The sequence below is a fragment of the Hyla sarda genome, chromosome 10 (assembly GCF_029499605.1).
Source record: "Hyla sarda isolate aHylSar1 chromosome 10, aHylSar1.hap1, whole genome shotgun sequence".
In the NCBI taxonomy this organism is placed as follows: domain Eukaryota; kingdom Metazoa; phylum Chordata; class Amphibia; order Anura; family Hylidae; genus Hyla; species Hyla sarda.
In genome coordinates, this window is record NC_079198.1 from 41732192 (window position 1) to 41875651 (window position 143460).

At 43.9% G+C, this 143460-nt stretch overlaps 1 protein-coding gene and 1 long non-coding RNA gene across 5 annotated transcripts; one reads left to right on the forward strand and one right to left on the reverse strand.

Annotated features, from left to right (window-relative positions):
* The first annotated feature begins 42614 nt into the window (after window positions 1–42614).
* Window positions 42615–103282, forward strand: IFT46 (intraflagellar transport 46). Of its 4 annotated transcripts, none has more exons than XM_056542119.1 (12): window positions 42615–42710; window positions 55741–55837; window positions 56204–56280; window positions 66735–66898; window positions 71515–71586; window positions 87043–87136; window positions 89486–89614; window positions 89815–89939; window positions 92030–92096; window positions 92188–92248; window positions 100401–100486; window positions 101956–103282. In XM_056542119.1, the coding sequence occupies exons 1-12, from the start codon at window positions 42630–42632 to the stop codon at window positions 102046–102048; spliced, it is 1146 nt and encodes a 381-aa protein (XP_056398094.1). In that variant the 5' UTR covers window positions 42615–42629; the 3' UTR covers window positions 102049–103282. The 4 variants fall into 4 exon arrangements, with proteins under 4 accessions (XP_056398094.1, XP_056398092.1, XP_056398093.1 ...); XM_056542117.1 differs by having other exon boundaries at window positions 42624–42797; XM_056542118.1 differs by lacking the exon at window positions 100401–100486 and having other exon boundaries at window positions 42624–42797.
* Window positions 103283–106355: 3073 nt separating this feature from the next.
* LOC130294408 (uncharacterized) lies at window positions 106356–109604 on the reverse strand. Its single transcript, XR_008848489.1, has 4 exons — window positions 108710–109604; window positions 108193–108407; window positions 107671–107777; window positions 106356–107410 (listed from the first exon to the last, which is right to left on the reverse strand). It is a non-coding gene; the product is annotated as an uncharacterized LOC130294408 (long non-coding RNA).
* Between the last annotated feature and the right edge of the window lie 33856 nt (window positions 109605–143460).

Genomic DNA, 143460 nt, shown 5'->3' on the forward strand with positions numbered 1-143460 from the left:
CGGAAATGCTGGGAGTTGTTGTTTTGCAACAGCTGGAGGCTCCGTTTTGGAAACACTGCCATACAATACGGTTCTCATTTTTATTGGGGGGGGGGGGGGGGGCAGTGTAAGGGGTGTATATGTAGTGTTTTACTCTTTATTATGTGTTAGTGTAGTGTTTTTAGGGTACATTTGCACTGGCGTGTTACGGTGAGTTTCCCACTAGGAGTTTGAGCTGCGGCGAAAAATTTGCCGCAGCTCAAACTTGAAGCAGGAAGCTTACTGCAAACCTGTGTGAATGTACCCTGTACGTTCACATGGGGGGGCAAACCTCCAGCTGTTTCAAAACTACAACTCCCAGCATGTACTGACAGACCGTGCATGCTGGGAGTTGTACTTTTGCAACAGCTGGAGACACACTGGTTGGAAAACCTTCAGTTAGGTTCTGTTACCTAACTCAGTATTTTCCAACCAGTCTGCCTCCAGCTGTTGCAAAACTACAACTCCCAGCATGTACTGATCGCCGAAGGGCATGCTGGGAGATGTAGTTATGTAATAGCTGGAGGTACGCAACTACAACTCCCAGCATGCCGAGACAGCTGTTTGCTGTTTGGACATGCTGGGAATTGCAGTTTTGCAACATCTGGAGGGCTATAGTTTTAGAGAACACTGCAAAGTGATCTCCAAACTGTGGTCCTCCACCTGTTGCAAAACTACAATTCCCAGCATGCCCAGACAGCAAACAGTTGTTTGGGCATGCTAGGAGTTGTAATTTTGCAAGATCTGGAGGCCTACAGTTTAGGGACCACTATATAGTGGTCTCAAACTGTAGCCCTCCAGCTGTTGCAAAACTACATATTCCAGCATGCCCAAACAGCTGTCTGGGCATGCTGGGAGTTGTAGTTTTGCAACATCTGGAGGGCTACAGTTAGAGACCACTGTATAATGGTCTCAAACTGTACCCTGCAGATGTTGCTAGGCAACTCACCGGCTTCCATCGGATCCAGCCGCATGTCATCGCCGCCCATCGATCTCCGTCGCCCGCAGACTCCGTCGCCCGCCCGGATCAGTAAGTGGATCTTCGTCGCCGGTCCCCGTTGTTTCCCCGTCCTGCCCCGCCTTTTGTGGGTGGGCAGGACGGGGAAAACAAAAGTTTACCCCCCCCGCCCCCTATCTGCTATTGGTGGTCGCGTCTAGACCACCAATAGCAGGGATAGGAGGGGTGGCACCCGTGCCACCTCACTCCTATCGCTTCAGGGGGATCCTGGGTGTCTTAGACACCCGCGATCCCCCTTACATTCCGGGTCACTATAGACCCGTAATCGCGCAAATCGCAAGTGTGAATTCACTTGCGATTTGCCGCAATCGCTGACATGGGGGGTCTGATGACCCCCCTGGGCATTTGCACGGGATGCCTGCTGAATGATTTCATCAGGCATCCCGGTCCGATCCCCACCCGGCGGGGACCAGAACTGCCCATGACGTAACTGTACGTCCTTGGTCCTTAAGACCCAGGGTGTCGGGACGTAACGTTACTTCATGGGTCCTGTAGAGGTTAAAACCCCAGAAAGAGAAATGGATAGAATACACTCACTCAGATATCAGTAGCTTGGTACCGTCATCGGGTCTTTGCTGAGACCTCAGCTGAGCCCCATCTGGGGTTTTCCTTTGATGAGCTCATGCTTGCTCCTGTTGAACAGGATAGCTGGCTTTGCTCCACGAAAGGGACTGAGCCAGGCACAGAGGGCTGCCTAAATACTATCAGGCCTCCCTCTGAGCCTGGGCCCAGCGTGTGACGTCCCATTTGGGTTCCCCCGGTCACCTGACCACTCTGAAGACATCACTTCCTCCGGCCGGCTCAAAGCCCCGACGTCCTCTCCGGCCTCCCGCACTGTAGAGAACCGCTGAGATCAACGTAGGAGTAAGAACTGGCGCTCCCCCTGGCACAGCCCTGCCTCACCACAATAGGCAATTGGCGCAAGCACCAGTTTAGTGGGACTACCACAAAAGGAGTGGAGACAGGCTTAAGTGCACACCCAGAGTAGGGAGGCCCCAGCTTCTTCATCCACCTGAGACAGGGACTTGAGTCTCAACAGGCTTCCATAGGGACAGGAAACCACTAAGGCTGGAGAGAAGGGCTTTTCCTATTATCATACAGGTTTCCTGTGGCTAGAGGTGGAGTCCCTCTCTCAGGTGGTGCTGTCATGGCGACTGGGAAATGAGCAGTTTTAACCCCTTAAGGACTCAGCCCATTTTGGCCTTAAGGACTCAGACAATTTAATTTTTACGTTTTCATTTTTTCCTCCTCGCCTTCTAAAAATCATAACTCTTTTATATTTTCATCCACAGACTAGTATGAGGGCTTGTTTTTTGCGCGATCAGTTCTCCTTTGTAATGACATAACTCATTATATCATAAAATGTATGGCGCAACCAAAAAAACACTATTTTTGTGGGGAAATTAAAAAGAAAAACGCAATTTTGCTAATTTTGGAAGGTTTCGTTTTCACGCCGTACAATTTATGGTAAAAATGACGTGTGTTCTTTATTCTGAGAGTCAATACAATTAAAATGATACCCATTATTACATACTTTTCTATTATTGTTGTGCTTAAAAAAAAAATCACAAACTTTTTAACCAAATTAGTACGTTTATAATCCCTTTATTTTGATGACCTCTAACTTTTTTATTTTTCCGTATAAGCGGCGGTATAGGGGCACATTTTTTGCGCCATGATTTGTACTTTTTTTGATACAACATTTGCATATAAACAACTTTTAATACATTTTTTTAAATTTTTTTTAAATAAAATGTATTAAAAAAGTAGCAATTTTGGACTTTCTTTTTTTTTTCGTTCACGCCGTTCACCGTACGGGATCATTAACATTTTATTTTAATAGTTCGGACATTTACACACCCGGCGATACCAAATATGTCTATAAAATTTATTTTTTACGCTTTTTGGGGGTAAAATAGGAAAAAACGGACGTTTTAATTTTTTATTGGGGGAGGGAATTTTTCACTTTTTTTTTTACTTTAACATTTTTTTTTTTTACACTTGAATAGTCCCCATAGGGGACTATTCATAGCAATACCATGATTGCTAATACTGATCTGTTCTATGTATAGGACATAGAACAGATCAGTGTTATCGGTTATCTTCTGCTCTGGTCTGCTCGATCTCAGACCAGAGCAGGAGACGCCAGGAGCCGGACGGAGGAAGGTGAGGGGACCTCCGTGCGGCGCTCTGAATGATCGGATCCCCGCAGCAGCGCTGCGGGCGATCCGATCATTCATTCAAATCGCGCACTGCCGCAGATGCCGGGATCTGTATTGATCCCGGCACCTGAGGGGTTAATGGCGGATGCCCGCGAGATCGCGGGCGTCGGCCATTGCCCGCGGGTCCCTGGCTGCGATCAGCAGCTGGGATCAGCCGCGCATGACACGGGCATCGCTCAAATGCCCGCGGTTATGCACAGGACGTAAATGTACGTCCTGGTGCGTTAAGTACCACCGCACCAGGACGTACATTTACATCCTGCGTCCTTAAGGGGTTAATCAAAAGGTTCAAATCCATGTTCCCTATTAAAGAAGACCAGCTTTTTTCCTGGAAGCCTGTCCCAAAGGTGGATATGGCCATTGCCAAATTGTCCAAGAAGATCGGTGTACCATCGGATGATGGCAGTAGTCTCCAGGATATCATGGACAGAAGAGCCGACTGCACCTTTAGACACGGATATTCGGCAGCCTCGGCTTTGGCTTCCATCGCTATAGCCTCTTCAGAGGTAGAAAATTTGTTAAGATCCTGTCTGCAACAAATCCAGACAGACCTAGACCATGGGATGACATTTTCACATCCTTTAAAACAGTCGGTCTGGCTGTAATTTTCTTGTGAATGCTGCGCCTCAGTAGCTCAAGATGGTCGCAGAGACCATGGCCCTGACTTCTGCAGCTCGTAGGACTCTGTGGCTCAAGCTTTGGAAGGCTGATAATTCCTCCAAGTACACCTTGTGCAGCCTACCTTTTGAATCTTGCCGTATTTTTGGATCTGAGCTGGACCGCATGATTAAAGGACTTTCTGACAAGAAGGGAAAGTCCCTTCCACAGCAGTCTTTCAGCGGTCCGGGTAGGCAATTCGGCAAAAGATCCAGAGAACAATCTAGAGCCCAGAGGAACTGAGATTCTCAGCACATGGGCTGTCACCGCACCCGGGGCTCCAAGGAGAAGAAATCTTCTCTTTGACTATGGGCCTCTTCAAGGCTCTTGGATGTTGGCCAATAGGACTGCTTTAATAAACTTAACTACTGCTCCTTTTATTCCGGGAGGTGGTCGCCTTTTCTTTTCAAGATTTTTGCCATCTTCACATCCAGACGTAGGTGTACAGTCTTCATGTCTTCTCTATATGGGATACTGGGGTATGAAAGAGTGAAAAGAGCAAAAGGAGAAAAGGAATATAGTATAGACCGTTGGATGACACTAAAATAGTGTTTAATAAGAGTAATAAGAATAATATACAACAGATGAGGTGACTCACAGAGCCCTTGTGATCACCCTTCTAAAAAATGATATAGAATAATGTAGAGTAATATACTATAGATTAGACATGTGCAGAACCAAAAATTAGTTTATTTTCGTTATGTTCGTTTTTGTTTTAAAAATGTTTTCGGTTCTGTGAATATTCGGAATGCTGTGCATTCGTCAAATTCGTTTTTCGGATGCATCCGCGAATTTTTTTTTTTTCGTTTTCGGATGCATTCTTTTAAAAAACGGATGCATTCGTTGACAACAACGAATGCATTCGTTAATTCAGATTTTTGGTTCTGCACATGTCTAGTGATCCCTCAACATACGATGGTAATTCGTATGTTGAGGGATTCATGCAACGTAAAAAAGTAAAGTCCTACTCACCTGTCCCCGCTGCTCCCGATGGTGTCCCCGGGCCTCCGCTGGGCTCTCCTGGTCTTCTCCGATCCTCCATTGTCTGCCGCACGGCCTTACTGGGCCTCCGTAGCGACGTCATCACGTAGCTGCCGCACGCCATTCCTATTGGATGACGGGACGGCGTGCGCGACGGCGTCATGACAACATCAGAGGGAGACCAGTATGAAGGCCCCGGACCAGCCCAGGACCCACCGGAGGAAGGCCCGGAGCAGCGCGGAAAGGTGAGTGAACCTGCCCGGGCTGCTTCAACTGCTATCCGGCAGCAGCTTATGCATTATGCGCTGCCGGATAGCAGTTGATGCATGGCCCTGACATTCGGTATACTGATATCGAATGCATTTGTTGTTCGTTAACATGCATATTCGTTATGCGTTAGTTAACTAATGCATTCGTTAACTGTATATTCGTATGCTTTTTCGTGATTTTGTATTTTTTTTTTCGTGCATTCTTTTCATAACGAACATCCGAAAACGGGAAAATTTGTTTCGTTCCGTGTTACGAAACAAATTGCACATGTCTACTATAGATAGAGCGATATCAGTCACTGTAATACACAGTGGAAACTATGAGTATCGTTCAATAAAAATGCAGTCTTAAGCGATCGCTGCTGTGTAGCTGTTAGGGTTATGCCCTGTAAGTGTCTCCTGTAAATAGAATCTGAGGTTGGACTATGTCCAGCTCACCCGCTCCACCAAGGTCCCTAGTTGTTCTGTCCTGTGATGCCTACCACAGTGCTACTAGCTTGTGTGGAACGGTTGTCATTACAACAAAACGCTCCTCACAGCTATCGTGCAGGGCACTGGAGTGGATGCAGCGTCAGTCCGCAACGATGTTAGTGGATCCGGTAGCGGGCCCTTTCGGCAAAAAGGCGCTTAGTTTGAATTGGAGCCGGTAGTGTAGTCAGAAATAAATTCCATTACTATACCCAGGATCATATATATTAGGTTATGCCACATCTAACGCATGTAATGAAGATAACCAAGCTAAACTCGTTTCAGGAGACTCCTCCTTTCTTCAGTAGCCCTTCACATCCAGGATCCTTGGGTCCTGAACATCATTTCAGAGGGTTATTCTATTCATCTAGAGACTTATCCTCCAGACAAGTTCGTCAGAACCAAGATTCTTCCACCTTCCAAGCAGATAATTTTAGAAAACTACATCTTGGTATATGTTCAGAAGGGGGCTCTTGAAGTTCCCCCTTAAGAACAAGGAGCAAGGATCTATTCTCTAGTCTTCCTGGTACAAAAGATAACTGGAGATTGGAGGAGGATTATAGTTTTGAGATATTTAAATTGGTTCATAAAGTGCATGCGCTTTCTTATGGAGACGATATAGTCGTTAATCAATCTTCTAATGCCAGGGGATTTCCTAGTTACAGTAGACCTCAAGGATGATTATCTCCACATTCCTATGCATCCAAGGTCCAGAAGATTTTTAAGGTCAGGTCAAGGGAGAGCTGAGACGTTATGAATTCATAGCCCTTCCCTTTGGACTCTCTTCCGCCGCACACACCTTTACCAAGAGGGTTATAGCGGTGGTAGAGGCCCTAAGGCTCTTTCCAATACCATAGCAGATTAGAACTCTCGTTTTTAACAGATTCCAGCGATTGGGGTCCTCTCCACATAGATTAACATCCCATTGAAACAAACAGATCTGGCAATTTTTCAGTTGGTGCCCAGATCCTGAAGCCCTGGGAGTGGGCGCACTTCTTCAGACTTGGCCCTCAGGAACACTCCATGCGTTCCCTCCTTTTGCACTGATTTCAAGGGTTCAGAAATCGACTCTAGTCCTAGTGACACCCTTGTGGCCATCCCAAACTTGGTTTCCACAAGTTTTAGAGATGTGCATAGACTATCCCCAACTTATCCCAATACATTCTTCAAGATCCATTGGGACAACCACATCCCATGATCACTGCAGGCCTTCTGTCTCTAGTAGCGTGGTTAATTTATGGTCAACAGGAATTGATTCAGAACACAAACAGCTAAAGAAATACTCTCAGAGGCCTGGGCTCCAGGTACCAGGTCAGCTCATGGATCAGCCTGGAAATTTTGGTCTTCATCGCCTTCTAAAAATCACAACGCTTTCAATTTTGCACATAAAATTCCATATGATGGCATATTTTTTGCATCACCAATTCTACTTTGCAGTGACAGTCATTTTACCAAAAAATCAACGTCAAAACGGATTTGCGGCTATTCCGGGCTGATCGGGTCTCTAATGATCCGATAGCCTGGAAAATAGGGATGATCAGATGATCATCCTAAAAGGATAGGAGCGAGGTGGAAGGGGGCCACCTCCTCCTATCCCCTGCAATTGTCCGATCAAGACTGAGATCGGCGAATCGCAGGGCAGGGGCGGGGAATGTTCATATCGCAGGCAAGTGGAGGCGGCGGCGGCAGTTTCCCAGATACAGCTGTGGAGATCGCCGTCAAGTGATCTTCACTGCTGTATCTAGGAGTTTCAAAACTACAACTCCCAGCATGCCCAGACAGCCTTTGGCCAACATGGGGGGTCTCAGGACCCCCCCCCCCCCCCCCCAGGCATTTGCACAGGATGCCTGCTGAATGATTTCAGCAGGCATCCCGTTCCGATCCTTGTCTGGCTAGAGGCGGGGATCGAAATCCCCACGGGCATACAGGTACACCCTTAGTACTTAAGTACCAGGATGCAAGGGCGTATCCATGGGAGCTATAACACTGCCAAAAAAAAAATTTGAAAAAAAAAAATAATAGTTAATAAAGGTCATTTAAACCCTTCCCTAATAAAAGTTTGAATCACCACCCTTTTCCCATAAAAAAAACTGTAAATAAAAATAAACATATGTGGTATCGCCACGTGCGTAAATGTCTGAACTATAAAAATATATCACTAATTAAATTGCACGGTCAGTGGTGTACGCTTAAAAAAAATCCAAAGTCCAAAATAGCGTATTTTGGGTCACTTTTTATATCATAAAAAAATGAATAAAAGGCGATCAAAAAGTCTGATCAATGCAATGGATTTGATGGCAGTTGTAGTTTTGCAACATCTGGAGGGCCACAGTTTGGAGACCACTGCCCTTCCAGATGTTGCAAAACTACAACTCACAGCATGCCCAGACTGTCCAGGCATACTGGGAGTTGTAGTTCTGTAACATCTGGCCCTTCAGATGTTGCAGAACTACAACTCCCAGCATGCTTGGACAGTCTCAGCATCCTGGGAGTTATAGTTTTGCAACATTTGGATGGGCACAGTTTGGAGACGACTATACAGTGGTGGCCAAACAGTAGCACTCCAGATGTCAATTCAAAGCATGCCGAGACTGTCCAGGCATGCTGGGAGTTGTAGTTTGGCAACATCTGGCCCTTAAAATGTTGCCGAACTACAACTCTCAGCATTCCTGGGCTGTCTGGGCATGTGTGGAGTTGAAGTCTTGCAACATCTGGAGGGCTGCAGTTTTGCCCTCCCACTCCTTCCCCCATGTGGATGTACAGGGTACATTCACACGGACGGGGGTTTAAAGAAAGTTTCCCACTTCAAATTTGAGATGCAGCAAATTTTCCGCTGCAGTGAGAAACTCACTGTAAATATCCATCCGTGTGAATGTACCCTAAAAACGCTACACTACACTAACCCTAAATAAAGAGTAAAACACTACATATGCACTACACCCTTACACTGTCCCCCCTCCTCCAATAAAAATAAAAAAAACTCTTGTACGTCAGTTTTTCCCAAAAGAAGCCTCCAGCTCTTGCAAAATAACAACTCCCAGTATTGCCGAACAGCCATAGACTTCCAGGTATGTTGGGAGTTTTGCAACAGCTGGAGGCACCCTGTTTGGTGAAAACTGACGTACAGTATTTTTGGTGGAGGAGGCAAGTGTAAAGCTTGCATCTGGGTACACCCCTATGAAAATCCTTAATTTAGGCCTCAAATGCGCATGGTGCTCTCTCACTTCAGAGCTCTGTTGTATTTCAAGGCAACAGTTTAGGGCCACACATGGGGTATCTCTGTACTTGGGAGAAATTGTGCTACAAATTTGGGGGGCTTTTTCTCCTTTTACCCCTTATAAAAAGGTAAAGTTGGGGTCTACACCAGCATGTTAGTGTAAAAAAAAAATTTCTTACTGTCATTCTTTTCATTTTCATAAGAGGTAAAAGGAAATAAAGAACCCCAAAATTTGTAACACAATTTCTCCCAAGTACGGAAATACCCCATATGTGGACGTAAAATGCTCTGCGGGCGCACAAGGTTCAGGAGTGAGAGAGTGCTATGTACATTTGAAGCCTAAACTGGTGATTTGCACAGGGGTGACTGCTGGTTACAGCGGTTCTGACATAAACGCAAAATAAATAAATACCCACATGTGACCCCATTTTGGAAACTACACCCCTCACGGACCGTAACAAGAGGTATAGTGAGCCTTAACACCCCACAGGTGACAGACAGATTTTTGAAACAGTGGTTCATGGAAATGAAAAATGCAATTTCTCATTTGCACAGCCCATTGTTACAAAGATCTGTCAAACGCCAGTGGGGTGTAAATGCTCACTGCACCCCTTTAGGCATTTAGTTTCCCAAATAGGGTGCCATGTGGGGTGTTTTTCGCTGTTCTAGTGCATCCACAGATCACTTTACATCCACATATAAGGTATTTCCTTACTCGAGAGAAATGGGGTTTAAAATTTTGGGGGACATTTTCACCTATTACTGCTTGTGAAAATGAAAAATTTGGGGTAACATCAGCATTTTAGTGAAAAAAATTAAAATTTTCATTTTTATATCCAACTTTATTGAAAATTCGTCAAACACATGTGGTGTATTAAGGCTCACTTTACCATTTGTTATGTTCCTTGAAGGGTGTAATTTCCCAAATAGTATACCATGTGGGGTGTTTTTCGCTGTTCTGGCACCATAGGGGCTTCCTAAATGTCACATGCCCCCAAAAACCATTTCAGAAAAATGTGCTCTCCAAAATCCCATTGTCGCTCCTTCTCTTCTGAGCCCTCTAGTGCACCCACAGAGCACTTTACATCCACATATGAGGTATTCCTTACTCGAGAGAAATTGGGTTACATATTTTGGGAGGCTTTTTCTCCTTTTACCCCTTGTAAAAATAAAAATATTGGTCTACAAGAACATGTTAGTGTATAAAATGAAGATTTTGAATTTTCGCCTCCACTTTGCTGCTATTCCTGTGAAACACCTAAAGGGTTAACAAACTTTCTGAATGTCATTTTGAATACGTTGAGGGGTGCAGTTTTCATAAAGGGGTCCATTATGGGGTATTTCTAACATAAAGATCCTCAAATTCACTTCAAAACTGAACTGGTCCCTGAAAAAATCTGATTTTGAAATTTATTTGAAAAATTGCTGCTGAACTTTGAAGCCCTCTGATGTCTTCAAAAAGTAAAAATATGTCAACTTTATGATGCAAATATAAAAGTAGTCATATTGTTTATGTGAATCAATATATAATTTATTTGGTATGTCTATTTTCCTTACAAGCAGAGAGCTTCAGAATTATAAAAATGCTAAATTTTCAAATTTTTCATTTTTCAAGAAATGATGCAAGTATCGACGAAAATTTACACTTACATAAAGTAGAATATGTCACAAAAAAAATCTCTGAATCAGATTCATAAGTAGAAGCATCCCAGAGTTATTAATGCTTAAAGTGACAGTGGTCAGAATTGCAAAAAATGATCTGGTCCTTAGGGTCAAAATGGTCTAGGTCCCCAAGGGGTTAACAAGGCCTTGTTAACCTGTTTGGGACTAAGGGCGTACAGGTACGCCCTCACTCCCTGGTACTAAAGGACCAAGAGCGTACCTGTACGCCCGTGGGAATTTCGGTCCCTGCCGCTTGCCGGGTGGGGACAGGACCGGGATGCCTGCTGAAATCATTCAGCAGGCACCCTGTGCAAACCCCTGGGCGGTCCTGGGACCCCACCATGTCGGCGATCACCACAAATCACCGATCAATTCTGATCGGCGATTTGTGGCGATTCCGGGCTGATCGGGTCTCTGATGACCCGATAGCCCGGAAAATAGGGATGATCGGGATGAATAGGGATGAGGGGTGCCATCTCCTCCTATCCCTTGCCATTGGTCGGTTAGGACTGACCTACCAATGGCAGTTGGGGGCGGGGGTTTAAAGTTGAAATCCCTGCTCTGCCCGACCTTGGATGTCCAGACAGAAAGGGGAAGATGGCGGCGGGTGCCGGAGTGGCGAGGGACCGGTGATTGCGGCGGGACAAGCAGCAGTAAGGAGGTGGTGGCGGAGGCAGCAGTGAAGATCAGTGGTAAGTGATCTTCACTGGTGCCAAAGGCTGTCTGGGCATGCTGGCAGTTGTAGTTTTGCAACATCTGAAAGGCCACAGTTTGGAGACCACTGTGCAGTGGTGTCAATACTGTAGCCCTTCCAGATGTTACAAAACTACAACTCCCAGTATGCCCAGACAGTCCAGGCATGCTGGGAGTTGTAGTTCTGTCACATCTGGCCCTTCAGATGTGGACATCTTCAGATGTGGACAGCCTGGACACTTTGGGCATGCTGGGAGTTTAAGTTTTACACCATCTGGGGGGCTACAGTTTGGACACTACTACACAGTGGTCTCCAAACTGTTCTCATCCAGTTGTTGCATAACCACAACTCCCAACATGTCCTTCGGCTGTCTGTGCATGCTGGCAGTTGTAGTTTTGCAACAACTGGAGGCACACAGGTTGGGAAACACTGAGTTAAGTAACAAACTCAGTGTTTTGCAACCAGTGTGCCTCCAGCTGTTGCATAACTACAACCCTTAGCATGCATGGACAGCCAAAGGGCATGCTGGAAGTGTTAGTAGTATGCCTCCAGCTGTTGTATAACTACAAGTCCCAGCATGCCCAACACTGATTTCCAAACACAGAATTTGTTACCTAACTCAGTGCTTCGCAACCAGTGTGCCTCCAGCTGTTGCACACTACAACTCCCAGCATGCACAGATAGACCATACATGCTGGGAGTTGTAGTTTTGCAACAGCTGGAGGCACACGGTTGTACAACAAATTCTGTGTTTTGCAACCAGTGTGCCTCCAACTGTTGCATAACTACAACCCCCAGCATGCACAGATAGCCAAAGGGCATGCTGGTAGTTGTAGTTTTGCAACAGCTTGAGGTTTGCGCCCCCCCCCCCCACCCCCGTGGATGTACAGCGTACATTCACATGGGAGGGGGTTTACAGCGAGTTTTTCGCTGCAAGTTTGCGATGCAGCAAGTTTGCGGTGCAGCAAATTTTCCGCTGCAGCTCAAACTCCCAGCGGGAAACTCGCTCTAAACCCCCCGCCCGTGTGAATGTATCCTAAAAACACTACACTAAAACAAAATAAAAAGTATAACACTACATATACATATACCCATACACAGCCCCCCCCCCCCCCCCCACAAAAGAGCCTCCAGCTGTTGCACAATTCCCAGTATTGCCGGACACCCATTGACTGTCCAGGCATGCTGGGAGTTTTGAAACAGCTGGAGGTACCCTTTTTGGTAAACACTGTCGTAGGGTAATTTTGGTTATGGAGGCAAGTAGAATTTGCATAGGGACGGACCCGGATGCAAGAATTACTTATTTAGGCCTCAAATAAGCTTGGCGCTCTCTCACTTCGGAGCCCCATCATATTTCAAGGCAACAGTTTAGAGCCACATATGGGGTATTTCTGTACTCGGGAGAAATTGCCTAACAAATTTTGGGGGGCTTTTTCTCCTTTTACCCCTTATGAAAAGGTAAAGTTGCGGTCTATTCCAGCATGTTATTGAAAAAAATAAAATATTTTTACACTAACATGCTGGTGTTGCCCCATACTTTTCATTTTCACAAGAGATAAAAGGAAAAAAAAGACCCCCCAAAATTTGTAACGCAATTTCTTCTGAGTGCGGAAATACCCCATATGTGGACATAAAATGCTCTGCGGACGCACAACAAGGCTCAGGAGTGAGAGTGCCATATACATTCGAGGTGATTTGCAAAAGGGTGGCTGATCGTTACAGCGGTTTTGACACAAACGCAAAATTTTTGCAAACTACACCCCTCACGGAACGGAACAAGGGGTATAATAAGCCTGAACACCCTACAGGTGTATGAAGAATTTTCCTTAAAGGGATTATCCAGGAAAAAACTTTTCATATATATATATATATCAACTGGCTCCAGAAAGTTAAACAGATTTGTCTATTACTTCTATTAAAAAATCTTAATCCTTTCAGTACTTATGAGCTTCTGAAGTTAAGGTTGTTCTTTTCTGTCTAAGTGCTCTCTGATGACACATGTCTCGGGAACCGCCCAGTTTAGTAGAGGTTTGCTATGGGGATTTGCTTCTAAACTGGGCAGTTCCCGAGACACGTGTCTGTTTAACTTTATGGAGCCAGTTGATATATAAATAAAAGTTTTTTTCCTGCAATACCTCTTTAAATTTAGACGTGAAAATGAAAAAAATAATTTTTCACTAAAATGCTGGTGTTATCCCAAATTTTTCATTTTCACAAGGGGTAATAGGAAAAAAGCCCCACAAAATTTGTAACCCCATTCATTTCTTCTGAGTATATTAATACCCCATATGTGGATGTAAAGTGCTCTGTTGTCGAACTACAATGCTCAGAAGAGAAGGAGTGCAGTTGGGCTTTTGGAGAGCGAATGTGTCTGGAATTGAAGGCCATGTGCATTTACAAAGCCCCCATGGGACCAAAACAGTGGACCCCCCCCCACACACACACACACACACACACACGTGACCCCATTTTGGAAACTACACCCCTCACGGAATGTAATAAGTGGTACAGTGAGCATTTACACCCCACAGGTGCCTGACAGAATTTTTGAACAGTCGTACGTAAAAATGAAAAATTTAATTTTTCCTTTGCACAGCCCACTGTTCCAAAGATCTGTCAATAGCTAGTGGGGTGTGCATGCTCACTGCACCCCTTATTACATTCCATGAGGGGTGTAGTTTCCAAAATGGGGTCACATGTGGGGGGGGGGGGTTCCACTGTTCTGGCACCATGGGGGGCTTTGTAAACACACATGGTCCCAGAATTCCATTCCAAACACATTTTCTCTCCAAAAGCCCAAAGGTGCTCCTTCTCTTCTGAGCATTGTAGTTCGCCCGCAGAGCACTTTACATCCACATATGAGGTATATAAAATTCCTATAAAATTTGGGGTAACACCAGCATTTTAGTGAAAAAAATCTAATTTTTCATTTTCACGTCCAACTTTAGTGGAAATTTGTCAAACATCTGTGGGGTGTAAAGGCTCACTGTACCCCTTGTTACATGCCTTGAGGGGTGTTTTTTCCGCAAATAGTGTGCCATGTGGGGCTTTTTTTGTTGTTGCTGTTCTGGCACCATAGGGGCTTCCTAAATGTGACATGCCCCCCAAAAACCATTTCAGCTACTGTAAATTTGCTTTCCAAAAGCCAAATGTGGCTTGATGTCCACACATGGGGTATTTCAATACTTAATAGAAATGGGGTTACAAATTTTGGGGGGCATTTTCTCCTATTACCTCTTGTAAAAAAATTTACATTTTGGAAAACAAATGCATTTTTGTGAAAATGTCTTTTTATTTAATTTACAAATCCGACTTTAACGAAAAGTTGTCAAACACCTGTGGGGTGTTAAGGCTCACTGTACCCCCCTTGTTATGTGCCTTGAGGGGTGTGGTTTCCAAAATAGTATGCCATGTGGGTGTTTATTTGCTGTTATCGAACCATAGGGGCTTCCTAAATGCGACATGCCCCCCAAAAACCATTTCAGCAAAATTTCCTTTCAAAAAGCCAAATGTAGCTCCTTCTCTTCTGAGCATTGTAGTGCGCTCACAAAGCACTTGACGTCCACACAAGAGGTAATAGGAGAAAATGCTCCCCCAAAAGTTGTAACCCCATTTCTTCTGAGTATGGAAATACCCCATGTATTTCCATGCTCAGAAGAAATGGGGGTTACAACTTTTGGGGGGCATTTTCTCCTATTACCTCTTGTAAAAATTGTTAATTTGGTGAAAAAACTGCATTTCAGTGAAAAAAAATTTTTTTCATTTACACAGCCGACTTTACCGAAAAGTTATCAAACACCTGTGAGGTGTTAAGGCTCACTGTACCCCTTGTGTTTTTTTTTTTTTTTTTTTTTTTTTTTGCTGTTATGGCACCATAAAGGCTTCCTAAATGTGACATGTCCCCCAAAAACCATTTCAGCAAAATTCACTCTCCAAAATCCCATTGTCGCTCCTTCGCTTCCGAGCTCTCTAGTGCACCCACAGTGCACTTTACGTTCATATATGAGGTATTTCCTTACTCAAGAGAAATTAGGTTACACATTTTGGGGGGCTTTTTCTCCTTTTACCACTTGTAAAAATTCAAAAAACGGGTCTGCAAGAACATGTTAGTGTAAAAAATGGAGATTTTTAATTTTCTCCTTTACTTTCCTGCTATTCCTATGAAACACTTAAAGGGTTAACAAACTTTCTGAATGTCATTTTGAATACTTTAAGGGGTGCAGTTTTGATAATGGGGTAATTTATGGGGTATTTCTAATATGAAGGCCCCTCAAATCCACTTCAAAATTGAACGGGTCCTGAAAAATTCAGATTTTGAAAGTATTGTGAAAATTTGGAAAATGGCTGCTGAACTTTGAAGCCCTCTGATGTCTTCCAAAAGTAAAAACATGTCAACTTTATGATGCAAACATAAAGTAGACATATTGTATATGCTAATCAATATATACATTTGGTATGTCTATTTTTCTTACAAGCAGAGAGCTTCAAAGTTAGAAAAATGCTAAATTTTCATGACAATTTTGAATTTTTCACCAAGAAATGATGCAAGTATAGACACAATGGGGGAGATTTATTAAAACCTGTGCAGAGGGAAAGTTGTCCAGTTGCCCATAGCAACCAATCAGATCGCTTGTTTCATTTTTAACAAGGCCTCTGCAAAATGAAAGAAGTGATCTGATTGGTTGCTATGGGCAACTGGGCAACTTTCCCTCTGCACAGGTTTTGATAAATCTCCCTCAATGTTACCATTATGTTAAAGTAGAATATGTCACGAAAAAAAAAAAAATCTTGGAATCAAATTCATAAGTGAAAGCATCCCAGAGTTATTAATGCTTAAAGTAACAGTGGTCAGAGGTGCAAAAAATGCCCTGTTCCTTAAAGGTGAAAATGGGCTTGGTCCAAGGGGGTTAAAAATGAAAGAAGCGAGCTGATTGGTTGCTATGGGCAACTTTTTCTCTGGACAGGTTTTGATAAATCTCCCTACTAAAGACTAAATAAACTTTCGATATATCATTTTCATTACTTCAAGGGGTGCAGTTTTTATATTGGATGGATTTATAGGGGCTTCTAACATACAGTACCCTAAAATCCACTTCAGAACTGAACTGGTCCCTAAAAATAGATGATTTTGAAATTTTCTCAAAATGTTTTAACCACTTAAGGACCCAGGTACGCCCTGACGCTCTGGTAGTTAAGGACCCAGGGCGTACCATTACGCCCGTGGGAATTTCGGTCCCAGCCGCCGACGGGTAGTGACCGGACCAGGATGACTGCTGATATCTATCAACAGACACCCCATGCAAACCGCTGGGACCCCCCCATGTTAGCAATTCCGGGTCAATCGGGTCTCTGATGACCCGGAAAAAAAGGGTGAATGGAACTGTCCGAGACAGCCCCATTCACCCTTACCCAGAAGGAGTGAGGTGGCACGGGTGCCACCTCACGATCACGTGATTGATCAGAACTACCGACCAATCACTGCCCTGCTTGGCGGTGATCGGGGCGGCAATTGGGGCAGTCGGGGTGCTCTTACCTCTCCCTGGTCTGACGGGGATCCCCTCAGAAGCGGCGTTGGTCCAGGCGGCAGCAGCAGTGGCGGTCCCGGCGGCAGAATACCGTAGGAGGTGAGGCCTGTTCACCTCCTGCTGTTGCTTAGCAAAAAATCTCAGCATGCACAGTCAAAGGGCATGCTGGGAGTTGAAGTTTTGCAACAGCTGGAGTTCCAACTACAACTCCCGTAATGCCCTTTGGTAGTCTGTGCATGCTGGGGGTTGTAGTTATGCAAAAGCTGGAGGCACATTTTTTCTATGAAAAAGCGTGCATCCAGCTGTTGCATAACTACAACTCCCAGCATGCTCAGATTACCAAAGGGCATGCTGGGAGTTGTAGCAGTGTGCCTCCAGCTGTTGCAAAACTACAACTCTCAGCATGCCCTTCGACTGTCAATGCATGCTGAGTGTTGCATATAGGTTGTGAAACAGAGTTTGTGTCCTAACTTTGTGTTTTGCAACTAGTGTGCCTCCAGCTGTTGCAAAACTATAACTCCCAGCATGCACGGAGAGACTGTACATGCTGGGAGTTCTAGTTTTGCAGCAGCTGGAGGCACACTGGTTGCGAAACACTGAGTTAAGGAACAAACTCTGTGTTGCGCAACCAATGTACCTCCAGCTGTTGCATAACTACAACTCCCAGCATGTATGGTCTGCCAGTGCATGCTGGGAGTTGTAGTTTCGCAACAGCTGGAGGTTTGCCCCCCCCCCCCCCCCCCCCCCCATGTGAATGTACAGGGTACATTTACACGGGCGGGTTACATAGTTAGTATGGTTGAAAAAAGACATACGTCCATCAAGATCAACCAGGGAATTGAAGGGAAGGGTGTAAGGGGATAGGGGGAAGGGATGTTGTTTTATAATTCTGCATAAGCATTAATGTTATTTTGTTCCAGGAATGTATCTAACCCTGTTTTAAAGCTATTAATTGTTCCTGCTGTGACCAGTTCCTGAGGTAGACTGTTCCATAAGTTCACAGTTCTCATGGTAAAGAAGGCCCCTGGAGACTAAACTTTTTCTTCTGCAGACGGAGGTAGTGCCCCCTCGTCCTTTGGGGGGGGGGGGGGGGGGGGGGGGGGTTTAACCTGGAACAGTTTTTCTCCATATTTTTTGTATGGGCCATTTATATACTTATATACGTTTATCATGTCCCCCCTTAAACATCTCTTCTCAAGACTAAACAATTGTAACTCCTTTAATCGTTCCTCAGAGCTAAAATGTTCCATGCCCCATAATAGTTTAGTCGCACTTCTCTGCACCCTTTCCAGCTCCTCAGTGTCCCTTTTATGGATAGGCGACCAAAAACTGAACAGCATATTCCAGGTGAGGCCGTACCAATGCTTTACAAAGGGGGAGTATTATGTCCCTGTCCCTCGAGTCCATGCCTCTTTTGATACATGACAATATCCTGCCGGCTTTGGAAGCAGCAGCCTGACATTGCATGCTATTCTGAAGTCTGTGATCTACAAGTACACCCAGATCCTTCTCTACCAGTGACTGCCAGTTTAATCCCCCCTAAGACATACGACGCATGCATGTTATTAGTACCCAGATGCATAACTTTACATTTATCCACATTGAACCTCATTTGCCAAGTGGATGCCCAGACACTTAGTCTATCCAAGTCATCTTGTAACTTATGCACATCCTCTATAGACTGTACCGTGCTACAAAGCTTGGTGTCATTTGCAAAGATAGGAACAGAGCTGTTAATACCATCCTCTATATCATTGATAAATAAACTAAACAACAGTGGGCCCAGTATAGAACCTTGGGGTACACCACTAATAACCGTGGACCAATCAGAGTACGAATCATTGACCACCACTCTCTGGGTACGATCCATGAGCCAGTGTCCAATCCAGTTACAAACTAAAGTGTCCAAACCCAAAGACCTTAACTTACCTGTCAGACGTCTGTGAGGGACAGTATCAAATGCTTTAGCAAAATCCAGAAACACTATGAGGGACTAATCTTTTACTATGTAGTCTGGTTTTTACCTTGTTTTTTTCTACTTCATTTTTGACTATGTGCGACAAATTTACTAAATTGTTGCACGGCATTAATAAATTTGGCACACATAGGCAAAAGTGGGAAATTTACTTCATGTAGTAGAAAAAAATAGTCTGTTCCTTTTTCCTGCTGTCTGAATAGGTTTGGCTGCTAGGTTTCCTTCTGGATCTTTTTTTTTTTGAGTTTTTTTTTAGCTTTTTCACCACATCTAAATAATTCAATAAATAAATTGTAGTCATGGCTCAGAATAGTGTTAAACGGCGTTGTGTGTGTGTTACATTTTTTTAACACAGTTTTTTCTCCCTAAATGTACTTACACTTTTTTTTGTTACTTCTTCTACAGATCCGTGTATCCTGTGGACTCCTTCGGATTTGATGGACTACTTCGACGACCAGCGTTTCTCTTTACTTGATGTTAATAAAATGGTTAACGAGGACTTGTGGGGGAGTGTTTTTTGTAAAAAAAAAAAATTTAAAACCTGTTTTTTTTTTTTTTTACTAGACAGGCTTAGTAGTGGAAGCAGTCTTATAGACTGAGTCCATTACTAAGCCGGGCTTAGCGTTAGCCACAAAAACAGCTAGCGCTAACCCCCAATTATTACCCCGGTACCCAGCACCACAGGGGTGCCGGGAAGAGCCGGTACCAACAGGCCCAGAGCGTCAAAAATGGCGCTCCTGGGCCTAAGCAGTAACAGGCTGGCGTTATTTAGGCTGGGGAGGGCCAGTAACAATGGTCCTCGCCCACCCTGGTAACGTCAGGCTGTTACTGTTTGGTTAGTATTTGGCTGAGAATAAAAATAGGAGGGACCCTGTGTGTTTTTAAAAAATATTTAATTATTAAAAAAAAAACCTGCATAGGGTCCCCCCTATTTTCATTCTCAGCCAAATACCAACCAAACAGTAACAGCCTGGCGTTACCAGGGTGGGCAAGGACCATTGTAACTGGCCCTCCCCAGCCTAAATAACGCCAGCCTGTTACCGCCTAGGCCCAGGAGCGCCATTTTTGACACTCCAGGCCTGTTGGTACCGGCTCTTCCAGGCACCCCTGTGGCGTTGGGTACCGGGGTAATAATAGGGGGTTAGCGCTAGCTGTTTTTCTGGCTAACGCTAAGCCCAGCTTAGTAATGGACTCCGTCTATAAGACAGCTTCCACTACTAAGTCTGTCTAGTAAAGTAAGGAAAAAACACAACAGGTTTTTAAAAAATTTTATTACAAAAAACACTCCCCCACAAGCCCTTGTTAACCATTTTATTAAAATCAAACAAAGAAAAATGCTGGTCATCGAAGTAGTCCACCGAATCCGAAGGAGTCCACAGGATACACGGATCTGAAATGAGAAGAAAAAAAAAAAAAATGGGTTACCACATTTATTATCACCTGCTCACACATCTCCCGCCCCGCATGACTACAACTGCCAGCATGCCCTTACAGTAAGGACATGCTGGGAGTTGTAGTTGTGTGGTGCAGGAGATGTGTGGGCAAGTGACAAGCTTGTCCCCTGCCCCCAGCTGCAGGACTACAACTCCCAGCATGCCCTTACAGTAAGGTGGGGCGGAGGCCTGGCACAGTGTTTTAGGCCAGTGTTTCCCAACCAGGGTGCCTCCAGATGTTGCAAAACTACAACTCCCAGCATGCCTGGACAGCCAAAGGCTGTCCAGGCATGCTGGGAGTTGTAGTCTTGCAACATCTGGCGGCACCCTGGTTGGGAAACACTGTTTTAGGCCAGTGTTTCCCAACAAGGGTGCCTCCAGATGTTGCAAAACTACAACTCCCAGCATGCCTGGACAGCCGAAGGGTGTCCAGGCATGCTGGGAGTTGTAGTCTTGCAACATGGAGTTGTAGTCTTGCAACATCTGGAGGCACCCTGGTTGGGAAACAGTTTTAGGGCTTACCGACTTAACTTACCGGCTTCCGTAGGATCCAGCGCTGCACGACACTGCCGCGCGACAGTGCCGCCCGACGATCTCCGTCAGCGATCGTCACTGGAGCCTCGGAAGGGTAAGTGAACGTCTTAGCCGGTCCCCTTCAGCTGTTTAGTTTTGCAACAGCTGGAGGACTACAGTTTACAGATCACAAACCAGTGGTCTGCAAACTGTGGCCCTCCAGCTGTTGCAAAACTACAAACACCCAGCATGCCCTGACAGCCAAAGCTTTTGGCTCTCAGGGCAGGAGCCCAGGCTGACATTACAGTGCAGCCGCCCGGGCTCCTCATACGGCCTCCCTGCTACCCCCCCCTTTGTCTCCTGCCCACGCCGCTCAGCTCCCGCTGCTACAAGACTACCACTCCCAGCGTGTCCTCACTGTAAGGGCATGCTGGGACTTGTAGTCTTGCAACAGCAGACAGATGGGAGTTGTGTGGTGCTGGCAGGTGAGAGGGGTGGGATGTAAATCACTGTAGTGTCCCGGTAGCGAAGTGAGGGTAGCAGGGAGAAAGTATGTCGGAGCCCGGGCGGCAGTAGCTTTTCCTGCTCCATGTTGGAGCTGGAGTAAATTTAGTCAATTTTTACGGCCGTTGCGAGTTTATTTAGTTAATAAATACCTGACCACTGCATGTAAAAATTAAAAACTAGCGTAAATCATGGCTTCTACTCACTTCTTCATAAAAGCAAATTAGATTGGTTTGACAACTTCTATCCTTAGTAAACCCATGCTGGCTATCACTTATAATACAATTATCCCCTATGTATTCCTGTATGTAATCTCTTATAAGTCCTTCAAACAATTTACCCACAATGCATGTTAAACTTACCGGTCTATAATTGCCTGGCGAAGACCTAGAGCCCATCTTGAAGATTGGTACCACATTCGCCTTGCGCCAGTCCCTTGGCACAATACCAGACACCAGAGAATCTCTAAATATCAACAACAAGGGTACAGATATTACTGAACTTACCGCTTACATTTACTTTACTTAACTTACCATGTACCATCTCTACATTAAGCCAGTTCAGTACATTACATGATGTGTTACCAGCACTGACCGGGCCAATGTCAGCTCCTTCTTCCATAGTATAGTATAGCATAGTGTTACCCTACATTTTTCATTTTCACAAGGGAAAATAGGAAAAAAGCACCCAAAATTTGTTCGGAGTAAGAACATACCCCATATGTGGATGTAAAGTGCTCTGCGGGCGAACTACAATGCTCAGAAGAGAAGGAGTGCCATTGGGCTTTTGGAGAAAGAATGTGTCTGAAATTGAAGGCCATGTGTGTTTACAAAGCCCCCATAGTGCCAGAACAGTAGACCTCCCCCACCCACATGTGACCCCATTTTGAAAACTACAACCATCACGTAATGTAATAAGGGGTGCTGTGAGCATTTACACTTGCACAGCCCACTGTTCCAAAGATCTGTCAAACGCCAGTGGGGTGTAAATGCTCACTGCACCCCTTATTAAACTCTGTGAGGGGTGTAGTTTCCAAAAAGGGATCACATGTGGGGGGAGTCCACTGTTCTGGCACCACAGGGGGGATTAGTAAACGCACATGGCCCCCGAATTCTCTCTCCAAAAGCTCAATGGTGCTCCTTCTGAGCATTGTAGTTCTCCTGCAGAGCACTTTACATCCACATATGGGGTATTTCCATACTCAGAAGAAACGGGGTTACAAATTTTGGGAGGATTTTTCTCCTATTACCCCTTGTGAAAATGAAAAATTTGAGGTAACACCAGCATTTTAGTGAGAAAAATCGAATTTTTCACGTCCAACTTTAGCGGAAATTTGTCAAACACCTGTGGGGTGTTAAAGCTCACTGTACCCCTTGTTACGTTCCTTGAGGGTGTTACGCCGAGCGCTCCGGGTCCCTGCTCCTCCCCGCGCTCGCGGCGTCTCTCTCTCTGCAGCGCCCCGGTCAGACCCGCTGACCGGGAGCGCTGCACTGACATTGCCGGCGGGGATGCGATTCGCATAGCGGGACGCGCCCGCTCGCGAATCGCATCCCAGGTCACTTACCCGTCCCGGCCCCCGGCTGTCATGATCTCTAAGATTTAAAGGGCCAGTGCACCAATGATTGGTGCCTGGCCCAATCAGCCTAATTAGCTTCCACCTGCTCCCTGTCTATATTACCTCACTTCCCCTGCACTTTGTTGCCGGATCTTGTTGCCTTGTGCCAGTGAAAGCGTTTAGTGTTATCCAAAGCCTGTGTTCCAGATCTCCTGCTATCCTCATTGACTACGAACCTTGCCGCCTGCCGACCTTCTGCTACGTCTGACCTTGCCTCTGCCTAGTCCTTCTGTCCCACGCCTTCTCAGCAGTCAGCGAGGTTGAGCCGTTGCCGGTGGATACGACCTGGTTGCTACCGCCGCAGCAAGACCATCCCGCTTTGCGGCGGGCTCTGGTGAAAACCAGTAGCAACCCTAGAACTGGTCCACCGACACGGTCCACGCCAATCCCTCGCTGACACAGAGGATCCACATCCAGCCTGCCGAATCGTAACAGAGGGGTGTAGTTTCCAAAATAGTATGCCTTGTTTTATTTTTTTGCTGTTCTAGCACCATAGGGGCTTCCTAAATGTGACATGCCACCCAAAAACCATTTCAGAAAAACTCACTCTCCAAAATCCCACTGTCGCTCCTTCCCTTCTGAGCCCTCTACTGCGCCCACCGAACACCATACATACACATATGAGGTATTTCCTTACTCGAGAGAAATTGGGTTACAAATTTAGGAGGGCTTTTTCTCATTTTACCCCTTGTAAAATTTCAAAAACTGGGTCTACAAAAACATGCAAGTGTAAAAAATGAAGATTTTGAGTTTTCTCCTTCACTTTCCTGCTATTCCTTTGAAAGACCTAAAGAGTAAACACACTTTCTGAATGTCATTTTTAATACTTTGAGGGGTGCAGTTTTTTTTTATAATGGGGTCATTTATGGGGTATTTCTAATATGAAGGCCCTACAAATCCACTTCAAAACTTAACTAGTCCCTGAGAAATTCAGATTTAGAAAATTTTTTGAAAAATTGGAAAATTGCTGCTGAACTTTGAAGCCCTCTGATGTCTTCATAAACTAAAACATGTCAACTTTAGATGAAAATATAAAGTAGACATATTGTATATGTGAATTAATATATAATTTATTTGTTATGTCTACTTGCCTTATAAGTAGAGAGTTTCAAAGTGAAAAAAAATTCTAAATTTTGAAATTTTTTATCAAATTTGGGAATTTTTCACCAAGAAATGATGAAGTATCGACAAAAATTTACCACTGACATAAAGTAGAATATGTCATGAAAAAACACTCGGAATCAGAATGAAAAGTAAAAGCATCCCAGAGTTATTAATGTCTAAAGTGACAGTGGTAAGATGTGCAAAAAAATGCTTGGGTCCTTAAGGTGAAAATGGGCTGGGTCCTTAAGGGGTTAAAATTGCTGTCAAATGTCTAAGCCCTGTAATATCCTAAAAAACAAGTAAAAAATATATATATTTTTTTTTACAAATTATGGCAACATAAAGTAGACATATTGTTAATGTGAAATAAATAATTTATGTAGCATGAACAGCTTTCTTACAAGCAGAGAATCTGGAATTAAGAAGAATGCAAACTTTTCAAATTTTTCACAACATTTTGGAGTTTTTCAACACAAAAATGCAGAATGTATTGACCAAAATGTATCACTAACATTAACCCCTTAAGGACCAAGCACGTATGAGTACGTCCCTGCTCCCTGGGTCTTAAGGACCTGGCATGTACTCATACGTCCGTGGGAATTTTGGTCCCCGCCGCGCGCCGGGCGGGGACCGGACCGGGGTGACTGCTGATATCTATCAGCAGGCACCCCGCGCAAATGCCCAGGGGGGTCATCAGACTTCCTGCATGTTGGCGATCGGCGCAAATCGCAAGTGAATTCACACTTGCGATTTGCGCGATTCCGGGTCATTACCGGTCTATGCTGACCCGGTGACCCAGAATATAAGGGGGATCGCGGGTGTCTAAGACACCCACAATCCCCCTAAAGAGATAGGAGTGAGGTGGCAGGGGTGCCACCCCTCCTATCCCTGCTATTGGTGGTCTAGACGCGACCACCAATAGCAAATCAGGGGCGGGGGGGGGGGGGGTTAACTTTCGTTTTCCCCGTCCTGCTCACCCACAATAGGCAGGGCCGAACGGGGAAACGACAGAGGACCGGCGGGCGGCGATGTCGTGCAGCAGGCTCCCTGGATCCGACAGAAGCCGGTAAGTTGCCTAGCAACATCTGGAGGGCTACAGTTTGAGACCACTATATGGTAGTCTCTGAACTATAGCCCTCCAGATCTTGCAAAACTACAACTCCTAGCATGCCCACACAACTGTTTGCTGTCTGGGCAAGCTGGGATTTGTAGTTTTGCAGCATCTGGAGGGCCACAGTTTGCAGTGGTCTCTATACTGTAGCTCTCCAGATGTTGCAAAACTGCAAATCCCAGCATGCTGGGAGTTGTAGTTGCGATTCCTCCAGCTGTTGCATAACTACATCTCCCAGCAGGCCCTTCGGTGATCAGTACATGCTGGGAGTTGTAGTTTAGCAACAGCTGGAGGCACACTGGTTGGAAAATATTGAGTTAAATAACAGAACCTAACTGAAGGTTTTCCAACCAGTGTGCCTCCAGCTGTTGCAAAAGTACAACTCCCAGCCTGCATGGTCTGTCAGTACATGCTGGGAGTTGTAGTTTAGAAACAGCTGGAGGTTTGCCCCCCATGTGAACTCACAGGGTACATTTACACGGGCAGGCTTACAGTAAGTTTTCTGCTTCAAGTATGAGCTGTGGCAAATTTTTCCCTGCAGCGCAAACTCCTAGCAGGGAACTCACTGTAAACCTCCGCCAGTGTGAATGTACCCTAAAAACACTATGCTACACTACACTAACACAAAATAAAGGGTAAAACACTACATATACACCCCCTTACACTGTCTCCCCCCCCCCCCCCCAATAAAAATTAAAAACGGATTGTACGGCAGTGTTTCCAAAACGGAGCCTCCAGCTGTTGCAAAACAACAACTCCCAGCATTTCTGGATGGCCACTGACTGTCCAGACATGCTGGGAGCTTAGCAACAGCTGGAGGCACCCTGTTTGGGAATCACTGGCGTAGAATACCCCTATGTCCACCCCTATGCAATCTCTAATTTAGTGCTCAAATGCACATGGCGCTCTCTCACTTCGGAGCCCTGTCGTATTTCAAGGAAACAGTTTAGGGCCACATATGGGGTATCTCGGGAGAAATTACACTACAAATTTTGAGGGGCTTTTTCTCCTTTTACCCCTTATGAAAAGGAAGAGTTGGGGTCTACACAAGCCTGTTAGTGTAAAAAAAATAATAAATTTGCTGCTGTTGCCCTTTACTTTTTATTTTCACAAGAGGTAAAAGGAAAAAAAGACCCCCAAAATTTGTAACGCAATTTCTCCTGAGTACGGAAATACCCCAGATGTGGGCGTAAAATGATCTGCGGGCACATAACAAGGCTCAAGAGTGAGAGCGCACTATGTACATTTGAAGCCTAAATTGGTGATTTGCACAGGGGTGGCTAATTTTACAGCGGTTCTGACATAAACGCAAAAAAATAAATACCCACATGTGACCCTATTTTGGAAACTACACCCCTCACGGAATGTAACAAGGGGTATAGCGAGCCCCACATGTGTTTGACAAATTTTCGTTAAAGTTAGATGGGAAAATGAAAAAAAAAATAAATTTTCACTAAAATGCTTGTGTTACCCTAAATTTTTCATTTTCACAAGGGAAAATAGGAAAAAAGCCCTTCAAAATTTGTAACCCCATTTCTTCTGAGTAACAAAATACCACAAATGTGGATGTTAAGTGCTCGGCACCATAGGGGCTTAGTAAATGCGACATGCCACACGACCAGAATTTGCTCTCAAAAAGCCTAATAGGACTCCTTCTCTTCTGAGCATTGTAGTTCGCCCGTAGTGCACTTCAGGTCAATTTATGGGGTACCTCCATACTCAGAAGAGATGGGGTTACAAATTTTGGGGGGTATTTTCTGCTATTAACCCTTGCAAAAATTTGAAATTTGGGGGGAAACACACATTTTAGTGAAACATTTTTTTTTTTTTTTTTTTTACATATGCAAAAGTTGAGAAACCCCTGTGGGGTATTAAGGCTCACTTTATTCCTTGTTACGTTCCTCAAGGGGTCTAGTTCCCAAAATGGTATGCCATGTGTTTTTTTTTTTTTTTTTGCTATTCTGGCACCATAGGGGCTTCCTAAATACAACATGCCCCCCAAAAACCATTTCAGAAAAACGTACTCTCCAAAATCCCATTGTCGCTCCTTCGCTTCTGAGCCCTCTACTGCGCCCGACGAACACTTTACATAGACATATCAGGTATGTGCTTACTCGAGAGAAATTGGGCTACAAATACAAGTAAAAAATTGGGTCTACAAGAACATGCAAGTGTAAAAAATGAAGATTGTGAATTTTCTCCTTCACTTTGCTGCTATTCCTGTGAAACACCTAAAGGGTTAAAACGCTGACTGAATGTCATTTTGAATAATTTGGGGGGTGCAGTTTTTATAATGGGGTCTTTTATGGGGTATTTCTAATAGGAAGACCCTTCAAAACCACTTCTAACCTGAACTGGTCCCTGAAAAATAGTGAGTTTGAAAATGTTGTGAAAAATTGTAAAATTGCTACATAGTTACATAGTAACTACTTCTAAAATTGCTGCTGAACTTTGAAGCCCTCTGGTGTCTTCCAAAAGTAAAAACTTGTCAATTTTATGATGAAAACATAAAGTAGACATATTGGAAATGTGAATAACATTTTTTTTTGGGGGGGGGAATAGCCATTTTCCTTACAAGCAGAGAGCTTCAAAGTTAGAAAAATGCAAAATGTTCAATTTTTTTCCACAAATTTTGGGATTTTTCGCCAAGAAAGGATGCAAGTTACCACAAAAATTTACCACCATGTTAAAGTAGAGTATGTCTCGAAAAAACTATCTCGGAATCAGAATGATAACTAAAAGCATTCCAGAGTTATTCATGTTTAAAGTGACAGTGGTCAGATGTTCAAAAAACGCTCTGGTCCTAAGGTGTAAAATGGCCTGGTCTTTAAAGGGGTACTCCGCTGCTCAGCGTTTGGAACAAACTGTTCCGAAGCCAGCGTTGGGAGCGCGTGACGTCATAGCCCCGCCCCCTCATTGCAAGTCTATGGGAGGGGGCGACAGCTGTCACGGCCCCCTCCCATAGACTTGCATTGATGGGCGGGGCGTGATGTCATAAGGGGCGGGTCTATGACATCACGAGCTGCCGGCTCCAGCTTTCGGAACAGTTTGTTCCAAACTGAGCAGCGGAGTACCCCTTTAAGGGGTTAAGAACAACATGTTACGAAAAACAATCTCAGAATCACTAGGATAAGTTAAAGGGGTATTCCAGGCAAAACCTTTTTTTATATATATCAACTGACTCCGGAAAGTTAAACAGATTTGTAAATTACTTCTATAAAAAAAAAAATTGAATCCTTCCAATGGTTATTAGCTTCTGAAGTTTTCTGTCTAACTGCTCACTATTCTGAATTCCTCTCAAAGGGAGGGGGCGTGGCCTCACTGTGCAGGTCTCTGCCCCCTCCCTCAGTATGCTGTCTGCTCACATCTCCCCTAGCATTAGCAAAACTACACCTCCCAGCTTGTCCTCACCGACAGTAACGGGACACAAGCTGACAGCTGTCAATCCAAGAAGTGTGTCCATAGGTGATGACAAATGGACACAGCAGGACTAGTATGTGTCCAATCAGGCAGAGGGGGGGGGGGGCAATTGTTTGACTGGCTTTTTCAGTATGAAATACAGAAAACTTTCTAATGAAAGCAATTGCAAAACCTATTGGTTTTGCATGCTTTACAACATAGCAAAAGTTTTTGTATCTGACAGTGATTAAAAAAAGCTTTATATGCTTTAAAAAACTTCCCACTAGGGGTCTCCCTTCTTGTCCAGACCGCATTTACCCCCTATCTCGCGGACAGACCTCAGACTTCTGCTGGCCTGGCAGAAGTATTTTCTGAAATACTACCAGTACCACGAGCCGCACCAGAGAGGCAGCGGGAGATCAGGGAGGTAAACAAGTGGCTCAGAAGCTGGTGTAGGAAGGAAGGGTTTGGGTTCATGGAGAACTGGGCTGACTTCGCTGTCGGTTACCGGCTCTACCGTAGGGACGGGCTGCACCTCAATGGGGAGGGTGCAGCTTTTCTTGGGGAGAAGATGGCTAGAAGGGTTGAGGAGTGTTTAAACTAGGGACTGGGGGGAGGGAACCTACAGCAAAGAGGGGGAAGATAGTGTAGATAGAGAGGTGGGAATTATAAATGTACCTGGGGGTGGAGCGGAGGGAGGGGTTAGAATAGTTAATAGGAATAGGCTTCATAGGAAAATAAAATTTACACCCTTGAATCCCATTAACCCCAATAACATAAAGGATGGAAATGTAAAGTGTATGTTCACAAATGCCAGAAGCCTAGCAAATAAAATTGGGGAGCTTGAGGCCTTGATACTGGAGGAACATATTGATATAGTTGGGGTCACTGAGACATGGCTGGACTCCTCGCATGACTGGGCTGTCAATCTGCAGGGGTTTACATTGTTTCGCAAGGATAGAATGAACAGAAAAGGTGGTGGAGTCTGTCTGTATGTAAGAAGTGGTATGAAAGTCAGTGTGAACGATGCCATAGTGTGTGATGATTCTGAGGAGGTGGAATCACTGTGGGTAGAATTACAAAAGGAGGGAAATACTGAAAAATTTAGATTTGGTGTAATCTACAGACCCCCTAATATCACTGAAGAGATAGAAGTTCGGCTTCATAAACAAATAGAGAGGGCCGCCCGGGCAGGTACAGTGGTAATAATGGGAGATTTTAACTATCCAGATATAGATTGGGGCCGGGGGCTGGCTAAAACTACAAAGGGGTGACAATTCCTAAATTTATTGCAGGATAATTTTATGGGCCAGTTTGTGGAGGACCCAACAAGAAGTGATGCCTTGTTTGATCTGATCATTTCCAACAACGCAGAGCTGGTTGGTAATGTAACTGTGCGGGAAAACCTTGGTAATAGCGACCACAATATAGTTACTTTTGACTTAAAATGTAGAAAACAAAGACAGGCGGGGAAGGCAAAAACATTTAACTTTAAAAAGGCAAACTTCCCTGGGCTGAGGGCTGCACTACAGGACATAGACTGGGGGGAGGTGTTCTCAAATACTGATACAGAAGGTAAATGGGACATCTTTAAATCAACTCTAACTAACTATACAGTTAAATATATACCAAAGGGGAACAAATATAAACGATTAAAACTAAATCCTACATGGCTGACAAATGATATTAAAAGAGCAATAAACAACAACAAAATAGCCTTCAAAAAATTCAAATCTGATGGGTCAGCGATAACATTTAAACAGTACAAGGAGCTTAATAAAATCTGTAAAAATGTAATAAAAACAGCAAAAATTCAAAATGAGAGACAAGTGGCCAAAGAAAGTAAAACTAATCCTAAATATTTTTTTAGATATATAAATGCAAAAAAAACAAGGACAAAGCATGTAGGACCCCTTAATAATGATAATGGGGAGGTTGTCACAGGCGATCAAGAGAAAGCGGAGCTACTGAATGGGTTTTTTAGTTCTGTATACACTATGGAAAAAGGAGCTGACATTGGACAGGTCAGTGCTGGTAACACATCATGTAATGTACTGAACTGGCTTAATGTAGAGATGGTACAAGGTAAGTTAAGTAATATAAATGTAAGCAAATCTCCAGGGCCAGATGGATTGCACCCAAGAGTTCTTAGAGAGTTAAGTTCAGTAATATCTGTACCCCTGTTCATGATATTTAGAGATTCACTGGTGTCTGGTATTGTGCCAAGGGACTGGCGCAAGGCGAATGTGGTGCCAATCTTCAAAAAGGGCTCTAGGTCTTCCCCAGGAAACTATAGACCGGTAAGTTTAACGTGCATTGTGGCTAAATTGTTTTAAGGACTTATAAGGGATTACATACAGGAATACATAGGGGATAATAGTATTATAAGTGATAACCAGCATGGGTTTATTAAGGATAGAAGTTGTCAAACCAATCTAATTTGCTTTTATGAAGAGGTGAGTAGAAGCCTTGACAGAGGAATGGCTGTGGATATAGTGTTTCTGGATTTTGCTAAAGCATTTGATACTGTCCCTCACAGACGTCTGACAGGTAAGTTAAGGTCTTTGGGTTTGGAAATTTTAGTTTGTAACTGGATTGAACACTGGCTCATGGATCGTACCCAGAGAGTGGTGGTCAATGATTCGTACTCTGATTGGTCCACGGTAATTAGTGGTGTACCCCAAGGTTCAGTACTGGGCCCGCTGTTGTTTAATTTATTTATCAATGATATAGAGGATGGTATTAACAGCTCTGTTTCTATCTTTGCAGATGACACCAAGCTTTGTAGCACAGTAGTCTATAGAGGATGTGTATAAGTTACAAGATGACTTGGATAGACTAAGTGTCTGGGCATCCACTTGGCAAATGAGGTTCAATGTGGATAAATGTAAAGTTATGCATCTGGGTACTAATAACCTGCATGCGTCGTATGTCTTAGGGGGGATTAACTGGTAGAGAAGGATCTGGGTGTACTTGTAGATCACAGACTACAGAATAGCATGCAATGTCAGGCTGCTGCTTCCAAAGCCGGCAGGATATTGTCATGTATAAAAAGAGAGGGAGGAAGGTGCCTCATGTGCGGGATCAGCAGATCTTGTTAGTGGGGGTGGGGGACGGTAATTCCCAAACCGCTTACCAAAGTTGGTTGTGCGCCCACACACAACAAGGTAAAGTGTAGAAGAGATGTACAAGAAGGTCCACTGCAGCCCTCCTGGGTAGAAGTAAAATCAAAAACGAATGACCATGGATTCAGGAGTTTGTTTGGCGCAGAGAGGAACCATCAGGAAGCCAAGTAAAATCAATGGATTTATTAAATGCAACGCGTTTCGCTGCGCATGCGCAGCTTCATCAGACATAACAAGAGAAGGCTGGTGACAGGTATATATACCTCCAGGGATTAACCATTAGAGTACTTTTTGAAAGAGTTGTTGCATAAAATTACATATCCACATATAAATGTGACAATATATAAAAAAATATATATAGAAAAATATAAATGAATATAAATAGACAGACGGTAATCACAAAAATAAAACAATAATGTAGAAGCACAATGTAATCACAAACATATAATATAATTATCGCATGTGGTGTGGATATACCCCACAAGCGACTTAGGTAATCACAACGCTTAGTCACTGGTGCGGCATTCAACAACGCAAGTTGAATATTATTTCAAAATATATAGTATGGAAAAATATGAACCTATAGGATACTATATGTATTAGTTCAGAGAGCAAAAAATTGAATTATATATCACTGTACTATCTAAATGGATAAAGACAGTGCAAATAAGGTAAAAATGAACAGTGCGGTATTATAAATCGCAACTGACCCGAGGGTGACATGTGAACACTACTTAAAAGTGAAGTGGGGGAAATGGACTAGAATAACTAGTGCGGTATTGAATACAGCACCCGGCCAAGACGCAAGGTGTGAATACTCATAAATAAATGAATAATAAATATACAGAGGTTTCTGTATACAAAGAAGAAAAAAGAACCTGGATAATAAAGCATGAATAATGATAGATAAACAGTAAAAAACGTTAAAAATGACCAGATAATGAAAATTATAAAAATCAAATTAAAGAGACGTTTAAGGGGGGATATGATAAACGTATATAAGTGTATTAATGGCCCATACAAAAAATATGGAGAAAAACTGTTCCAGGTTAAACTCCCCCAAAGGACAAGGGGGCACTCCCTCCGTCTGGAGAAGAAAAAGTTTAGTCTCAAGGGGCGACACGCCTTCTTTACCATAAGAACTGTGAACTTATGGAACAGTCTACCTCAGGAACTGGTCACAGCAGGAAAAATTAACAGCTTTAAAACAGGATTAGATACATTCCTGGAACAAAATAACATTAATGCTTATGAAGAAATATAAAATCCCATCCCTTCCCCAATATCGCGCCACACCCCTACCCTTTAATTCCCTGGTTGAACTTGATGGACATATGTCTTTTTTCGACCGTACTAACTATGTAAGTCCAAAGTCCCGATATGCGGTCTGGAACTCAGTTTTGCACTGTGTTTGTTCTCTGTCCTGTTAATTATGCAGGACAGAGCGAATGCTGTGTGCAACCAATTGCTGCAGTTCTGTTCTGCTCGCCCCCTCCTCTCTGCGATATACATGCAGGGAGGAGGGAGAACAGCCTGCTGCCTCTTCTATACTGCGCTCTACACTAGTGCGAGCACAAATTTGAAAATACTTTTTTGGGGACGGAGGGCGTATGGATACACCCTCGCGTCCCGTCACATAATGACGGAGGGCGTACCTGTATCATTCAGCAGGCATCCCGTGCCAGTGCCCAGGGGGGTCCTGAAACCAACACCCCCCCCCCCCCGGGTCGGCGATTATACCGGTCTAAGCGACGTTCAGAAGCGGCGACCAATAGCAGATCGGGGGCGGGGGGGCGTTCTGCCCACCCACAGTAGGCTGGCCAGAACGGGGAAACTGACAGGGACCGGCACCGAAGGTCAGCTTACCCATCCGTGGCGGCAGCAGGCGACGATCGGCAGCTGGCAACGATGCGGCTCCCTGGATCCTACGGAAGCCGGTGAGTTGCCTAGCAATATCTGGAGGGATACAGTCTGAGACCACTGTACAGTGGTCTCTAAGCTGTGGCCCTCCAGATCTTGCAAAACTACAACTCCCAGCATGCACACACAGCAGTTTGCTGTCTGGGCATGCTGGGATTTGTAGTGTTGCAACATCTGGAGGGCCACAGTTTGGAGATCACTGTGCAGTGGTTTCTAAACTGCGGCCCTTCAGATCTTGCAAAACTACAACTCCCAGCTTGCCCAAACAATCTCGGAAAGCTGGGAGTTGTAGTTGCGTACCTCCAGCTGTTGCATAACTACATCTCCCAGCATACCCTTCGGTGATCAGGGTATGAGTTGTAGTTTTGCAACAGGTGGAGGCACACCGGTTGGAAAATACTGAATTAGGTAACAGAACCTAACTGAAGGTTTTCCAACCAGTGCGCCTCCAGCTGTTGCAGAAGTACAACTCCCAGCATGTACGGCCTGGAGGTTACATTCACACAGGCGGGTTTACAATGAGTTTCCTGCTTCGAGTTTGAGCTGCAGCAAATTTTCCGCCACAGCGCAAACTCCTAGCGGGAAACTCACCGTAAACCTCCTCCAGTGCGAATGTATCCTAAAAACACTACACTACACTAACACAAAATAAAGGGTAAAAACACTACATATACACCCCCTTACACTGTCCCATCCCCAAATAAAAACGTATCGTACGGCAGTGTTTCCAAAACAGAGCCTCCAGCTGTTGTAAAACTACTCCAAGCATTTCTGGACAGCCACTGACTGTCCAGGCATGCTGGGAGTTTAGCAACAGCTGGAGGCACCCTGCTTGGGAATCACTGGCGTAGAATACCCCTATGTCCACCCCTATGCAATCCCTAATTTAGTCCTCAAATGCACACGGTGCTCTCTCACTTCGGAGCCTTGTCGTATTTCAAGGAAACAGTTTAGGGCCACATATGGGGTATTTCCGTACTCGGGAGCAATTGCACTACAAATTTTGGGGTGCTTTTTCTCCTTTTACCCCTAATGTAAAGGAAAAATTGGGGTCTACACCAGCCTGTTAGTGTAAAAAAATAAAAACATTTACACTAACATGCTGGTGTTGCCCCATACTTTTTATTTTCACAAGAGGTAAAAGGAAAGAAAGACCCCATATGTGGGCGTAAAATGCTCTGAGGACGCACAACAAGGCTCAGAAGTGAGAGCGCACTATGTACAGTTGAGGCCTAAATTGGTGATTTGCACAGGGGTGGCTGATTTTACAGCGGTTCTGACATAAACACAAAAATAAATACCCACGTGTGACCCCATTTTGGAAACTACACACCTTACAGAACATAAGGAGGGTTATAGTGAGCCTTAACACCCCACATGTGTTTGACGAATTTTCGTTAAACTTGGATGGGAAAATTAAGGAAAATTTTTTTTTCACTGAAATGCTGGTATTATCCTAAATTTTTCATTTTCACAAGGGAAAATAGGAAAAAAGCCCCCCAGAATTTGTAACCCCATTTCTTCTGAGTAAGAATATACCCCATATGTGGATGTAAAGTGTTCTGCGGGTGCACTACAATGCTCAGAAGAGAAGGAGCGCCATTGGGCTTTTAGAGAGAAAATTTGTCCGGAATTGAAGGCCACGTGTGTTTACAAAGCCCCCATGGGGCCAGAACAATGGAACCCCCACATGTGACCCCATTTTGGAAATGACACCCCTCACGGAATGTAATAAGGGGTGCAGTAAGCATTTACAGCCCACAGGTGTCTGACAGATTTTCGGAACAGTGGTCTGTGAAAATGAAAAATGTTATTTTTCATTTGCACAGCCCACTGTTCCAAAGATCTGTCAAACGCCAGTGGGGTGTAAATGCTCACTGCACCCCTTATTAAATTCTGTGAGGGTGTAGTTTCCAAAATGGGGTCATATGTGGGGGGGTCCACTGTTTTGGCACCACGGTGGGCTCTGTAAACGCACATGGCAGCTGACTTCCATTCCAAACAAATTCTCTCTCCAATAGCTCAATGGCGCTCCTCCTCTTCTGAGCATTGTAGCGCACCAGCAGAGCACTTTATGTCCACACATGGGGTATTTCCATACTCATAAGAAATGGGGTTACACATTTTGGGGGACATTTTCTCCTATAACCCCTTGTAAAAATGTAAATTTTGGGGGTGAAAAAACTGCATTTTAGTGAATTTTTTTTTCTCCCAATTTACACATCCGACTTTAACAAAAAGTCGTCAAACACCTATGGGGTGTTAAGGCTCACTGTAACCCTTGTTACATTTCTTGAGGGATGTAGATTCCAAAATAGTAGGCCATGTGTTTTTTTTTTTTTTTTGTGCTGTCCTGGCACCATAAGGGCTTCCTAAATGCGACATGCCCCCCAAAAACCATTTCAGCAAAATTTGCTTTCCAAAAGCCAAATGTGACTCCTTCTCTTCTGAGCATCGTAGTTCGCCCCCAGAGCATTTTACGTCCTAACATGGGGTATTTCCATACTCAGAAGAGATGGGGTTACACATTTTGGGGGCATTTTCTCCCATTACCCTTTGTAAAAATGGTAAATTTGGGGAAAAAACAGCATGCCTTGTGTATTTTTATTTTTATTTTTTTTTGCTATTCTGGCACCATATGGAAGTGGTTCTCAACCTTTTTGGCGACTGTACCCCCAAAGGCTGAAAGTATGTCCGCAGCTACCCCCTCACGCGGAACTTGCGGGTGAGGGGTACCCGAGGACAAAAGGCTTGTTCTTACCTTCATACTAATGCATTATCTTAATCCCCTTGTGCTATTATCCGCCCCTCCATCTTAATCCCCTTGTGCTACTATTCCCCCCTCTCCATTTTAATCCCCTTGTGCCACTATCCCCCCTCCCTCTTAATCCCCGTGTGCTGTTATTCCCCCTCCATCTTAATCCCCTAGTGCTATTATTCCTCCTCCATCTTAATCCTCTTGTGCTATTATCCCCCCTCCATCTTAATCCCCTTGTGCCATTATTATCCAATATGGCAAAAGGGCATCAGAGGGAGGGGGGAATAATAGCACAAGGGGGTTAAGATGGAGGTAGAATAATGGCACAAGGGGATTAAGATGGGGGGGATAACCAACCCCCCCCCCCCATCTTAATCTCTTGTGCCATTATTCCTCCCTCCCTCTTACGCCATTTCCCCCCTCCATCTTAAGCCCCTTGCGCCATTCCCCCTTCCTCTTATCCCCTTTTGCCATATCAGATAATAATGGCACAAGGGGATTAAGATGGGGGGGGGGGGGAAATGGCAAGAGGGGATTAAGATGGAGGAGGAATAATAGCACAAGGGGATTAAAATGGAGGAGGGGGGAAATGGCGCAAGAGATTAAGATAGAAGGGGAGAGGGATAATGGCGGAGGGGGGGGGGATGAGGAGTAATAAAGCACAAGGCATTACATTTTAATGCCTTGTGCTTTATTACTCCACATCCCCCCTCCGCCATTATCCCTCTCCCCCTCCATCTTAATGCCTTGTGTTCCATCCCATACAGTCCCCCTTCCGTCCCATACAGTTATTTTTACCTCTTTTTTTTTATTTTATTTTTTTATTACCTGGCGTCCTGCGGTCCCGTTGCCTGCTCCATCAGGTCCCGTTCGGCAGGGCCGCACTGACATGTGGCGTCCTCCTGCCCTGTGCAGCAACTCCGCGCAATGTCAGGGGAGGTCACACGTCTCCCCGGCAACTACGCAGCTCACTTACAGTAGCTGCATGGCCGGTATTTGTCAGCGCTTCGCGTACACTCAAACAACCCCTGGCGTACCCCTAGGGGTACGCGTACCCCAGGTTGAGAACCCAGGCCATAGGGGCTTCCTAAGGCTTCTTTCACACTACAAAATTACTCAGTTTTAAAGATCCGTAAGAAGTTCCGTCTGAAAATCAGCTGAAAACGGCAATTATAAAATGCTATACGGCCGTTAGAAAATCCCATTATAGTCTATGGGATTTTTCTAATATTCGTTTTAACCCGTTATGGCCCGTTATTAAGAACGGACATTATTTTGTGACTGAAACCATTTCAGAAAAACTCACTCTCCAAAATCCCATTGTCACTCCTTACTTTCTGAGCCCTCTACTGTGCTCGCCGAGCACGTCACATACACATATGAGGTATTTCCTTACTCAAGAGAAATTGGGTTACAAATTTTGGGGGGCTTTTTCTCCACTACCCCTTGTAAAAATTCAAAAACTGGGTTTACAAGAACATGCGAGTGTAAAAAATGAAGATTTTGAATTTTCTCCTTCACTTTTCTGCTATTCTTGTGAAACACCGAAAAGGGGTAAACAAACTGTCTGAATGTCATTTTGAATACTTTCAGGGGTGCAGTTTTTATAATGGGGTCACTTGTGGGGTATTTCTAATATGAAGGCCCCTCAAATCCACTTCAAAACTGAACTGGTCCCTGAACAATTACGGTTTTGAAAATGTTGTGAAAAATGTGAAAACTGCTGCTGAACTTTGAAGCCCTCTGATGTCTTCCAAAAGTAAAATGATGAAGAAATGATGAAGTATCGACAAAAATTTACCACTGACATAAAGTAGAATATGTCATGAAAAAACATTCTCTGAATCAGAATGAAAAGTATAAGCATTCCAGAGTTATTAATGCTTAAAGTGATAGAGGTCAGATGTGAAAAAAATGCTCCCGTCCTTAGGGTCATAATGGGCTCCGTTCCCAAGGGGTTAATAATGACAGGTACTCTTTAAGGTTAAAAATGACCTGGTCCTGAGGGGGTTAAAAAATGTTAGAAATCTCTAGTCACTCATTTAGGATTGTTGTGGCATTTAATGCCCCAGTGCCTCGCCCCTTATACACAGGTGCTCCCTGCAAGTCACACCCCTCTCTTAGGCTGCTTTCACACTATAAAAATTCATCCGTTACAAACGTCCGTTAGAAAAGCCCTGGTAAACGGCCGTTAAAGAATCCCATTAAAGTCTATGGGATTTTTTGATTATCCTTTATGACCCGTTATAGTCCGTCATGAATAACGGCCGTTAGTTGTGACGGAAGAAATAACGGCACATGCACTAATTTTGGCCTTAATTTTTAACATTGAAGTCTATGGCTGACAGATGAGCCTTTATGTCATCCGTTTGCACACAGTTTATTATATCCGTTATTACTTCTGTGGTAATATAGAAAAAAGAAAAAGACCGCAAACGGCGCCTCGTGTATTATCCTTTAGAGTAGGTGTGGAGTAGTAAAGCCCCTTAACCTCTTCAGGACGCAGGGCGTATGGATACGCCCTGCATTCCAAGTCCTTAAGGACCGAGGGCGTATCCATACGCCCGTGGGAAATCCGGTCCCCACCGCTAGCCGGTTGGGGACCGGAGCCGGATGCCTGCTGAAATCATTCAGCAGGCACCATGGCACATCGCCCAGGGGGGTCCTGAGACCCCCCCCCCCCCCCCCCCCCATGTCGGCGATCGGAGAAAATCACATGTCAATTCAGACATGCGATTTTCTCCAATTACGGGCTGATCGGGTCTCTGGTGACCCGATCACCCGGAAAATAGGGCTGATCGGAGTTGTCAGCAACACCCCCGATCAGCCTAAAGGATTGGAGTGAGATCGCAAAGCTGCGATCTACTCCTATCCCCTGCCATTACTCAGAACGGAGTTCTGACCAATGGCAGCGCAGGACAGGGGGTTGCCATGGCAACCCCCCGTTCTGCCCGCCCCTGGATGTCGAGGGGCTTTGGAAAGAAGATGGAGGCCGTACCTGCAGGAGAAGATGCCTGGGGACCTGGGATCTTCGCCGGAGCCTGCAGGATCCTGATCAGGTAGGGAATCGACAGTGGTGGGGGGGGGGGGGGGGGGGGGGAATTGAAAGTGAAAGTAAATCGATCTTTACTGTGGCAATCACTAGGGGGGCCAAACTGCAACTCCCAGCATGCCCAGAGAGCCAAAGACTGTCTGGGCATGCTGGGAGTTGTAGTTTTGCAACATCTGGAGGGTCACAGTTTGGAGACCACTGTTACAGTGTTGCCCAAACAGTAGCCCTCCAGATGTTGCCAAACTACAACTCTCAGCATGCCTTGACTGCCCAGGCATGCTGGGAGTTGTAGTTCTGTAACATCTGTCCCTTCAGATTTAGCAATTTTCATGACATTTTTGAAAATTGATGCTCTACTTTGAAGCCCTCTAATTTTTTCAAAAAGCAAAAATATGTCCATTTTATGATGCCAACATAACGTGGACATATTGTGTTTGTGAAGAAAAATAAAATTTATTTGGAATATCCATTTTCCTTACAAGCAGAGAGCTTCAAAGTTAGAAAAATGCAAAATTTTCATGAAATTTTGGGATTTTTCACCAAAAAAGGATGCAATTAACGCCGAAAATTTACCACCAAAATAAAGTAGAATATGTCACGAAAAAACAATCTCAGAATCAGAATATTCGGTAAAAGCGTTTTCGCGTTATTAATTTGTAAAGTGACGGTGGTCAGAATTGCGAAAAAGGGCTCAGTCCTTAAGGTGAAAAAGGGCTGCGTCCTTAAGGGGTTAAAAGTGGCTGCTCACCTTGGAGAAGGAGAAATAGTGCATATCACCTCAGAGGTATAAAAGGTGGAGCAGGCTGCTCAGCCGGAGGGTCCGCAGGGGTAATAACATGCGAAGAGGTAGAGAAAAAAGGACCAACGATTTTCCAGGCGCTGCTAGCTCAAAAACACCGGAGGCATGAGTTATAGATGAAAGATCCTGGCAGGGATCATGTTCTCTGTCAGGATCTTTCATCTATAACTCATGCCTTCGGTGTTTTTGAGCTAGCAGCGCCTGGAAAAACGTTGGTCCTTTTTTCTCTACCTCTTCGCATGTTATTACTTCTGAGCATGCTCAGAAGAGGTGACATCAGCAGATTCCTGCAGTGCTGAGGGTGGACTACTACTCCCATCATGGAACAGACTTGTTTCCATGATGGGAGTAGTAATTCATCGGCTGCGGGAGTCTGCAGACAGCTGGGGAGGCTAGATTAGTGTTTGTACTACAACCCATCATGGAACAGAGTCTGTTCCATGATTGGGGTTGTAGTACAGGGGCTGAGGGATTGATCGCACCGGGTTTCACTTCTGAGACCCAATGCGATCAAAAGTTATTAAGCAGGGGAGCGGGCGGCATGCTCCGCAACCCTGCGATGTATCAGTGTGTTTTAACTTTCATGTTTGAATCCTCCGTGGGAAGCCCTGAATGGCCGATCAGGGCTCTCAGCGAGAGATTGAAAAATGAACTTTGAGAGTAGCAGGGGCCAAAGAGCCCCCCCGCAGCCAGCACATTAGGTATGACCCCCGCCTGCGCATTAAATATATACCCGCTGGAGCATTAAATATATACCCCTGCAGGGCATGTATATGTGCCCTCGTAGCTCTTCTATATACATATGCCCCTACCGTCGTATGAATGAAAAGTATTTCTATTAGCAGCGCATAGAGCCGGCTCCCGGCACTATGCGCTGCTAATAGAAATACCTTTCATTCATATGGCAGCAGGGGTATATGTATGTAGAAGCCCTGGGTGAGGGGATAAGGGGGGGCAGATAACGCTATATGTCTGCCCCCCACAGCTCTTCTACACACATGCCCCTACCGCCGTATGAATGAAAAGTATTTCTATTAGCAGTGCATAGTGTCGGCTCCCGGCACTATGCGCTGCTCATAGAAATACTTTTCATTCATACGGCGGTAGGGGCATGTGTATACAGAAGAGCTGTGGGGGGCAGACATATAGCGTTATCTGCCTCTGCCCCCCCCCCCCCCCCCCCAGTGCTTCTACATACATATACCCCTGCTGCCATATGAATGAAAGGTATTTCTATTAGCCGCGTATAGTGCCGGGAGCCGACACTATGCACTGCTAACAGAAATACTTTTCATTCATACGGCGGCAGGGGTATATGTATATAGAAGAGCTGCGAGGGCACATCTACATGCGCTGAGGGGGTATATATTTAATGCGCCGGCAGGGGGTATATATTTAATGCGCAGGTCATGCCTAATGCACTGGCTGCGGGGGGGGCTAGATATATAGGCTATATGCCGCCCCCCCCCCTCTGCAGCGCTATATAGCTTGCCCCCCAAGTAAATATTTAATGCGCAGGCGGGGCTCATATCTAATGCGCTGCTGGGGGGCTAGATATATAGGCTATATATCTTGCCCCCCACAGTGCTCTTTGGCCCCTGCTACTCTCAAAGTTCATTCTTCAATCTCTCGCTGAGAGCCCTGATCGGCCATTCAGGGCTTCCCACGGAGAATTCAAACATGAAAGTTAAAACACACTGATACATCGCAGGGTTGCGGAGCATGCCGCCCGCTCCCCTGCTTAATAACTTTTGATCGCATTGGGTCTCAGAAGTGAAACCCGGTGCGATCAATCCCTCAGCCCCTGTACTACAACCCCCATCATGGAACAGAGTCTGTTCCATGATGGGGGTAGTAGTACAAGCACTAATGTAGCCTCCCCAGCTGTCTGCAGACTCCCGCAGCCAGGGAATTTCTACTCCCATCATGGAAACAAGTCTGTTCCATGATGGGAGCAGTAGTAGTCCCAGCTGTGGGAGTCTGTAGGCAGATGTGTTTGGCCATACATGAGGGATAAGGGTAACGGATGAATATTTATTCATCCCTTAGCACCCTTTATTTCATCCGTTATTAAACGTCCGTTTTTACACAGAAAACGGACATTTAATAACGGATGAATGCTCATAGTGTGAAAGCAGCCTTACACAGATGCCAACCCCAACATGTCCCATATATAAATGCCCCACGTTTCACCCCCCTCATACACAGGTGCCTCCTCCAAAGTATAAATGCCCTCTAGGGCCTCACCCCCTAAGACACAGATGCCCCCCAAATGTCTCAACCCCTCATATGCAGATGCCCCACAACAATGTCTCACCAACTCAAACACAGATGTCCCCCATATTTTACCCCCTCATGCACAGAGTTCCCCCACCGTCCCTATTCTGGTCATAAGTTCCTTTACCCCCCATTATAAAAAAGAATGTACCCAATATAAACCGCAGACCCTTCCATAAACCCACTTCCCCCAGACGAAACGACTCTCTCTTTCTTTAGGGCACTACATATGGTAGTAAACCCACACGATCATGTGACTTTCTCTGCTCACATGGTCGTGTGACGTCATCAACTCGGTGGAGGAAACGGCACAATGTTGTACTTGGCGGAAGTTGTCATCGTCTCCATGGTGATAGAGTCGTGTATACGCGAGAGACGGCTTCATCCAGGGGCTGTAGGTAACGGCTCCTATTTCGGGTCGCTGTGTGTGTACGAGGCAGTTGTAGGCAGCATGGAGGAGGCAGATTCACAGGGGCTGCAGGTAACTGGAGCGTCCGCCGCCCAACGTGTAGTTCAGGATAGACTGGGGCAGTGAGAACGGAAAAGGGGGCCGGAAAGTTTCAGGTGAGGGTAATGTAGGCCCTTGTGTCCCCAATTACCTCATCTGAGGTACTGATGATGCTTTTATCCCTTTCGCTGCCGGAGCACAGTTTGCCCGTGATTCGTGTACTTTACGCTCCATGATCACCTGTATAGCTTCTTATCGTTTTATGGATTTGTGAATAGAGAAATTAGGTTAAACATTTTTTTACATTCAGTACCTTTCATAATAGGTTTTTGACATATACAGTGACCCCTCGACCTACGATGGGCCCGACATACGATAATTTCACCATACGATGCTTTGTTATGTCGGGGCCATCGCATAAACGGCTATCCAGCAGCACTAACTGCTTCAGCTGCCGCCGGATAGCCGTTTACAGTGCCCCGTGAGCTCTAGTGATGGTCACTCACCTGTCCTCCGGCACGTCCTCTTCGGGATCCCCTGCATCGTCGGTGCTCTCCAGCGACGTCATCACGTCGCTGCTCACACCGTCCCGTCATCCAATAGGAGCAGTGTGCGTAGCGGCGTGATGGCGGAGACGGAGAGCGCGGTTGCCGGGGAAGCAGAGGCCTTGTCAGGGACACCTCGGGGACAGCTATGGATGGCAACATCCCGGGCAGCGGTAACGGTCCGGAGCGGCGGGGACAGGTGAGTACAACTTCCTCTAACAGTGGTCTACAACCTGCGGACCTCCAGATGTTGCAAAACTACAACACCCATGCCAGCGGCTGTCCGGGCATGCTGGGTGTTGTAGTTTTGAAACATCTGGAGGTTCGCAGGTTGTAGACCACTGTCCTATACTTTACATTGCACGGATCCATCAACATACGATGGTTTCAACAAACGATGGTCCATTTGGAACGGATTACCATAGTATGCTGAGGGATCACTGTATAGACATTATGCAGGGAGTAAGTGGGGCGCCCTCTATCGTTGTCAAGGAGGTAAGCATCTCCTGGTGGGTTTCTTTTGTCCCAGATCTGAATCAGCCTTTTTAAATGGGCACTGTCAGATTCAAACAATTTTTCATATTTTGTTACTGATGTAAATTAACCCCTTAAGGACCAATACAAGTAAACCTGTACGCCCCTGAAAGACCAGGCCCGTTTTTTTTTTTTTTTTTAATCGGGGATGTCCGACTTTATTAGAGAACAACTCTGGTAACGTTTTGCCAATCAAGATAATTCTGACATTGTTTTTTTGTCACAAGTTGTCCTTCATGTACATAGTAAAAGGAAGCTGATATAATTTGTAGTTTTAAATTTTTTTTTGCTATTTTAACCCCTTAACCTCTTACGGACCCATGACGTACCGGTACGCCATGAGTCCGCTCCCTTCCATAACGCGGGGCCAAGCGGCAGAATAATCAGTGGTTTCTTATGAGAAACCACTGATCAATGTAAAAGATCAGTGTGTGCAGTGTTATAGGCCCCTATGGGAGCTATAACACTGCAAAAAAAAAAAAAAAAAAAGGGAATCAAGATCATTTAACACCTTCCCTAATAAAAGTAAGAATCACCCCCCTTTTCCCATAAAAAAAAAGTGTAAATAAAAACAAACATGTGGCATCGCCGCGTGCGGAAATGTCCAAATTATAAAAGAGGACAATTTTAAACGTATACATTTTCCTGCATGTAGTTATGATTTTTTCCAGAAGTATGACAAAATCCAACCTTTATAAGTAGGGTATTATTTTAACCATATGGATCTACAGAATAAAGATAAGGTGTTGTTTTACCGAAAAATGTACTGTGTAGAAACGGGAGCCCCCAAAAGTTACAAAAGTTTTTTTTTTTCAATTTTTTTCTCACAATGATTTTTTTTTTCCCGTTTCACTGTAGATTTTTGGGTAAAATGACTGATGTCATTACAAAGTAGAATTGGTGGCGCAAAAAATAAGCCATCATATGGATTTTTAGGTGAAAGATTGAAAGAGTTCTGATTTTTTAAAGGTAAGGAGAGAAAAACAAAAATGCAACCACAGACCTAAATGTACATCCTGGACTTCCTGCACCAGGACGTACATTTACGTCCTGTGTATGACCCAGAGCATCGGAACGGTGCTCGGGTCATACACGGCAGGTTCCGGCTGCTAGCAGCAGCCGGGACCCGCCCGTAATGGCCGACATCTGCGATCGCTCGGATGTTCGCCATTAACCCCTCAGATGCCGTGATCAATACAGATTGCGGCATTGCAGTTCTTTGATTGGATGATCGGATCGCCCGCAGCGCTGCCGCGGCGATCCGATCATCTGTAATGGCGGCCGGAGGTCCCCTCACCTGGCTCCGGCCATCACCCGGGGTCTTCTCCTCTGGTCTGAGATCGAGCAGACCAGAGCAAAAGACCACCGATAATACTGAGCAGTGCTGTGTCCTATACATACCACTGCACAGTATTAGCAATCAAACGATTGCTATATAGTTTCCTATGGGGACATAAGTGTAAAAAAAAAAAAAAAAACATTGAAAAATTTTAATAAAAAGTGAAAAATCCCCTCCCCCAATAAAAAGTGAAAATTGTCAGTTTTTCCCCCCATTTTACCCCCAAAAAGCGTAATAAACATATTTGGTACCGCCGCATGCGTAAATGTCCGAACTATCAAAATATAATCCTGGTAGAAAAAACAGACATGGCCGCACATCCACAATTTTGTATTACGATCCAATTGCTTCTCAGCATAATATCAAAAACTAACAGGTTGTTAGTATATACGTTTTGATCAAAAGGTACAAAGCCCACTCGCCACGTCAAGGCCACCTATTGAGAGTGGGTCCCTAACGTCCCTAGCATAAAATGGCGTAGCACTGGGGGGCGCCCACCACCGCCGCGACACTAGTGCCCACAGGGGGAACCACCCACTGGCAGAGTGGCCCCAGTGCCACCCAAACCAGTCTCCGGGCCGCTGCAGCAACGGACGCCGCACAGCACCACACCAGTGTGAACAAGGTGTAACAGCACACTTACCATGTGCTCCCAGTCAGACTGGGAGACTGCTAGAAAATGAAAGGGCCCAGGTGTAGCTACCTGCTACTTATATAGGGTTGGGCTGAGGGGATGGGAAGGAGTGCAGGCCAAGTGGAACAAAAAAAAAGGAGGGGATAGAATACACAATGTGAATCCTGGTAGAAAAAACAGACATGGCCGCACATCCACAATTTTGTATTATGATCCAATTGCTTCTCAGCATAATATCAAAAACTAACAGGTTGTTAGTATATACGTTTTGATCAAAAGGTACAAAGCCCACTCGCCACGTCAAGGCCACCTATTGATATCAAAATATAATGTTAATGATCCCGTACGGTGAATGGCGTAAACGTAAAAATTTTTAAAAAAGGCCAAAAATGATGCTTTGTCACATTTTATTAAAAAAATTTATAAAAAAATGATCTAAAAAGTTTTATAAATGCAAATGTGGTATCTAAAAAAAAGATGACGGCGCAAAAAATGAGCCCTCATACGGCCCTATATGCGGAAAAATGAAAAAGTTATAGGTGGTCAAAATAGGGCGATTTTAGATTACTGATTTTGTACGTAATTGGAAATACCCCTGCTTAGGCCATATTTGGTTCCTTGGCCGCGTGGTAGGACCCAGAAGGAGAGCAGCGTCATTTGGCTCTAGAATTATTTCAAAGTCAGTGGAAAAAAATAGCAATTAGCTTTTTCTTCCACAAATTCTTTATTTGTGGGACATCATTTTGGTCGCTTTTGAAATGGAGGATATGCACCCATATTTTATCACCCTGTTCATCCCGGGCTGGGCAGTACCCCTACTTAGGCCATATCTGGTTGCCTGACCGCATGGTAGGACCAAGAAGGAGAGGAGCCCCCTTTGGCTTTCAGGGCATCATTATATGAATAGTCCCCATTCATATTGCATTTCTGCAGTATAGGTGTCCGTTGTCATGTCAAAAAAGTTTTGGCGTGATGCTGATGGATAGGGAATATGATGTATTAGGGCTGGAGTACCCCTTTAACCCCTTAACGACCAGGGGCGTATATTTACGTCCTTGGACGGCTCCCGCGATATGACGCGGGGTCACGCGGTGACCCCGCGTCATATCGGGTCTGTCCCGGCATGTATCTGATGCTGGAACCCGGGGCTAATAGCGCGCGGCAGCGATCGCGGTGCAGCGCGCTATTAACCCTTTACCCTCAAAGTTGAACGCCGCGTCTAAACCGAAAGTGAAAGCTGCCCGGCTGCTCAGCGGGGCAGAACGGGACCACCGCAGTGAAAATGCGGTGTCCCGATCAGCTGGGACACGAGCGGAGGTCCTCTTACCTGCCTCCGGCGTGTCCCCTTGGCGATTGATTGCTCCAAGCCTGAGATTCAGGCTTGAGCAATCGACCGCCGATCACCCTGATCACTGCAAGCTATGGCTTTGCAATGAACAGGGTATAAGATCAGTGTGTGCAGTGTTATAGGTCCCTATGGGACCTATAACACTGCAAAAAAAAAGTGTAAAAAAAAAAGTTAATAAATGTGATTTAACCCTTTCCCCTTTTCCCATTAAAAAAAAAACACCATGTAAATAAAAATAAATATAAACATATGTGGTATCGCCGCGTGCGTAAATGTCCGAACTATAAAAATATATCATTAATTAAACTGCACGGTCAATGGCGTACGCGCAAAAAAATTCCAAAGTCCAAAATAACGTATTTTTGGTCGCTTTTTATATCATGAAAAAATGAATAAAAAGCGATAAAAAAGTCCAATCAATACAAAAATGGTACCGCTAACTTCAGATCACGGTGCAAAAAATGAGCCCTCATACCGCCCCATACGCGGAAAAATAAAAAAAGTTATAGGGGTCAGAAGATGACAATTTTAAACGTATAAATTTTTCTGCATGTAGTTATGATTTTTTTACAGAAATACGACAAAATCCAACCTATATAAGTAGGGTATCATTTTAACCGTATGGACCTACAGAATAAAGATCAGGTGTCATTTTTACTGAAAAATGTACTGCGTAGAAACGGAAGCCCCCAAAATTTACAAAATGATGTTTTTTTCTTCAAATTCGTCGCACAATGATTTTTTTTTTCCCGTTTCACCGTAGATTTTTGGCTAAAATGACTGATGTCACTGCAAAGTAGAATTGGTGGCGCAAAAAATAAGCCATCATATGGATTTTTAGGTGCAAAATTTAAAGGGTTATGATTTTTAAAAGGTGAGGAGGAAAAAACGAAAGTGCAAAAACGGAAAACCCCGTGGTCGTTAAGGGGTTAAAGAAGGAGTATGATGGACAAAAACGTTTCCCCTATACGCAGGATAGAGGATAAGTTTTAGATCGCGGGAGTCTGAGTGCTGGGGCCCCTGGCGATCTACTTTATGGAGCCCCTGGCGATCTACTTTATGGAGCCCCAGCTCTTCTCCACAGCAGCGAGGAGACCAAATTAACTGTTTGACTTGTGCAGGGAACAGAACAGAGCCACCTAGTGGCCGTTTTTTCAATCACATAAAAAATATATAAAGGTTGAGAATTTTAACATCAAGTAAATGGCAAAGTGTCTTATAATTACATAAGGAGCAATATATTCAAAGTTTTTAGTTTGGTGACAGGTACTCTTTAACCCCTTCCCGCAAATGGACGTATATATACATGTCAAATTTGCCTGTGACTTAACACAAATGGACTTATATATATGTCTATTCACGATCACGGCGGTGATCGGTGGCAGGGGCCAGCGATCGCATATCGCCAGGCACCGGCTGCAACTGTCAGGAGCGGAGCTCCGATCCTGACCAGGGGTGTGGAAATTTTATTTAAAAAAAACTACTTGTCCACAGGACTAAAATGGAGCAAAATCTACTTGTCCCTCATGACGATCCACTTGTCCGGGCCAATTTTTGCTTTTACACTCGCTATTTTTCCTCCTCGCCCTATAATAGCCATAACTACCTACTATAATCATACCTTTTTAATTTTTCAATAACATATTCTCTGAACCTATATATATATATATATTAGGTGAAGGGAAATTGAAATAGTAAAAGATAATTTTGCAGATTTGGTAGTTTTCTTTTCTACGCCATTTACCTTGTGGTCAGATAACATGTTCGTTTCACACTTTAGGCCGCCTGATTACAGTAGTACCAGATTTTTATAGTTTATGTCATGTTTTACTAATTTATCCCTTAAGGAAGCAGCCCTTTTTCACCTTAAGGACTGAGCCCTTTTTCGCAATTCTGACCACTGTCGCTTTACGAATTAATAACTCGAAAACGCTTTTACCGAATATTCTGATTCTGAGATTTTTTTTTGAGATACTCTACTTTATTTTGGTGGTAAATTTTCAGCGTTACTTTTTGCATTTTTCTAACTTTGAAGCTCTCTACTTGTAAAGAAAATGGATATTCCCAATACACCAAAATAAAGTAGAGTATCTCAAAAAAAAATCTCAGAATCAGAATATTCGGTAAAAGCGTTTTCGAGTTATTAATTCGTAAAGCGACAGTGGTCAGAATTGCGAAAAAGGGCTCAGTCCTTAAGGTGAAAAAGGGCTGCTTCCTTAAGGGATAAATTAGTAAAACATGACATAAACTATAAAAATCTGGTACTACTGTAATCAGGCGGCCTAAAGTGTGAAACGAACATGTTATCTGACCACAAGGTAAATGGCGTAGAAAAGAAAACTACCAAATCTGCAAAATTATCTTTTACTATTTCAATTTCCCTTCACCTAATATATATATATATATAGGTTCAGAGAATATGTTATTGAAAAATTAAAAAGGTATGATTATAGTAGGTAGTTATGGCTATTATAGGGCGAGGAGGAAAAATAGCGAGTGTAAAAGCAAAAATTGGCCCGGACAAGTGGATCGTCATGAGGGACAAGTAGATTTTGCTCCATTTTAGTCCTGTGGACAAGTAGTTTTTTTTAAATAAAATTTCCACACCCCTGGTCAGGATCGGAGCTCCGCTCCTGACAGTTGCAGCCGGTGCCTGGCGATATGCGATCGCTGGCCCCTGCCACCGATCACCGCCGTGATCGTGAATAGACATATATATATATATATATATATATATATATAAGTCCATTTGTGTTAAGTCACAGGCAAATTTGACATGTATATATACGTCCATTTGCGGGAAGGGGTTAAAGAGTACCTGTCACCAAACTAAAAACTTTGAATATATTGCTCCTTATGTAATTAAGGAGCATATGCCTATTACCTTACCTTAATGGAAATTACATACAGTAGCATGATTAACAAGAGAAAGAACTAAGAAAACTGCACAATGATAATGATGGTAACTGCACCGCGACAATAAAGACTTACCTCATGACAGGAGCGCATAAAAACAGTGATACAGGGGATACAGGAAACACCCTGCACAGGGGATACGGAGAATACTCGTCAAAGTTAACCTTCTCTGACTGCAGATACAACATATCAAAGGCATGCTACCTGTACTGAACCTTCCAGTGTAGACCCTCCAGACAATCTGCTTGTGCCTTTGGTATCTGGAGCTATTGCTGAAACATGTGATAAAGATATTTCGTCCTTTTTAGTATCAAGCCCACAACCCACCAACAAGATAACGAATTTCTTTGCTCCACATAGGACAAAAAGAAGCAAAAGAGGGACAAGAGGGGGCCAAAAAAAAGGGCAAACTAAGTATTCCCCTACAATAACTGCAGTGCCAAAAAAGGACAATGACGCAATATACAGTCATGGCCGTAAATGTTGGCACCCCTGAAATGTTTCTAGATAATGAAGCATTTCTCACAGGAAAGGATTGCAGAAACACATGTTTTGCTATACACACGTGTATTCCCTTTGTGTGCATTGGAACTAAACCAAAAAAGGGAGGAAAAAAAGCAAATTGGACATAATGTCACCAAACTCCAAAAATGGGCTGGACAAAATTATTGGCACCCTTTCAAAATTGTGGAAAAATAAGATTATTTGTTTCAAGCATGTGATGCTCCTTTAAACTCACCTGGGGCAAGTAACAGGTGTGGGCAATATAAAACTCACACCTGAAAGCAGATAAAAAGGAGAGAAGTTCACTTAGTCTTTGCATTGTGTGTATGTGTGTGCCACACTAAGCATGGACAACAGAAAGAGGAGAAGAGAACTGTCTGAGGACTTGTGAACCGAAATGTCATTTTGATTACGTTGAGGGGTGCAGTTTTTATAATGGGGTGTTTTATAGGGGGTTTTTACATACAGGATTGCTGCCAAACTTCTAAGTCTCCACAACATTTAACAAATGATGCCAACATGAAGTAGGCATATGTAAATGTGAATTAATTACTGATTTATGTTGTATTACTATCTTTCTTTAAAAGTAGAGAATCTGGAATTCGGAAAGATGCTACATTTTGTAATTTTTTTCAAAAATGTTGGAGTTTTTCACACAAAAATTCTGAATTTATTGACCAAAATTTACAATTTGTCACAAAAAAACAATCTCAGAATCACGTTGATAAGTTAAAGTGTACCGAAGTTATAACAACATGGGACAGGTCAGTTTTTTGAAAAATGGGCCTTGGTCATGAAGGGGTTAAAATATGTAATTTTCCCTAAACAACAAATACAAAAATATTAAAATGATCAGTGCACTGGGTATAATAATCTTAATGCCCCCTAGGTGGTGTGATACGTCAGGGCAGGATTATATATTTTAACACGGTTAGTGCACCTGACTTGGCTTTCTCCTAATACTCATTATATAACATAAGTGATTACAACAAACATAAGTGGAGTCTTTACTGAGTAAGCCCTCATAGGAGTCATATAATTGCACCACCTAGTGGGCATTAAGATTATTATACTCAGTGTGATTATTTAAATATTTTTGTATTTGTTGTTTGGGCAAGGTCTGTTATTTTAACCTACGACCTACGATGGCCCCGACATATGATGAAATCGACATAGGATGGCCTCTCAGAGGCCATCGCATGTCGATGTCAGCATCGACATACGATGATTTTTTATGTCGGGGCCATCGCATTAAGTGCTATCCGGCAGCGCCAAATGCTTAAGCTGCTGCCGGATAGTAGCTTAACCCCTTAACCCCTTAAGGACCAATACAAATAAACCTGTACGCCCCTGAAAGACCAGGCCTGTTTTTTCAAATCGGGGATGTCTGTCTTTATTAGAGAATAACTCTGGTAACGTTTTGCCAATCACGATAATTCTGACATTGTTTTTTTTGTCACAAGTTATCCTTCATGTACATAGTAAAAGTAAGCCGATATCATTTGTAGTTTTTTTTTACAATGCAAAAAATCATGAAATTTTTACAAAAAATTTAGATTTTTTGCTATTTTAACACTAATAGGTTGCATATATTTATACATACTGACCAAATAGTTTATGAAACTTATACTTTCAGATGTCTACTTTATTTTGACATAATTTTTTTGTTTTTAATTAACATTTTAAATTCGTTAGAAGCCTAACAATTTAACTTGAAATTTAGAAAATTTTGAAAATTTGAAAAGTACATCTTTTTTTGTGTGCTATGCAAGGTTTGCAGAAATTAAAAGGTAGTAGAACATAGGAACACCCCCCAAATGACCCCATTTTAAAAACTAGACCCCTCAATGTATTCGCTAGGGGGTACAGTGAGTATTTTAACACCATAGTTTTTTGGCAGGAATTATTACAAAGTCAGTGTTAAAAATTCGAAATTTTCAATTTTTCACAAATGCATCATTTGGGGGGCATATTTTTTGTACATCACTTCTGATATTGAAAGAAATGCACCCTATATTTTATTTAGCTGCTTGTCCCATGTTCGGAAATACCCCCGCTTTGGCCATATATGGGTCCTTGGCCGCATGGTAGGACTCAGAAGGAGAGGAGCGCCATTTGGCTTTCAGGGCAGAACAGTACCCCCACCCCCACAAGTGACCCCATTTATATACCGCACCCCTACAAGTTATTGGCTGGACCAGGGACCACTCTGATTAGTCCTTGGTCGGCTGGCAGTATAACGCGTCTGTCTGTGACAGTTAAGGCTCCTGATGGATATATCTGCCATGTTGTGGGAATAAGCACCCGCTCATGGCGAATATATCCATCACTGCTGCGGCTGGGTAGCTCAGTGTGTCCGCTCATGACTGCTGGCGGGAAATCCGCCGCTATGAGTGGACACACAAAGCTACCCAGCCGCAGCAGGGAGCTCATTACCGTGACTGCTGCATAATGTGTAGGATCACATGGTGGACATCCGCAGCATAATACATGCTGGGGATGTCCACCAATGCGATCCTACACATTATGCATTTTTTAAAATTAGATTAATTTAATAAATGTATTTTTAATATATATATATATATATATATATATATATATTTATTTATTTATTTTTTTTACACTTTTATTACATTTTTATTTATTTTTACACTTTTTAATGCTTTGGAACACTTAGTATTCCAAAGCATTGCAGTTATATGCTGCCTGCCAGTTTTCACTAGCAGGCAGCATATTAGGACGTGCCTCTGGACGTGCCTCTGGACGTGCCTCTGGACGTGCCTCTGGACGAGTATAGACGTCCAGGTGCGGGAACGCCTGCCAACCTGGACGTCTATACTCGTCCGTGGTCGTTATCGGGTTAAGGACCAAGGACGTACCGGTACGTCCTTGGTCCTGCTCTTCTGATATAACGCGGGGTTACACAGTAACCCCGCGTCATATCACGGCGGCCCGGCATCATAGTGAAGCCGAGACCCGCCTCTAATAGCGCGCAGCGCCGATCGCGGCGCCGCGCGCTATTAACCCTTAAGCCGCGCGCTCAGAGCTGAGCCGCGCGGCTAAAAGTGAAAGTGAAAGTTCCCGGCTAGCTCAGTCGGGCTGTTCGGGATAGCCGCGGCTAATCGCGGCATTCCCGAACAGCTGACAGGACAGCGGGAGGGCCCCTTCCTGCCTCCTCGCTGTCCGATCGCCGAATGACTGCTCAGTGCCTGAGATCCAGGCCTGAGCAGTCATGCGGCAGAATCGTTGATCACTGGTTTCTTATGAGAAACCAGTGATCAACATAGAAGATCAGTGTGTGCAGTGTTATAGGTCCCTATGGGACCTATAACACTGCAAAAAAAAAGTGAAAAAAAAAGTGAATAAAGATCATTTAACTCCTCCCCTATTAAAAGTTTGAATCACCCCCCTTTTCCAATAAAAAAAAAAAACACAGTGTAAATAAAAATAAACATATATGGTATCACCGCGTGCGGAAATGTCCGAATTATAAAAATATATCATTAATTAAACCGCTCGGTCAATGGCGTGCGCACAAAAAAATTCAAAAGTCCAAAATTGTGCATTTTTGGTCACTTTTTATATCATTTAAAAATAAATAAAAAGCGATCAATAAGTCCTATCAATGCAAAAATGGTACCGTTAAAAACTTCAGATCACGGCGCAAAAAATGAGCCCTCATACCGCCCCATACACGGAAAAATAAAAAAGTTATAGGGGTCAGAAGATGACAATTTTAAACGTATTAATTTACCTGCATGTAGTTATGATTTTTTCCAGAAGTCCGACAAAATCAAACCTATATAAGTAGGTTATCATTTTAATCGAATGGACCTACAGAATACATATCAGGTGTCATTTTTACCGAAAAATGTACTACGTAGAAACGGAAGCCCCCAAAAGTTACAAAACAGCGGGTTTTTTTTTCAAATTGTGTCGCACAATGATTTTTTTTCCCGCTTCACCGTAGATTTTTGGGCAAAATGGCTGACGTCATTACAAAGTAGAATTGGTGGCGCAAAAAATAAGCCATCATATGGATTTTTAGGTGCAAATTTGAAAGAGTTATGATTCTTTAAAGGCAAGGAGCAAAAAACGAAAATGCAAAAACGGAAAACCCCCCGGTCCTTAAGGGGTTAATGTTCCCCGTGTGGTGCGGTAAGAATTACTTACCCCTCCACGATGCTCTGGGGTGCCCTCCGGGTCCAGCGCTGGTCTTCCGGTGTCTTTTCGGCCCTCTTCGATGACGTCAATACGCTGCTGCGTAGGCCATCCAATAGGAATGGCGTACGCAGTGGCGTAATGACGTCGCTACGCAGGCCCAGTAAGGCCTTGCGGAAGACAGAAGAGGAACGGAGAAGACAGAAGAGGACCGGAGAAGACAGCGGAGGACCGGAGAAGACCAGGAGAGCCCAGCGGAGGCCCGGGAGCGGCGGGGACACCATCTCGAGCAGCGGGGACAGGTGAGTACAGCTTCCTATACTTTACATTGCACGAATCCCTCAACATAATATGGATTCGACAAACGATGGCTCGTTTGGAACAAATTACCATCGTATGTTGAGGGACCACTGTATTAATAAAATTGAGTTTTAGAGGTGGATCTTTAGTTTAGAGTTTTTCTTTCCCCGTAGGGGGACTCCCCCCAAGGGGATTCGTTGTTTTTTTGACCTGCTCATGTTACACCAGAGTACTGACTGCAGGCAGAACAGGGATCAGCACGAGACCAGAGACGGAAGTTATCATTTTACAGAATTTTAACCATGCTCTTTTTATTTTTTTATTTTTTTTTTATGGGGTTGGTTAAACTAATTTTTTTTCTTCGTATGTTTTCTGTGGATGGATACATTGCTTGCATCGTGCATACACAGGCCATATAAGCCCTGTGCACTATCATGTTTAGTGACTGAATGCATCAAGTGCTTCCATGGCATATTCCTTACAAGAATGACAAGAGAGGACCCTAAAATAAGTATATATTTATATGTTATGTATTTCTAGGTAAACATAACAACTTCTACAGAAGTCTGAACATATATAAACAAAGGAGCTTGTGGTAGACAAAGGAGCATATGTCAGGTGGCAACATTTTCATGATAATATATTCAATGGAGTTTATTTAAATGGCAATTTGATTTTTCGTTTTACACATCCAGACAAGACTAGTGCAGAACCAGCCGTATGACGAAAGCCTGGAGATCAACGACTCCGAAGAGGTAGCCAGCATTCATTCTCCAACCCCAAGAAAACCAGGTTAGAGGAAGATAAATGGCGCTGAATATCTTAAAGGGATTGTCCACCTTTCTACTTCCTTCTTCTCCAGCCTGTTTGCAGTGGCCAGAGGTGGTCGGGAACAGTGCACGCTATTTTTTTTACGTAACTCTGTAAGTTACTTAAAGAGCACAGCTACGACATTTGCATTTTTCACAGTAAAGTCAATGGGAGTTGCGCTAATTGCAAAAGTTTACTGCTTCAGATGTTTTCGGCTTTCCCGACCACATCCAGCCTCTTGGCAGCCGGAAAAGCAATGAGTAACAAAGTGGGACATCCCCTTGTAAGACCTGATAACATTTGTGAAATAAATACATTAATACTTGATTTTATTTTCTGCATAACCAGTTCCTCTTAAGCATTCTTCGGATAAAAGAAAAGTCATGACAGACCCCAATATTAGCAGTGAAGAGGAAAGTACTACGGTAATATCAAATAAAATATGCATAAATAGGTTCTTTTTTCACAACCTTTTTCTTATGGTTCTGTCTCTTTTACTTTGCTTTTAGCACAGTCTGTGATAGCACAAAGTATCCATACATCTGAAATAAATGTATTAGTGCTGGGCGGTATGACCAAAAATGTGTATCATGGTAAGTTACGGCCGTTCCACTGTATTTAACGGTATTTTCCACCCCCCCCCCCTCAAATCATGTGACCCTGGGGATGGGAACGTCACAGAGCCATCAGCTTATCACCAGCTGCAGCGATGTCCAGCCTCGGCCGGTGATAGGCTGAGCCCACTGTCATGTAAGGAGCTGGCCGGCTTCATACTTGACAGTGCGCTCAGCCTATCACTGGCCGCAGTTATGTCCCGCCTCGGCCGGATATAGGCTGAATGCACTGTCATGTATGAAGCAGGCTGAGCCCTCTGTCATGTAAGGAGCCGGCCGATCAGCGGCCGAGGCGAGACATCGCTGCGGCCAGTGATAGGCTGACGGCTCTGTGATGTTCCTATCCCCAGGACCGCAGCGGAGGGACCATGAGGCCGGTAACTTGGAACATCGGAAGGTGAGTTAAAGTTTATTCTGTTTATTTTTTAAGCCCGGGCACAGGATAGTACAGTACAGCACAGCGGCTGATAATTATTTGTGAGGGGGGGGGGGGGAGAGAAGCAACACTCGTGGGTGACATATGATTAGTCCCCCAATGTGGGGGACAGCGCAGCGCTAGGCTGATAATTTATTGGGGGGGGGGGGGGGGGGCAGAACAGCACCCGCTAGTCACATAGGATAATTCATTCATGTGAGGGGGGGACCCAACCGGTATTGCGGTATGGGAAAAATGTATATAGTGCAGGAAAAAAATTGGGTATTCTGTATGAACTGGTATACCGCCCAGCACTAAAATGTATCATGATGTGAACCACGTAACCTGGTCATTTACCAACATCGTATATATAGTGTCACCATATTTAAAGTGTCCCTATCATGTAAAAAATGACACATCACAGAAACATCTTAAAAGTTTTGATCAGTTTTAAGCTGAGACCCCCACTGATCATTAGAACAAGTGAAGAGAAGCGCACGGTAGCTTACGTCACTTCCTTGTTTATGGCGATCTATGTCTTGCTTCATTGGATGACCCCAAATACTTATTGTAAGTCCCTCCTGTGAAGCAGGACATAAAACACCGAGAGTGAAGCACGCTGCCATGCACATCTTCCCATTCATTCTAGTGATCGGTGTGGGTTTCAGCCCTGTGACTCCGACCCTGATGTGACATGTCAGAAGTTTTTTTAAATGACAGGGAAATTTAAAGGATATTCCACATCACTTTACAATTCTGAGGATATGAGACATTACAAAACTACACACTAATTATGAGGGCTCTGCAAGAGCTTAAAGTATATGATTGGATTGGATACAAAAGGCAGAAAGGTGCTTTATTTTATTTATTTATTTTTATTTATAAATAGGGTTGATTGCATAAAGGTGGATTAACCAGTCAAGGACTAATATAATGCTATTTTGTGGGTGAAGAGGGTTAGGTGGGATGACATTTTTCAGTTTTTGTTTTTCATATGTAAACTATGTTCCCTGTTGTTGTAATTTGTAGCCCCACCCCCAACACATCATTCACTGCTCAAAATCTCTCTTGGGAGGCAATAAGAACCATTAGCTTACTAGGTGATTACTAGTGAAACAAATTTTTTTTTTTAAATCTACTGGTGGCAAAAGTTAAACAGATTTGTAAATTACTTCTATTTAAAAATCTTATCAGCTTATGTATGCTGCAGAGGAAGTTGTATAGTTCTTTTTTGTCTGACCACAGTGCTCTCTGCTGACATCTCTGTCCATGTCAGGAACTGTCTGGAGTCCCCATAGCAAACCTCTCCTGCTATGGACAGTTCCTGACATGGACAGAGGTGTCAGCAGAGAGCACTGTGGTCAGACAGAAAATAACTATACAACTTTCTCTGCAGCATACAACATCAGATAAGTACTGGGAGGATTAAGATTTAAACAAACAACAAAAAACGTGGTTTCAAATGGCTGGAAGTGCTCAACCCCAAATGCGGTTGTGCATTTATACTGGGGGAGCAGATCCTGCCCTTGTAGTCCGTTGCTAGGGGCGATCACCAGCATAAAAATGCATACAATGGAGGATGCCTGCAGCGGACTACAAGTGCCACAATAGAATCCTACACCAGATAAACGGTGTGGATATGTAACAATTAGAATACAATACAAGAATATGGATGCACTACTGTGGTAGATGTAAACAATACATTGGCTATCCCTCAACACTGATGTTAAAATTGAGACATTCGCCAGTGTATCCTTATATGAAGGACACACCAGAGCCCGCACACCAACGCCAAGGTTTCTCATTTTGGTGCGAGACCTAACGCTAGTCCTACCTGTGCTTGATAAACAGAACAGGGGCCAGTGGGCAATTACGGCAGCATTCGGCTGGCTCACAACTTCCTTCCAGATACCCTCCAGTGTTACTACGCACACATGCAATGGGAGGAGGGAGGCAAGCTGCAAGCCCCACCTGAGTTGGCTATTATGGGTGCCTGGCCTCACAGGTGCTTCCTTAATGCTGCCTGGTAGATATTCAAGGCGCATTAATGTTGGAGTTTACACACCTCCAAATTTAAAATTTAAACAAACAACAAAAAACGTGGTTTCAAATGGCTGGAAGTGCTCAACCCCAAATGCGGTTGTGCATTTATACTGGGGGAGCAGATCCTGCCCTTGTAGTCCGTTGCTAGGGGCGATCACCAGCATAAAAATGCATACAATGGAGGATGCCTGCAGCGGACTACAAGTGCCACAATAGAATCCTACACCAGATAAACGGTGTGGATATGTAACAATTAGAATACAATACAAGAATATGGATGCACTACTGTGGTAGATGTAAACAATACATTGGCTATCCCTCAACACTGATGTTAAAATTGAGACATTCGCCAGTGTATCCTTATATGAAGGACACACCAGAGCCCGCACACCAACGCCAAGGTTTCTCATTTTGGTGCGAGACCTAACGCTAGTCCTACCTGTGCTTGATAAACAGAACAGGGGCCAGTGGGCAATTACGGCAGCATTCGGCTGGCTCACAACTTCCTTCCAGATACCCTCCAGTGTTACTACGCACACATGCAATGGGAGGAGGGAGGCAAGCTGCAAGCCCCACCTGAGTTGGCTATTATGGGTGCCTGGCCTCACAGGTGCTTCCTTAATGCTGCCTGGTAGATATTCAAGGCGCATTAATGTTGGAGTTTACACACCTCCAAATTTAAAATTTAGATGAGAAACCTTGGCGTTGGTGTGCGGGCTCTGGTGTGTCCTTCATATAAGGATACACTGGCGAATGTCTCAATTTTAACATCAGTGTTGAGGGATAGCCAATGTATTGTTTACATCTACCACAGTAGTGCATCCATATTCTTGTATTGTAGGATTAAGATTTACAAATCTCTTTAACACAAAAAAAAACAATTCATCAGTACCTAATCCTGACCACGTGTGTGTATATGTATATGCCTCTTTCACCTATATTTATTATAATCATAATAATATAATTTATAATATAATTTCGCCTATATTTATTATAATAATAATTATAATATAATTTATTATCCCTCCTTTCATTAGCTCGCAGTGTTAGAAACCCTCTCGGGAAGGGGTGTGTCCCTCCTTGTGGTGGTGGGAGGTGATTGGTGTGTCTGCTCAAGCAGTCTGATCTTGCTGTAGGAGTGGTTAGTGTCCCAGTAGGTATGGGGACTCCTTGTGGTAGGATTTTGAGGATTTCTTTATTAACCTCTTCAGGACGCAGGGCGTATGGGTACGCCCGTGGGAATTCCGGTCCCCGCCGCTAGCCGGTTGGGGCCCTGACCGGGAGGCCTACTGAAATCATTCAGCAGGCATCCCGTCTCATTGCCGGAGGGGATCCTGAGATCCCCTTCATATCGGCGATCGCCACAGTATGCCGGTAAATACTCACCGGCGGTCTGCGGCGCTTCCGGGTCACGTGGGTCACATGTGACCCCAGGACCCGGATAAGGATGATGATAGGTGGCGTAACAGACACAACCAATCATCATCCGTACAGTATTGGGAGGCGACACTGTTGCCATCCCCCAGTACAGCAGTGATTGAGCGGCCGTAGTGACCGCACCAATCACTGCAGTATGGGGAGTGGGAGGTAGGATCAGGAGCATGCTGCTCCACTCTGCCCACCATTTTCCGCAGAGCTGGTGTGCAGGACGGAGCCCCGTGACTGCATCTCCCCCCTCAGTGTAAAAAGTGTAAAAAAGCTTTTAGATTAGGTAGGGACAGTTAGGAGTTAAAAACAAAAAAATATATATATACATTTTTGTTTTTGCAGCGTACTATCCGTAGGTGTCCGCGGGTCTGTAGCACCTTTAGCTGCGTGACCCTGGCCCTACTGGGATGCTGCGGTCTGCTGCCAGCTTTTTTTTTTTTTTTTGTGCAGACCTTTTTTTTTTCTGCTTATCGTGTGGCTTGACCCTCTTAGCTATAAAAGAGCGGTCCGCCACCTTTAGCTAAAGCCCAACTGCTGCTGATCAGTCCCGTAGTACTGATCAGCATTTTTTTGTTGCGTTTTTGTGACGCAGGCACTTTTTCGGGTTATAGCGGCTTTTTTTTTATTTTTTGCACCTATAGTTGGTCCGTGCCACCAGTAGCAGGCTTGTGCTGTGTGGACGGACCGTACCTCTGTGTGCGGCCTGCCCCACCGCTGTCGGTGATTTTATCACTGATCAGCGTATTTTTTTTGGGTTCAGACGGGTGCATTTTATCGGGGTTAAGCGTTTTATTTTATTTTTCGGGTATTTTGTGTGGGGGTCTGTGTACGAGCCACCAGCCACTGTTCTGGGCTGAGTGGCCGGACCCCCCACTGACTTCTGCCGCCACCAAGTACTAATCAGTGCGCATACCAATGATTAGGTACACGTATGACCGCCTGTACAAAATCAGGCCGGTCATCAATCACTTCGGGGCCAAATTTTGGGAGGCCTATGTCCCTGCAAGGGAAGTCTTTATTGATGAGTCTCTCATCAGCTTTAAGGGGAGACTCAGCTTCCGGCAATACATCCCTACCAAGCGAGCACGGTATGGCGTGTATAAACTTTGCGAGAGTACCTTCGGGTACACTTGCAAGTTTATGGTGTATGAGGTACGAGATTCCCGTATTGAACCCCCAGAATGTCCCTCCACTCTGGGTGTTAGCAGGAAAATCGTTTGGGGCCTTTTGCACCCATTGCTAGATAAAGGTTACCACCTTTACGTGGATAACTTTTATACTAGTATCCTTCTCTTCACATCCCTCGCCGCCATATCCATGCTTGCTTGTGGGACAGTCCGGAAGAATCAAAGAGGCCTTCCTTCCTATCCCCTGCAGACTCCTATCCCCGGGGTGAGTCCCGTGCCTTTTCCCATGAAAACCTGTTGCTGGTCAGGTATAAGGACAAGAGGGATGTCCTTATGCCCACCACAATTCATGGGAACAGCAGCACCCCTGTCCCTGTTCAAGGTACTGTGGGACCGATCCTCAAGCCCGATTGTATTCTGGACTACAATCGGTATATGGGGGGAGTTGATCTTTCTGATGCCATGCGGAAAACAAAGGTATGGTACAAAAAAGTTGTGGTCTACATGGTACAGGTTGCCATGTACAACTCTTTTGTACTATCCCAGTACGCTTGCAACACAGGAACATACCTGCAGTTTCAAGAGGAAGTTCTAAAGGCCCTCATCTTTGGTGACGCCAAAGAGCGGGTCAGAGCAAATTTTTATATTTTCCTCTGAATGTATGCAAGGGTATATTCACACTGCGGAATTCCGCGAGTAAAAGTCCGCACAGTGAACATTACCATCAGTGTGAATGGGTCTTCCGCGAGACCCGTTCACACTGCAAAATTTCAGCGGCGGACAATTCCGCAGCTGAAATTGTTCCACGCAAAGAAAGAACATGTTCATTCTTTGCGCGAAAGTCCACGAGCACTGCATAGCTGTCAATGGTGACGGCGCAGTGCCGCGCGGTCCTACCGCCGCCGCCGGCTGCCAGTCTGAATCTCCGCTCGCTGAATTCTGTGAGCGGAGATTCCCTTCACACTCTGTAGTGTGAACATACCCTAACCGTCAGCTACTGATATGCCATTGGCCACAAATGCCAACAGACCTCTATCACTTCTGAGCCTTGTTGTGCGCCCGCCCAACAGGTTACCCCATATGTGGATGTGTTTCCATAGTCAGGAGAAAAAGCCCTCCAAAATTTGTAACCCTATTTCTCCAATTACCCCTTGTGAAAATGTAAAAAATTGGGTAACCCAAACATTTTAGTGTAAAAAAAATCTAATTTTTCAATTTACGGACCACTGTTCAAAAAACCTGTGAGGTGTAAGTACTCACTGTACCCCTTGTTACCTTCCTTGAGGGGTATAGTTTCAAAATTGTGGTCACTTGCTGGGGATTTTTGTTTTTAGATTTAATATCCGAACCATTGCAACCATACCTCAACCATTGCAGTGCGAAGCACCACTTTAGCCCTCAAATCTCATCGGTGCTGTCTCACTCCTAAGCCCTGTTTAGAGCTTTTTTCTCTTACTACTTGTGAAACAAAAAAAAATTTGGTTAATACCAGCAATTTAGTAATAAAAATCAAATTTTTAACTTTTACGGCCCACAGTTCAAAAAAAACCCTTGTTATGTTCCTGGAGGAGTCTAGATTCCAAAATGGTATCACATGTGGGGGGGTTTCTGCTGTTCTGGCATCATGGGAGGTATGAAAATTTCAGCAAAATTCTCTCTTTAAAAGACCAATGGCGCTCCTTCTGTTCTGAGACCAGTAGTGCGCCAGCAGAGCACTTAACATTCACATATGGGGCATTTTCTTAATCGGTAGAAATTGGGCTTCAAATTCTGTGGTCCATTTTCTCCTATTACACCATGTGAAAATGAAAAATTTGGAGTAACACCATCATTTTAGTGTTAAAAATCTAATTTTTCACTTTTACAACCCACTGTTTAAAAAACCTGTGAGGTGTAAGTACTCACTCTAACCCTTGTTACGTTCCTGGAGGAGTATAGTTTCCAAAATGGTATCACATTTTGGGGGGGTTCTGCTATTCTGTCTCCATGGGAGGTTTAAAAATGCACATAGCCCCCGACTTCAATTACAGCAAAATTCTCTCTTCAGAAGACCAGTGGCGCTCCTTCTGTTCTGCAACCTGTAGTTCACCAGTAGAGCACTTAAAATCCACATATGGGGCATTTACTTAATCAGGAGAAATTGAGCTTCAAATTTTGGGGTCCATTTTCTCCAATTACCCCTTTTGAAAAAGAAAAATTTGGGGTAACATAATTTTAGTGTTAAAAATCTAATTTTCCACTTTCACATCCAACTTCAACACAAAGTCGTCATACACTTGTGAGGTGTTAAGGCTCACTATACCTCTTGTTACGTTCCTTGAGGGGTGTATTTTCCAAAATAGTATGCCATGTGGGGGCTTTTTTGCTGTTGTGGCACCATGGGGGCTTCCTAAATGCAACATGACCCCCCAAAAACCATGACCGTAAAATTAGTTTTAAAAAAATTCCACAGTTGCTCTTTCCCTCTTGAGTCATGTTGTGAGCCCACAGAGCACTTTATGTCAACATATGAGGTGTTTCCATACTGGAGAGAAATTGGGCTAAAAAAATTTTTTTATTTTTTTTTGGGGGGGGGGCTTTTTCACCTAATACCACTTTTAAAATTGAAAAAAATGGGGCTACAAGATGTTAGTGTAAAAAAATGCAGATTTTGATTTTTCTCCTCCACTTTGCTTATTTATTATTCTTGTGAAACACCTAAAGGGTTAACAAACTTTCTGAATGTGTTTTTGAATCCTTTGAGGGGTGTAGTTTCTATAATGGGGTCATTTATGGGGTATTTCTCACAGAAAGGCACCTCAAGTCCACTTCAAACTTAACTGGTCCCTAAAAAATTCAGATTTAGAAATTTTAGTGAAAATTTTGAAAATTGCTGCTATACTTTGAAGCTCCCTAATGTCTTCAAAAAGTAAAGACATGTCAACTTTATGATGTCAACATAAAGTAGACAAATTGTATTTGTGAATCAATATAAAAATTATTTAGAATATCCATTTTTCTTACAAGCAGAGAGTTTCAATTTTCATCAATTTTTTTCATTCAATTTTTTCATCAAATTTTGGAATTTTTCACAAAGAAATGATGCAAGTATCGACAAAAATTTACCACTAACATTAAGTAGAATATGTCACGAAAAAACAATCTCGGAATCAGAATAATCGGTGAAAGCATCTCAGAGCTATTAATGCATAAAGTGACAGTTGTCAGAATTGCAAAAAAGGGCTGAGTCCTTAAGAGGTTAAATATTTTATTTTAATTTTTTTTAAACAATAGTGTTACAAAAGGTCTTAATTTTCATTAGTTACAACATAAAATGTTTTTGAATCTGACAGTGCCCGTTTACCAGGATGCCTATATAATTACATTGAGAAGAGAGGGGAAAGAGGAGGGTGCTGCAAAGTAAGGCAAACGCAGGCAAGAGACCTAAGAGAAAGGGTTGTAGTAAGTGTTCTATCTCACCCCGCTACAAGATTCACACCTTACACTGCTATTAAAGAGGTACTCCACTGGAAAACTTTTTTTTTTTTTTTTTTATAAATCAACTGGTGCCAGAAAGTTATACAGATTTTGTAAATTACTTCTATTTAAAAATCTTAATCCTTCAAGTACTTGCTCTGCTCTATGTTCCACAGGAAGTTTTTTTTTCTTCTTTTTTTCTTTCCTTTCTGTCTTACCACAGTGCTCTCTGCTGACACCTCTGGCCATGTCAGCAGGAGCAAATCCCCTTAGCAAACCTATCCTGCTCTGGATAGTTCCTGACATGGACAGAGGTGTCAGCAGAGAGCACTGTGGTCAAACAGAAAGGAAATTCAAAAAGATTAGGACTTTCTCTGTAGTATACAGCAGCTGATAAGTAGTGGAAGGATTAAGATTTTTAAATAGAAGTAATTAAAGGAGATGTCCAGCGCAGACTTTTTCTATTTCGTCCTGCCTGGGCTGCAAAAAAAGACAAAACAAACTTTTACTTACCTCCATATGTTCTCCCGGAGCTCTGCAACAGCTGATCGGTCGGCCGGGCTGTCTGCTTCCTACTTCCTTTAGCCCGATACGTCACACGCCGCTTCAGCCTATCTACAGCCGCAGCGATGTCCCGCCTCGGCCGGTGATAGGCTGAAGCGACATGTGACGTATCGGGCTAAAGGAAGTAGGAAGCAGACAGCCCGGCCGACCGATCAGCTGTTGCGGAGCTCCGGGAGAAGATATGGAGGTAAATGAAAGTTTTTTTGTCTTTTTTTGCAGCCCGGGCAGGACGGAATAGAAAAAGTCTGCGCCGGACCTCTCCTTTAACAAATCTGTTTAACGTTCTGGCATCAGTTGATTTAAAAAATATATCTTTTCCAGTGGAGTACCTCTTAAAGGGTGTGTTCTTTACCTAGAGTAAAGTGCAATGAATTATAGCATCCAGTCTCCACCCAGTAGCTAAAAGACAACTAAGAACTGGAGGTGAAAATGACATTATGTAATGGCCAGAAATAGGGCTACTGTTTGTGTAGACACACAGATCAATAGTACACACATATATGTTAGAAACTTTATAATATATCTTATTAGGGAATAATGCATTTTTCTCTTGATATCAAGCCCTCCACCCTTTCTGGTGGACCTTCTTTTTCTCTGAAAATCAAGTTTTGTCCTGGTGTGCTTAGGGTTTTTCTTGCACCTCAGTCAGGGATCAAATTACAAGCAATAAAAGTCTATATATAGGAGAAAGACTGTAGTGGGTATGGTGGGGGGGGAACAAGTCTGTGAGTAAGATCTCACCCCAGGGCTTTAGGAAACCATTTCGACTGCTCACTTTATTATGCCTTTTAGGCTGCTGCTGCCGTTTAGTCTGTGCACAGAGACATAGATGTGCAGGATCTCCTCCTTTGTGTATGGGAGACACCATAGACATTAGGCTCTGCCCACTTCCAGCATTAGGGCAATTGAAAATTGTAGATGAAAAACGTACCTGTCATATGGCATAATAAAAAAAAAAACACAAGCCTTACACAGCCTATTGTACCTATCATGTCTGTACTGTTTATTTTCTTTTTCTGACTTTCTTTTTTCTACTTTTATTTAGGACAAAGCAGCAGGCATTATACTTGCTATGATTACTTGCTGTGCTGTAACCTCCCCCCTCACTCTCCAGACCAGAGCTGAGCCACCATGATTAGTCAAATGACAGTGCCCATTGAAGTTATATAATGACCAAAAATAGTGCTACCCCTCATGTACATATCATTTACATTTTCTCTTCTTACATGAAGAAGAAGAAAGAATCTCATAGTGCCCCACACCAGGAATTAAGTGAAGATGAAAATACAGAGGATTCAGAAGAGGGAAATGAGGACGATGATGATGATGATGACGATGATGATGATGATGATGAGGAAGATGACGAAGATGAAGAAAATGGTTCTTCAAATGTTGGGTAAGAGAAAAGTCATTTTATTGACACTAATTAGCATTTTTTATGCAGGTATGGTAATACAAATGTGTCTTTAAATGTGTTGCAGTGGTTGCGAATTTATAAAGTGCAAATGTCAAATGTAGGCATTAAAAAGATGCAAACCCTAGGTCAGACCTGGCTTACACAAATGTCTTTAACCCCTTAAGGATGCAGGACGTAAATGTACGTCCTGGTGCGGTGGTACTTAACGCACCAGGACGTACATTTACGTCCTAAGCATAACCGCGGGCATCGGAGCGATGCCCGTGTCATGCGCGGCTGATCCCGGCTGCTGATCCGCCATTAACCCCTCAGGTGCCGGGATCAATACAGATCCCGGCATCTGCGGCAGTGCGCGATTTGAATGAATGATCGGATCGCCCGCAGTGCTGCTGCGGGGATCCGATCATTCATAACGCCGCACGGAGGTCCCCTCTCCTTCCTCCGTGCGGCTCCCGGCATCTCCTGCTCTGGTCTGTGATCGAGCAGACCAGAGCAGAAGATGACCGAAAAAACTGATCTGTTCTATGTCCTATACATAGAACAGATCAGTATTAGCAATCATGGTATTGCTATGAATAGTCCCCTATGGGGACTATTCAAGTGTAAAAAAAAATTTAAAAAAATGTAAAAGTAAAAGTAAAAAAAAGTGAAAAATCCCCTCCCCCAATAAAAAAGTAAAACGTCCGTTTTTTCCTATTTTACCCCCAAAAAGCGTAAATTTTTTTTTTTATAGACATAATTGGTATCGCCGCGTGCGTAAATGTCCGAACTATTAAAATAAAATGTTAATGATCCCGTACGGTTAACGGCGTGAACGAAAAAAAAAAAAAAAAGTCCAAAATTCCTACTTTTTTAATACATTTTATTAAAAAATTTTTTATAAAAAATGTATTAAAAGTTTTTTATATGCAAATGTGGTATCAAAAAAAAGTACAGATCATGGCGCAAATAATGAGCCCCCATACCGCCGCTTATACGGAAAAATAAAAAAGTTAGGGGTCATCAAAATAAAGGGATTATAAACGTACTAATTTGGTTAAAAAGTTTGTGATTTTTTTTAAGCGCAACAATAATATAAAAGTATATAATAATGGGTATCATTTTAATCGTATTGACCCTCAGAATAAAGAACACACGTCATTTTTACCATAAATTGTACGGCGTGAAAACGAAACCTTCCAAAATTAGCAAAATTGCGTTTTTCGTTTTAATTTCCCCACAAAAATAGTGTTTTTTGGTTGCGCCATACATTTTATGATATAATAAGTTATGTCATTACAAAGGACAACTGGTCGCGCAAAAAACAAGCCCTCATACTAGTCTGTGGATGAAAATATAAAAGAGTTATGATTTTTAGAAGGCGAGGAGGAAAAAATGAAAACGTAAAAATTAAATTGTCCTTAAAGAAGATATCCCATGCAGCAAAGAAAAAAAAAATACTTAGCCATTCCATAGTATATTCACCTACCACCTCTCTGACATGTTTGTGATTTTTTTTTCCGGCCCCCCATTCACCGGCTATTCAGCTCATAAATTCCATTTACTTCCTGGTTATGGTGCCTATGCCTGTGATGTCAAAGACTACATTTCCCTGCATGCACTGCTCACATTTCCTGCTCTCAGCTGCCTGAGCAGAGAGCTTGTTACCTCCCCTATCTTATGTTAGTCACTCCCACAGCTCTGCTAGCCACTCCCACACAACACTGAGCTCCAATCATAGCCCTATACAGCAGTGTGGCCACGAGGAAACAAAATGTAATCTCAGTGCTCAGAGAGAGGGACCCTAGAGTAGAAGCTGCAGTTTTACACTGTAAAATCACTCCCTCCCCCTCCTCCTCTCAGTGAAATAGCTTTACAGTGGCCCAATCACCTCCCCCCTCCTCTGCCCTGCACTCCTCTCTCCCCAGTGCTCAGTGTGACAGCTCCCTCCCCTCCCCCCTCTCCTCCGTTCTCAGTGTAAAAACATTAGCAAGGAGAGGGGAGAGAACTATGATCTGAATCAGCCGGCATATAAGCAGTGCTGCTCAGCCAATCACTGCAGGACAGAGGGAGGACAGTGTGAATATTCATCAGATGGGAGGGGCTAAGCCCGAGCTCAGGGATCTCTCTGCAGCACAGGGGTTTTCTGGGTAATTGTCACGTCACGGCCCCTGGATGCTGCTGATAACAGCCTGAATAGGGGGTCGAAAGTCATGAAAACCTGGAACAGCTGATTTTCCTGTCAGACAGAAGAATGCAGATAAAGCTTGTTTCTAAGCAGCATTGGTAATGGAAGTGATTTACAAACCTGTATAACTTTACCTTCTGCACTGAAAGCTGAACAATTGTTTACTGTGAGACTTGTCCTTTAAGGCCAAAATGGGCTGAGTCCTTAAGGGGTTAAAGGGCACTTTTCAAAAGTCTCACAGAAAGCCGCATTTGTGGAACATAAAAAAATGGTATTCTGAAGGGATTTATTGTTTATTACTTATGCATGACAGATTTATCACCCCCCCCCCCTTGATAGTATGATAAATGTGTCGCACATAAGCAAAATCAAAGCAAAAAAAATAATTACTTTGGCTTAAAAAAAGGGACATGTTGAAACCCAGTCCAAGGATGAATTAAAGGGGTATTCCAGGCAAAAACTTTTTTATATATATCAACTGGCTCCAGAAAGTTAAACAGATTTGTAAATTGGAGAATATCCCCATAGGAGCTGGACAGCTCCTGGGCCGTGAGTCATCAGAAAGCAGTTAGACAGAAAACAACAACTCAACTTCAGAAGCTAATAACTATTGGAAGGATTAAGATTTTTTTAATAGAAGTAATTTACAAATCTGTTTAACTTTCCGGAGCCAGTTGATAAATAAAAAAAAAGTTTTGGCCTGGAATACCCCTTTAAGATGCAACAGATTTGTTGAAAACATGTCTGCAACTGTCTTACTCATCTAATATATCCTCATTTAAATCTTCCATGTTTTCCATGATGCTGTACAGTTGTGGCCAAAAGCTTTTAACTGACACAAATTTAGTTTTTTTTAAAGTTTGCTGCTTCAGTATTTTTAGATATTTTAGTCAAAATGTTTCTTTGATAACTTTTTAAACTTTTACTGGCTGTCAAGTTTATGTAATGACTCAATATTTACGGTGATCACAGACTCTGCAATTCACCCTAGCATGATGGATATCAGCTTCTGGGCCAAAGCCTTTCTAATAATACTCCAAGGACTCCCCCCTAGGGAATACCCAGGCGCTGCAAGTAAAGGATCATGAATACAATTTATTATCATGTACAACGTGTTTCAAAGCCAAAAACCTGAGGAAGAAACTGGGTCGGCTTAGAAACATGTTGTATATGATAACAAATAAAATCTTTAGTCTATTATTTATGACCATTTTCTGACAGCAACCGGTGATCCCCCAGGAGGAATGTTTGGAGTATTTTCTCTGAATGTTGTGTCTTTGAGCTCATTTTAGTAGGATTAGCAGCCTGGTTTTGAATTTCTACATTCTGCTTAAGGGTACGTTCAGATGAGTGGATCCATGGCGCATTTTACGCTGCAGATCTGTTGCCGAAGGTCCGCTGCATGGTGCCTTTTAGATATGCCTGCTCGCTATGAGCAGATACACTGCAATGTGCAAGTCGCCGTGCGCGTGCATTGCACATCGCGGCTGCTCTCGGCCTAGCTCAGAGAGCAGAGAGAGCGGCTGTGATGAATGCGAGTACACCACGCATGTGCGGCAACTCGCACATCGCAGCAGTGTGTCTGCTTGTAGCGCCATAGTGCCGCTTCAAGCAGGCATATCTAAAGGCACCCTGTGGAGGTCCTTCGGCAGCAGATCCGCAGCGTAAAATACGCTGTGGATCTGCTCGTCTGAATGTACCCTTAATACTAGTAGTCGGCATTTGCACAACTTTAAAAGGTGAGTCCGTTTTTTAAATCATCCCTCACCTGTGATCTATAAGAAGGATTCACAGAAGTGAGCGCTCTGAATTGTGCTCTGTCTGAAGGCAACCCGGTTCTGGCTAATCAGAGTTTCTATCAATGCTTTCACCAAAATTTTTTTGAAAAACTTGCAAATTCTGCAATCATGGGGCTGAAATTACACCCCTGTTCATTCACCAATGGCCATGTGATGTTTCCAATAATCTTGGCAACATTGTTTGGCTGTTGGTGATCGTATGGCACTGTAGTTTTGGCTGCATGCATTCCCCTGCATTTAGGAATGCAGCCTAACAATCTAGACTTGATGCAGCTTGCCTCTAAAATAAGACCTCAAACTTCATGAAAAGCTGAATTTTAAAAACTCTTGGCCAAGACTGTAAGTAACATGCAGTGCAGATTCTTTTCAACTTGAATTTTACTCTTTGCAATGCATAAATGCAAAAAACATGAACTGTCTTGCAGATCGGTCACTTTCATTGGAGTGAAACCTGCAAAGGATTCTTCTCTCATGTTTCATTTAAATTTTTTATTTTTATGTGCCCCAGTGCAGATTGTCAGTGCCCCACTGCCCTCTCTGCCCTCTGTCCGTGGCTTTCATCAAGGTTTAGTCGAGTATTAAGTGATAAAACAATGCACTTTATGTATTAATGTCTTTCTTTCCAACAGTTATGATCCTGCAGATTTTGAGCATCTTCCAGTAACACCTGAAATTAAAGAGTTGTTCCAGTATATCACTAGGTGAGACTAATCGTTCCATGAGGAAAACCTGAAAACAGGGTTTTACCTGACATTCAACAATCCCTTAATGGAAATTGTACATTAAAGTGGCTTGAACAAGAGTAACAAAAGGGGAATTTATTAATGCTTTTACCAGAAAACTGGTGTAAAAAAGTTAGCATTTTTGCGCAGTGCTCTTAGATTTTCAAAAAACACATGAAAAGTAAATAATAGATTGTAATTAATACTGTAAATAATGACCAAACATTTTCAAAAAATTTTCCCCAAAACCTACAAAAATACAGTTCCCCCTAAAACTATTAAAAAATATGGTGTGTGGTTGGGAATTTCTTAAAGGGGTACTCCGGTGGAAAACTTTTTTTTTTTTTTAATCAACTGGTGCCAGAAAGTGAAACAGATTTGTAAATTACTTCTATAAAAAAAAATCTTAATCCTTACAGTACTTATTAGCTGCTGAATACTACAGAGGAAATTCTATTCTTTTTGGGACACAGAGCTCTCTGCTGACATCATGACCACAGTGCTCTCTGCTGACACCTCTGTCCAATTTAGGAACTGTCCAGAGTAGGAGAAAATCCCCATAGAAAACATATGCTGCTCTGGACAGTTCCTAAAATGGACAGAGATGTCAGCAGAGAGCACTGTGGTCATGATATCAGCAGAGAGCTCTGTGTTCCAAAAAGAAAAGAATTTCCTCTGTAGTATTCAGCAGCTAATAAGTACTGGAAGGATTAAGATTTTTTTAATAGAAGTAATTTACAAATCTGTTTAACTTTCTGGCACCAGTTGATAAAAAAAAAAAAAAAGTTTTCCACCGGAGTACCCCTTTAATGACTTATGTAATAATTACATATGTAATAATGAATTTTTTAATAACATTAAAAAGTGCCCCAGCAGAATAACGACTTCTAAGGACTAATGGCAAAACTCATCATTAAGCTGATAAATTATGCTAGTTTTTAAAGGGCACTTGGTAATGGAAGGAAAATTACCTTTAAAGGATCACTCCAGCCCTAATACTTCTTATTTCCTATAAGATGTCTGAGGGGGGTTCCCACCGCTGGGGACCCCTGCAATCTGTCATTCAGCACCCACCTTTGCGAGCTCTCATCAGCGCTGGAGGCTCAGAGTTTGCAGCGTGACGACCACAGAGCCTGAGTATCGTGACAACATGACTCCACCCCTGTGTGACATCACGTCCCGCCCCCTCAATGCAAGTCTATGGGAGGGGGCATGATGGCGTCACACCCCCTCCCATAGACTTGCATTGAGGGGGCAGGGAGTGATGTCACAAGGGGGCAGAGTCATGACTTCAAGATACTCCGGCCCCATGGTCGTCACGCTGCACACTTGGAGCCTCCAGCGCTGCGGAGAGTTCGCAAAGGTGGATGCTGAATGATAGATTGCGGGGGTCCCCAGCAGTGGGACCCCCATGATCAGGCATCTTATCCCCTATCCTTTGGATAGGGAATAAGATGTATTAAGGCCCGAGTACCCCTTTTAAAAAGGGGCTCAGGAATACCGGAAAATATCACCGCCAATGTAGGATATGGAATCAAGTAGTCGTTTTTATTGGATAAAAGATACAGGCAATAACACGTTTTTGGTTATCACACCCCTTCTTCAGATTGTGCTGAATGTTGCACATTCTCAATCTTAAGAAGGGGTGTGATACCCAAAAACGTGTTATTGCCTGTATCTTTTAACCAATAAAGACAACTACGTGATTCCATATCCTGCATTGGCGGTGATATTTTTCGATACTCCTGAGTGCCTGTTTAAAGGTCATTTTACTTCCATTGCCAAGTCCCTCTACAGGACATCCTCTTGAAGTTTCCTGGGACCTCCTGGGCCTGCACATGATATCACTCTCTTCTGTACCCCTGATTGGGGTAATATGGGCATAATCTATGCGCTCAAGGTGAGCAGCAAATTTATAGAAGAGACTGCACCCCTCCTATAGGGGTCTCCTCTCCTCTGGGTAATACACAAGGTGGCGTCCTCTGGTCTCTCATTCTACTTCTACACAAGTTTTTACAAGGGTCATATCAATGAGACACAGCCAGAAGAAAGTGACCTTTGTGCAGGCGCTCAGGTGTCCAGAAGAAGCTCACAACCTGATCATGGAAGTGAATGGAGTGCAGGTTTATTGAGAGAAAACGGCAGTAACGTGTTTCGTGGTATACAAACCCCTTCTTCAGATTGGCAGATTAATACAGTGCACCAAACAGATGGCCTTTTTATACACACACTAATGGAAAATCAAAATAGTGGCAGGGTCAAAGTAACAAGCACAAAAATATGGGTATAAAATGACAAATAAAGCCAATAACCAATAATTGTATATGATTGACTTGCTGTACATAGATGGAAACAGAGTCTCTTTAATATGTTGCAGAAGATAACAACTTTTCCTTTTCCATCCGGTGTGTAGATAAAAGGAGGCTTGATGCACATCTTCTCTGTTCCCACCGTGCGCTCCACGGCATATCAACAAAAGCAACGTGCCGCATCTCTGATTGTAAACAGAGCGGAGGAGCGGCGTACTGGTTGCTAGGGATGCGTCGCTAAGAAGCGTGTCTCTGCATTCAGTACACTATAAACGGGCGGGCAGCTCGTTTGTATAGTGGAATGATGCTAAAAGCGGAAGAATAGGGTAGTGGTTTGCGTATAGGGAAAGGACTTCAACATGTGGGTTAAAGGGGTATTCCAGGCAAAACCTTTTTTAATATATATCAAGTGGCTCCGGAAAGTTAAACAGATTTGTAAATTACTTCTATTAAAAAATCTTAATCCTTCCAATAGTTATTAGCTTCTTAAGTTTTCTGTCTAACTGCTCAATGATGATGTCACGTCCCGGGAGCTGTGCATGATGGGAGAATATCCCCATAGGAACTGCACAGCTCCCGGGATGTGAGTTATCAGAGAGCAGTTAGACAGAAAACAACAACTCAACTTCAGAAGCTAATAACTATTGGAAGAATTAAGATTTTTTTAAAGAAGTAATTTACAAATCGATTTCACTTCCCGGAGCCAGTTGAAATATAAAAAAAAGTTTTGGCCTGGAATACCCCTTTAATTAATAGACAGACATATAATCAATAGACATATATATGGACATTTATCAACGGGTTTAGTCAGGTTTTCTTTACTATAATTGTCGCAAAATTGTCGCAACTGCCACTACGCGATTTTTCGTGCATCATTTTGACTGGAAAGCGAGAAAAGCAAGTTTTCCAAAAAATAACTACGTAGTAATAATTTTAAAATGGACTACGGGTAGTCAGGTATTTATTAACTGCGACAGTCGCAACTGCGCAAAAAAAAGTGGCAACAGGCTTAAAAATTTACTAAATTTACTCCAGCTCAGACATGGAGCAGAAAAAGCTACTACCAAAGTAAAAAAGGAAAAATTGCTTACGTGAAAGAAAATTATCAACAGGCTGAAAGCAGTTGATAAATAAGTCACACATAAGCAAAAAAAAAAGTAAGGAAAAAATTACTGAAAAAAAGAATACATAAGCAAACATTGATAAATGTCCCTCATACAGTTAGACTAAACATGATTAATGATCATTTCATAAACAGAAAGGTAATTTATGAAAAGTATATATGTTAAATGCCAAATTTCTGACTGTTTTAGTGAATAAAAGTGGTGGGCAATATTACCGTATATACTCGAGTATAAGCTGAGTTTTTCAGCACGATTTTTCGTGCTGAAAACACCCCCCTCGGCTTATACTCGAGTGAACTCTCCACCCGCAGTGGTCTTCAACCTGCGGACCTCCAGAGGTTTCAAGACTACAACTCCCTGCAAGCCCGGGCAGCCATCGGCTGTCCGGGCTTGCTGGGAGTTGTAGTTTTGAAACCTCCGGAGGTCCGCAGGTTTAAGACCACTGCGGCCTTCGACATCATCCAGCCCCCTCTCACCCCCCTTTAGTTCTGTACAGTACTCACCTCCGCTCGGCGCTGGTCCGGTGCTGCAGGACTGTCCGGAGAGGAGGTGGTCCAGTGGGATAGTGGTTCCGGGCTGCTATCTTCACCGGGGAGGCCTCTTCTAAGCGCTTCGGGCCCAGCCCCAGAATAGTCACGTTGCCTTGACAACGACGCAGAGGTACGTTCATTGCCAACGTACTTCTGCGTCATTGTCAAGGCAACGCCTCTATTCTGGGCCCGAAGCGCGGAGAAGAGGCACGGTGAAGATAGCAGCCCGGAACCACTATCCCACCGGACCACCTCCTCTCCGGACAGTCCTGCAGCACCGGACCAGCGCCGAGCGGAGGTGAGTACTGTACAGAACTAAAGGGGGGTGAGAGCGGGCTGGATGATGTCGAAGGCCGCAGTGGTCTTCAACCTGCGGACTTCCGGAGGTTTCAAAACTACAACTCCCAGCAAGCCCGGACAGCTGATGGCTGCCCGGGCTTGCTGGGAGTTGTAGTTTTGAAACCTCTGGAGGTCCGCAGGTTGAAGACCACTGCGGGCGGATGATGACAAGAGGATGATGAAGGGGGGGTGTGGGATGATGACAAGAGGATGATGAAGGGGGGGTGTGGGATGATGAAGGGGGGTGGGGATGATGACAAGGGGATGATTAAGGGGGGGTGTGGGATGATTACAAGGGGATGATGAAGGGGGGTGGGGATGATGACAAGGGGATGATGAAGGGGGGTGGGGATGATGACAAGGGGATGATGAAGGGGGGATGTGTGGGATGATGACAAGGGGATGATGACAGGTGATGATGATGAGAGTCTGGAAGATGACAGGCGGTGATGATGATGAGGATGTTAATGACGGGTCTGGATGATGACAGGGGGGGATGATGTATTTCCCACCCTAGGCTTATACTCGAGTCAATAACTTTTCCTGGGATTTTGGGTTGAAATTAGGTGTCTCGGCTTATACTCGGGTCGGCTTATACACGAGTATATACGGTAGTAATAATAATGTGCAAAAATAATGATTAATATATATAAAGGTAAAAGAAAGTATGACGTCACCATATGTAAAAATGGGAATGAGAGGCTTAATGTATAAATAAATATTATATAGATACATAAATGAAAAACTATAAAATAAAAGGGGATATAGCAGTCAATATATAATATATAAAATTGTGATAGTAAATATTATAATATATGCTAAAAGAATGTGTATAAAATGTAAATATAGTAAATCAATTGCAAGATAAAGTACATAATATAAATGGGACTGATACAGAAGGTGGCAATGGTAAATAAATAGTAGGAGATATGAATATTCACAGGTTGCTTTCAATATTCACAACTTTCAGACACCACCTTTTTATAAACAGTTATCTTTTAACCCCACTGGCAAATTCACAAATGAATTGAAATATCTGGTCACCACCTTTTATGATAAGGGCATTTTAACAAAACAAGAGATGGAATATATCCTGATTCCAGAACCTGCCCTCCCTATTTTTTATTAATTCCATCACTGCAAACCTATCACATTATATAGACATTATTCTACAAAGGTATATCATTACCTTAGATTCTTATCTGAAAGATACGACAGATTTATTTCTTCTATCCTACAACAAAAATGGGAACAACATTTTCTCTTTGTCACAATGGATATATGATCACTGTACACAATTATAGATTACCAACTAGGCCTGAATGCCATTTCATTTTATCTAAATAATGACCATACTATTCCTATGGTACAAAGAGATTTTGTTTTAAAAGGAATAGAATTTATTTTAACTCAAAATATATATATTTTTTAAACCATATTTCTCTATCGGCTCCATTGGGGGACACAGACCGTGGGTGTATGCTGCTCTCTCTAGGAGATGTGACACTATGGCAACAAAAACAGTTGGCTCCTCCCAGCAGGATATACCCGCCTTCAGGCTCTGAGCTAATCAGTTTAACCTCTTCAGGACACAGGGCGTATGGATACGCCCTGCATTCCGAGTCCTTAAGGACCAAGGGCGTATCCATATGCCCTTGGGAAATCCGGTCCCCACCGCTAGCCGGTTGAGGACCGGAGCCGGATGCCTGCTGAAATCATTCAGCAGGCACCCTGGCACATCGCCCAGGGGGGTCCTGAGACCCCCCCATGTCGGCGATCGGAGAAAATCGCATGTCAATTCAGACATGCGATTTTCTCCAATTTCGGGCTGATCGGGTCTCTGGTGACCCGATCACCCGGAAAATAGGGCTGATCGGAGTTGTCAGCAACAGCCCCGATCAGCCTAAAGGATAGGAGTGAGGTCGCAAAGCTGTGATCTACTCCTATCCCCTGCCATTACTCAGAACGGAGTTCTGACCAATGTCAGCGCAGGACAGGGGGTTGCCATGGCAACCCCCCATTCTGCCCACCCCTGGATGTTGAGGGGCTGCTCTGGGAAGAAGATGGAGGCCGTACCTGCAGGAGAAGATGCCTGGGGACCTGGGATCTTCGCTGGAGCCTGCAGGATCCTGATCAGGTAGGGAATCGACAGTGAATTGAAAGTGAAAGTAAATCGATCTTTACTGTGGCAACCACTAGGGGGGCCAAACTGCAACTCCCAGCATGCTGGGAGTTGTAGTTTTGCAACATCTGGAGGGTCACAGTTTGGAGACCACTGTTACAGTGGTGCCCAAACAGTAGCCCTCCAGATTTTGCCAAACTACAACTCGCAGCATGCCTTGACTGCCCAGGCATGCTGGGAGTTGTAGTTCTGTAACATCTGTCCCTTCAGATTTAGCAATTTTCATGACATTTTTGAAAATTGCTGCTCTACTTTGAAGCCCTCTAATTTTTTCAAAAAGCAAAAATATGTCCATTTTATGATGCCAACATAAAGTGGACATATTGTGTTTGTGAAGAAAAATAAAATGTATTTGGAATATCCATTTTCCTTACAATTAGAGAGCTTCAAAGTTAGAAAAATGCAAAATTTTCATGAAATTTTGGGATTTTTCACCAAAAAAGGATGCAATTAACGCCGAAAATTTACCACCAAAATAAAGTAGAATATGTCACGAAAAAACAATCTCAGAATCAGAATATTCGGTAAAAGCGTTTTCGCGTTATTAATTCGTAAAGTGACGGTGGTCATAATTGCGAAAAAGGGCTCAGTCCTTAAGGTGAAAAAGGGCTGCGTCCTTAAGGGGTTAAGCTTAGTGTCTGAAGGAGATGGATGGGTCTGGTTTGCTCCAGACCAGGTCTTCTGTTTTTTTGTTTTCGTAGTTAGGGACGTGTTAGTTTTTTATTCCTTTGCTTTTCTGTTTTGAGGTGGGGACTCAGGGACTGCGGTTCCCCGTTTCCCCAACGGTCAGCGCTTGGGTGGTACCTCATGGGTCCGGGTCCCTCTATTTACCTGCTCGCCTCGCTCACGCAAAGCAGCCAGGCGTGATGCAGGTAACTAAAGCTGACTGAAGACTTCACTGAAGACTCCTTTAAGTAAGTTCTTCTGACTGAGGTAAGTATTTTCCCCCCTTTTTTTCTCCATAGGTATGAACTCGCAACCTCTGGAGACCCCCTGTTTTGTCCCACCTACACTTTATGGGCTAGCCTATGCAAGGGCTGTACTTTATTCTGGGGGAGCAGTGGCACCTGTGGGGACATTTTTTATCGGGCACTACACTTATGTTTGTGTGTGTGTGTGCTTGGTGCACTTCACTTATATGTGTGTGCTTGTGCTACCATGTCAGCGCCTTATATGCGGCTGTCAGCCGCGGCGCGCTGTATCGGGTCAGACGCTCTCAGCGCCGGTTTACTTTCGTTTTGTCGGCAGCGCCTTATATGCGGCTGATAGCCGCGGCGCTGCCGTGAGCCGGGCGCTTCAGCGCCGGCTTACTTTCTCTTTCACCGGCAGTCTCTGTCGGCGCTTTGTCCGCCCCCGCTCTCTTCCCCCGGGCGCATAAACGGCCATCAGGTGCGCTCGGGACAAGGAGCGGGCTCCATGACAGATCTTTAAGGCGTCTATAGCTCCGCTCACAGGGCTAGGAGCTCTCAGAGGCGCGAAGCAGCCTCCAATCGGCACCGTGAGCGCGCTTTTCAGTTAGAAGGGGTCAGTTAGTGAGTGCCTTGCTTCAGGCACGCCCGTCTCTTCCTATTGGCTGGCCTGTTCATTCTCTTTCTAGCTGCTCAGAGCAAGTTCTCTTCACAGCAGCTGACAGGGGACACAGACTAGGGTGAGAAAGTTCCTATTTCCTTTTTTCTTTCTACATTATGTCCGTATCCAGAGCTGTTCGTTCCTCTAAACAGAAACCTGGAACTTCCGTGACTTACTATCTCTGTAAGCATTGTAATACCAAGATGTCTGGCTCTGCTGAGCCCACTTGCCCTGCCTGCTCCCCCAGATCCCCTGGTACCCCCTGATGTCCCTTCGGTCCCGGTGGGTTCAGCCGCTCCTCCAGCCTGGGTTTCTTCCCTGTCCCAGTATATGGCTGACTTGACCAAAGTCTCCCGTTCGGTGGCTGAGGCCTCCCGGGAAGTGGTGTCCGCCTTGAAGGGGTCTTCCCTGCGCAGGACCTCTGGAAGGGCCCGTTCCTCGTCTCCACATACTTCACGTTCTCACAAGTTTCCTAGGGGTGCCTCGTCTGACTCTTCGGTTGAGTCTTCAGATAGAGGTGAGCGTTTCCCTCGTGGTTTCTTCTCGGGTGGGAGGTCGTCTCTTGTTTTTTTCGAGACATTTGGACCTCTCATATTCAGGACTCTTGGGTCAGGGATGTGGTGTCCAACTGTTACCGGATCGAATTCGCCTCCCTTCCGAGGGATCGCTTTTTTCGCTCCCGGTCTCCTCCTCCTGGCGAAGCAATTTCGAGCGGCTGTCCAGTCTCTGCTTCTTCAGGGGGTTATTGTTCCCGTTCCTCCAGGGGAACGGTTTCGGGGGTTTCTATTCAAACCTTTTTGTGGTTCCCAAGAAAGACTGTTCTGTGCGTGCAATTTTGGACCTCAAGCGTCTCAACCATCACCTTCTCATCCGCCACTTCCGAATGGAATCTTTCCGTTCGTGGTGGCGTCCCTGGAACAAGGGGAGTTCCTTTCATCAGTGGACATCAAGGATGCCTACCTCCATGTGCCAATATTCCCAGGCCATCATCGGTACCTACGCTTTGCGGTTCCATAGGGGCACTTTAAATTTGTAGCTCTCTCCTTTGCTCTAGCCACGGCTCCTCGGGTCTTTGCAAAGATTCTTGTGCCAGTGATGGGCCTGTTACGGTCTAGGGGAATCTTGGTGATACCCTATCTGGACGACCTTCTCATCAAGGCTCCAACCAGAGCCCAGACTCTGGAGAATCTGGACATCACTCTCCACACTCTGACTCGCTTCGGGTGGATGGTCAACCGGGACAAGTCAGTCCTCCGCCCTACCCAGTCTCTAACCTTCCTTGGACTTCAATTCGACACTGCATCAGCCTGGATTTGTCTTCCGCCAGACAAACGTCTGGCGCTCCGGTCGGGGGTCCGCTCCCTTTGGTCCAGGGTATCAGTCTCCATCCCCACTTGTATGGAAGTCCTGGGTCGGATGGTGGCAACTATGGAGGCCATACCCTTTGCCCAGTTTCATTACCGCCCCCTTCAACTAGCGATTCTTTCCCGATGGAACAGGTCTCCTCTGTCCCTCGATCGTCAGATTGTTCTCCCTCGCAGGGTCAGTCGGTCTCTGGTCTGGTGGCTCCGCTCCCCCCTTCTTCTCCAAGGGTGGTCGTTTTCTCCCCTTCACTGGCAGGTTGTTACAACGGATGCCAGCCTGTCGGCTGGGGCAGCGTGTTCAGGGATTGGACGGTTCAGGGACTCTGGTCTCCCCAGGAGACCCTTCTTCCGATAAACATATTAGAATTACGGGCGATTCTTCTTTGTCTTCTTCATTGGGAGTCCCGTCTTCAGTCCCGTCCTGTCCGCGTTCAGTCGGACAACGCCAAGGCCGTGGCGTACATAAATCGACAGGGTGGCACTCGCAGCTCGGCAGCCATGGCCGAGGTGACCAAGATTCTCACCTGGGCGGAGAGCAAGGTTTCAGCTATTTGGGTGATTCACATTCCGGGGGTGCTCAACTGGGAAGCGGACTTCCTCAGTCGGTCCTCACCCGACCCCGGCGTGTGGTCTCTACATCCAGAGGTCTTCGCACAACTCTGCGACATCTGGGGCATTCCGGACGTGGACCTCTTCGCGTCCCGGCACAATCGGAAGATCCTTCCTTTTGTGTCCAAGTCCTGGGACCCTCAGGCTCTGGCCTTGGACGCCCTAGTGATTCCTTGGGAGGGGTTTGCCCTGCCCTATCTGTTCCCTCCTCTTCTGCTCCTTCCCAGGGTGCTGAGGAAGCTCAAGGCAGAGGACGTCCCCGCCATTCTGGTAGCTCCAGATTGGCCCCGAAGGTCGTGGTACGCCGAAGTAGTCAGGGTCCTGGATGCCACTCCACTGCGCCTTCCGCTCCGTCCAGATCTGCTCTCTCAGAGTCCTCTTTGCCACCCCAATTTACAGTCGCTGCGGTTTTGAGGGCCCGCGGGTTCTCTTCCCAAGTCATTCACACCATGCTCAAGGCTCGTAAGCCCTCCTCTGCAAGAATTTACCACCGTACTTGGTGGTCTTATTTTCGTTGGTGTGAAGCTCAAGACTTCTCCCCGGTAACCTTCTCGGTTCCCCGTCTTCTCTCCTTTTTGCAGTCGGGGTTGGAACTAGGGTTGTCTCTCATTTCCCTTAAAGGTCAGGTTTCGGCCCTTACTGTTCTTTTCTAGTGGCCCCTGGCTTCTAATTCTCATGTCCGGACTTTCCTTCAAGGAGTGACGCATGCTGTTCCTCCTTATCGGTCACCCTCTCCCCCTTGGGACTTGAATTTGGTTCTGAGTGCCCTCCAGGGTGCACCCTTTGAGCCCCTTAGAGAGTTGTCTCTCTGCCTCCTTTCTTGGAAAGTGGTGTTTCTTGTTGCTATCACCTCCATCCAGAGGATGTCTGAATTGGCAGCTCTCTCCTGCCGTTCTCCGTTTCTGGTGATCCACCAAGACAAGGTTGTTTTCCTGCCAGATCCCTCCTTTTTGCCTAAGGTGGTTTCGGCCTTTCATCTCAATGAGGACATTGTCCTCCCGTCTTTTTGTCCTGCTCCTTCTCATCCTAAGGAGCGCTTACTACACAAGCTGGATGTAGTTCGGGCTGTTCGGTCTTATCTCTCCATCACTTCTTCGTTTTGTCAGTGTGATTCCTTTTTCGTCCTTACGGAAGGTCGTCGCAAGGGACAACCTGCTTCCAAGGCCACCATTTCTCGGTGGATTCGGTCTGCCATTTCGGAGGCCTATCGCTGTAAGGGGAACATTCCTTCTTTTAGGGTTGTGGCTCATTCTACCCATTCTTTTGGGGCATCCTGGGCTCTCATGAATAGAGCCTCGGCCTCGCAGATTTGCAAGGCAGCTACCTGGTCGTCTTTGCACACTTTCTCGAGGTTCTACCGAGTTCATACCTTCGCATCGGCTGATGCTAGTCTGGGCCGTAAAGTGTTGCAGGCGGCAGTTGAACGGCCGTCTGCCTGACTGCTTATCTGCCCACCCAAGGGACGGCTTTGGTACGTCCCACGGTCTGTGTCCCCCAATGGAGCCGATAGAGAAAAGGAGATTTTTTAACACTTACTGTAAAATCTCTTTCTCGAAGGATCCATTGGGGGACACAGCTCCCACCCTTTTGGGATTTTCCTTGGTTCTCTGTCCGAGGGTGTGTTCAGTTATGTTTTTTCTTCTGGTTCTTGGACAGTTTTGGGTTTTTCTTGACCTGTTAGTCTCCTCCTATTGCTCTGGAACTTAAACTGATTAGCTCAGAGCCTGAAGGCGGGTATATCCTGCTGGGAGGATCCAACTGTTTTTGTTGCCATAGTGTCACATCTCCTAGAGACAGCAGCATACACCCACGGTCTGTGTCCCCCAATGGATCCTTCGAGAAAGAGATTTTACGGTAAGTGTTAAAAAATCTCCTTTTATTTTCAGCAGAAGGGAACCGGGATGGGTTCACATTTCACGCCTAGTTTCGCGAATTTGTTCGTTGGACACTTTGAAGAGACTATACTATATACCCACCCACTATTCAGACACTGTATATATTACAACCGTTATATTGTCGATATTTTTATTATATTGGGCGGTTCACCCTCAGATCTTACAGAATTTTTTAATTTTCTTAACACCATCAAATGGGGCCTCACTTTCACACACAATGTATATGCTAACAAGGCTGAATTTTTTAGATGTTTTTTTTTTTTTTACACTGAAGATAACCAACTTAATACTAAAACGTTTCTTTAAAAAGTGGACAGCAACAGTTATTTAGATTTTAAGCTGTCATTACAAAAAATGGCTCTTGAATGTACCATATGGTCAAATCAAAAGAATTTGCTGAAACTGCACTTTAGAAAAAGACTATGCCCAACAGAGGAAACTACTTACCAGCAGGTTCCATGCTAAAAAATATCCAAAGAAAGTAGTTATTTTGGCAAAAAGGCGTGACAGTAAACTTACACAATCCGAATGTGTGTCTAAAACTGATAAAACCTCTATAGTTGATATGTCACAAAACACACGTTGTTGTAATTTTATCACCACCTACTCCAATAATAGCAAGGACATTAAATCTATTTTAGCCAAACATTGGAACATTCTTTTGAATTACCCTTTACTACAAACTTACCTCCCTTCCAAGCCACAGGTAACATTCTGACGAGCGTGCTATCTTAAGAACATATTTGCTCCAAGCAACCTTAAAATCAAGACACATAAACTCCTTTCAAATTTTCTCCAGAAAAATGGCTGTTTCAGATGCAACCATAAGCGCTGTAAATATTGTTCTAACATGACACATAGGGCACAAGAATTTAATTCAGAAGTCACCAAAGAAATTTTTTTTATTAAATCATATATGTCTTGCGACTCTCAGTATGTAATTTACCTTCTACAGTGCCTGTGCGGCCTCCAATATAGAGGCCGGACAACAGAGTGTTTGAGAAACCGTATCAACAAACACTGTAGGAAGCTTTACTGTAGTAAAGCTCAAATACCAGCTACATAGTGTGTCATGCCATGCATCCACACATCACGAGGGCCTATTTTCAGACTTAAAAATAACAACCATCAGATTGATAAAGATATTACTCAGCGGTTTAACATTCTTAGACAACGCGAGAACTTTTGGATATAAAAACTTCATAATTTACAATCATTGGGTATAAATGAATTTATTGAGAGCAACCTTTGACTATTCATATCTCCTATTATTTATCATTGCCACCTTTTGTATCAGTCCCATTTATATTATGTACTGTATCTTGCAATTTACTGTATTTACATTTTATACATTATTATGGCATATATCATATATTATAATATTTGCCATCATAATTTTATTTATTATATTTTGACTGCCATATCCCCTTATATTTTATACAGAGTTTTTCATTTATTTATTTATGTATCTATTTAATCTTTATTTATACAGGTAAATTAAGCCTCTCATCCCCACTTTTACATATGATGATGTCATACCTTCTTTTATTTATATATATATATACTAGCTGAATACCCGGCGTTGCCCGTTTTTTTCCTTCCTAATCCTTGTTGGGGAGGAAAATAAACAAAGGAGGAAGCTTTTGACTTCATATCCCGTCCTCATATATTGTTCTCATATCCCGTCCTCCTATCCCGACCTCCTATCCTGTCCTCCTATCTTGACCTCCTATCTTGACCTCCTATCTTGACCTCCTATCTTGACCTCCTATCTTGACTTCCTATCCCGACCTCCTATCCCGACCTCCTATCTCGACCTCCTATCCCTTCCTCCTATCCCGTCCATCTATCCCAACCTCCTCTCCTGACCTCCTATCCTGTCCTCCTATCCCATCCTCCTATCTCGACCTCCTATCCCGTCCTCCTATCCCATCCTCCTATCTCGTCATCTATCCCGCCCTCATATCCCGCCCTCATATCCCGTCCTCCTATTCTGACCTCCTATCCCGTCTTCATATCCCATCCTCCTATCTTGACCTCCTATCCCGACCTCCTATCCCGACCTCCTATCCCGACCTCCTATCCCGTCCTCCTATCCTGTTCTCCTATCCCGACCCGTAATGTGTACCAGGTATTGAAATACCTCCAGCCGTACGGAAGTTATGTGGGAACATACATTTCCCATTGATTTGGATGGGACTTTAAACAAAAACCCTGACCCTCACAAATGGGGGTAGTTAAGGGTTAAATTAACTATCCTATATTTTAAGTGGACATATAAGTAACATGTGACCCAGTATTATCAAAATAAGGGTTAAGTCACCTATCCTATGTTTGTTGTAGACATATAAGTAACATGTGTGCCAAGTTTCATGTTAATATCTTTAGCCGTTTGGACGTGATGCTGGAACATACATACATACACACACACATACATACACACACACACGTTGAGTTTTATATATATATATATATATATATAGATGTAGATATATATATATATATAATATATATTCATGATTTTTGCACATTATTATTACTAATATTGCCCACCACTTTTATTCACTAAACAGTCCGAAATTTGGCATTTTACATATAAACTTTTCATAAATTACCTGTTGCAGGGACACGCTTCTTAGCGACGCGTCCCTAGTAATCTATACGCTGCTCCTCTTCTCTGTTTACAATCAGAGGAACGGCACATTGCTTTCGGTGATATGCCGTGGAGCGCACAGCGGGCACAGAGAAGATGCGCATCAAGCCTCCTTTTTATCTACACACCGGACGAAAAAGAAAAAGTTTTTACCTTCTGCAACATATTAAAGAGACTCTCATAGCTAATTGTAAATGTTTCCATCTATGTACAGCAAGTCTATCATATAAAATTGTTGGTTATTGGCTTTATTTGTCATTTTATACCCATATTTTTGTGCTTGTTACTTTGACCCTTGACCCTGCCACCATTTTTGTTTTCCATTACTGTGTGTATAAAAAGCCCATCTGTTTGGTGCACTGTAGGGATCGACCGATATCGTTTTGTTAGGGCCGATACCGATAATCGGTGGAGGTTAGGGCCGATAGCCGATAACTAATTCCAGTAAAAAAAAAACTGTATTTTTTTAACATGGGACATGTATTACAGATGCCACTATGGGGCATACTTCATAGGTATATGTTGGACATATTCATCTGATGGACACTGCTTAATGCACTTTGAAATTAGTTATACACTATTTTTTGTTTCACTGTTTTTATTGAAAAATTATACAATTGCAAATAGTAAGGAATATCCCAATGCACATCACTGACATGTGACTGAAACCAACCCAAAAAGAAAGCATGTTGAAACCTCCTAAAATATAGTACAATAGCTACTAGGATTAGAGCAAACCACAAATTAGCTATACCCTTTGTAATGTTTCATATGCAGATGTTACAGTCTTTATAAATTGCTACTTTGCATGTGTCTCTACATTACAGCTTGAGTAAGGCTGAAAGTCTTGAATTGTTTCAGATATACACCACATGCCATAGATTTGGACCACAAGTTGAAACCATTTATCCCAGACTTTATTCCTGCTGTGGGAGATATTGATGCCTTTCTAAAGGTAAATGTTTGCAATAAAATACCATTATATTAGAAAAATGTGTATTTAATACTAGTGAAATGCACATAAGGTACATTTATACATGGTAACATACCGTATTTATCGGGGTATACCACGCACCGGCCTATAACACGCACCCTCATTTTACCAAGGATATTTGGGTAAAAAAAGTTTTTTACCCAAATATCCATAGTAAAATGAGGGTGCGTGTGTGCGCGTGTATACCCCGATATACCCCCAGGAAAGGCAGGGGGAGAGAGGCCGTCGCTGCCCGCTTCTCTCCCCCTGCCTTTCCTGGGGTCTAGAGCGCTGCTGTCGGCCCTTCTCACCCCCTGGCTAACGGCGCCGCTGCCCGTTCTGTCCCCCTGACTATTGGTGCCGGCGCCGATAGCCAGGGGGAGAGAAGCGGCGCCGACAGCCAGGGGGAGAGAAGGGGCAGGGACACCCATTGCCGGCGCCGCTGCCCCGTTGCCTCCCCCCATCCCCGGTGGCATAATTACCTGAGTCGGGTCCGCGCTGCTGCAGGCCTCCAGCGTGCGTCCCCTGCATCGTTGCTATGCACGGAGCGGCGCACTGACGTCATGCGCCGCGCCGTTCAGCGCATAGCAACGACGCCGGGGACGCACGCCGGAGGCCTGCAGCAGCGCGGACCCGACTCAGGTAATTATGCCACCGGGGATGGGGGGAGGCAACGGGGCAGCGGCGCCGGCAATGGGTGCCGCTGCCCCTTCTCTCCCCCTGGCTATCGGCGCCGGTACCGATAGTCAGGGGGACAGAACGGGCAGCGGCGCCGATAGCCAGGGGGTGAGAAGGGCCGACAGTAGGGCTCTAGACCCCAGGGAAGGCAGGGGGAGAGAAGCGGGCTGCGACGGCCTCTCTCCCCCTGCCTTTCCTGGGGCGGTATCGGCGTATAACACGCACATAGACTTTAGGCTAAAAATTTTAGCCTAAAAAATGCGTGTTATACACCGATAAATACGGTAGTTAATTATAGTTTGTAAGCTTAAAAAAAAGACAAGAGTCCATCAAGTTTAAACTACCGTAAAACATTTTATGTTTTTATACCTTATTAAACTGTGAAGTTATTATATAACATTCTAGGATTTTATTTTGCTTATATTGTGCAGCATAGGCTGTTATTAATATATAGGTTCTTGTGTATGCCTTTTGCCTACTTTTTTACCCTCATGTGTCATGCATTGTATAGGCTCCATTTTGGTTTCTCAAGGAAGTAAGAGGAGTTAGTGATCTGACTATAACTGACCCACAATTGAGGTTTTGAACACACTTGAGGCTACAAGGGAGTGAGAGGGAGTTAAAGCTTTATTTTTCTATTAGGTAGTCTGGACACATTATAGTTAAATAAAAATTTTCACTGGACAACCTATTTAAATTTTCCACATCTAAATGGGTTGTCCAACGAAAACTAACTTATGCCTTATCCACAGGATCGGAACCCTGGCTCTCAGTGAGGAGCTTGTGCAGTAGACGGCTAGCACTCAGTTTATTTCTATGGGAGCAACGAAGAGACCCAAGTACAGCACTTGGGCATCTCCGGCACTCCCATTAAAATGAATGGAGTGAGTTCCATCTACTGCAGGCACTCCTCACTGAGAGCCAGGGATCCCGTTCAGGAGATCAGGACCCCCCACAATCAGCTAATTATCTCCTACTCTGTGAAATTTGTTTTTTTTCTGGATACAGCACCAAAAGAAAAATAGAGGCCTAAACAGCACAACTGACTTAAGAAAAATGATGTCAACGGACTCAAAATAACAAGCACAAAAATCTATTGTGTCCAATATATGAAGGAGTTTCCAAAGAACTACGTCTCCTTCAGATAAAAAGGATGGTTACCTTGCTGTAACCATCCTTTTTATCTGAAGGAGACGTAACTTGTACATATATGGGATAGATTTTTGGGCTTTCCAATTTGAGTCCGTTGACATCATTGGTCTTTAGTCAGTTGCGCTGAGGTGCCCTCTGCTGCATAGATGAAGACCTGGTTCTCCCTGGAGTGGGATTGATTATTATTATACTATTGACTATTATACTATTATACTATTGACTATTATTGGTGTTGTGACATGTTCTACAACCCAAGCAGGCGAGCCTTGTCTGCATACCTACTGTCATGTTCATCCTGTGTTTACTTTATTACCCTATGTGTTTGCCCTCTGTCTGTGGCTCCACTATTTTTTCAGTTTTTTGTTGTTGTTGGATTAACCTTTTAATTCACATGTAGATTCAGTAGATTTATCATTGTTTGGCCTTCTTTGAATTATCCTTAACAGTATCTAAATAGGAATCTTTATCTAACTGTTATACATCTTTTTTCTTTTTATGTAGGTTCCACGACCTGATAATAAACCAGATAGGCTTGGTCTTCTAACTCTTGATGAACCATCCACAAAACAGTCAGATCCCACAGTAATGGCACTCTGGCTGTCAGAGAACTCCAAGCAACACAGTGTTGCAGTAAGTTAATATCTTGTAACGAAGTTGATTTGCCAATGAGCATAAGTCTATAAGGTGTTTAGGCCTTAATGGTATTCGGTTTCTGACTACTTGTCATACATGTGGACAGCATATAGGGTACTGGTATAGACACGGTTTGTAAATAAATTTCTAAAAATCTTCTATGCAGCTCCTGCGCTATTCATGTGTTCTTTCTTAAGCACCAGCAGATAAAAGTCAAGAGTTTAGAAAATGCAGAGAAGAATCATAAAGCCATTGATACCTGGATCGAAAGTATCAGTGAATTACATCGTTCAAAACCTCCAGCCTCTGTTCACTACAGCAGGTGATGTGTTGCATGTTGTTAACATAATTATATTCCAGGCAAATCAACAGCAGAATTTGAATAGCATCTTTTCATTATGTAACACCGGAGATTGCCACCCATCGGCGTGCAGCGTGTCCAGGCACTCGCAACCGCAGGGCTCTATCTGTGCTCCACACCCCTGCTGTGTATGCTTCGGGCTTCGGACTTTGACTTTCCTGTGCATTACCCAAACTGTTGGCACTGAATCTGTGCCTGTATTTATCCAGCTATTCCTCCAGCTGCTACCAGAACATCTTCAGCTCATCTACATCTTCTGGTTGCTTTCCCTCACTGAGCTGAATCCCCTGCTGCTGACCAGCACAATCTACTAGAGCTGCTTTCTGCTACTGACTGTTTAACCCATTCTGGACTTTGCTGTATGTCTTGTGATTTACCACCAGACTGCAGACCTGTGCACCTGTGCCTGTGCCCTAGAGTCTGGCATAGGGGCTGTCTGGCCTGCTTGGCCATACATTGCCTATACCTCTACCACTCTTTGGGCAGCAAACTGCAATCATCTAGCAGCTGAAGTCAGGCTTCAACATCCGGGAGTGGGATTTAAGGTTAAAACCTAGAGGATACTTAGACTCTGATTCCGAGTTTGTCCCCAAATCAAACCAGTAAGGTAACCCACCGGGTCCACACCAGTTAGGTGTAAACTTAAAGTTTACCCGTCAGATCAAAAAAAAAAATATTTTTATGTATATATCAGTCAGTACCTAATCCTGACCATGTACATCTAATTTTTATGTGTCTAGCACCTTTATTTATTTTTTATTACACTTTTAATTTAGTTCACTAGTCTGAATTCCTCTCAAAGGGAGGGGGCGTGGCCTCACTGTGCAGGTCTCCGCCCCCTCCTTCAGTATGCGGTCTGCTCCCATCTCTCCTAGCATTCGCAAAACTACAACTCCCAGCTTGCCCTCACTGACAGCGGGACACAAGCTGACAGTGGGAGGATTTTTCCTCCAGCTGTGAGCCCTGCGCTAACAGCTGTCAATCGAGGAAGTGTGTCCATGACGTAGGTGATGATGCATGGACACAGCAGGACTAGTATGTGTCCAAGCAGGCAGGGGGGGGGGGGTCAGTTGTTTGACTGGCTTTTTCAGTATAAAATACTGAAAATTTTCTAATGAAAGCAATTGCAAAACCTATTGGTTTTGCATGCTTTACAACATATCAAAAGTTTTTATATCTGACAGTGCCCATTTAAACATATGTTAAAGGGGTACTCCTCCTCAGACATGTTATCCCCTATCCAAAGGAAAAGGGATAAGTTGTCTGATCTCTGCAGCGGTGCCCCGCCATCATCACTACAGCGTCACGATGCTCTGTCCGCTGCATCGCCCAGTCATCACGCACAGAGCCAGTGTGCTCTGTAGTGATGACAGCAGGGCACTGCTGCAGAGATCACGGGGGTCCCCTTGTCTTATAGGGGATAAGATGTCTGGAGCGGAGTACCCTTTTAAAAGCAACCTTTTATAAAATTCTTGCTCCATTATTACAACCATCTATGATTCAATCTAAAAATTAGAAGAAACAAAACTGTCCGGGACCAAGGCCACAGGTGACCAGGGCAGTCTCAGCTGGCTTCTCTCTCGACCCCCATGCTTAACTTACACACACAAGTAGAGAGAGCTCTATCAATCAAGCCTAGCACTGAGTGGAGAAGCGGACTAAGGCTGCCCCAGTGACTTGTAGTGTTATCCCCAAACAGTATTTAAATTATGATTTTTCTTAGATGCTACAGTGTTTTAGAATGAATCATGGATGGTTGTTATAAGGGATTTCATGCTGCTTATAGTTCGGGAAGCATAAAACTGAGGACAGGTTCCTTTTAGCAAATGTATATACGATGTACTACTTAAGGAAACTAACATGGCACAGGCTGGACAATGTATGCACTAAATTTGACACTAAACTTGCCCCATAGTCTGTCACTGGTAGGGAAAGATTTTCTTTAGCAATAGATTTTTACTTCTATCTGTAATTATCCAAACAGTAGTGTGCACTAAGCTTTATCCCTGTATAAATGTACAGTATAGTTAATAGTGTATTTTTATTACTAGACCTATGCCTGAAGTCGAAACTCTGATGCAGGAATGGCCTTTGGAGTTTGAGGAATGCCTTGGAAAGGTGAGGTTATGATAAAATTGAAGTTGAAATTTACTTCTAACATTGCAGGGAACAGATCAGCTAAACCTTCCTTCTATTTTGATGTTACCAGATAAGTCTACCAACTGCAGAATTGGACTGTGATCTTGCCACGTACATTGATATGATACTCGGTAAGTTAAAATTTGTTACAAGTTCCAATATTCTTAGATTATTAATAAATAGTCAAAAGGATAGGGGATAAGTTATAGATCGCGGGGGTCCAACCGCTGAGACCCCCAGCGATCTCCAGAACGGGGCCCTAGCAATCTTCTGGAAGGGGCATGCCAACCCCCTCACATAGCGGCGGCCAACACATCCTGCAGGGGGTTGGAACGGCTGCTTCTGGCAGACTGCCGCGGCCCCATTCAGGAGGTCGGGGGGGGGGGGGGGGGGGGGTCAGAATAAGTACCATTAATAACCACCCTCTGTTTCCTATCACTGAGCCAGTTACTTACCCACTTACACACATTGTCCCCCAGCCCAATCCTTCTCATTTTATGCACCAACCTTTTATGTGGCACTGTATCAAATGCTTTGGAAAAATCCAGATATACGACATCCAGCGATTCCCCCTGGTCCAGTCTGGAGCTCAACTCCTCAGAGAAGCTGATCAGGTTAGTTTGACAGGACCGTTCCCTCATAAAGCCATGCTGATATGGGGTCATACATTTATTTGTATCAAGATATTCCAAAATAGCATGTCTTAGAAAACCCTCAAACAATTTACATACAACAGAGGTTAAACTAACAGGTCTATAATTCCCTGGGTCACCTTTTGTTCCCTTTTTAAATATTGGTACCACATTTGCTATCCGCCAGTCCAGGGGAACAGTCCCTGTTGCTGTAGAGTCCCGAAATATTAAAAATAGGGGTCTGTCTATAACATTACTTAATTCCTTTAGAACACGAGGGGTGAATGCCATCTGGACCTGGTGATTTGTTTGTTTTGCTTTTTTGGAGGCGGCACTGTACTTCTTCCTGGGTTAGACAGGTGACCTGTACTGGGAATTTTATCTTATCACACTGTATTTCACCTGGCATTTCATTTTCCTCAGTGAATACAGTGGAGAAGAATTTGTTTAATATATTTGCTGTTTCCTGATCCCCGTTTATAATTTCTTCCTCATAATTTTTAAGGGGACCACACTTTCATTTTTGACCTATTTGCTATTAGTATAGTTAAAGAACATTGTGGGGTTAGTTTTACTCTCTTTGGCAATGAGTCTTTCTGTCTTTATTTTTGCCGCTTTTCTTTGTTTTTTACATATTTTACATTTTTCTCTATAGCTTTTTAATGCTTCTTCACTGCTGTCCTGTTTTAGTATTTTAAATGCTTTATTTTTGTCATTTATTGCCCCTTTAATGTTTTTATTTATCCATATTGGTTTTCTTTAATTTCTGACCCTTTTATTCCCATAAGGTATATGTTTATTACAGTGATAATTTAAGATATCTTTAAAAGTCTCCCATTTAGTGTCAGTATTCCTGTTTTTGAGGATAATATTCCATTTTATATTGTTAAGGGCTTCTCTGAGCTGATCAAACTTCGCCTTCCTGAAGTTCATTGTTTTTGTGGCCCCTCGAGAGATTCCCTTATTGAAGAACAAGTTATAATGTATTATATTATGATCACTATTTCCCAGGTGTCCTTTTACCTGCACATTAGTTATTCTGTCAGGTCTGTTGGTTAATATTAAGTCTAGTAGGGCGCCCCCTCTGGTCGGGCTCTGCACCATTTGGGACAGATAATTGTCTTTAGTTTTGTCATTAACAAAAGCTAATGTGAGAAAGGCCTTTCGTTGCTTAGAAATTACCTTGGGTTCCTTTGTGACCTTGCAGACGTTGCTCATGGCTAGAACTTTGCTGGTTGACCACTTCTGGGAAGGGTAATACATTTTTAGTTTCTTCCATTTGTTCACATCTGTCTGGCAGGATTAGTTGAGTCCAAACTTTAGAGGTTGTTTTGTAACCTTTTCTAGCCTTTTCCAGTATCAACAACTCCTCAGAAATCACCTTTGTTTGTGCTGTGATTCACTTTCACAAGCAAGTGCTGTGAATATCAGAATTCAATAGATCTGTAATCTTCAAATAAAACAGGTTGTCCGCTCACACCTAATCGTTATGCCACTGATTCAAAATACCTGACTCTTATTTCACCTTTAGTGTAGGGTCACACGTAATGGATCAGCAGCGTATTTTATGCTGCGGATCCTCCTGTGACCTGACCCTTAGTGTGCTTCCAGCTGTTGTCACCCACCCGCACTGCCCCCTGGCCTGCTTCACGATGTCTGAGTACACTGCGAGTGCATTCAGCGACTCACAGGCCGTTTGTGGCTGCTCGGAGTGGCGGATTGCCGCTGCAAGCAGGCCAGAGCTGAGATGGGGCAACAGCTGGAGGCAAGCTAAGGGTCAGGTCACCAGCGGATCCGCAGTTTGCAATACGCTGCGGATCTATGTACAGTATCCTGTGCATATTTGCTCAGGATTTTAAGCTACAGATTTTCAAACTAAATAAATGACTGTAAATGAATGTAAACTTAATGACTGGACACAGCTTTAAATCCGCACTTAAGATATGCGCAGGATACTGTAAGTGTGAATAGACCCTTTAATCTGCTAATGATCTGCTAATCTTAAAGGTTCACATATGTTTGCCACTAACAGATATATGATATTGGATCATGTCTAATATTTTTCAGTTTCATGTGTTTGATTAGATTTTCTTTAATGTTTAGAACTTGTGTGAAAATCTTATTTTTAAGTCAAATGTATTTAGAAATAGACAAAATTCTCAAGGGTTCACAAACTTCCAAGCACCACTGTATGTATCAGGTGATTTCTATGAGAACCAAAGCAGACTGGCAGATCAATATTCCTGGACACAATAAAGGAGATTTATCAAAACCTGACCTGAGGAAAAGTTGCTTAGATGCCCATAGCAACCAATCAGATCGGTTCTTTTATTTTTCAGTTTAAGTTGTAGGTTTGTTGAATAAAATGAGGTATATGGGTTGTAATGGGTGGCAGTAGTGAGCATACTAAAGCATGAATATATTGTCATGTGGTAATTAAAGTCCCTTTCCTATTTAACCACTTAAGGACCCAGGGCGCACAGGTACGCCCTGACGCCCTGGTACTTAAGGACCCATAGCGTATCTTTACGCCAGTGGGAATTTCGGCCCCTGCCGAATGGGGACCAGACCGGGATGACTGCTGATATCTATCAGCAGGCATCCCGTGCAAATGCCCAGGGACCCCCAAATGGTGCTCTCTGCAGCACGGTGTCCGTCACCTACGACGCAATTCCCTGATTCCTATTAGTTTCTGCATAGGGGTTCTGGGCCGGATAGTGGCTGCCATGGAGGCGATCCCCTTTGCCCAGTTTCATTATCGCCCCCTCCAGCTGGCCATATTGGCCAGGTGGGACAAGTCTCCGTTATCCCTGGATTGGCGGATCCTTTTGGCCCCTGTCGTTTTGGCAGTCCCTTCTGTGGTGGCTACAATCTCCCCTCCTTCAACGGAGGTCCTTTCTCCCCCTCAACTGGCAGGTTGTCACGACCGATGCGAGTCTACAGGACTGGGGAGGTGTGTTCCGGGATCTGACGGTTCAGGGTCGCTGGTCTCCTCCGAAAGCTCTCCTTCCCATCCATCTTCTGGAGCTCCGGGCCATCTTTCTTTGCCTGCTCCGCTGGGAGACCCTCCTGCAGGATCAGCCGGTCCGTGTTCAGTCGGACAATGCCACGGCTGTGGCCTACATCAATCGCCACGGTGGCACACGCAGTCACTCTGTGATGGAGGAGGTCTCCAGGATTCTGATCGGGGCCGAGGCTTGAGTTCCCTCTCTCTCCGTGATCCACATCCCGGTAGTGGAGAATTGGGAAGCATATTTTCTCAGTCTGTCTTCGGCGGATCCGAAGGAGTGGTCTCTTCATCCAGAAGTGTTTGCACAGGTCTGGGGAATACTGGACATGGATCTCTTGTGTCGCGCTACAACAGGATGGTTCCCCACTTTTTTGCAAAGTCGCGAGACTGTCAGGCTCTGGTGGTGGGCGCTTTGGTCCTTCCATAGTTGTCCTTCCGTCTACCTTACCTCTTCCCGCCTCTCCCTCTTCTGCCCATGGTTCTGCGGAAACTCAAGGCGGAGGGCGTTCCCAGACTGGCCCAATCGCGCGTGGTACGCCGACGTGATTCGGCTGGTCGCCGACCTACTGCTGCATCTTCCACTTCGTGCCGATCTGCTCTCCCAGGGTACTCTCTGCCACTCCGCTGCATTTGACGGTGTGGCGGTTGAAACCGCAGTTTTGAGAGCTCAGGGATTTTCTTCCAGGGTGATTTGCACCATGCTTCGAGCACGGAAGCCTTCCTCCGCCAGGATTTACTACCGCACTTGGAAGGCTTATTTCCAGTGGTGTGAGGCACAGTCCGTTTCCCCGGTCGTGTTTTCCTTTCCGCGCCTTCTTGCTTTTCTACAATCCAGTTTGGATCAGCATTTGACACTCAGCTCTCTTAAGGGTCAAGTGTCGGCTCTTTCTATTCTGTTCCAATGGCATTTGGCTTCTAATTCTCGTGTCCGCACCTTTGGGTTAGTATGATCATAGCGAAACCAAAGTTATTATTTTTTAAATGTTTTACTTTTTAACTCCTTGGGGAGGGAGCCCATTACAACCCTAGGGACGGGAGCATTTTTTGCAATTCGAACCACTGTCCCTTTAAGCATTAGTAACTCTGGGATGCTTTTACTTTTCATTCTGAGTCCGAGATTGTTTTTTCGTGACATATTCTACTTCATGTTAGTGGTAAATTTTTGTCCATACTTGCATCATTTCTTGGTGAAAAATTCCAAAATTTGATGAAAAAATAGAAAATTTAGCATTTTTCTAACTTTGAAGCTCTCTGCTCGTTCAGTTTTGAAGTGGATTTGAAGGGCCTTCATATTAGAAATACCCCATTATAAAAACTGCACCCCTCAAAGTATTCAAAATGACTTTCAGAAAGTTTGTTAACCCTTTTAGGTGTTTCATAGGATTAGCAGCAAAGTGAAGGAGAAAATTAAAAATTTTTTACACTCGCATGTTCTTGTAGACCCAATTTTTTAATTTTTACAAGGGGTAATTGGAGAAAAAGCCCCCCAAAATTTGTAACCCAATTTATTTGAGTAAGGAAATACCTCATATGTGTATGTCAAGTGTTTTTTGAGGGCGCAGTAGAGGGCACAGAAGGGAAGGAGCAACAATGGGATTTTGGAAAGTGAATTTTTCTGAAATGGTTTTTGAGGGCCATGCACATTTAGGAAGCCCCTATGGTGCCAAAACAGCAAAGATAACCCCACATGGCATACTATTTTGGAAACTAAACCCCCTCAAAGCACATAACAAGGAGTCCAGTGACGACTTATTGTTAAAGTGGGCCGTGAAAATGAAAAATTTGATTAACACTGAAATGCTGGTGTTACCCAAAACTTTTCATTTTCACAAGGAGTAATAGTACAAAATGCCCCACAAAATTTGTAACCCCATTTCTCTCGAGTAAGAAAATACCTCATATGTGCATGTCGAGTGCTCTGTGGGTGCACTAGAGGGCTCAGAAGGGAAGGAGCAACATTGGGCTTTTGGAGAGCGAATTTTGCTGAAATGGTTTTTGGGGGCATGTCGCATTTAGGAAGCCCCCATGATGCCAGAACAGTAAAAAAAAAAAAAACACATGGCATACTATTTTGGAAACTACACCCCCCAAAGAACTTAATAAGGGGTGCAGTGAGCATTTATACCCCACTGGCATTTGACAGATCTTACCGACGACTGTTCAAAAAATCTGTCAGACACCTGTGGGGCGTAAATGCTCACTGTACCCCTTGGTACATTCCGTGAGGGGTGTAGTTTCCAAAATGGGGTCACATGTGGAGGGGGTCCACTGTTCTGGCACCATGGGGCCTTTGTAAACACACACAGCCTTCAATTCCAGCCCAATTCTCTCTCAAAAAGCCCAATGGCGCTCCTTCTCTTCTGAGCATTGTAGTTTGCCCGCAGAGCACTTTACTTCCACATATGGGGTAATTATATACTCAGGAAAAAGGCCCCCCAAAATGTGTAACCCCATTTCTATTACCCCTCGTGAAAATGAAAAATTTGGGGTAACGCCAGCATTTCAGGGAAAAATTTTTTTTTTTTTATTTTCATGTCCTACTTTAGCGAAAATTTTTCAAAGACCTGAAGTTAAGACTATACCCCTTGTTACATTCCGTGAGGGGTGTAGTTTCCAAAATGGGGTCACATGTGGGTGCTTATTTTGCGTTCATGTCAGAACCGCTGTAACGATTAGCCACCCCTGTGCAAATCCCCAATTTAGGCCTCAAATGTACATGGCGCTCTCTCACTTCTGAGCGATGTAGTTCGTCCACAGAGCATTTTACGTACACATATGGGGTATTTCCGTATGTGTTAAAAATTTTGGGGGTCATTTTCTCCTTTTACCTCTTGTGAAAATTAAAAGTATGGGGCAACACCAGCATGTATTATATTTACACGAACATGCTGGTGTAGCCCCCAACTTTACCTTTTCATTAGGGGTAAAAGGAGAAAAATCGCCCCAAAATTTGTAGTGCAATTTCTTCCGAGTACAGAAATACCCCATATGTGGCCCTAAACTGTTGCCTTGAAATACGACAGTGCTCTGAAGTGAGAGAGCGCCATGCGCATTTGAGGAATTTGCAATAGGGGCGGACCCGGTTACCTACAGTAAAACCCTACAGCAGTGTTTCCCAAACAGGGTGCCTCCAGCTGTTGCAAGACTCCCAGCCTGCCAAGACAGTCTATGGCTGTCCGGCAGTACTGGAAGTTGTGGTTTTGCAACAGCTGGAGGCTCCCTTTAGGAAACACTGCCATATGAGACGTTTTTTATTGGGGGGGGGGGGGACGGACGTGGAAGGGGGTGTATATGTAGTGTTGTACTTTTCATTATTTTTTAGTGTAGTGTAGTGTTTTTAGGGTACATTCACACAGGCAGGGGTTCACAGTAAGTTTTCCGCTGGGAGTTGGAGCTGCAGCGGAAAATTTGCCAAAGCTCAAACTTGTAGAAGGAAACCCACTGTAAACCCGACCGTGTGAATGTACCCTGTACATTCACATGGGGGGCGCCCAAAACCTTCAGTTGTGGCAAAATGACAGACCGTACATGCTGGGAGTTGTAGTTTTACAACAGCTGTAGGCATACTGGTGGGGAACCACTGAGTTAGAAAACAGACTCTAGCTCAGTGATTCCAATAATTGTGCCTCCAGCTGTTCCAAAACTACAACTCCAAGCATGCCCAGACTGTCCAGACTTGCTGGGAGTTGTAGTTCTGCAACATATGAAGGGTCAGATATTGCAGAACTACATGCCCAGCATCCCTGACTGTCTGGCCATGCTGGAAATTGACGTTTTGCAACATCTGAAGGGCTACAGTTTAGAGACCACCGTATAGTGGTCTCCAAACTGTGCCACTTCAGATGTTGCAAAACTACAACTCCAGCATGCCCAGACAGCGAGTGCATGCTGAAAGTTGTAGTTTTGCAACATCTGGAGGACCACAGTTTGGAGACCACTACACAGTGGTCTCCAAACTGTGACCCTCCAGATGTTGCAAAACTACAACTCCCAGCATGCCCACACGGCCTTTGGCTGTCTGGGCATGCTGGGAGTTGTAGTTTTGCAGCTTTTAGAAGGTCACAGAGAAGATCACTTACCGCGATCTGTGTACTGTGTGGTCCCCGGCTGTTGCCTGCTTTAGGTCCAGCAATCAGCTTTGATAGCAGGATCTAAAAGGTTAATAGCCTCTCAGCAGTGGCCCCTGGCTCTTGATTCCAGCTCGGGGCCGCACGGTACAAAGCGGGATGACGTCACAATCCCACTCTGTTGCTGCTCCCCGCTTCCCAGGACGTACCCATACGCCCTGGAGAGCGAAGGGGTTAAGATTTTTTTTTTACATTTAGTTTTTTTCGTTTTCATTTGTATTCTTTTATTCAAGAAGTAAGACATTTAAAAAAAATAACTTTGGTTTCGCTGTGATCATACTATCCCATAGAATATTAATCAAATGTGATTTGTACTGCCGTAAATGGCGTAAAAGTAAAATTCTTTACAATTTACAGAATTGCTGGGGAGGGTTAACTTTTCACCCACAAATAGTTTTTTTATTTTGGTTTTTGTTTATGGTAAAACAAACATCAGTTGTTTTCATTAAATTTAATATATATGCACAAGGTGATACTTTCTGATTAGTGTAATGAAAACAATCCTCTTTTTCAGCTCTGCTGGACATCCCTGTTTACAAGAGCCGAGTACAATCATTACACATTCTGTTTTCTCTTTATTCAGAATTTAAGAACTCTCAAGTAAGTAAATGAGTTCACTGTTGACGTCTGCGGTTATCACACACAGACCTATTTAGACGGCCAGTTTGGTTAGTTTCTTCTAAAGGCCCAAAAACAGATCTGGTCTGTGTTGCAATATTGCGTGTTAGCTGCTGGCAGTGTTCTGATACTGTTATGTTCTTATAATCTAATAATTTTGTTTTCCTCAGTAATGTTTTTCATTGCATAGTGTATTGTAGTGTTCTAGTTCATTGGGTAAACCTAAAATGAATACCCTACCGCTAGTGTGTGCTCCAAACTCTTTCTATGGGGAAATCCAAAATATTTTACTGACCTTTTATACAATCGATGACAGTCTCAGACGTAGATACTTCAGTCAGTATAAAATAATATACAGAATGAATTTACTTATGAGGTTTGTAAAAGTAAGGTTGTTAATAAATTTCTCGTACTGATCACAAGTCAGAGCTTAGACCGTTGTGTTGCATTTCCAATCATGAAGAGATGAAATAGCTAAGGTGGCTCATTGTCTGTGTAGAGCTTGCTGTCACTGTGGGAAATATAGTAGGTTTTGATGGGTTGTAGTTAGATTTAATTTTTTTCCTTTTATATGCATGCTCATTTTCAAAAAGATTAAAGGGATTGTCACTAGGTCCATGCATAATCTAGTGACAGACACTGAATAGATCTCAGAACCCAAATATCTTATATTTTCACATGTGTAAGAGACATATCAAAAGTTAACGAAAATGGCAGTAACACTTTTAAATGTGCTTAACCCTTGTCCATTATGGTGTATTACTTTTTTGATTAAAAAAAAAATGTTTACATGCATATTTTTCATAAAGTTATAGGAAGAGTAGCCCTATTTGTTTTAACCTTTGACTTAGCTTCTGAGGAACTGATGGTAAACTGAACATTTTGTTATTGACTGAACATGCCAACAAAATTGTTAGGAGGCTGAATTTCCTGTTATCTCCTTTGCGAAATGGCCACCACAACAAACAGGAAAATGCCAGTATCTTGGTAACTAAAAGCAAATACATTAGCCAACATTTGACCATTCCTTGAACTTTATTATAAGCAGTATACTGCCATTTTTATCTATTGAGTGAAAGTTCCCCACAAGGCTAGCTTTCCACACAGGTTTTGTTCTGGCATTTTTTTTTTTTTTTTGAAAACTGCCACTGCAGATTTTGAGCCACAGTCAGGCATGGATCCAGTAGAAAGGAGAAGTTTTAAGTCCTTCCTTTATATTTCCTATTCCTTTTGGATACAATTCTGGCTTTGGCTCAAAAACCAAGGTTGCAGTTTAAAAAAAAAAGTCAGAAAAGAACCTGTGTGGAAACCAAGCTTAAGAGAGTAGGCAAAAATATTCTATTTTATGCTGGGCTCTGGGGAGCGAATTGTAAATCTCTAATTGGAGGATTTCTAATTTTGCACTGAAAACTTCATATTTCATATGACACCGATGTGTTTTCTTTTGACAGCATTTCAAAACTTTGGCAGAGGGGAAGAAAGAGACAAACTCCTCTGGGAAGACTGTAACAAGTGCAGATACAGAACGTGTACTCTACAGTTAAAGAACACCTCCATTTCTGTCACTGCATTTTTGACTTGTTAAAAGTTGTTAACAGTTGTGGTCTGAGTGCTCCCACCCCGAGGCATCTCTAAATATCGCTGCAAAAAGCATGTTGGGAATTTGGGCTGGTGGGTATCTTTTTTTTTTTTTTTTTTTCCCCACTTTAGAAAAAAATTGTCTCACTGGAAAATATCAAACAGAAACTACGTGTCGTGTTGGCCTTTGTATGTGTATATAATATTTTTTTGTAGTTTAATTTAATATAATTTACATTTAATAAACATGTTCAACCTATTTTACCAAAAATTTACAAAAACTTTTATTGGCTATTGACATGTCACATATGGAAATTAGTTCACCCTTCTACTCATGTTACACCCCTGAATGTACAGTTAGTGATGTCACTGTGCAGGCATAATTCTTACAATGATGTCTCAGACTTGACTTAAAGTGATTTATAAATAGACAGAGAACATTTATTCTATGTTCACATGTTTAACGTTAGGTCCTGTTTTAGATGCAGATTTCTCACCTATATTAAAACTGAATTTAATTTGGATATTTTATGCCGTTTGAATTCTCTCAGATAATCTGTATGGAATATTAGCCAAAATACAAAAAAATGCTTATTATTAACCCCTTCCCGAAAATGGAACTATAAATACGTCCATTCCATTGAGTTAGCGCAAATGGACATGTCTGTATGATATGTATATGTGTGTGTGTGTGTGTGTGTGTGTGTATATATATATATATAAGACAATTAAGAAAAAGCACATAAGGGCAAACACCAATAGATAAGCAATATATACTTTATTGAATCATATGAAAAAACACAGTGGCCCTGACTCTTTTTCTCGGTTATTGCGCCTAAATTTTAGTCGCAACGTCTGTGCGACTATTTATTAAACCAAATTTTAGTCGCACAACCGACACTTTAGAAAACATTGTTTTTTTTAACTCTGAAATGAGCGTGTTTTATGCAAAAATGGGCGTTTTACCGACAAAAAACTAAAAATATTTGTAGTACTTCCAAAATCACTCGAGAAAGTGTGTGTTTGCCTCAAACAATAACCGACAGCCAAGAGGCCTAGTGAAATTCCAAAAATGGAGTGATTTCTAACAAGGGACTGTTTGTCATTGTGTTTTATGTGAAAGTAACTTGTTTTACAACCTGAAAACATTTTGTACAGTTAAACACTTTTATTAATAAAATATTGAATGCTTTTGTGATAGTTAATGTTTATATATATTTTTTTCTTTTTAACACATTTGCAATATTAGGTTGAAATCAATTTAAAGGGGTATTCCAGGCAAAAACTTGTTTGTATATATCAACTGGCTCCGGAAAGTTAAACAGATTTGTAAATTAGATCAATAAGTTAGACGAAGAAAAAAGAAGTCGCACTCACCACCAGAAGAAGTATACAAAGTCTTGTCCTTTATTCACACCGGCAGAGTGGAATAATAAAATACGGTCACACACGCGGGGAGTGAGAGCAGCCGCTCTGAATGTGCGGTGTGCCCCCGCATCTTTAGAGCGGCTGCTCTCACTCCCCGCGTGTGTGACCATATTTTATTATTCCACTCTGCCGGTGTGAATAAAGGACAAGACTTTGTATACTGCTTCTGCTTCTTTTTTCTTCGTCTAACTTACTGATCTGAATTACCTGCTTGTTTGGTCTGCACCTCCACGTAGCCAGGAAGGTCCACTTTTAAGGTCACAGCAGCACTATCCATCCCATGCATTGAGGCTGTAATATTGGATTAGCAGTGCCTGGCGCTGTATCTGTTCTTGCAAACTTCACAGATTTGTAAATTACTTCTATTAAAAAATCTTAATCCTTCCAATAGTTATTAGCTTCTGAAGTTTTCTGTCTAACTGCTCAATGATGATGTCACGTCACGGGAGCTGTGCATGATGGGAGAATATCCCTTGCATGATGGGAGAATATCCCCATAGGAGCTGGACAGCTCCCGGGACATGAGTCATCAGAAAGCAGTTAGACAGAAAACAGCAACTCAACTTCAGAAGCTAATAACTATTGTAAGGATTAAGATTTTTTTAATAGAAGTAATTTACAAATCTGTTTAACTTTCCGGAGCCAGTTGATATATAAAAAAAAGTTTTTGCCTGGAATACCCCTTTAACCCCCAAGCTGATAAACAGGGAGAATTTTTGTAATGTTTGAAAAATTATAACACATGAATACTTTTGATTCATGGAAACATTTTTAAGCAAACAAGTCAGTAAACCATTTTGAATTTCTTGAGCTCGGATTTTGTGCGATACAATTGACTGCTGCGACACAAAAAATGTGCAACAGAAAAATAACCGACATGTGCAACAGAATAGTAAATAAGTCTGAAAAAGAGACGAATGATATTGAAATCACTCCAGAATAAACACTCCACTTTAAGTAAATCAGGGCCAGTGTATGTATCAAGGTTGAAAAACAATTAAAATGTGGGAGACAGTAAATACATGGTCTCCCAATACCACGGAGGGGAACCCCCAGAAACCGGGAGAGTCCCCTCAAGGGACACCCGCAATCCTAAATATGTAAGACAAAACACTTCCTTATTGCCGTGTACCCCAGTATGAGTTAGTGAATATAGGTGTATTTATTGCACTAGTCCTAGCAGCAAAGTAATTATGGAAGTAATAACATGCAATTCCAGGTAATAAGCACACACCTGGGCAAGGTGCTAGCAATGGTAACAATCACACAATGATGAATAACCACAGTGTCCATAGTCACAGGTTAATCAATAATACTGACCAGTATTCTATCAAGGGAAAAGAAAGTTATACTACATCCCATAGTAGGTACGGGTGCCCCCCCCCCCCCAGAAACAGGTGCCCACGTGTTCCGTCACCAAGGGTGACTTCCTCAGGGGCACCTCGGGGTTTTAGATGCAGATTTCTCACCTATATTTAAACAGAATTTTAATTTGGATATTTTATGCCCTGTTGGCATTCTCTCAAATAATCTGTATGGAATATCGGCCAAAATACACAAAATGATTACTATTAACCCTTTCCCGCAAATGGAACTATAGATACTTCAATTTTTCCGTTGAGTTAACGGAAATGGACGTGTGTGTGTGTGTGTGTGTATATATACATTTCTCGAGCTCTTCATTGGGGACACAGGACCATGGGGTATCTGCTGCTTGCTGAATGGGCTGTTAACCCCTCCTCGCCATCAGCCAGCGCTTGGCGGTGTACCCTGTTCTACCGCGGCCTCCGTCCCAGCGCTTGTCCACTCCTGGGGCTCTTCCCCTCCGGCGGCGCTCTGTACTTCCGGAGGTCCCCTCTATGGCCAGGCTGCGCTCTGTATGCGGGGGACTCTGGCAGTATAATTACTGTTGCCTGCGGCTTCAGCCTGTGCTTAGCTCCGCCCACCTGCTCGCGCGCAAGGGCTCCCTCCTCCTCTCCTGGCCAGCCTGTCTCCTTGCGCATCACCCTATCAGAGGGGCGCGTTCGGCAAAGGGGACATATTTCTCCTCCCCCTGCCTCTCCTGTCCTAAAGGGGCCCCTATAGGACAGGAGGTTTAAGGGTCAGCTGGTTCCTCCTTCCCGGCTCCAGAGTGGACCTCAGGGCTACAGCTCTGCACAGCTTCTGATCCAGCTGCTCCTTCCAGACCTGCATCTCTCTGGACACAGGACCTGGGTCAGCTCGCTCCTTGTCTGTCTATTGTCTGACTTACTAGTGGCTATGTCCGACCCCCCCTCCCTGGCAGACTGCCTCTGCTCTGGTCACTTACTATGCCTGCTCCGGCTGTCAAACTAAACTGCCAGGTGGTTCCGCTGAACCTCTCTACCCACCCTGTGCAGCCTTGCGGCCCGGTCCTCCTGTTGCTACCGTTCAGGATGGTCCGCCAGATTGTATAAGGTCTGATCTCTCTCTCTCTCAGACCATCTCTGATTTGGCCAGGGTCTCCCAGAAGGGGGTCTCCGCCTTGGGGCGATCCTTTTTGTGCCCGTCTCCTAGGGAGACGTCCCTTGAGCGCCCATCCCGCCATTCCTTACTGCTCTTCCGGGGCCATCCGGGTCGTCTTTCTTCTGCATCATCCCCAGAGTCCATTCGGGCGGAGTCCTCCCGCCGCAGTTCCTTTTCTCCATCGTAACAACCTACATAAGTAAGACCACCAATCACATACATATATCAACTCTGCTGAAGGCGAGAAAAGAAAATTATTAATAAACCTACAAAAATGTCTCAACCCCTAAGTAATGAAACACAAAAATACTAGTGTATTGAACAATGTCAAGTCTTTATTAGAAACCCTGAATAAATGACATAATAGGCCCTCCCCTAAAAAAACATATACACATTGAAATATTAAAAACACCGCAGCAGTGGGGGGAACACAGAGTCACAAATCAATGCATCATTATCCAGAAAAATAGAAAATTCATATGTTGCATGCTAGGAACAAATTCATAATAGATTGTAGCCTTGGAATCCTGGCCCAATATAAGTTAGGTCGCAGCATGCACCAAATACAGCAAGAAAAATAAAGTGCAATCTTGCATATAGCAGCAAAAAAAAGGTGTACCGACAATCATGTGTCACCGATTCACAGCTGCTCATATTGCACACTTGCCATCTAGAAATTCATGCAAAGTATACTGGCTTATTGCCCTGGAGTGCCATACCACAAAGGGGATGGATCGCAATTAAATACAAATAATATATAATGGTATGACTGGTAGAAAGTGAATTGATGAGTGAAAAATGTGAGAATGACATTGTGTGAACAAAAAAAAAAGGGGTAAATACACTACAAAATAATACCAATCTGATGGGAAAAAACAATATGAGAAAAAGAGGTGTATGTATGTCATGTATGTGAAGTGTGAAAGGTGAATAAAAAAATATAATTGGTGAATAATAAAAATATAAACAATATCTCATGAATGTGTGAATATATATAAAAAATTATTAAAAAAGAAAAATTATATTCGTGATAATATAAAAATTAAAAATATAAAAATAAATGTAAAATATATATCTATATATTGAATAGATAGCTAGAAGAATATATAAGTGTGTGGTGTGAAAACTAAATTAAATACATGAAGGTGTGTGGGCGAAAAAGTGGTAGAATAATACAGGACTACATATAATCGTCCTGTATAAATAAAGTGCATGAATGCAGAAGGTGACACCTTATGTGAAAATTGTAATAAGTGAAAATATGATGAAACAACAGTCACTGTACAATTATATGTACAATCCTTAGAAAATCATAAGTGAAAAAATGAATGAAGTAAAGTGCATGTACATCTTGATCCCTGTATTCATCCAAGGTGGCATCCTATAAGGTAATTCATATTAGAACGCTCCTCTGACCTATTAAAAAAAAAGAATTTTTTTAATTAATAAATAGGTTAAATAAATATAACATGAGCCTTCCCATTACAAAGAATGTTACACACTCCTGTACGACCCCACAAATTCTGCTAAAAATAAAAAATATGTTCTCAAATACCAGTAAACATAAAGTAATACTAACCCAACCCAGAGAATGAGAACTTACAGGAAACAAGAGAAGCTTGTATTCTCATTTAGCCCCATAGAAGATGCTGTTCTAAGTGTGTAAATCCACTTACACTCTTTCCTGGCGAGTAGTTGTTGAGTGCTGCCTCCGCGAATCCCAAGATGTAAACGATCTATTCATCTAAACTTCAAAAGGTGGTCTTGTCCATTGTGAGCAATTCTGAAACGACGTGGAATTGGTTTAAGTTTTTGTATGTTTTCAACATCCATTATATCAACCTTCATTGCAGCTTTTATATCACGTAGATGTTCTTGGATTCTAACCCTCATCTGTCTGGTTGTCATCCCCACATATATTAGGCCACAGGGACAAGTGGCATAATAAATGATAGCTGTTGTTTTACAATTAATGTGATGCACAATATTCCCTTTGGCCCTTAGAATCCATGAACGTGTCTGTTTAAATGACTTGATTGCAAATTGAGCAGTCTCCACAAGGAACTGAGCCCCACTTTGGGCCTGTTGAGGAAAAGATGTATGGAGATCTAGGTGATATGTAATGACTTTTTACCAAAATATCCCAAGTGATTTGCAGCGTCTAGCGGTCACTAAAGGTTGTGTCGGTAGTAACTTACATAGATCTGGGTCCTGCTGTAGAATTGGCCAAAGTTTCTTCATAGCTCCCATCATGTCTTGCCATCTGCAGTGATAATCAGTAATCATTCTGATGTCATTGGACTCCTTTCTCTTGTGTCTAGAGTGTAGAAGTTGAGGACGTTGCTGTTTTTTGAGCTGTCATATACCCTTCAGATATGTCCTTTGTTGAGTAGCCTCTTTGTTGAAACCGTTGCTGCAAATCAAAAGATTGGTTTTCAAATTCTTCTTCCTTATCACATATACGCCTTGCTCTAAGAAATTGTCTATAAGGTATTGCTCTAATTGTGTGTTGTGGATGTGCAGATTTTGCATGAAGCAATGAGTTGACACTTGTCTCCTTCCTATGGATGGTAGTATGTAATCTTCCTCTGCTGTCTGTGAATATTTTAAGATCCAGGAAATCCATTTGATTTTGACTGATCTGATGTGTAAGTTTGATATTTAGTGTATTCTGAGAAAGTCTCTGTATAAATTCTAAGAGGGAATCTTGTGTACCTTGCCAGATGAATAGAACATCATCTATACATCACATCCATGATGTCAGCTGTCCACATGATTGAAGTTTCATAGGTAAAAATGTTTTCTTGTTCCCAATATCCAAGGAATAAATTTGCATATGCTGGCACACATTTGGCACCCATTGCCACGCCTCTCGTTTGCAAGTAGAACCGATCCTTGAACACAAAAAAATTATGTTGAAGTACAAACTCCAGTAAGATCATTAATAATTCCAATAGTTCGGGCTCAAAGCCCCTCATCTGCAGAAAATACCTACTGGCTAACAGCCCCTGGCTGTGATCAATGCACGTATATAAAGATTCCACATCACATGATACAAGAAACATGTCATCCTCCATAATCACCCCTTCCAATCTTTTCAGGGCCTCACCTGAATCCTTAATATAGGATGGTAGGTCTTGTACACACGGTTGTAAGTAAAAATCCAAAAAGCGACACACTGGTTCACATAGACTCCCCCGGCCAGACACTATTAGTCTACCCGGGGGATTAAATCTATCCTTGTGTACTTTTGGTAACAAGTATAACGTTGCTACCGTGGGATGATCAATTTTTAATCCATCAAATATTTTTTTTTAGTGCTCGTTCCAATATCTCAAAAAGCTGTGTCTGAAAGCTATTGAGGAGATTCTGACTCAATTTTTTGTAACAAGTGGGGTCATTGAGCTGTCTGGAGGCCTCCGCCTCATACTTCTCATTTGGCAACAGTACAATGTTACCCCCCTTGTCTGCTGGTTTGAAAATAATCCCCTTCATTTTCCTCAACTCAGTCAGTGCCTTCCTCTGACCATGGGTCAGGTTATCAAAATGCTTATCGGTAGGAAAATGATCAATTTCACATATCATTGCCTTAATAGATGCTTCCACTGGTGGGCTCAGAGACAGGGGGGGAAAGACAGTAGATTTCCTACAGATATCTATTGGGAACTTACCCCCACCGCTGTTTTCCTCTTGTTCCAACATTAAAGATTCTAGTGCGCAGAGTGCTTCCAATTCTTGTTTTTCTGTAAAGATGTGAGACATATCATGTTTAGAAAAATGCTTCTTCAGAAGTAATTTCCTAGCAAAAAGAAATAGATCTTTAATCAGTGTAAATTTATCCGGTTGAGAAGAAGGGCAAAACGTAAGATCCCCTGGACAATACTTCTACTTGATCATTCGTTAATTGCATGTCAGATAAATGTATTACCTTCAAGGTAGTGTCAGAGGTTTGCTCAGCTTCAGGTTGTTCTTTTCTTTTTGCAGTTCTTCTCGTATTTCGTCTATCGTCCCACCTGTTCCAAAGTCCACCTATGGTGCTTGATATCGATGTCTGTGATGTCCTTGACATATCACTGTTGATGGATGAGATGGAGTCTGATCTTGTAATGGTTTTACATGTGCTCCATCTGTATACATTTTCATTCGCATAGTCAGACGTATCTCTCTGAAACTTGGATACTTTCCTTTGTTGAATGTCTTTATCCCATTTTAAGTACAGCATTAAGATCTGTTTGAAAATCTGTCAAAGTTTTCTCATCCACAACTTATTTTAGTTTCTCTTGCAATAAATTAATCTGTATTTCCAACGCATCAATTTTTTTCTGGTCTCTCTCAATAAGAATTTCAAGGAAAACATTTGAACATTGCTGACATGCATCCTCCCATTTTTGTCTTAGCGATTCATCATCCACTGGAAATGACGGTAGCACACGTACACTTAGTCCTCTAGGTATAATTTTCTGTTGTGCATACTGTTGTAATGATGTTTTATTCCACCATAATTTGATGCATTTCAACAGGAGATCCTTGATGGTACGTTGATTCCTAACAGCATCTCCCTGGGGATCCTGCAGTTCACCATTCTCTGTTTGTTTAAATAAATTCGGTATCTGGCATAGCCAATTACTGTCACGACACGACTTAAAATCTTAAAATCCTTTTCTCCATCCTCCAGGTGCCACCGTGATCGGTCACCCAGTGTCCGTTCCCCGTGCCTCCATTCCCAGTCCACCTCCACCCGTTCCAAGACTCCTTCGATGTGGCTTAAAGCTTGGAACGCCAACACGACTTCTAAGCGCTCCCTTACTGAGCTGCCTTTTATGGGGTCCTGCCTCTTTGGTAAACGTCTCGATGAGATCATATCTGAGGCTACAGGAGGCAAGAGTTCCCTCTTACCCCAAAACCGTCCGCGCCGTTCGGACTCACGGCGGAAGGCCCCTTCCTTTTGCCCTTTTTGTTTCTCGGGCCACCAGGACAAACCAGCGGCCCCTCAGGATAGGAGGGCCCCCTCTTTCAAAACTCTAAACTCCTGGAAGTCGGGGCTCCGTTCCACCCACCCCTCTTCCAAGGCTGAGACTCCCAAGCCTCCCTCCGCCTGAAGGTATGCCCCCATCCAAGCCTTCCCCTCGAGTGGGTGGTCGCCTGTCCCTCTTTCGGGACGTCTGTCTGGTGCAAATCCAAGATGCTTGGGTTCGGGAGGTCATATCCCAGGGCTATCGAATAGAATTTTCTTCCGTTCCCTGGGATAATTTTTTCTAGTCCCACCCTCCTTGTTCTCCTGCTCTTGCTCCTCGGGAACATTTTTCGGAGTTCTACTCCTATCTCTTCGTAGTCCCAAGAAGGATGGCACTGTCCAACCTATTCTAGATTTGAAGCTTCTGAACCGTCATGTGCAACTACGCCATTTCTGGATAGAATCTCTGTGGTCAGTGGTTGCCTCCATGGACCCGGGGGGAATTCCTCTCCTCTGTGGATATAAGGGACGCTTACTTACACATTCTGATCTTCCCTACCCACCAAAGGTTTCTACGGTTCGCTGTTCCTGCAGTGCATTTTCAGTTTGTCGCCCTACCCTTCGGATTGGTAACTGCTCCTTGTGTTTTACAAAGATGCTGGCGACAGTGGTGGCTCTCCTCCACTCTCGGGGGTCTCGGTTCCTTCCCTATCTGGACAACCTTCTCATCAAGGCGCCCTCCCTGGAACAGAATCGGGTCAGGCTAGACATCACTCTGCAGACTCTCTCCAGTTTCGATTGAATCGTCAGCCGCACGATATCCAACCTGTTCCCGTCCCAATCTCTGATTTTTCTCAGACTCCGCCTCGACACAGCGGCGGCCTGTCTTACCCTTCCGGAGGACAAGCTTCGGGGGTTGTCGGGGATTCGCTTACTTCCATGGCTGGGTCCGGTTCCGGTCCGTACCTGCATGTCGGTCCTGGGCAAGATGGTGGCCCAATTGCGGTACCGTCCCCTCCAGTGGGAAAATCCCCCTGGTCTCCGCTCCTTGTTCATCGCTCCTTCCTGCCTCTCACTTGGCATGTTCTGACAACGGATGCGAGTCTCCTCGGCTGGGGAGGTGTCTTCTGGGACGAGACAGTTCAGGGCCGTTGAACCCTGTCAGAGTCAGATCTCCCCATCAACATCCTGGAGCTACGTGCGATCTTCCTGTGCCTTTGTCACTGGATTCTCCTGCTCCGGGTCCTCCCAGTACGAGTGCAGATGGACAATGGCACTGCCGTGGCATGCATCAACCACCAGGGCAGCACCCGCAGCTCGGCGGCCATGTTAGAAGCGTTGAAGATCCTCTCCTGGGCGTAACTTCACGTCCCAGCCATATCGACAGTGTACATTCCCGGGATCGACAATTGGGAATCGGACTTTCTCAGTCGCTCCACAGCCGACCTGGGCGAGTGGTCCTTTTCAGCCGGAAGTTTTCCCTCTGATCTGTCGCCATTGGGGAACTCCAGTCATGGATCACTTCGTGACCCGCCAGAGCAGGAAGGTCCCTTGCTTTGTCTCCAGGTTGCGGGATCCCCTGGCTCTAGCGGTAGACACTCATGTGGTCTCTTGGACTCTGCACTACCGTCTCAGCGATTCTAGTAGCTCCGGACTGGCCGCGTCGCGTGTGGGGCGCCGACGTGGTTGGTCTAGTGGTGGACGTTCCCTTCAGTCTACCAGATCACCCCAACCTCCTCTCCCAAGGACCCCTTTGCCACCCCCATTTACTTCCACAGCATTTGACGGCGTGGCTGTTGAGACCACGGTTTTGAGGGCTCAAGGTTTTTCTTCCCGTGTGATCCGGACCATGCTCCGCGTGCGGAAGCCCTCGTCCGCCAGGATTTTTCACCGTACCTGGCAGGCCTATTTCCGCTGGTGTGAGGCTCGTTCGCTTCTCCCACCTCCTTCTCTTTGCCTAACCTCCTTGTCCTTTCTGCAATCGGGGCTGGAGACGCATCTTGCCCTAAGTTCCATCAAAGGGCAAGTTTCTGCGTTGTCTGTCCTCTTCCAATGCCCGCTTGCGTCTGATCTTCATGTGTGGACCTTGCAGGGCGTGGCCCACGAGGTTCCTCCGTTTCGGTCCTCTACTGCCCCATGGGACCTCAACCTCATTCTGGATGCTCTACAGGGTTCTCCTTTTGAGCCTCTGGGTCAGATTTCCCTTTGCTTCCTTTCCTAGAAGGTAGCCTTCCTTATCTCGGTTACGTCCATTCGCAGGGTGTTGGAATTGGCCGCCCCCTCTTGCCGTTCCCCTTTCATGGTGCTTCACCAAGACAAGGTAGTCCTTAGGCCTGTGCCCTTCAGTTGTGTCTTCTTTTCACTTAAACGAGGAGATAGTGTTGCCTTCCTTCTGCCTGTCCCCTTCTCATCCTCAAGAGCGCCAGCTTCACAAGCTGGACTTGGTTCGAGCAGTTCGGACCTATTAGTCGGTGACTTCCTCCTTTCAATGGTTTGATTCCCTGATTGTGCTTCCTGAGGGATGGCACAAAGGGCTTCCTGCCTCCAAGGCCTCTATCTCCCGGTAGATACGCTCTACCATTTCGAAAGCGTACCATTGCAAGGGTCAGGTGCCCCCTTTTCGTGTGACGGCTCACTCCACCTGCGTGGTGGGCGTGTCTTGGGTGGTCAGCCATGGGGCTTTGGCCTTACAGGTTTACAAGGCGCGGCGGCCTGGTCATCTTTGCACACACTGAGTATTTAAACTAGGTGAGTGGGGGGAGGATAATAAAGCAAAGAAAGCAGACAGTGGGATGGATAGGTTAGAGAGGGGTCAGGACATAATGGTGGGTGGGGAGGAGTCCTGTGGGGGGAGGTTAAGAGCAGTGGATAAGGAGATTCATGTGTTACAAACCAGCTGTAAAAATAAATGTAGCCCGAAAAATTGTAATCCCAATAATTCAAAAAATTCCATTAGCCCCAATAACTCAATAACTACAATAAGCCCCATTAACTCAAAAAATACCGTTAGCCCCAATAACTTAAATAACAACGTTAGACGCAATAACGCAAAAAATCCCATGAGTCCCAATAACTTAAATAGTACAATTAGCCCTTATAACTCAAATAATAACATTAACCCCAATAACTCTGAAAATCCCATTAGTGAGACTATATGTGTAAAACTTAATGGAAATGTAAAGTGTATGTTCACAAATGCCAGAAGCCTAGCAAATAAAATGGGGGAGCTTGAGGCCTTGATACTGGAGGAACATATTGATATAGTTGGGGTCACTGAGACATGGCTGGACTCCTCGCATGACTGGGCTGTTAATCTGCAGGGGTTTACATTGTTTCGCAAGGATAGAATGAACAGAAAAGGTGGTGGAGTCTGTCTGTATGTTAGAAGTAGTATGAAAGTCAGTGTGAACGATGCCATAGTGTGTGATGATTCTGAGGATGTGGAATCACTGTGGGTAGAATTACAAAAGGAGGGAAATACTGAAAAAATTATATTTGGTGTAATCTACAGACCCCCTAATATCACTGAAGAGATAGAAGGTCGGCTGTATAAACAAATAGAGAGGGCCGCCCGGGCAGGTACAGTGGTAATAATGGGAGATTTTAACTATCCAGATATAGATTGGGGACCGGGGGTTGGCTAAAACTACAAAGGGGAGAAAATTCCTAAATTTATTGCAGGATAATTTTATGGGCCAGTTTGTGGAGGACCCAACAAGAAGTGATGCCTTGTTGGATCTGATCATTTCCAACAACGCAGAGCTGGTTGGTAATGTAACTGTGAGGGAAAACCTTGGTAATAGCGACCACAATATAGTTACTTTTGACTTAAAATGTAGAAAACAAAGACAGACTGGGAAAGCAAAAACATATAACTTTAAAAAGGCAAATTTCCCTGGGCTGAGAGCTGCACTACAGGGCATAGACTGGGGGGAGGTGTTCTCAAATACTGATACAGAAGGTAAATGGGACATCTTTAAATCAACTCTAAATAACTATACAGCTAAATATATACCAAAGGGGAACAAATATAAACGATTAAAACTAAATCCTACATGGCTGACAAATGAGGTTAAAAGAGCAATAAACAACAATAAAATAGCCTTCAAAAAATACAAATCTGAGGGGTCAGCTATAACATTTAAACAGTACAAGGAGCTTAATAAAATCTGTAAAAATGTAATAAAAACAGCAAAAATTCAAAATGAGAGACAAGTGGCCAAAGAAAGCAAAACTAATCCTAAATATTTTTTTAGATATATAAATGCAAAAAAAAAACAAGGACACAGCATGTAGGACCCCTTAATAATGATAATGGGGAGGTTGTCACGGGCGATCAAGAGAAGGCGGAGCTACTGAATGGGTTCTTTAGTTCTGTATATACTATGGAAGAAGGAGCTGACATTGGCCAGGTCAGTGCTGGTAACACATCATGTAATGTATTGAACTGGCTTAATGTAGAGATGGTACAAGGTAAGTTAAGTAAAGTAAATGTAAGCAAATCTCCAGGGCCGGATGGACTACACCCAAGAGTTCTTAGAGAGGTAAGTTCAGTAATATCTGTAACCTTGTTCATGATATTTAGAGATTCTCTGGTGTCTGGTATTGTGCCAAGGGACTGGCGCAAGGCTAATGTGGTACCAATCTTCAAGAAGGGCTCTAGGTCTTCGCCAGGCAATTATAGACCGGTAAGTCTAACGTGCATTGTGGGTAAATTGTTTGAAGAACTTATAAGGGATTACATACAGGAATACATAGGGGATAATAGTATTATAAGTGATAGCCAGCATGGGTTTACTAAGGATAGAAGTTGTCAAACATATCTAATTTGCTTTTATGAAGAGGTGAGTAGAAGCCTTGACAGAGGAATGGCTGTGGATATAGTGTTTCTGGATTTTGCCAAAGCGTTTGATACTGTCCCTCACAGACGTCTGACAGGTAAGTTAAGGTCCTTGGGCTTGGAAACTTTAGTTTGTAACTGGATTGAATACTGGCTCATGGATCGTACCCGGAGAGTGGTGGTCAATGATTCGTACTCTGATTGGTCCCCGGTCATTAGTGGTGTACCCCAAGGTTCAGTACTGGGCCCGCTGTTGTTTAATTTATTTATCAATGATATAGAGGATGGTATTAACAGCTCTGTTTCTATCTTTGCAGATGACACCAAGCTTTGTAGCACGGTACAGTCTATAGAGGATGTGCATAAGTTACAAGATGACTTGGATAGACTAAGTGTCTGGGCATCCACTTGGCAAATGAGGTTCAATGTGGATAAATGTAAAGTTATGCATCTGGGTACTAATAACCTGCATGCGTCGTATGTCTTAGGGGGGATTAAACTGGCAGAGTCACTGGTAGAGAAGGATCTGGGTGTACTTGTAGATCACAGACTACAGAATAGCATGCAATGTCAGGCTGCTGCTTCCAAAGCCGGCAGGATATTGTCATGTATAAAAAGAGGCATGGACTCGAGGGACAGGGACATAATACTCCCCCTTTATAAAGCATTGGTACAGCCTCACCTGGAATATGCTGATCAGTTTTGGTCGCCTGTTCATAAAAGGGACACTGCGGAGTTGGAAAGGGTGCAGAGACGCGCGACTAAACTAATATGGGGCATGGAACATCTTAGCTATGAGGAGCGATTAAAGGAGTTACAATTGTTTAGTCTTGAGAAGAGATGTTTAAGGGGGGATATGATAAACGTATATAAGTATATAAATGGCCCATACAAAAAATATGGAGAAAAACTGTTCCAGGTTAAACCCCCCCAAAGGACGAGGGGGCACTCCCTCCGTCTGGAGAAGAAAAGGTTTAGTCTAAAGGGGCGACACGCCTTCTTTACCGTGAGGACTGTGAATTTATGGAACGGTCTACCTCAGGAACTGGTCACAGCAGGAACAATTAACAGCTTTAAAACAGGGTTATATACATTCCTGGAACAAAATAACATTAATGCTTATGCAGAATTATAAAACTACATCCCTTTCCCTTATCCCCTTACACCCTTCCCTTCAATTCCCTGGTTGGACTTGATGGACGTATGTCTTTTTTCAACCATACTAACTATGTAACTATGTAACTAACTATGTAACATACTTTCGCATCCTCTGATGCAGGCCTTGGCAGCAAGGTTCTCCAGGCAGAAGTTCCGTGGTCCGCCTGAGTTTTGTTCTGGCTGGGATGTTAGGCTATCCCTCCCCAGGGACTGCTTTGGGACGTCCCATGGTCCTGTGTCCCAGAATGAAGCGCTCGAGAAAAGTTGGTTTTTGGACTTACCGTAAAATCTCTTTCTCTGAGCTTCTATTGGTGGACACAGCACCCGCCCATTGGCTTGTTGGTGACCAGCCAATTTTCGCCACTTGGTTCGGGGGTGTTTTGTTTGTGGTCAGTTCCCTTCTTTTTCGGGGGTTTGTTCGGTCAGTTCTGTCTTGGTCGCGTCTCCTCTGCTTTGGGACTAAACTGAGTTGCTCATAACCAGGAGGTGGGTATATCCTGCCAGGAGGGGCTGACCTTCTTTTGGTTTTTGCCTAGTGTCAGCCGCCTAGTGACAAGCAGCATATACCCCATGGTTTTGTGACCCCCAATAGAAGCTCCGAGAAAGGGATTTTGTGGTAAGTCCAAAAATCTACATATCAATATATATATATATATATATATATATATATATATATATCAATATATATATATATATATATATATATATATACTAAGGTAAAAAATTCCGCAGCACTCCAGGGTAGATGCAAAAGGTGGTGGATTTATTAGCCTGATGGCATAGCGGCGTTTAGGCTGCCCTCTTGCAGCCTTTCTCAAGCTTAACATAAGTGGTACTGACAAAGTATTTATACATTGGTTGTACAGTAGTGAGATAATTAATTACATCAAATCAGTGTACATAATTAACATAAAAATCTTTACATCATAAAGTGCATAGGTGCTGTAAACATATACAGGTGACGTATCAGGGCAGTCGGTGTACATAAGGTGCATACATTGTGGGATACCCTGATTCAAAGTGCACAATAATACATAAAATAGCATAATTACGAATATTCATAGTGAAGAGGTAAGCGGAGCGGAGCATACATACTTTACTTTTCCCGGGTAAGACAGTTCACTGTAATGGCGTGTGATGCCGCTGCGGGCTCCACGACGTGCACGCCATTCTGTATGTTAGTGCGTCTGCGCGCCTGTGACGTACTAGATACCTGAGCCAATTTTTTTTCACTTTCACAGAATTAACTTCATGAGGAGGCAACATACAACTACCGGGAAGTAACGACAGATATCACAGAAAAGGACGGTCTCTAATGTATAAGCATATACATACATACATAACATAATTTTAATGCGGCAGCTGGCTGGCTGACTCCGGTTAACGCTATCCTGTTTTCAAAGCGGTCCCCCAGGTCATCTTGGGGTTCCCCTCCATCCAGGATTGGGACTGCCTGTGTGCAATTTGCACATAGTGCAGACTCAGGCGCCGACTGGTTTCGCTCCACAGTGCTGCAACATATGGGCAATGTTCTAGCCACTTGCATTACCTGCCAGTAAGTAAAATGGGGTCCGTGCCAACAGGCAACATGAGCGCATGCGCACAGATTCCTCTGAGAGTCGTCTCTATGGCGACAGTGATGCCAGTTGACGATTGGCTCAGGTATCTGGTACGTCACAGGCGCGCAGACGCACTGACATACAGAACGGCGTGCACGCCGTGGAGCCCCCAGCGGCATCACACGCCATTACAGTGAACTGTCTTACCCGGGAAAAGTAAAGTATGTATGCTCCGCCTACCTCTTCACTATGAATATTCATAATTATGCTATTTTATGTATTATTGTGCACATTGAATCAGGGCATCCCACAATGTATGCACCTTATGTACACCGACTGCCCTGATACGTCACCTGTATATGTTTACAGCACCTATGCACTTTATGATGTAAAAATGTTTATGTTAATTATGTACACTGATTTGATGTAATTAATTATCTCACTGCTGTACAACCAATGTATAAATACTTTGTCAGTACCACTTATGTTAAGCTTGAGAAAGCCTGCAAGCGGGCAGCCGAAACGTCGCTATGCCGTCAGGCTAATAAATCCACCACCTTTTGCATCTACCCTGGAGTGCTGCGGAATTTTTTACCTTGATTATCTACCTTTGACCCGTCACCTGGGACAATAGACTGCTGGCACCCATCACCTATTTCTTGCTTTTAAGGTTGTGCTGCCCCATAGTTATTCTTTGGCTATCTGGTTTTTTTGGAGCCTGCACCCTTCAGTAATCTACCTACCTCAATATGGAAACCCATACCACAACTTCTGGACTGGAAACTAGACCTGACACATATACTTACTCAGGTACAGACCCTGACCAAATTCTCAGCAGTGTAGATGGTGATGCATCCTTTTTACATGCACCATCTAGACTTGAAATACAGAGACAGTTTGAAACCGAAACAAAAAGACTGCTTTCATTAAATCTACATTCTGTGACACTAAGAGGGACATTTATCAATGTTTGCTTATGTATTCTTTTTTTTTGTAATATTTCCTTACTTTTTTTTTTTGCTTATGTGTGATTTATTTATCAACTGATTTCAGCCTGTTGATAATTTTCTTTCACGTAAGCAATTTTTCCTTTTTTACTTTGGTAGTAGCTTTTTCTGCTCCATGTTTGAGCTGGAGTAAAGTTAGTCAATTTTTAACCTTGTTGCGACTCTTTTTTGCGCAGTTGCGACTGTCGCAGTTGATAAATACCCAAATCCATTTTGAAAAAATTACTACGTAAGCAAGTTTGAATTTTCTTGCTTTTCTTGTTCTTCATGCAAATTGTCGCACGAAAACACACGTAGTCGCAGTTGCGACAATTTTGCGACAATTATAGTAAAGAAAACCTGACTAAACCTGTTGATAAATGTCCATCAATGTGGATACTACAAGGAACAAAAGATCCCACATGGGATGCGCATCCAACCTAGAGAAAATGCCTATGCTAATGACATTGAATTCCGTCAAAGATACGAGTCTATTTCTAATAGATATTCTTTGGGTTTACTATTATTGAATTTAGAATTTTTACATAGAGATGCTGTTGCTGCTAAGACTAAAGTCACTTTGTTGGAGGCTTCTCTTAGAAATGTGTTACCTGATACAGAATGTGATACCTTTATTGCCAAGCAGACTACATATCTACAAAAATTGAAAAAAGAACAAGAAAGTATGAAAAGACAAAAATGGTCTTGGGACTCATTAGATTATGCTAATGGACGTGTATACATGTGGAGTGATTTAACATCTAATACCAAGAGGAACAGGAAAGTGAAGGACTCTAGGAATGCATCTGTGTTAACACCTACTAATCAACCTTCTACTCCCACCGCAGAGAATACAGCTTTTTTAGGACAAAGCGACGCTTCAAAAGAACAACCCGGCGAGGAGGTCAACACCACAAGCGAGCATATAAGAACCAGAGGACAACAAGCAGCGAAATTGACACCATCATTCCAACAGCTACAGCTGAAACACAAGCCCAAAAGAAAGTGGTAAATATTTCTTCTGTTATACTTACTAATGAACAATTACAATTGTTATCGCATGGACTGAACTTTTGCCCGTTAAATAACCCTGATTGGTTCCAGACTGAGCTGGACTTGGCACAATTTTTGAGACGCATTAAACTTAAGATCTGGTTTCATTCTAAGGGGGAATGTGATTCTGTTCAAGTACAGTCAGATTCCACACCATTCAAAGCGTCAGACTTTTCATTGAAAAATCCAAGCTCTTTCCAGCCTCCCATCTGTTCCAGTGCGGTGGACACTTTCCACGGCCTGGTCAAACATGACCTAGAAAAGCTTCGGAGTAATCTACCCATCAAACGGTAAAATCTTACACAGGCACAGAATTTGGCACTTCAAGGACTGATCCATCACCTCATCATCAAACCCGCCGATAAAGGCGAAGCGGTTGTGGTCATGGATCGGTCCAAATACATTTCTGAAGTTATGCTACAGTTTTAGGATACATCCACATATACAATACTTAAAAAAGATCCACGGCCTTCCAATGAACGAAAAATTACACAGGTAACTCAAGAAGCTTTTGCTTCTGGTCTAATTGATGAACATCTATTACAATACCTTAGTGTACAACATCCGAAAACACCGTTATTATATATCCTCCCTAAAATCCATAAAACCTTCCTGGACCCTCCTGGAAGACCCATTGTCTCTGGGAGGGATTCAGTAACCAGCCATATTTCCATATTTCTTGATCAGGTACTGAGAACGTATGCTACATCTGCAAAGTCATATATACGAGACACAACCCATTTCCTTACCCAACTACAACAGGTTACCCTTCAAAACAAGGTTATACTTGCAACATTGGACATATGCAGTCTATATACAATTGTGGTCAGGACTTTTTACCGTGCATGATCCTACCTGTTACCTCCTGCCAAAGATACCTGAAAGAAACTAGATTAAGAAAGCTCTAACACTTAAACTCTATACATGACTTAGAAGAGCGGTTGAGGTGTGCCTGAAAACCGCGCCGAGGGTCCGCCTTTAGAGGGCATTCCCTTAGGTAGTGTAATGAAGAAAAGATGGGTGAGGCGGGTGGGTTTCGCCAACCCGGCATACGCACAGAGGGCGGGGTCGGCGGCTGTTAAATAGCCAAAGCCCCTCCCACAAATTCAGCCTGATAGGCTTCCCACTTGTGGTCAGGACTTTTTACCGTGCATGAGCCTACCTGCCAAAAATACACCACCATTTAGGGTAATTGAATAATATTTATTTATAATGCCAAATATTGAAATGCATCTGCCATCTCCCTAGAGGGATATGGGACATAAGTGGTGTACGCGTCAAAGCGCCACCTACCCAACTTCTGGATCATATGTACCGGCACCTTGTGCCTAGAAGTCGCTGATGCTGCTCCTATTCGAAAAGAGTGACCTGAGAACTCCCTGGGGTTGTACCCTAATGTGCGAATCAATGTATGGACATGAGATGTGAATAAAGAAGTAGTAAGAGCCCCCCCACCGAAAGGCAACAGTGGCGACTCCGGAGGCTCATCGTGGAGGAAATTTACCAGTTGTGACAGCACAGCCACCGGGCACCACTTGTTGCCTGAAGGGAAAAACTTAACCACAGCACCCCACCTGCATGTTTTGGTGACAGACAGTGAAACCTCGAACCAAGAACCCTGCCACCTTAACCCCTTAAGGACGCAGGACGTAAATGTACGTCCTGGTGCGGTGGTACTTAACGCACCAGGACGTACATTTACGTCCTGTGCATAACCGCGGGCATCGGAGCGATGCCCGTGTCATGCGCGGCTGATCCTGGCTGCTGATCGCAGCCAGGGACCCGCCAACAATGGCCGACGCCCGCGATCTCGCGGGCGTCCGCCATTAACCCCTCAGGTGCCGGGATCACTACAGATCCCGGCATCTGCGGCAGTGCGCGATTTCAATGAATGATCGGATCGCCCGCAGCGCTGCTGTGGGGATCCGATCATTCAGAACGCCGCACGGAGGTCCCCTCTCCTTCCTCCGTCCGGCTCCCGGCGTCTCCTGCTCTGGTCTGTGATCGAGCAGACCAGAGCAGAAGATGACCGATAACATAGTTACATAGTTACATAGTTAGTGCGGTTGAAAAAAGACATATGTCCATCAAGTTCAACCAGGGAATTAAGGGGTAGGGGTGGGATTTTATATTTCTTCATAAGCATTAATGTTATTTTGTTCCATGAATGTATCTAATCCTGTTTTAAAGCTGCTAATTGTTCCTGCTGTGACCAGTTCCTGAGGTAGACCGTTCCATAAATTCACAGTCCTCACGGTAAAGAAGGCGTGTCGCCCCTTGAGACTAAACTTTTTCTTCTCCAGACGGAGGGAGTGCCCCCTCGTCCTTTGGGGGGGATTAACCTGGAACAGTTTTTCTCCATATTTTTTGTATGGGCCATTAATATACTTATATACGTTTATCATATCCCCCCTTATACGTCTCTTCTCAAGACTAAACAATTGTAACTCCTTTAATCGCTCCTCATAGCTAAGATGTTCCATGCCCCATATTAGTTTAGTCGCGCGTCTCTGCACCCTTTCCAACTCCGCAGTGTCCCTTTTATGGACAGGTGCCCAAAACTGAACAGCATATTCCAGGTGAGGCCGTACCAATGCTTTATAAAGGGGGAGTATTATGTCCCTGTCCCTTGAGTCCATGCCTCTTTTGATACATGACAATATCCTGCCGGCTTTGGAAGCAGCAGCCTGACATTGCATGCTATTCTGTAGTCTGTGATCTACAAGTACACCCAGATCCTTCTCTACCAGTGACTCTGACAGTTTAATCCCCCCTAAGACATACGATGCATGCATGTTATTAGTACCCAGATGCATAACTTTACATTTATCCACATTGAACCTCATTTGCCAAGTGGATGCCCAGACACTTAGTCTATCCAAGTCATCTTGTAACTTATGCACATCCTCTATAGACTGTACCGTGCTACAAAGCTTGGTGTCATCTGCAAAGATAGAAACAGAACTGTTAATACCATCCTCTATATCATTGATAAATAAATTAAACAACAGCGGGCCCAGTACTGAACCTTGGGGTACACCACTAATAACCGGGGACCAATCAGAGTACGAATCATTGACCACCACTCTCTGGGTACGATCCATGAGCCAGTGTTCAATCCAGTTACAAACTAAAATTTCCAAACCCAAAGACCTGAACTTACCTGTCAGACGTCTATGAGGGACAGTATGAAACGCTTTAGCAAAATCCAGAAACACTATATCCACAGCCATTCCTCTGTCAAGGCTTCTACTCACCTCTTCATAAAAGCAAATTAGATTGGTTTGACAACTTCTATCCTTAGTAAACCCATGCTGGCTATCACTTATAATACAATTATCCCCTTTGTATTCCTGTATGTAATCCCTTATAAGTCCTTCAAACAATTTACCCACAATGCACGTTAAACTTACCGGTCTATAGTTTCCTGGGGAAGACCTAGAGCCCTTTTTGAAGATTGGCACCACATTCGCCTTGCGCCAGTCCCTTGGCACAATACCAGACACCAGAGAATCTCTAAATATCATGAACAGGGGTACAGATATTACTGAACTTACCTCTCTAAGAACTCTTGGGTGTAGTCCATACATAGAACAGATCAGTATTAGTAATCATGGTATTGCTATGAATAGTCCCCTATGGGGACTATTCAAGTGTAAAAAAAAAAGTAAAAAAATGTAAAAGTAAAAAAAAAGTGAAAAATCCCCTCCCCCAATAAAAAGTAAAACGTCCGTTTTTTCCTATTTTACCCCCAAAAAGCGTAATTTTTTTTATAGACATATTTGGTATCGCCGCGTGCGTAAATGTCCGAAATATTAAAATAAAATGTTAATGATCCCGTACGGTGAACAGCGTGAACGTAAAAAAAAAAAAAAGTCCAAAATTCCTACTTTTTTAATACATTTTATTAAAAAAAAATTATGAAAAATGTATTAAAAGTTTTTTATATGCAAATGGGGTATCAAAAAAAATTACAGATCATGGCGCAAAAAATGAGCCCCCATACCACCGCTTATACGGAAAAATAAAAAAGTTAGAGGTCATCAAAATAAAGGGATTATAAACGTACTAATTTGGTTAAAAAGTTTGTGATCTTTTTTAAGCGCAACAATAATAGAAAAGTATGTAATAATGGGTATCATTTTAATCGTATTGATCCTCAGAATAAAGAACACATGTAATGTTTACCATAAATTGTACGGCGTGAAAACGAAACCTTCCAAAATTAGCAAAATTGCGTTTTTTGTTTTAATTTCCCCACAACAATAGTGTTTTTTGGTTGCGCCATACATTTTATGATATAATAAGTTATGTAATTACAAAGGACAACTGGTCGCGCAAAAAACAAGCCCTCATACTAGACTGTGGATGAAAATATAAAAGAGTTATGATTTTTAGAAGGCGAGGAGGAAAAAATGAAAACGTAAAAATTTAATTGTCTGAGTCCTTAAGGCCAAAATGGGCTGAGTCCTTAAGGGGTTAAGTGAGCTGTCTGTAAGTGTGCCGCGCCCCGCCTGGCACATGAAAATTCACCCAGCTGAAGGAAGCCATAGAACGCAAGATATATGGCGGACTTCAATATCAGGCTGCGCTCAAAGCCAAACGTGTTGTTGTCTAATGTGTCGGACATGGCTCTGAACAGTTCACCGCTGATAGGTCTCCTGAGAGGTGGCGCTGTAGAGCTGCGAGCCACCACCCCTCTGAGTGCGGCCTTGACTGCCTGAGATGACAATATGGATGGCCTGTCTGGGTGAGATAAAGAAATGAAATGCTGTATGCCCGAAAGGTAAGATTTAATGGGGCTGTGAAATAGATGCAGAGAAGAGTGGCAGAACCCGATAAAAGATAGAATGACAGTGGTGTCATATGAGAAAGGAATACTGTGTTGAGATAGATAAGAACTGAAGGTGTTGTGTGCTGCATGATAAGCCTTCTTGGTGTTGGGTGCCAAGGCATCGGACATTATCTCCACTTGTGTGTTGTAGCTCAGTCCAAGATTAATTGTTCCAAACATGGGGCCTGTGCTCCTACCGCCTTTGCTTGCGGAGCCACCTGCGAAAAGAGATGGAAATTAGCCCTGGACAGAGCATCTGCGGCCGTGTTCTCCACCCCTGGTATGTGACTGGCCACAAAGTTGAAGTTATACTGCAAGGACACCCAAACTAACCTACGCACAAAACTCATGACAGTGGCATGTTTGGAACTGCCCTTGTTGACTATAGCCACTGTCGCCGAAGTGCTGCCAAAGCCCGCCAAAGTCAACACTTGTCTGGACCATTGTCCCGCCATCCACCTGCTGCCCCACACTGCACCATAACCGGTGGAAGACGCATCGGTGCATATCTTGGGGGACAACTCTGAGGACGGCGGGACAAACATAGCCGTCCCATTCCATTGGGCCATGTATCTGTCCCACATGTGTCCCACAGGTCCGCCAGGGCTTGGTGATCTAAAGAAACCCTGCTGTGTTGTTGTGGGACCCCATGCAGCAGAGACAAGATTCTGGACAAGAAGGGTCTGCCCTGCGGAATTGCCCTCATTGCAAATGCAAGCCTGCCCAACAAGCTCTGCAATTAGACATTGGTCGTGACACGAGAGACCGCGTACTTGTGGATGGTGTCCCTGATACGATTGAGCTTGTCGGTGGGCAAACTAACTTGCATGGAGACCGAATCTAGGACTACTCCCAGAAAGGTGAGGCACTTGGCTGGACCAACCGTTTTCTTAGGAGACACCGGAACCCCAATATCTGCAAACAGTTCATGCAATCTGACCAACTGGTCCGGCTCTTCCCTCGGGCGACTGAGCAGAAGAAAGTCATCCAGGTAATGGATGACCTGGCTTCATCCCGAGACATTAACCAGCAGCCAGTGCAATGCCTGAGCCAGTTGGTCAAACAGCCACGGGCTGCTTTTGCATTCGAACGTCAACTTGGTGGCAAAATAATATGAACCCTGCCACTTGATACCGAACCATTGTCACTGGTCCCTGTGCAAAGGATGCAACTTAAAGGCATCCGTAATATCTGCCTTTGCCATCCAGGTCCTTGGACCGAGTGCCAAGATGACCTGTATGGCCTGGTCCATGGATGAGTACTGCATACTAAACTCCTCGGATGGGATGAGAGAGTTGATGCTGGGAATCACTGACCCGTGAGGAGCCGACAAGTCAAATATCATCCTCTTCTTCCCACTGAACTTGCCCGTCATCACCACTACCGGGCTGACCCTCCATGAAGCAAAGGGAGAAACTTCAAAGGGCCAAATCATATAACATTTCACTAGCTCTGCATTTATTAATTTGGTGACAACATCGGGAACATGCACAGCAGACAGCAGATTGTCACATTCGTATGTGGATTGCGGCAGAGTGACCATACCGGTGTGGAAGCTCCTGTCAAAACTGTTGACCAACCATTTCACCCAGTCCGGGTCTGGGTGGTCCATGAGCAGTGCGGCAAGGACCGGGGTGCGTACCCCGCCTAGTCATGCTGGCCCTTTTTGCCTGCATGCAGAGCCCGGATGTGCCCTGAAACAGTAGAGACAGACATGCAATAACCTGCAATTGTTATAATTGCAAGACGCCATGTTATAATTATTGCATATCTGTGAGCCGCTGAGGTAGTATACTGGACGGCCCTACTTGTCCACAGAAGGCGCGGACCTCTAGGGACTATCCGTGGAGGTGGAAGGTCTGGCACCACTTTGGTCACCTTGCTGCTCAAGCCCTGCACACCACGCAGTGGTATGCATGATCGATTGACAGGAGGCACATGCCGGGAACCTGAGATTCGCGAAGTGGCTCTCGAACATCCGCGAATCTTCAATGTTCCAATCGGTAACATACCCATCTTGGCTGTAAGCCGCCGCTGCCATGGCCGAGAAACTTCTATGATAATAGAAGGCATATTTAGAGATTCACTGGTGTCTGGTATTGTGACAAGGGACTGGCGCAAGGCGAATGTGGTACCAATCTTCAAGAAGGGCTCTAGGTCTTCGCCATGCAATTATAGACCGGTAAGTCTAACGTGCATTGTGGGTAAATTGTTTGAAGGACTTATAAGGGATTACATACAGGAATTCATAGGGGATAATTGTATTATAAGTGATAGCCAGCATGGGTTTACTAAGGATAGAAGTTGTCAAACCAATCTAATTTGCTTTTATGAAGAGGTGAGTAGAAGCCTTGACAGAGGAATGGCTGTGGTTATGGTGTTTCTGGATTTTGCTAAAGCGTTTGATACTGTCCCTCATAGACGTCTGACAGGTAAGTTAAGGTCTTTGGGTTTGGAAACTTTAGTTTGTAACTAGATTGAACACTGGCTCATGGATCGTACCCAGAGAGTGGTGGTCAGTAATTCGTACTCTGATTGGTCCCCGGTTATTAGTGGTGTACCCCAAGGTTCTGTACTGGGCCTGCTGTTGTTTAATTTATTTATCAATGATATAGAGGATGGCATTAACAGCTCTGTTTCTATCTTTGCAGATGACACCAAGCTTTGTAGCACGGTACAGTCTATAGAGGATGTGCATAAGTTACAAGATGACTTGGATAGACTAAGTGTCTGGGCATCCACATGGCAAATGAGGTTCAATGTGGATGAATGTAAAGTTATGCATCTGGGTCCTAATAACATGCATGCGTCGTATGTCTTAGGGGGTGTTAAACTGGCAGAGTCACTGGTAGAGAAGGATCTGGGTGTACTTGTAGATCACAGACTTCAGAATAGCATGCAATGTCAGGCTGCTGCTTCCAAAGCCAGCAGGATATTGTCATGTATCAAAAGAGGCATGGACTCGAGGGACAGGGACATAATACTCCCCCTTTATAAAGCATTGGTACGGCCTCACCTGGAATATGCTGTTCAGTTTTGGTCGCCTGTCCATAAGAGGGACACTGCAGAGCTGGAAAGGGTGCTGAGAAGAGACGTTTAAGGGGGGGGGGGGGGGGATATGATAAACATATATAAGTATATAAATGGCCCATACAAAAAATATGGAGAAAAAGTGTTCCAGGTTAGACTGGTTGGACTTGATGGACGTATGCCTTTTTTCAACCATACTTACTATGTAACTATGTAACCGCCGACAACACTGATCAATGCAAAGCTATGGCTTTGCAGTGAACTGTGTAAAAGATCAGTGTGTGCAGTGTTATAGCCCCCTATGGGAGCTATAACACTGCAAAAAACAAAGTGAAAAAATCATTTAACCCCTTGCCTAATAAAAGTTTGAATCACCCCCCTTTTCGCATAAAAAAACTGTGTAAATAAAAATAAACATATGTGGAATCGCCGTGTGCGTAAATGTCCAAACTATAAAAATATATTGTTAATTAAACTGCACGGTCAATGGCGTACGCGCAAAAAAATGACAAAGTCCAAAATAGTTTTTTTGGTCACTTTTTATACCATAAAAAATGAATAAAAAGCGATCAAAAAGTCCGATCAAAACAAAAATGGTACCTATAAAAACTTCAGATCACGGCGCAAAAAATGAGCCCTCATACCGCCTCGTACGTGGAACAAGAAAAAAAGTTATAGTGGTCAGAAAGTGACAATTTTAACCCCTTAAGGAGGGGTTTTTTCCGTTTTTGCATTTTCGTTTTTTGCTCCTTGCCTTTAAAAAATCATAACTCTTTCAATTTTGCACCTAAAAATCCATATGATGGCTTATTTTTTGCACCACCAATTCTACTTTGTAATGACGTCAGTCATTGTGCCCAAAAATCTACGGTGAAACGGGAAAAAAAATCATTGTGAGACAAAATTGAAAAAAAAAACGCCATTTTGTAACTTTTGGGGGCTTCCGTTTCTACGTAGTACATTTTTCGGTAAAAATGACACCTTACCTTTATTCTGTAGGTCCATATGATTAAAATGATACCCTACTTATACAGGTTTGAATTTGTCGCACTTCTGGAAAAAATCATAACTTCATGCAGAAAAATTTATACGTTTAAAATTGTCATCTTCTGACCCCTATAACTTTTTTATTTTTCCGTGTATGGGGCGGTATGAGGGCTCATTTTTTGCGCCGTGATCTGAAGTTTTTAACGGTATCATTTTTGCATTGATAGGACTTATTGATCGCTTTTTATTCATTTTTTCATGATATAAAAAGTGACCAAAAATGCACTATTTTGGACTTTGGAATTTTTTTGCGCGCACGCCATTGACCGTGCGGTTTAATTAACGATATATTTTTATAATTCGGACATTTCCGCACGCGGCGATACCATTTATGTTTATTTTTGTGTTTTTTCTTTTATGGGAAAAGGGGGGTGATTCAAACTTTTAATAGGGAAGGGGTTAAATGATGTTTATTCACTTTTTTTTTGCACTTTTTTTTTGCAGTGTTATAGGTCCCATAGGGACCTATAACACTGCACACACTGATCTTTTACATTGATCACTGGTTTCTCATAAGAAACCAGTGATCGATTATTCTGCCGCATGACTGCTCATGCCTGGATCTCAGGCACTGAGCAGTCATTCGGCGATCGGACAGCGAGGAGGCAGGTAGGGGCCCTCCCGCTGTCCTGTCAGCTGTTCGGGATGCCGCGATTTCACCGCGGCTATCCCGAACAGCCCACTGAGCTAGCCAGCATGCTTTCGGTTTCACTTTAGACGCGGCGTTCAACTTTGAACGCCGCGTCTAAAGGGTTAATAGCGCGCGGCACAGCGATCAATGCCGCGCGCTATTAGCCACGGGTCCCGGCCGTTGTTAGAGGCCGGGCCCGAACCGCTATGACGCGGGGCCACGCCGTGGCCCCGCGTTATAGATCGGGAGTGGACACATGACGTTCCAGTACGTCATGTGTCCTTAAGGGGTTAAACGTATACATTCTCCTGCATGTAGTTATGATATTTTCCCGAAGTAATAAAAAGTCAAACCTATACAAGTAGGGTATCATTTTAATCGTATGGACCTACAGAATGAAGATAAGGTGTTATTCTTAATGAGGAGCCTAAATCCCGGTCCTCTTGTAAAGACTGTTGTTAATTGAGGAACCTAAATCCCGATCCTCTTGTAAAGACTGTTGTTAATTGCATCCTGAATAAAATCTGCAGTAAAGTTTTTTCAAATTTCTTACAATTCCGGCTGTGGACAATCCTTTATTCTTCCCTATCGCTCTTGGGACAGGTGGCGGTAGGACATATATAGCTAGAGGAAGCCCGCACCCTGGCGTCACGACAATCAAGAGTTAAACCTATACCCAGCAACACTACATTGCAAAACCTCTGTTCAACCCTACACCCCCCAAGCTACCACAATAGCAACTAGGGATACACCAAAAGGGAAATTTGGGGCCGAAACCAAAAATCTTGGCTGTGCTTGGTCAAAAATGCATTGCCCCACCCACTTTTTTAAAAATATATTTTTGTAAAATTGTATTGTACAATACAGGAATTTAGGTGCACTACTGTGGTAGATGTATACAATGACAATGGCTATCCCTCAACACTGATGTTAAAATTTTGACATTTGCCAGTACATCCTTATATGAAGGACATACCAGAGCCCGCACACCAACGCCAAGGTTTCTCAAATGGCACGGGACCTAACGCTAAACCTACCTGTGCCGTATGGGCAATACCAGGGGCCAGTGGGCAATTACGGCAGTATGTCTCAATTTTAACATCAGTGTTGAGGGATAGCCATTAAGGTAGGCCATGCACCTATATTAGCCAACTTAGGTGGGTCTTGCAGTCTTTCTCCCTCCTCCCATTGTATGTGTGCTTAGCCACACTGGAGGGTACCTGGGAGGAGGCTGTGAGTCGACCAAATACTGCCGTAATTGCCCACTGGCCCTTGGTTTTGCCCATATGGCACAGGTAGATTTAGCGTTAGGTCCCGTGCCATTTGAGAAACCTTGGCGTTGATGTGCGGGCCCTGGTATGTCCTTCATATAAGGATGTACTGGCGAATGTCTCAATTTTAACATCAGTGTTGAGGGATAGCCATTGTCATTGTATACATCTACCACAGTAGTGCACCTAAATTCCTGTATTGTTGTATTGTATTATTCTAATTGTTATACATCTACACCGTCTATCTCATGTAGGATTCTATTGTGGCACTTGTAGTCTGCTGCAGGCATCCTCCATTGTCAGCATTTTTATGCTGGGGATCGCCCCTAGCAACGGACTACAAGGGCAGGATCTGCTCCCCCAGTATAAATGCACAACCGCATTTGGGGTTTGAGGCCCTCCAGCCATTTGAGACCACGTTTTTTGTTGTTGTAAAATTGTATTATCAGAATTTTTTTGTTAAATTTGTGTATTTAGATAATCTGAAATTAAAAACTCCATGCTAATAATAATAATAAAGTAAATTGTTTTATTATTAAGTAATACAAAATTGACCAACATTTATTCCAAAATTGTCCATAATACAAATAAAATAAATAAAATAAATTAAATAAAACATACTGATGCCAAACAGTAAATTAAAGGGGCTAAGTGTCTGATCATGGGATTTGACCTCAGCGTCTACTCTGCCAACTTCTGCCAGTGCACAGTGCCACTCATATCTGTTGTCACAGTAGCATGCACGCATAGTACCACTAATCAAAAAAAAAATGACAGGCAGAGGCAGGCCACCCCGCATGGGCTGTCGTGGTCGTGGTGCTGTGATTCCCTTTGGCCCTAGAATAATGCCCAGTGTTCAGAGGCCACGTACCCTGAACTCGAAAAGTTCTGAGGACATAGTTGACTGGCTAACACAGGACACCCAAACTTCTACAGCTTCTGCTCGGAACCTTGATGCGCCATCCTCCTCCAGCTTAGCTTCGGGCACCTCTCAAGTTACCACTTGCCCGCCTGCCGCCACCACCAACACTAGCACCACAGCCACTTCACTTGATCTGTCAGAGGAGTTATTTGCACATCAGTTGGAAGAAATGAGTGATGCGCAACCATTATTGCCAGAAGATGTAGATAACAGGGATATGTCTCAGTCAGGCAGCATTACACACATGGGTGTACGGTGTGATGATGATGATGTTGTACTTGCTGCTGCTTCCTTTGTTGAGTTGTCAGATACAAGTGAAGCAGTTGATGATGACGATGCATCCATGGATGTCATGTGGGTGCCCGCTAGAAGAGAAGAACAGGGGGAAAGTTCAGATGGGGAGACAGAGAGGAGGAGGAGACGAGTTGGAAGCAGGGGGAGGTTGTCGCAAGGAGCTAGTGGCACAGTCAGACAGCATGCATCAGCCCCCGGGATCAGCCAGAGAGCACGCCAATCAACGCATGCGGTTGCCACCACCAGAATGCCGTCATTGCAGAGCTCAGCAGTGTGGCATTTTTTTTGTGTGTCTGCCTCTGACAACAGCGATGCCATTTGCAACCTGTGCTAAAAGAAACTGAGTCGTGGGAAGGCCAACATCCACCTAGGTACAACTGCTTTGCGAAGGCACATGATCACACATCACAAACGCCTATGGGATTAACACATGAGTACAAGCAGCACACAAACTCAAAGCCGCCATCCTCCTCCTGGTCCAGCATCTTCAGCCACGTCAACCACTGCTGTCCTCCTTGCCCCCTCTCAACCATCCGCCACTCCGTCTCTCGCCTTGAGCAGTTCCTGCTCATCTGCCCACAGTCAGGTGTTTGTCAAGGACATGTTTGAGCATAAGAAGCCAATTTCACAAAGTCACCCCCTTGCCCGGCGTCTGACAGCTGGCTTGTCTGAACTCTTAGCCCACCAGCTTTTACCATACAAGCTGGTGGAGTCTGAGGCGTTCAAAAAATTTGTAGCTATTGGGACACCGCAGTGGAAGGTACCCGGACGAAATTTCTTTGCACAAAAGGCAATCCCCAACCTGTTCTCGATTGTGCAAAAGGAATTAATGGCATGTCTGGCACACAGTGTTGGGGCAAGGGTCCATCTGACCACTGATACCTGGTCTGCAAAGCATAGTCAGGGCAGGTATATCACCTACACTGCGCATTGGGTAAACCTGGTGACGGCTGCCAAGCATGGAATACGTGGCTCTGCAGAGAAGTTGGTGACACCGCCACGACTTGCAGGCAGGCTTGCTGCCATTTCCTCTACTCCTCCTACTCCATCCTCTTCCATAACCTCCTCGGCTGAGTCCTTTCCTGCTTCTGCGTCTTGCTCCACATCAACGGCACCCCCACAGCTCCCCAGGTACTATTCCACGTCCCGGATATGGCAGTGTCACGGCGTCTTGGGGTTAACTTGCCTGAAAGCAGAGAGTCACACCGGACCAGCACTCCTGTTCGCCCTGAACGCACAGGTGGATCAGTGGCTGACTCAGCACCAACTGGATATTGGCAAAGTGGTTTGTGACAACAGAAAAAATTTGTTGGCGGCATTGAATTTGGGCAAGTTGACACATGTGCCGTGCATGGCACATGTGTGTAATCTGATCGTACAACGCTTTGTGCATAAGTACTCAGGCTTACAGGACGTACTGAAGCAGGCCAGGAAGGTGTGAGGCGCTTGATTTGCGACAGCCCGACATGTTGGAATTCAACACTCCTAATGTTCGACCGCCTGCTCCAACAAGAAAAAGCCGTTAACGACTATTTGTATGACCGGGGTGCTAGGACAGCCTCTGCGGAGCTAGGAATTTTTTTGCCACGTTACTGGACGCTCATGCGCAATGCCTGTAGGCTCATGCGTTCTTTTGAGGAGGTGACAAACCTAATCAGTCACACCGAAGGCACCATCAGCGACATCATACCATTTGTTTTCTTCCTGAAGCGTACCCTGCGAAGAGTGCTGGATCAGGCCGTAGATGAGCATGAAGAGGAAGAGTTGTGGTCACCATCACCACCAGAAACAGCCTTATCAGCATCACTTGCTGGACCTGCGGCAACGCTGGAAGAGGATTGTGAGGAAGAGGAGTCAGAGGAGGGATGTGGCTTTGAGGAGGAGGAGGAAGACCAACCACAACAGGCATCCCAGGGTGCTCGTTGTTACCTATCTGGTACCCGTGGTGTTGTACGTGGCTGGGGGGAAGAACATACCTTCAGTGAGATCACTGAGGACGAGGAACGGGACATGAGTAGCTCGGCATCCAAACTTGTGCAAATGGGGTTTTTCATTCTGTCGTGCCTGTTGAGGGACCCTCATATAAAAAGGCTGAAGGAGAATGATCTGTACTGGGTGTCCACGCTACTAGGTCCCCGGTATAAGCAGAAAGTGCCTGAAATGTTACCGAATTTCCGCAAGTCGGAAAGGATGCAGCAGTTCCAAAATAAATTAAAAAGTATGCTTTACACAGCGTATTAGGGTGGTCACAGCACAATGGGAATCTAACAGGGGAAGAGGTGAAAGTAATCCTCCTCCTCCCACGACCACGCCGGCAAGGACAGGACGCTTTACAGACGTAAAGTTGATGGAGGACATGCAGAGCTTTTTAAGTCCTAGGCATCGCCACAGCACTTCGGGGGCCACCCTCAGAGAACGACTCGACCGACAAGTAGCAGACTACTTCGCCTTAACTGCAGATAGACACTCTGAGGAGCGATGAACCCCTTGACTACTGGGTGTGCAGGCTTGACCTGTGGCCTGAGCTATCCCAATTTGCGATAGAACTTCTGGCCTGCCCCGCTTCAAGTGTTCTGTCAGTGCAGCAGGAGGTATTGTCACTGAGAAGAGAATTCGCCTAGGTCAAAAAAGTCTAGATTACCTCACCTTTATTAAGATGAATGAGGGATGGATACCGAAGGGACTGACAGTGGGCGATACATTCGACTAAAAAAGGCCTGATGAGATGAGCTGACTTATCCGCCACCAACTAGGGTTCAAGCCGCAATGTTTTAGGGCACTTTCTGCCTGGGAAACAAACATCAATTTTTCTGTCCGCTGCTACATGTATGTATGTGGCATCGATTTTAGGAACTGGGAGATGGAAAAAGATGCTTGGTCGGACCTCCTACTTCAAATTTGGGGCACTGCACATGCAATCTAATGTGCCACCAGATAGGAGTGGTGTGTTAAGTAGTACTATTCCTATCTGGTGGCACATTAGATTTCACGCGCATTGCCCCAAATTTGAAGTAGGAGGACCAACCAAGCATCTTTTTCCATCTCCCGGTTCCTAAAATCGATGCCATATACATGTCCCCTGATAGGGGACGTAACAGGGATTAAACTGCTAAGAATAGTACTACTTAACACACCACTCCTATCTGGTGGCACAGTAGATTGCATGCACAGTGCCCCAAATTTAAAGTAGGTGGACCAACCAAGCATCTTTTTCCATCTCCCAGTTCCTAAAATCAATGCCATATACACGTCCCCTGAAAGGGGACATAACAGGGATTTAACTGATAGGAATAGTACTACTTAACACACCTTATAATAACGCAGAGAGAGGTAACGCAGAGAGAGGAGTCTGAAAAAGAGGAGTCAGAGGAGGAAGGTGGCTTTGAGGAGGTGGAAGACCAAACATAACCGGTGTCCCAGGGGGCTTGTTCTCACCTTTCGGGGACCCTTGGTGTTGTACGTGGCTGGGTGGAGGAAGAGACCTTCAATGACATCAGTGAGGACAAGGAACGGGACATGGCTAGCTTGGTATCCAACCTTGTGCAAATGGGGAGTTTGTGGTTATGCACGCGGACTGTTTGCGGTTGTTTGTTGTGTGTTAAACAGGGAGTTTGGTCTGTCACTGCGAAGCAGGCGTAACCCTTACACTACCTGATCAATACCACATCATACCTGATGTTTTAACCCCTTAAGGACACAGCCATTTTACACCTTAGGACCAGAGCGTTTTTTGCACATCTGACCACTGTCACTTTAAACATTAATAGCTCTGGAATGCTTTTAGTTATCATTCTGATTCCGAAAATGTTTTTTCGTGACATATTCTACTTTAACGTAGTGGTAAAATTTTGTGGTAACTTGCATTCTTTCTTGGTGAAAAATCCCAAAATTTGATGAAAAATTTGAACATTTTGCATTTTTCTAACTTTGAAGCTCTCTGCTTGTAAGGAAAATGGATATTCCAAATCAATTTTTTTTGATTCACATATACAATGGCCCTCATTTACTTAGAAAATCGGGTTGTAAGTCTATCTTGCTTTCTTACCCGACTGCTTTTTCCCCCTGGTATTTATCATTATGTCGCATCCTGTTTGTCGCACTGGGTTTTGTAGGTTTTGGTTTCAGACTCCTCTGAGTTGTCGGGAAAAAATCCACAACAATTCAACAAATTCGGGTTGGAAACCTTTATAAATACGTGGGAAAGCTCAGAAATGTCGGGTTACGCCCCTTTTTCGGATTTGGGAGAATCCACATCGGGTCCGTCGGGAAAAAATGTTGCGTCGTGTCGCAGACTGGCGCACGATGTCTGCGACATGGCGCAGACAAAGATGCGCCAAAAAAACCTGACAAAAGAAGTCGGGTTTAGAATAGTAAATGAGGGCCAATATGTCTACTTTATGTTTGCATCATAAAATTGATGTGTTTTTACTTTTGTAAGACACCAGAGAGCTTCAAAGTTCAGTAGCAATTTTCAAATTTTTCACAAAATTTTCAAACTCACTATTTTTCAGGGACCAGTTCAGATTTGAAGTGGATTTGAAGGGTCTTCATCTTAGAAATACCCCACAAATGACCCCATTATAAAAACTGCACCCCCCAAAGTATTCAAAATGACATTCAATCAGTGTTTTAACCCTTTAGGTGTTTCACAGGAATAGCAGCAAAGTGAAGGAGAAAATTCTTCAATCTTCATTTTTTACACTCGCATGTTCTTGTAGACCCAATTTTAGAATTTTTACAAGGGGTAAAAGGAGAAAATTTATATTTGTAGCCCAATTTCTCTCGAGTAAGCACATACCTCATATGTCTATGTAAATTGTTCGGCGGGCGCAGTAGAAGGTTCAGAAGCGAAGGAGCGACAAGGGGATTTTGGAGAGAACACTTTTCTGAAATGGTTTTTGGGGGGCATGTTGCATTTAGGAAGCCCCTATGGTGCCAGAACAGCAAAAAAAAAAACCACATGCCATACCATTTTGGAAACTATACCCCTTGAGGAACGTAACAAGGAATTAAGTGAGCCTTAATACCCCACAGGTGTTTCACGACTTTTACATATGTAAAAAAAAATATTTTTTTTCACTAAAATGTGTTTCCCCCCCAAATTTCACATTTTTGCAAGGGTCAATAGCAGAAAATACCCCCCAAAATTTGTAACATCATCTCTTCTGAGTATGGAAGTACCCCATAAGTTGACCTGAAGTGCACTACGGGCGAACTGCAATGCTCAGAAGAGGAGTCATATTTGGCTTTTTGAGAGCAAATTTTGCTCGGAGGCATGTCGCATTTAGGAAGCCAGCTGGAGGCTCCATTTTGGAAACAGTGGCGTACCAGACATTTTTCATTTTTATTGGGAAGGGGGGCTGTGTAGGGGTATGTGTATATGTAGTGTTTTTTACTTTTTATTTTATTTTGTGTTAGTGTAGTGTAGTGTTTTTAGGGTACAGTCACACGGGCGGGGGATTACAGCAAGTTTCCCACTGCGAGTTTGAGCTGCAGCGCAAAATTTGCAGCCTGATACTCACTGTAAGCCCCCTGCCCATGTGAATGTATCTGATGGGCCAGATGTTACAGAACTACAACTCCTAGCATGCCTGGACAGTAAAGGCATGCTGAGGATGTGTAGTTTTGCAACATCTGGAAGGGCACAGTGGTCTCCAAACTGTGGACCTCCAGATGTTGCAAAAGTGCAACTCCCAGCATGCCCAGACGCCAAGGGCTGTGTGGGCATGCTGGGAGCTGTAGTGTAAGGGGACCAGATGGAGCAGTCCAGATCGCTTTATGGCAGTCTGGACTGCTGCATAGGTCCCGCAACGTTGCTGAAGATCCACTCACCTGTCGCCACCATCCGGGTCTTCAGGGGCGAGGTAAGTACTGGGGCCGGGCCCCAGCACTCCCCCCGTCCCTCGCCGCGTCCTCCGGTCTTCCTCCCGTTCTCTCCGGACTTCCAGGGGCCGGGCAGGGTGGAAGGAAGTAACCGCCCCCCCCCTGCGATTGGTCGGTTAGTTCGAACCGAGGAATCCCATACTTCCCAATCCCTATACTTCAGCATGGTCCTGGCTGTCTGTGACAACCGGGATCATGCAAAATTACCGGGCGGTCGGGTCCCTCGCGATTTGCGACGATCGCCGACATGGGGGGCCGACATGGCCCCCCTCGGCATTTGCCCCTGATGCCTGCTGAAGCATTTCAGCAGGCATCCGCTTCCAATCTCTGCCCGGCGAGCGGCAGGGACCGGAAAACGCCAGGACGTCCGGGGACGTCCTTGGTCCTTAAAGCCCAGGGTGCCAGGACGTCCGGGGACGTCCTTGGTCCTTAAGGGGTTAAAGCACGTTATTCCAAACAATTTAGGAATGTTAGGTGATTTATGCCCTTTATGGATTAAAACCAGACTCTGCATCAACTATGTAATTTTCCATGGGAGTTTTGCCATGGATCCCCCTCTGGTACGCCGCAGTCCAGGCGTTAGTCCCCTTGAAACAACTTTTCCATCACTATTGTGGCCAGAAAGAGTCCCTGTGGGTTTTAAAATTCACCTGCCTATTGAAGTCTATGGCGGTTCGCTCGTTTCATCCGTTCGCGAACATTTGCGGAAACTCGCGTTCGCTGTTCGCGAATGGAAAGTTTAATGTTCGCGACATAACTAATCCTGACAATGGCAAGGAAACTGTGCATGCACTTCAGCCACTTGTACACCGCAAAGCACACCCTCCTTGAGCTGCAGCTTCAGAACGGTATCCCACGACATAGTCTTATTTATGACGTTGCCACACGTTGGAATTCCACCCTCCATATGTTGGACAGACTATACGAACAAAGAAAAGCCATCACCAATTTCTTGATGATCCAAGCAGATAGGGGTACTCCCCTGTGTAACTTCAATGTGAACCAGTGGCAGCTCATGCGAGACACCTGCCATTTGCTGAGGCCCTTTGAGGAAGCCACATTATTTGTAAATTGCCTGGATTACGGGATGAACAACGTAATTCCACTCCTACATTGCCTACAACAAATGATTGAAACAATAGTCAAGGCAATGGAGACGTTGCGCCTACATCTCTCGGCTACATGAGCCTTGTGGGGGCTGAACTGGAGGAGGAGGATGAGGGGCACAGTGGAGCACAGTTTAGGTTTGGTGAGATGGGCGGTGTTTCTAGTCATCGGACAGGAGAGGAGGAGCATGATCAGCTAGTGAGGAAGGTGAGACAGAGGACACAGACACACCGTGGCAGTATGCAGTGGAGATGGAGGCAGGGAGTCCCTCTGAGTCACTGGCGCAAATGAAACGATGCATGCTCAGTTACTTGCGTAGTGACCCCCGAATTGTCACAATTCATGAGCGGGATGACTTCTGGCTCTCCAACTTATTGGACCCTCGCTACCGTCATAGAATGGGGGCCTTTTTTACACCCACTGAGAGGGAGGACAAACTGACCTAATACAGAGAGATCCTACGTAGTCAGTTGGCCAATGCCTATCGGCCACATGGTCCATCCACTCGCAGGTCTGACTCGGGGGGCCCTCTGCGCTCACCTTCCACTGCCATGGCTGCTGGGGAGGGGAGGGGTGGCAGGAGCAGTACCAGCTCCATTATCAACAGCCTAAGTCTACAGTCGATGATGAGTAGCTTTCATAGTGAAGCAACTCGTCAGCAGCAGGTAGACATGGAGCAGGACCTGAACCAGCAGGTGGTAGCATACCTTGACATGCCCATGCCAACAAACCTTGAAGATCTGTTGAACTTCTGGGCAGCAAAATTTTATTTATGGCCGCAACTAGCAGAGTTTGCCCTGGAAAAGCTGTCCTGCCCGGCCAGTAGTGTGCCATCAGAGCAGGTGTTAGTGCGGCAGGGGCCATAGTCACCCCAAGGCGAACTCATCTGTACATGAAAAATGTGGAGAGACTGACCTTTGTGAAGATGAATCAGGGATGGATCAGCCAGGATTTCCACCCACCAATGCCAGATGCTTCAGAGTAGATTAACCATGCTGCTACACCAACACTTCACAATTATGGTTATGAAACCCTCTTGGGTTATCAATTAGTGTTATGAAACCCTCTTGGGTACTGCGAATGCCTGCTCCTGACTGATCCTGTGTCTTTCAGGAACTACTTGCCTCACTGATGCTTCTGGCCTTGGGCCTTTAACTTTTAGATGTTTAGCAGTAGCTAAATACATGCTTAATGCAAATTTCAACATTGATCTTTAAATGTAATTGGTTATGAAACCCTCTTGGGTACTGTGAATGCCTGCTCTTGACTGCTTCTGTGTCTTTCAGGAACTACTTGCCTTCATGATTCTTCTGGGCTTGGGCCTTTAATTTTGGGATTTTTGGAATAGATACATACATGCTTAATCTAAATTTCAAAATTTATGGTTCAATGTATGGGGTTATTAAACCCTCTTGGATACAGTTTTTTTTTAAATTTTCTCAAAAATAAACTTGAAATTTCCAGAATGCTAACCATTACACCATGGAACGCTTGTTGTGTGTGATTTTTTAATAAAAATTTTCAAAAATAATACATGAGGGAAGAACTCTGCTTCTTTATCTCAGAAAACATTACTTTGGAGAAGAATGTCTTTTTTCTGGTCCCGCGTCCTGCATTATAGAGTCTTCATAAGTTGTTTTGCAACTTACTGTATGCTTTCCTTTGCCATCATAAGATGATTTCACAGAAGGAACTACTGGCATAGCATTTTCTTTATCTGATACATTAATACTGGTAATGCTAGAACTGTCTTCAGGAGTAACTGGGTAGGACATGGTAAGTTTGTAAGGTGTCAAAAGTGAAATTTTTGTAACTGAATTGCCATTTACTTTGGCCTGCTGAGAATCTTGCACAAACGCTCTATTAACCATCACTTGAGTTGATTCTGTTAGACATTTTCTGTCTGCGGTTGGGCACTTCTGTACCTCGGCAACTTTCAAAATTTTAAAGGAATCTTCTGTCTGTTAAATCTGACTGCTTATACTTTCAACCTGTTTAGGATTTACCTCTTTGCCATTAACAGTAAGGTGTTCCTATACACTGCAGAATTTGGCCATATTTTTGCTCTTTCCAGATTTGGCCACAAGCTGCAGAGATTTCTTAACTGTCTTATGTGCCTTTCTTAAGTGCAGTATAGTTCGGTCTAATCTTTTGGATATGCGCTTGTTCTTACACAAAGGTATTTCGTCAGACAACATACCTAAAACAACTTTAATATTTTCTTCTGACTGAGAGAACTTTTGAATTCTTCTAGTACACCTTTTAATAAGCACCGAAGTTACCCTTTTTTTTATTCAGTCTATTCTTTATTGTGGGAATATCAATTTTGTGCAAGGCTTTATTTGATGAAACTGGGCTACAGGTGATTGCTGTGTCATGTGACTCAACACTGTTATCCACTTTTAATGAGAGTGTCTCAAGGTTGTCATTTCTACTTTCTATTAAAATTGGAGTGCCTGTCTGAATTTCTGAGATAGAATCTGCTATCAGGTGATCTTGAGTTAAAGAATTCAAATCCTCGAATGAGTTACATACCAACCAAACAGCAACAGCCTGACGTTACTAGGGTGGGCGAGGACCATTGTTACTGGCTCTCCCCAGCCTAAATAACGCCAGCCTGTTACTGTTTAGGCTCAGTAGCCATATTTGACTCTCTGTTCCTGTTGATATCGGCTGTTCCCTGCACCCCTGTGGCAGTGGGTACCGAGATAATAATTGGGGATTATCGCTAGCTGTTTGTGAGGCTAATGGCTAACTCAATCTATAAGACGACTTCCACTACTAAGCCTGTAAAGTAAAAAAAATAAAAAATTAAAAAAATTTAAAAAACACAACACGTTTGAAGAAACTTTTATTTCAAAAAGCACCCCCCACAAGCCCTCATTAACCATTTTATAAATATTAAAACAAAAAAAGCTGTTCATCGTAGTCCAACAAATCAAAAGTAGTCCTATACAAACACTGATCTGAGATGAGAAATAAAAAAAAACACAAAAAATTGTGAAAAGAATGTAATAATAAAAATGGTATTCTAAAGTGATTTATTTTGTTTTGCTTATGTGAGTCAAATTTATCAACCCCCTGTGATGGTATGATAAATATGTCACACATAAGCAAAACCAAATCAAAAAAATTTAAAGGACTACAGAACTCGTTTACCAAAGCAACAATGATAAATGTCCCTCACAGGGGGAGATTTATAATTATTGTCTTTAGAAGTTTTGATGTCATTTTTATTTTTTTTGCTTTGGTTTTGCTTATGTGTGGCATATTTATCATACTATCATATGGGGTTGATAAATTTGGCTCACATAGACAAGGAACAATATATCAAATTAGAACACCACTTTGTAACATCACCTCCTTTCCACTGTGACTTTTCTGCTCTAAAGTTGCAGCTGTGGAAAAAAATGTGTGATATATGTTTTACATATTTTTTACCACTTTTTTTTAACCTAAATGTACTCACCCATTTCACATCTATGTATGAAGAGGATTACTTCGGATGTGGTGGACTACGTCGATGACTGACATTTTTTCTTGTTTAACATTAATACAATGGTTAATGAGGGCTTGTTAGGCAGTGTTTTTTGGAGCTGACCCCACGTCATAGCGGGGTGGTTCCTTGTCTAATGCTGGACATCATCGATCAAGGTGATGCCCAGCATAACCCCTTAGATGCCGCAATCAAAGTTGATTGCGGCATCAAAATAAAAACCACGTTGTCCCAATCAGCTGAGAGGATGGCGGGAGGGCCCTTACCCGCCTTTTCGCTGTCTGATCATTGCTCTGAATCTCCAGTCAGCCATGGCAGGCTGGAGCAGCATAGCACCGATGGTATGGCATAGTATTGAACAGTGTATGCAATCAAAGATTGCAAGTAATACTCCTCTTTGG

What these genes read in the sequence shown, in the direction of transcription:
- IFT46 (XM_056542117.1), top strand. Translation starts at nt 42,630, where the DNA reads ATGTTGTACTTGGCGGAAGTTGTCATCGTCTCCATGGTGATAGAGTCG. An exon ending in TTGTTCCAGTATATCACTAG is followed by an intron (nt 71,587 to 87,042) that starts GTGAGACTAATC and finishes GAATTGTTTCAG; the next exon opens with ATATACACCACATGCCATAG. An exon ending in GCCTCTGTTCACTACAGCAG is followed by an intron (nt 89,940 to 92,029) that starts GTGATGTGTTGC and finishes TTTTATTACTAG; the next exon opens with ACCTATGCCTGAAGTCGAAA.